At 42.0% G+C, this 144,179-nt stretch overlaps 1 protein-coding gene and 1 long non-coding RNA gene across 2 annotated transcripts; both read right to left on the reverse strand.

Annotated features, from left to right (window-relative positions):
* Positions 1–1,749: 1,749 nt before the first annotated feature.
* Positions 1,750–76,421, reverse strand: LOC127659869 (gamma-aminobutyric acid receptor subunit alpha-4-like). The gene is made up of 9 exons (XM_052149829.1): positions 76,001–76,421; positions 75,672–75,790; positions 66,682–66,749; positions 50,131–50,351; positions 46,667–46,749; positions 31,379–31,522; positions 28,633–28,785; positions 17,843–18,111; positions 1,750–3,539 (listed from the first exon to the last, which is right to left on the reverse strand). Exons 1-9 carry the CDS (start codon positions 76,084–76,086, stop codon positions 3,018–3,020), a joined length of 1,665 nt encoding a protein of 554 aa, XP_052005789.1. The 5' UTR covers positions 76,087–76,421; the 3' UTR covers positions 1,750–3,017.
* A 3,791-nt stretch (positions 76,422–80,212) lies between these two features.
* On the reverse strand, positions 80,213–81,152 carry LOC127659424 (uncharacterized). The gene is made up of 3 exons (XR_007972537.1): positions 80,880–81,152; positions 80,505–80,582; positions 80,213–80,354 (listed from the first exon to the last, which is right to left on the reverse strand). It is a non-coding gene; the product is annotated as an uncharacterized LOC127659424 (long non-coding RNA).
* Positions 81,153–144,179: the final 63,027 nt, after the last annotated feature.

Genomic DNA, 144,179 nt, shown 5'->3' on the forward strand with positions numbered 1-144,179 from the left:
ACACTATGTCGAGTGAGTGACAGACAGGGAACGTCTCGGTTACTGATGTAACCTCCTTTCCCTGATGGAGGGAACGAGACGTTGTGTCCCTCATGCCACAGCGCTGAACCGACTCTCTCTCGGCTCCTCAGCACAAATCCGAATGAGTGGTGCACGCCATCTCCTTTTATATCCGTATGACCGGGGCGGAGTGTGGAATGCAAATTGCACTCACCAATTCTCATTGGCCTTTTCTGAATAAATCAAAGGTGAATGGTTCTCTCAAGTGTGAACCCCTAGTGTCACTACATCGACACGTTTTAATGACTAAATGAAGTGTATGTAAACTTCTGGCGAAAACTGTATGTGTCTTATTTCAAAAGAGTGGTGGAATGAATCAAGTCAAAAGCCATCTGCTCAGATAAATCCCAGTATCATATGAATGGTGCGACCTCATTTCACTAGACAAAAGCATCAGTGCAGCATCTTCCCGCACCAGTAATGCAAGAGATAACAATTAGCTGTATTTAGAAAAATTAACAAAAACCTGTATTGGCAACATTAAATGTCTCTTTGACTGATGTTTTCATCTGTTTGTGTGCAAGTACATGTTTTTTAGTGTGTGTTTGAATGGCCAACATTAATTACAAATACATTATGTATATATGCCGCTTCGGACAATAATGCTGCCTTCACGTGCTATCGGAATAATTGTTTCCCACTCGGAAGTTACACTTGAACGATAACTCAAATTGTATTTATTATTGGGAAACTCTGAGATAATTTTGATACCCGAGTTTCTGGAAGGAGTCATAAACTTTCAACATGGCGGAGGAGAGAACTGTTTCTGTAGTGAATGACAGGTTTTGTTCATTTTTCCAAATACAGCTAATTGTTAACTCTGTCTTGCTGTTTCTGTCATATTCAATTATGTATATCAGCAATCATTTGATGCATGTTTTACACCATGAAAATAGCTTGTATTTGACCGAAATGCCATTGTCGTCAGCAAGCTAACTGAGTGATGTATTATGGTGTCAAAATAAACGTTCCTCAAAAATATCAATGACTGAATCTTGCGTCGTCCATGTTTCCTGTTCTTTCTGACAACAAAGCAGTTGAATGCGACATACTAATAATTACCACTTCAGAAGTGGGAAGTAGGATAACTCTGATAGCACATGAAGACAGGACCTTTCAGATGATTCAAAATATTGAGAGAAAATACGATAATTATACTCTGGAAAATACGGTAACCATGTATTTTTTTTGTTCTCCTATGACACTTTCGGATAACATAATAATACTCATGCTATTCAGGACTCGTACCCCGGTCTTTTGCATTACAAGTGCAACACTCTATCAGTTGAGCTACCGAGAATTAGATCTCATTTGAACAAGCTTGTAAATTTAATTGGTCTTTAAGTCTTTATGAACTGATAATCTTCCATTTTAATCTGTTTTGGATGAAAGTGATTAAAAGTCATTGTTGTTGTAGCGCCTCTAGTTTTCATTTCACCAGGAAACTGACAAGATACGAGCCAAGTACAAATTATTTAGCAAAAATGTAGGTACAATATAGTAATGTGATTCTATGAGGCAAGGTTGCAAATGAGGGGAACAGGCTGTTCCTCACAAAAAACAATCACATTGATTCAGAAATAGACTAGAAATACAGTCATATAAACAAATTGAATTATGCTTTTATTTTGTATCTTTTTAGAGCTCAACAGCGCTTACTTTTATTGTACTTAAAAGAGCAGCATGAACTTCTGTGTTCAGCAGAAGAAAGTCATACGGGTTTAAAAATTACATGAGGGTAAATTATGACATAATTTTCACTTTTGGGTTAAGAAGTCCTTTCACATTTACTAACATCACTTTTTGTGTTGTGACTAATGATTGGTGGATACCGAATATCTCAACCAATCACTGCTTTAGATCCAATATACACTTACGATAAGCAGCCCTATGAAGATTGAACGGCATTGCTGTTGTTGGCTCTTGTTTGATGACCCCAAATGTCTGTTTAAGCCTCCTACTGTTCTAAATGGCTCCAAAACCATCTGGACCCCAAGCAGTTGTCAAGGAACCGTGCTCCAGGGGTCCGTTCATACGTGCTGTGTGTTTCATATAGCTAAACTCATTCCCTATTTCACACTACAATCTTTATATCAGAGAATACTGTATATAAGCTTTAAGACAAAAAAAGACTTCAATAATAAAACCAAAATAAAAAAGAAGCCATTCAAAAACAAAGAATACCAGAGAGAAAGCTATCATTTGTGCTTTAAGAAATTTCTTGTATATTTTCTTTAAAAAATAAAATACATGCATATGTTTTCACTGATCAGGGTTGCCCAAAAGCCTAAAAAGCTCTGTTCTAGCATTTTCTCTTGGCGAGAGAACCCACGATAGATACCATTTGTGCCAGAGCAGTTTACATATATCACGTTGCTTTTTCATATGAGATGGATTGTCACAAGAATGTCCAAAATTTGTTTTCTTGGTATCCACGGGTGAATTTCTATCTATCAGGTTTCAAAAAAAGTATCCGTAGTGAGTCTCCAAATGAAAGAATCTTTCAGAAAGTGCTCTATATAAAAATAGACAAATGGTCCTGGTATTGTTTTTTCTATATTTTTTGTAGCATCGTCCCTGCTGCAGTGGATCCGGTAATGTATAGGACAGACCGGAATTATGGCTATTCAAACATACAACAGAAAAATATATGATTCATTCCTGTGAGATTGCTTGAATTGAATTTCTTTAATTTTATTTTTTACTTGTAATCATGTATCCACATGCTTAATCTTGTGTATGGCCCTTTTGACAATCAATGAAAAAAATTGTTTTTAATATTATTTCACCTATATTATCTGTTGAGGCGCTTGCCTGGTCATGTCTGGTTATGTTTTTGCCATCATACAATTTTGATTTGTGGGAATTGCTTGACATAATGCTTCAAGGGGTCTTTATTTCATCAGTGAATTGTAGAAAAGGTTTACAAACGAACAAGCCACTCCTTGTTAGCCTCCCTAGGCCACCATGCTTTCTTTAGACAAGTATACCACCCAGTACACCATGTTGAACGCCCCAAAGGACACCGGGAATAAAATACGTGCATACTCATCGATTTTGCTGGCACCTCCAGTAGCGGAAGGCGCAGGTTGAGCCGAAGCTGCGGTTTTGGCTTCCTTCTTTTTAATGTTCTCTAATTTAGGCCCGAGAAGATGGTGAAGCGGGACGGAGCCAGTGGTGGGTGATGAGTTTTCAGGAACTGTTGGCGTGGAGGGCGGGGCTGGGGGTGTGGTTTTGGAGGCTGAGGTTGAAATGGCTGCATTGGTTTGGCTGGCAGAACTGGGGCTGAGACATGACTGGCTGGAGAAACTGCTGGTACCCTCTGAGGTGGAAGATGATTGGCTGGTCAGAGTTGGTTTGGATGCAGCAGTGCTGCTCTTGCTAGTCGGTTCGGTTCTTTGGGGTTTCTTTGCTTCAGGTTGAGACTGAACGCTGGAGTTCACGCGTTTCCGCAGGTTGCCGTTGGTGTCTGAATTTTGCTGTGGAGAAAAAAGAAAGACCATGTAACTACACTGCATGAAAGATGTACACAGCAAACTAGAGGATTTTAATAATACCTTAACTTACAGAGTAAACTCCAACACATTTCAAAGTACTACACCATTTGTGCTACGGACATTAAAAAGGGGTGAAAAAATCCCATAGATTTGACTTTTTTCTGTGATACGTAGCAATATTTTATGTTATTTTGTTTTATTTTATGATGATGAAAGACTTGATTTCCCACATCAGAGCTGTACGGCTTGTGGTTTAATGAGAAGACATGCAAGAGTCTTGCAACACATTTGAATAAACCATGCACATGTTTTTATTGCAACCAAAATTATAAAACTGAATTTTGCTTAAATTATGTTTATTTTCACAGAATACAACCCACCCACAATCTAGCACAGTTTAAAGGAATGTTACAGATTCAATGCAAGTGAAGGTCTTTTGACAGCATCTGTGACATATTGCAATTGCCACAGAAAATAATGTTGACCATCCTTCAAGTTTTTCATAAAAAGCAGAAATTGCAGTACTTAGAATGGAAGTAAACATTGCCATGTACATTGAGGGTTTAAAAGCAGAAATGTGAAGCTCAAATTTAAGTTGATAATCATTTACAAATGCATTATCACTGATATGTGGTTATTGCAACATGAGTAACAGGGACGACATTCATGCAATACTTGCCAAACAAACAGTAAGCATTAGATAATATTAAAGAATAATATAAAAATTATTTGTTTGACTGATTATCCAAGAAGCACAAGGATAAATCGACATTTTAAATAAACATATCCAAAATGTATGAATCTGTGCAGCCAATATTTCTAAATTGTAAAAGTTATGAATGAAAATGCGCACGGTGTGATTTCAGATCAGATGGGCGCAGTCGTGACTTCAGATGCAGTCTCTGTTAAATGTGCACGTCTGGGGCTTGTTAAGTGTAAGATTAATTAAGATACGACTTCATGTGCACTTTCCACTACTTGAAATGTCTATTTTAATTAGAGCCCGACTGATTTATCAGCCGATATTAGCCTTTCTCAGATATATTTTATTGGCATATATGTTTTCCAATATGCGCAGACATGAAAACTTTTTTTCAGAACATATAATGCAGAAAATTATTCTCAGGGTGATTTAGAATAGGTGTCATACCATTGTTTGTCCATTAGAGCGCGCTCCATCTCTATTGTTTACAGAGCTGAGCTGATGGTGGTTCTGCAGACAGTGCAGAGTTAAGCGGTGCAGAGTTAAGCGGTGTCTTCACGGTAAGTTGCTAACTAGTTTGTGAAAAGTTAATAAACATTGACCCCATCATTTTCTCTTTTCAATATAACTAATATAACGTTAACCCTGTTACTAACAACCATGTCACTCATGTCTGTTTGCTGTTAGCCAGCTATAGTTTGTCAGTGCAGTAAGTAATGTAGCAGATTGAAAAGTAAACATCAGAGCACCTTTTTGCAGCTCAACAGACAATGGTGAGGTGGTGGATTGTGTCTGCTGAGTGTTGATTTTACGCTACGTTGTTACCTAGTTGGTGAGACACAATACTGCTAAGTAAATAAATAACATCCATCTTTTACTCTAAGCTGACTTGTATTCATTACAGCTCAAATTTTAACTATATCGGCCAACATATTGGTATCTTTGAATTTTTGCCTTCTAAAATCGGTACTGTATCGGTCTCAAAAATCCCATAACGGTCGAGGTCTGATGTTAATGCATCACACGTTTCACACGTGATTAATTAATTTATAGCCTAAACCTGAGCGTGATGTTAAATTCCTGACCTGAAGTGATGAGTTCATATTGTAGCTTATCTATCCGTCTTTTACATTTTAACAGATTTATATCCGCATCAGCGATTAAGGTTATTATTTGGTTAAGACTTTATTCCGAAAAAGTTCAAATGCTCTGTAAAGCTTTAAATGGCCATAGAGTTTTCATCTATTAGAAATATTCCTCCATATGTGAAATGAATAAACTGAAATATGCTCTTTTTGTTCTTCTTTTTTAAAGCTCTGGAAAGGTGCTATACAAATTTAAAATCATTATATTATTATTAGTGGTGCTTGCGGAGCAAAGCATCACTATTATAATCTCACAAATGTATTGTTATTCCGTACAAAACTTCGGCACCTAACTCATCCTGCACCATTTGTAGTAGACCCACAAATTAGGTGTCAAATTGACCAGCCTATTGACGACACCTGTGCTATGACTTTTCTAAGGGGTTAGGGGTACGGTGCACCCCTGGGGGGCAAAAACATCCCAAAAATGTCCCATAGGCATACTCTGGCAAGGGTCTCGCCCATGAAAACAATTGTTTTTTTCCTACTATGACAAGATACTGAATTTTGAGGGACCATATCTCCCAATCAGAATATCGTAGAGACATGGGGGTGGGCTCATTTCAATAGGGCTACCAATTAGTCTTTAAAGATCATCTTGGAAATAGTGTAGCCATGCCCTAGCATCCATTTACGACACCCTAGCAACCATTTAGAGCACCCTAACAACCAAACCCCATTGACTTACATTCCAAATCGCTTTGATGGGTATCTCAGAATCAGAATGTTGTAGAGAATTAATTGTTGGCTTGTATGAATCAGGACAGCAAGCAGCCTTCTTAGTATCACTCTAGCAACTGCCTAGCATCCACATGGGCTTACCCTAGCCACCAAGCAGTAAAACACATATCTCTCTACCAGAACACTGTAAAAACTTCCTGTTTAGCTCATTTGACTCAGTGTCATGATAGCAACACCTAGCAAAGTGTTAAAAACATGCTAGCAACACATAGCGAAGAGCTAAAACATGCTAAAAACATGGTAGTATCATGCTAACGCAGCTAGCAATGCTTAGTGAAGTGCTAAAACATGCAAAAAAACATGATCGCTAGGCGATGCTAGCATATGCTAACACAGGCTAGCAACACCTAGCAAAGTGTTAAAAAAATGCTAAGATCATGCTAGCATGATTATTATATTATTATTATTATTATGCTATTGTTATGAAAAGGCATATACAAGGCATATTTTATTAATATAAACAATAAATGTAAGAGTAACATTTAAAAATGGGTGTTTTCCTAGTTTTTCCTTAGTTATGACACACTTAAAGCTATAAGCCCTACCCACACCCGGTCTGAATATAGAGACAGATACAGATCATTTTGTCATATGAATAGATACAGATAATGCTTCGCTGCACACCCCTAAAGCCTGATGACCATTAAGCCATAATAAACTTTATAGGTTTCAATAAACTTGATCAACTTTATAGGTAATAAATTCTTCATATGGGTCCACTTTTTAATATGTGCAATTAAAATATGTGAGGAAAAATTGCATTGCACGCACATTAGGGGTTAGGTCGCCCTTTTTTGAAAAATGTATTATTAGTCATTAACATCTTTATCAATCCTTAATAAAGGGAACATTGCTGTAAAATGTACCTTTTTGTTAAAGCACTTTTAGCTGTTAGACTATTATTACATCATACAGTGTTTTTCAGGTCATTAATTAATGTTCATTCATGTAATGTCATGAAGATTTTTAAATCACCCTGCAGTACCTCCATGGACCCCTAGGATAATAAAATGCTTTTAAAGGAGATTTCAGGAACTGAAGGTATTTCTGCATCAAAAGTGCACTTCTGCAGCCAGCATAGTCTCTAACACAGAAGTAAACAGATGTTATGCTTACAGTAACATTCAGAATAGATCTTTATGATCAGATGGTTTGTTGTTTGTGGTTGTGCGGAGGAGGAGGAGGGTGGAGCAATTCTATAAACAGATTTATTCCATTAAACAGGGACAAGAGAGATGACTTCACTCAGGACTGTGTGTGTGTGTGTGTGTGTGTGTGTGTGTGTACATACACACATAAGTGACACAGATCCTTATGATATCATACTGGGGCTAATTGGAATTCCTGGTTGGAAGTGCATTTGTATGAGTTTAATTTTTATGACTGTTCAGCCATTTTAGTAATTCACTCTAAGTTGGATATAAATGTCTAATGATTCATGCAACAAAGATGCATAAGTGGTGAATCTTACAAAATATGTCCAGATCAAATTGCACCACAAAAGAGATAAAAAATGAAGCCTGTTTTAGGCCTATTTAGATTGGTTTTCATATTTCATGAAAATAAAGCATATTATCCCCGCTAATAACTGATCGTAATGTTTCTGGACATTTTACTTTTGTGCATTTTGCAATAAGATTTTTGCTCTAATTTTGTTATTATTTAAAATTTGTATTCTATTACAGAAAATGGACTGTATAATTATTTGTTTTATTTAAATGATATAAAGTCAGTCTAACAAACACTACCATGATGAAGAAATACTTTTGGTCACCTTTTTTTTTTACATTGTTATCTTCCAGTTTCCCTTCTACTTACATGGGTAATTACTGAGTATTACTATTGAACAGTACAAGTAATTGCTGTGTAACTATTTTGTAGAGCTACTTGAACTTAAATAAGAACTATAGTGATAACAATAAAAATACATGTGTAACACAGACACTGTAAAATAAAGTTACCATACTTTTTCAGAACAATATATATATAATACAAAAATTTACATGCAATCATAATTCTACATTTTCACACACACACACACACACACACACACACACACACACACACACACACACACACACACACACACACACACACACACACACATGTTGTGTTTCCATGTTTTATGGGGACTTTCCATAGACATAATGGTTTTTATACTGTACAAACTTTATATTCTATCCCCTAAACCTAACCCTACCCCTAAACCTAACCCTCACAGAAAACGTTCTGCATTTTTACATTTTCAAAAAACATAATTTAGTATGATTTATAAGCTGTTTTCCTCATGGGGACCGACAAAATGTCCCCACAAGGTCAAAAATTTCGGGTTTTACTATCCTTATGGGGACATTTGGTCCCCACAAAGTGATAAATACACGCTCACACATACACACACACACACACACACACACACACACACACATACACATTTGTGTATTTGTGTGTTCTTGTGTATGTAAACAGCATAAATCAAATGTACAATTCCAATGTGGCTATTTTATACATAAGTTAAACCTGTACACCTACATATTTGTACGATTATCTAATCAGTCAATCGTATGGCAGCAGGGGAATGCATAAAATCATACAGATATGGGTTAATATTCACATTAACCATCAGAATGGGGAACAAATGTGATCTCTGAACTGAATAGTATCTCAGAATGTACAACACTTTGAACCTTGAGGCGGATAGTCTACAACAGCAGAAGACCACGGCAGGGCACTTTATTAGGACCATAGTGTTCCTAATAAAGTGCTAAATGAGTGTTTATATTGTGATTATTGTTAAAATATTGCTTTCTGCATCGGTCTCAATGGACCTGATAGCCCAGTTTCACCATGATATTTTTCACCATTTACTCTTGAGAAATGAACAGTTGGCAAAGTGTATTTGGTGTCTTGTTGTGTGCAGAAAATATGTTAGCACAAGCTGTGAAGAGAGACAGAGAGTCTCAATACACAGCATTGTGAGACATAAAAACAGACTTGTGGAATCCAACACTTAATGCAGTGAATCCAACACTTAATGCAGTGAATCCAACACTTAATGCAGTGCTCACGTCATGAGGTGAGTTTACTGAGTGCTGAACACAATTTGCATGGTGGAAATTCCACTATTATAATAATAATAATAATAATAATAATAACTACATAGGTACATTTCCTGAAGAAAATGTGAGTGGTGCTTGCCGTGGCTAAACTCGTCACATAGCAATGTTCTAGCATGTTGCTAAGCACTGCTATTATGATCCTAACATGTTACTAACATGTGTTTGCCTGATTCTAATGTTAGCATGTTTCTAGCATGTTTAGGCACAGTGCTAGATTTTTTTTTAACATGTGTTAGTATGCTGCTAACATATTGCTAGCATGTTTTAGCACATCACTAGGCATTGCTAGCATGTGTTTGCATAATGTTAGCATTTTTAACATGTTTTATCATTTCACTAGGCATCGCTAGCATGTGCTAGCATAATTTTAGTATGTTTTTAGCATGTTTTAACACTGTTAGACATTGTTAACATGTGTTAGCATAATGGTATCATGTTCTTACACTTTGCTAGACATTTCTAGGATGAGTTATCATGATTTTATCATGTTATAGCATGTTTAACATGTCCTTAGGCGTTGCTAGCATGAGCTAGCATGATAATAGCATGTTTTTAACACGTTTTAACACAATGCTAGGCATTGATAACATGTGTTAACATGATAGCACGTTTTTAGCATGCTTTATCACTTCATATGCATTGCTAGCTTGATGCTAGCATGTTTTTAATACTTTGCTAGGTGTTGCTATCATGACACTGTGTCAAACGAGCCAAACAGGAAGTTTCTACAAAGTTCTGGTGTATAGATGTGTGTTTTGCTACTTGGTTTCTAGGGTAAGCCCATGTGGTTGCCAGGCAGTTGCCAGGGTGATACTAAGCAGGCTGCTTCTTGTCCTGAGTCATACAAGCCAAGAATTAATTCTCTACGACATTCTGATTCTGAGATACCATCTAAGCAATTTGGAATAGAAGTCAATGGAGTTTGGTTACTAGGGTGCTCTAAATGGTTGCTAGGGCATGGCTAAGTAGTTTCTATGATGATACTTGAAGACTGATTGCTCACCCAATTAAAACAAGCCACCACTCATGTCTGTAGTACGTTCTCATCCAAAGATATCCCTCTCAGCCATTTTTAAAGGATGTCAATAGGGCTGGTTGCTAAGGTGCTCTAAATGGTTGCTAGGGCGTGGCAAGTCAGCGACCATAGATATTTGTATTGGCTGATCACTAATCTGACTCAAAAGATGCTAGTGTCTATGACAGTCTGTTCTGAAGATATCCTTCTGAGCCATTTTGAATGGAAGTCTATGGGTGCAGTTGCTAGGGCGCTGTAAATGGTTGCTAGGGCATAGCTACACCATTTCCAAGATGATCCTTAAAGGCTGATTGGTAGCCCTATTGCAATTAGCCCACCCCCATGTCTCTACGACATTCTGATTGGGAGATATGATCCCTCAAACTTCAGTATCTTGTCATAGTAGGAAAAAAATGATGGTTTTCATGGGCGAGACCCTTTGCCATAGTATGTTTATGGGACATTTTTGGGATGTTTTTTGCCCCCCAGGGGTGCACCGTACCCCCAACGCCTTAGAAAAGTCATTGCACATGTGTCGTAAATAGGCCGGTTGATTTGACATCTAATTTGTGGGTCTACTACAAATGGTGCAGGACGAGTTAGGTACCGAAATTATGTACGGAATAATAATAAGTATGTGAGATTATAAATGCTTTGCTCCGCAAGCACCACTAATAATAATTAACCGCTTTTTAAATAATATACACTCAATGAGCACATTATTATGAACACATGTACACCTACTTATTCATGCCATTATCTAATCAGCCAATCATATGACAGCAGTGCAATGCAGATACGGGTCAGGAGCTTCAGTTAATGTTCATATCAACCATCATAATGGGGAAAAAGGTGATCTCAGTGAGTGTATATTTTTTATATATAATTTGGCAATATAATTACAAATAAAATTAGTACAAAAATTCTTCTTTTCTACCTGCTTTCTGTTAGCAGTAATAATGCAACGTCAAATGCGGCATGCAATTTGTTTTGTGAGTTTTGTGAATAAGGTATACATATTCAATGTATAATAATTACATTGAAAAGAGACATCTGAAAACAATGACAATAACTTTTCATTTATTTCAGCACATTTAGTGCCTGGTTTAACTTAATCCAGTATAACAAGGCACTAAATGTGCCTGTTAATAAGACAAAGGTTTTTGTACTAAAGTACCCCACAAAACCAGGGCAATCTCATAAATGAGGCATCACCATAGCAACAATTTTCCTGCACCATGAAAACGTCTCTCCTTAGTTTGCACATTAGCTTTCAAAATAAATTTAATACAGCATGACAGAGTGACATATTTGACATAAGGACCAATTGCAACGTTATGGTGGTTATGGCAAAAAGTTGCCTCTGTGATGTTTCATCACGAGAGTATGTTGTACAAAACATTAGCATAACTGTTAAGTAAATTCCTCAATTCTGCCCAAAAGAATGAACGACTTGGACCAAAAGAGTTTAAAGGTGAACTAATCATTTCTGTTTCCTGTACAGTGCCTATGTTGTTTTTAAATAACAAATGAACGGTGCATGTGCGGCCAACACAAAATGAACGAATCACTCTCTGAGACTATTCATTCTTCTGAGTCACATAAAAGATTTGTTCAAAATGAATGAATCATTCATGAACGACCCATCACTACAGTGAAGACTAAACGTTCATTTTACTGAGCAAATGTGCATTTTTAATGGGCAGAAGAAAGAGGAAGAGAAAAAAAATTGTGTTTTCAAAGGCTTACGGAGAAGCACCATTAGATAAGGGACATTAAAATCTGCAGCAGCCTGTAAAAATGAACGACACAGAAAGCACAGCTACAATATATCACGTCAACAGTCTGACACTGGTTTAGTCTCACAGCTGTCGTATGTGCCACGTATAATCCGCCATCTCAGTTTACACACGTTATCCAGCGAAAAACTAAATCTGCCCAAGCTCACGTGCACTCTCAAAGAGCTTTACTGTCAGCAATAATTAAATGGTTAACATGGCGGTTTGTGTCATTTACACCACAAAACTCCCATGATGCTCTAATGACAGGCCATCTTTCTGTTAAATGTTGCCATCTTACTCGAATGACTTCACTCAGAAGATAAGAAGGGAGAAAGCTATTGCTCCTTCTTTAGCTCTTATTTTTTATAGCCACCATTTACCATGTGTTAGCCATTTATTGAGGCTACCATTAGGCAAGGCTTTAAAAGCAGAAAAGACTTTCAAACATGCAAGATCATCTCCTAACATTGCACAAATTAATGTATTTTTTCTTTACCTTGTGCTTTAAACAGTAATACGCTTTGGTTGTTTTCACTTTAATCACTACTTGAGTCCAAGGAATAATAATGACATTTCTGTAACACAATACATTAATGTTCCCTTTATTAAGGTTTTGTAAAGGGGTTCATTAATGATTAGTAAGTCATTCATAAATGCATTATATTCATTGACATTTGTTTATATGTAACATATATAAAAATGGTGACTTTCATGAAATACTTGCCAAATAGTGAGTCATTTTGCCTCACATCTCATAAATGCTTAACACTTATTTGACATTAACAACCTATGAAAATGCACCTTAATGCAAAGTGGAGTCATTTAAGGCATTTATTAAGCATTTGCCAGCATTAGAAGCCTATGTACATAAAGTTCAGTGTGGTTAAATGGTTATCATGATTTATTTTATGATATATTCTTTGAATTGACACGAAAACCTGAAAAGTGTTTTTGCATATAACTTTGTGTGACTAGATAATTTGGGACAGCACTTGGAGTACTAGCACCATTTTTTTTATATCAACATGACAAGAAAAGTGACAACACAACAGAGTCAAGACAATACAGCAATGAATATAAACACAAAACGGACTGTAGAAAAATGACATAATCCCTCTTTTTAATCTCACTATAATAGTTTTTTTTTCTGCACTGAGGCATTTTATATTTTTGATGAACCCGCATCAGCAGTTCACGTAACACGGTCCAGTGTCGTGGCTTTATTGGATAGGGACCCCTAGTGTCACTTCACCGACACAACTTCGAGTGAGTGACAGAAGGGGAACGTCTAGGTTACTGTCGTAAGCCCCGTTCCCTGATGGAGGGAATGAGACATTGTGTCCCTCTTGCCACAATACTGTACCAACCACGATGGTACCAGGCTGCATGCAACCTTCCCCAACGCCCCAAAGAAAAATGTACCAAGCATGGGAGCAGGCCGCGCCAGCCTTGGCCTTTTCTCTATATATATTTACCATAGGGCTGTTAGAAGTGGGTGTAGCCATATAACTCTATAACACGCATCGGGGAAGGTGTTATTTTTCGAATGATATTCTTTCATGTTGAAAAGTCCACATGGAGACCACATCCTGCCCAGGCTGGGGAGGTCACATGTGATGCTTATGAGCCACACATCGAAGTGGAGTGGTGGTAGGTCCTACCTGGTGAAGGAGGAGCTCTACAAACACAGCGACCAGAGGCAGGGGGAGCTGCTCAAGGAAGACGCGGATCCGCCGACAGGTGGACCGTACCATGGAAAATACAACAGCTGTTAAGAGTTACCGAGTTCTACGTGCTTGGACCTGAAGAAACATGGGCCAGGACTGACTCAACCCTCGGTGGTAATTGGTCTAGCAAAGGTATTGGGTGTTGCCCAGCCCGCTGCTCTACCCATGTCTGCTAGAGAGGTGCCGTCGGCTGGTGCCCAAGAGAATGCCATGCTCCTCATAGAGCGTGCTTGAACCCGCAAGGGGGTGGGCACGGCCTGGGTCTAATAGGCCGGTGCAAGGGCATTGATGACCTCATGGACCTCATGCACATCCCTTTCCACTGTCCGCCACAGCAAACAAAGAGCTGCTCGAAATCATCTAGAGCTCACAGGAATAATAAGGCTGGGTCTGCCTCCTCCTGGGGCAGTCCCTTGCAGGTTCACTGTCTGGCCCTGAAGGGGGGCCGTAGGAACCTTGGGCATGTAGCTCCAGGCAAGTGTCGCTGGCAGAGAGCGCTTGCAGGACCCCGACCCTCTTGATGGAAGTGAGCGGAATCAGGAGGGCCATCTTCAGAGGAGGACACACAGCTCGACTGAGTCTAGCGGCTCGAAGGGATTCTGCTGAGGGCCACAGGGAGCACAGAAAGACCCCTTGAGGGGAAAAGGCATGGCCTGGGAGGATTCAGCCTCCGGGCGCCTCTTAAGGGAACTGATGATCAGGTCATGCTTCTGCAAGGGCTTAATGTCCACGGCATCACGGTGGGCCGGTATAGTGGCTACAACACCTTCAAGGTAGAGGGGGACAGCCGCCCCTCCAACCTCCTGTGCAGAAATGAGAGCACTGACCTGACTGCGTATTTCTGTGGGTCTTCTGATCAGGAAGAGCACCAGCTGCGAACAGACGGCACTTTAGGCCGTGGAGCTGCCTGGTAGAGGGAGCTCTGGCTTGGCTGATTGTGCCTACGACAGCAGGTGGTATGAAACTTTTAGATCTTCCGCGACCCATCCAAGGGCCAGACGTGGAGGTTCCAGAGGTTTGGTCGCAGATGCCAGAGGGTGCCCCATCCCTGACAAAGGAGGTCCTTCCTCAGAGAAATGTGACAGGGAGGTGCTGTCACGAGGAGCGTAATGTCCGAGAACCAAGTCCCAGTTTGGAGGCATCTGTGGTGACCACGACACATCTGGACACCTGCTGTAGGGGGACTCTTGTCCACAGAAAACAGAGGTCTGTCCAAGGGCTGGATAAGTGATGGCAGAGAGGGGTGAAAATCACACGGTATGCCTCTGCAACCTTTGTGAAGGTGCGAGGGGACAGGGACGAGGCGAAGGGGAGGATATGGTACTAGTACGTTGGGCTGGGTCTGTGTCTCGGCAAGATTGAGGCATGAAAGTAATGGATTGATGGAGAACCTAAAGCACTTACCTCGCGCCACGTACCTGGCTGGAAAATGAGGAGGTCCAGTGGAGGCGTCCTCTAGACTCATTAGAACCGGCCTACCGGGAGTCTGCAGTTGAAAGTGAATAGTGGTGGCGAATAGACCGCGTCCCTGGTGCTGTGACTGTAGGTGTTTTGCGTCAGACCGCTGTGAGAACGGCGTGTTTGGACACCGGTTAGGTGAATCAAGGAGTGAGGAAGCTGTGCTTTTGGGTACCACAGCACGGTTGGGGTATGACAAAAGGTCCTCAACCGGGGGATGAAGTGGTCTAGAGGCCATCTCGCTCCCTGAGTCGATCGTCTCAGGAACGCTTGGGACCCTGGTGGCCGGATTTTGCGGGTGCTTTGTCCACTTGATGGGCCTCCTTGTACCTGTGGACCACCCTGCCGTCGAGGGTAGTGAGAAAGGACGAGCGAGGAGGTCGGATTTGGTCAGTAAAATGTGCCCTCCACACCTTCGTCAGCTCGTCATGCACTTCTGGGAAGAAAGGGGGGGGGAGGCGCGTGGCTGTAAGCTTCATGACCCGAGGAAACAATCGTCTAGCCATGAGGGCTGAAACCGCGCCCGCTGTACTCCCCAGATCCCGTTCATCACCAGCCATGCCGGCCTCAATCCCATAGGAAGAAGGCGTGGTGCGGGGGGGGTTGGCTGAAGAGGCTATCCCCCGATGAAAGGAAAGCCGCGATCGCAACGTTGCCATGGTCATGTTCTCACAATGAGAACATGAACCATTCATAAACGCTGCCTCAGTGTGATCGCAGCCCAGACACGTGAGCTAGCGCCCATGACCGTCAGAAGCAGAGAGATATCTGCCGCATCCAGGAACTACACAAGGCGGAAGGGCATCTTTAAAAAGACGCATCTTTAAAAAGACGTTCTATGCCAATGTGTTACTCTTTTAGAGAAAATACTCTTTTAGAGGTTGTCTGCTCTTTTAGAAGCACTGTCGAAGTGCCCAGGGGCGTAGACTGCACTGGCGTTCAGAGAAGAGAAATCCGCAGTGGCTCCGAAGAAAAAATCTGACTAAACAGCTGCACGATTTCCTCCTTTTATACCCGTATACCCGTATAATTCTTATAAACTCTGTGTAAACTTAATAATAACATTAAGACTGAGGAGAGATGTCGTTAATAAATAAAGGATTAAGAAAATATATAGTTTGTCTATAGCTTCCTAGTGATCGCTTGGTTTGTTGTCTGAATACAGGTCTGCATCTGTACATGTCATTTGCTACAGGCTACATATTCAATAAAAAATCATGCTTTCTGCCTCAGAGTCCACATGAGATTATTTAAAGAAGATAAAATATAAATATATAATGCTAGCGTGCTAACCTTGGCCATAGTATGCATCTGTTACCCTCTTTTAATGTATTGAAAATAGTCCACATAAGATCATGAAAAAAGTATTTTACTTTATTATTAAAGGCATTTATTACTATTGCAAAGATTGGTGTTGGGTGATAAACATTTACATTAGGGATGTCATAATATATCAATGTAAAGCAGTTCAATGGAAAGGAGGATACGAGAACCGGCTTGTCAATATAAACAATATTTTAATGCTTAACTATAAAACTATATGAAGTTTTGATTCAAATTTAATGGAAAACTATGCGAGTTGCACTCTGTGGCACTGCATAAGTATGACGCTGAGCGTCGGTGGTCATGTGCGTTCCTTTTGATAACCGTTTCTAATTTTAGAAGGCTATGACTTCCGCCAGATGCGTCCGGTGTGCGACCCCTTTAAATTTACCCAAGAAAATAGACTATTATGCAAGGAGCAGCCCTTCTTATATCTGAAAAAACAATCCCAATATATATTGAATATCATTGGGAAAATTGGGAAACTCTTTGCATAAAAAAAAGGATTGGCCCCAAGCCTATTTACATGTATGATATGAGTGTTACAATGACAGACATATAAGAGGAATATTCAATGGACAAAAAGAATAGTAATTAAAGGCACATTAATATGTCACAGGTGTAAATGGTTTACAGACTGCTGATCTGTCCAAAAATGAAAATGCCTAGCCTTCATGTGGCCCTGCATTACAATCAAGAAAAATAATCCTCCAAAGGGCACTTTAAAGGAAGAACAGTCATAGTAGCCATGATTTAAGATTGCTTCAAACAGAATTTCCAATAAAAATTACTTAAAATGTGAGTTCTGAATAAACATTATGTTTGAGCACCAAACCTTTCAGCCCTCTAAAGCTCTCACAGTGGATGGTAATAGGAATAGGGCATAGGGATGGTGACTTCTGAATGAAACGTCCCCTTTATTGTTGTTGATATTGCTCTTTTTATTGCTTCTTCGATTTCCGGGATAAATACATGTTGCATGGCACCTCTTTTTCTCTGAGCATGCACATAACGCCGAGGCCAGTTGCAGTCTGATTACCGTATATACATGCAGGATGGAACCAATCTACAATCGCATTATCTAGGTCTGTTAGTTCGATGACATAAAGAAACAGACGTGTTTACATGACATTTTAAAAAGATTAATTATTGCATTAATTCGGCTGAAATCAGACTTTTAAAGTGCATTTAAACACACTCAATGAGTTTTCAGAGCCATCACTATTCATTTTATAATAAATGTTTTGTCTTTGTGGTGTCTGTAGCATCATCTCACCTGTAGAACCTCCTCAGTGTCTTTAGCTTTGCCTGATGGTGTGGCGCTCTTAGTGCTAGCTGCAGCGGCAGCTTTGGCCTGTTTCCTCTTGGCTCTTTCGGCCTGTGCGTTGGTGAAGTAATTCACAGCAGCAAACTCAATGAGGGCGGAAAAGACGAAAGCAAAACACACTGCTATGAACCAATCCATGGCTGTTGCGTAGGAGACCTTGGGCAAAGAGTGGCGTGCGCTAATACTAAGGGTCGTCATTGTGAGAACGGTGGTGATTCCTGTGAAAAAGACAAAATCAAAATGAAACATTAATATTCATAGTCTTGGATTCTAATTAATAACAAGTAACAAGAAGTTTTTGGTTGAATGCAGATAGGGTCCTGTATTAGCCAGGACGCCCAGCATTTTACAAAAATGTTTTGAACCAGTTGTCACACATTTTAGCGGCGAGACACTCGGGCGAAATCCCGAGTCCCCCCATACGAAATTCAATTTGTGAGTCATCAAAAAATGCACAATGTTTGAGGTGGGACCAAACACACCCCCACACACCTGGCCAGATGGCAAAAATGTTTAGTTTTTTTGGCGGGGCTGGTTCGGAATATCTCGCGCCCGGTCCCCAATCGGCCTGATGAGGCACGCAAGGGATAAAGGCGGCCGGTGATGATGGTTCGAGAGAGAGAGAATTTCGGGCATGTCCGTCATGTGTGTGTTTATCTTTGTGCTTTTGGTTTAAGTTCTCATTAAATTATTATTTATATTGACAAGCCGGTTCTCGCCTCCTCCTTGCCCATCATTAACTGTGTTACAGGCCTATTTGTAAAATAAAGCCAAAATTAATCAGAAGTCAAAGGAGCAGTTCACCCAAAGTTTGTATTCTTTCATCATTTTGTTACACCTATGTTGTTCCAAACCTGGGGTACGTTTCCCAAAAGCCATCTTTGGCCACAAGCTTCATCGTTACCAACGTAGTTCAATGATTTGGTGTTTCCCTAAACCGTAGTTCCAACGAACATTCACAAACAGCATTACAAAGTTGTGTGGTTTGTAACTACAGCTCTTTACCTGTGATTAGAAGCATAGTTCCTTGTTGGTTTGCTGTGTGGACGTCATTAGACTTCACTGAGTCTTCTATATCTTTCATTCAGTATACTGTATATCTTGCATTGTTTTAAGACTTTGATCACGTTTACATGCACTTAAGAAAATGGCTTATTCTGGGGTTTTGTAGAAAGCGGTGTTCTGAAACATCACGTAGATGCGAATGCAGACATTTAGGGGATTAAAAGCTGTTAATAGAAAGCACTTTAACACACATGGCTTCTGTCTGGGAACGTGGCTTATTATGTCTCCATGTTCATGCGTAAGTGGCGCTCTTACATGTTTTTGAAGCGTGCACATGTGCGTATGTGTTCATGTGGGCATCGCGGGAACCCCAAAGTCTGATACATGTGATGTGCATGTGAATGAGTTCTTATAATTTGATGTCCACAGAAGTTATTACTCCACCTCCTGCGTAGCATCATTAACACAGCTCAATATTGTTGAACCAACATGGGTCGAAGTGGTTACTACGATTTCGGGAAACAGTCGTCACTAGCTAGTTAATTTCTCCAACGATGCATCGTACTATGGTAGTTAAGCATTAAGTAACGTAGTTGTATGGCAAATGCACCCCTGCATGACTTTCTTAAATGAAACACAAAAGATGTTTTGCTCAATGTCCAGAGTGCTCTTTTTCCTAATAGGGACTGGGGCTGTTGAGCTACAAAAAAAACAAAGTACCATAAAAGCCTTCTGAAGCCAGCTTTGTGAGGAACATACCAAAATCTTCCTACTTTCCATAGCTCTTAATTCTCAGGTTTGACATCAGTGATGAGATCCGGGAGAAACAATGAAGTCTGACATCATGGCATCAAGCAAAAGTACTCGTCTTTACATTCCAGAATTGAACTGAATGCAAGAAATAGTGAAACTTGAGAACAGAGTGAAGGATTTTCAGTTAAAAAAAGACTTCGATTTTGGTCTGTTCCTCACACAAAGCAATCATGTGATTTCAGAAGACTTCAGAAGTCATATGGAATACTTATTTTTGAAGCTTGACAGCCCCATTTATTTTGAAACAATATGAGGGTTTGTAAATGATGGAAGACTTGTCAATTGGGGGTGAACTATTTCAATAGGAACGTGTTGACTTCCCACATGATCATGTTGCGAATAAAGAAGGCACAAATAGAAAGATTGCACAATTTTTAAAACTAAAATCATCACTCTGCAGAAGCAATAGTCTTTGGCAATCAGCTAACCAGTATATTGTTCTTTTAATTGAAATGAAAGATTTAGCAGTGATTTCCTTTACTGAGAGTGTGAGGAAAAGGTAAGAAGGTCAGAACTGAAATAAGGTAACAGATTAGATTTGTCTCCCCCTAAAACGGTTGAATTACAACAACAAGCAACGATACTTTGAACCAGCAGGGGGAGTCAAGAGTTTCCAGTGGGAAGAGTTTCTCTCTTGGTGAAACTAAAGGCTGCCACAGAGCAGTGAGCATGCCAGACATTGAGTCACACACATGGATACACCAACACACATACACACAATGAAAGAGGCAGCCAGTATCCCATCTCCTCCCACACACACTGTTACATATACACCTACATGCACACACTAATAAAACATAAGAAAGCACACAAAAACACCCCCTACATATCTATGTAAAGTAACAAGACAAACACATTCTCACTCTCATATTCTCTCAGAATTATGGAGTGTGTAAGTGGCTTTAGATGTATAAAATGAACAACGTAAAAAGACGCTTTCATGCTAGATCATTTGAAGCAGATCCAAGTCTGTTTGACGATTGAATTTGGTTTGCTTGGTTGCTACGGTCTTGTTTTACAGCAACCAACCATAGTTAGTCTTCTGCACCAGAGTCAATACTTAGCTACAGAGGTAAACAACTGCCTCTAGTACTCACAATGGCACTTGGCAACCAAATGTAATATGGTGTGATAAGAGCATCAAACTCGGGTTTGGACCAAGCAATCAATCCAAGTTTGAAAACAGCCTATGAAATCAGCTCTCAGCTCGGTAGAATAATCTACACTCTGTGGAAAACTTCACAAAATATCAGTGCACTCACAAACGCCTACATACAGAGCAATTTAGAGCAATCAATAGGTACATCACAAGCTACATTTAGCCAGAGGGGCTGAATATGTTTTGCTTCTGTTTCTCAGCAGAATCCAGAGCTGTGAGAGGTTTGCTTTACTGTACACATGCTATTGGTGGAGAACAGTGAGGGAGACTTGTGATTGGATGCTGATAGGGGTTACAGTTCCTTTAAAGCCAATATAAAAATTGACAAAATGTACCCTTTTTACTTCAGTAACACTTCTGCACATGTGATCTAACTGGTGTGAATACACTAGGTTGGGCTCAGAGGCTGCTTTGCACTAAAAGTGAGTTAAATGTTATCCAAATATGATCAAACCAGTGCGATCTGCACTGTTTACCAGCAGAAGAGGGACTGAAGCAGTTGTCATAGTGAACCAGCTGCTCAAATAGTCTATTCAACATGTCAATATCTTTATTTTTATGTTACAAACATTCAAACAATCACTAAATAAATGTTTAAAGCTGTTACCGTCTGAGCACACCGTTTTGATGCAGCGATGCAGCAAGGCCGTGGGAAGTAGGGGTACTGCAGGTGCTGCAGCACCCCCTGGTGTTGAGATAATTGTTGTCTTTTTTTAAATAAACACATTAAAACATTTTGTATATGTTTTCCTAAGAAATGTATGCATGAAGACGTCTTGAGAAAGACTCCCCTGAATGGCCAAAAACGGGGAGGGAGGGATGATAATAGCACAGATCAAGCCATGTGATGTCATAAAGCACTATACGGACGGGATTCGTTTTATGTGCTCCAATGTAATGATTGCCAGAGCATCTCATTGATTTTAATCCCTTCCAAAACAAGAATATCAGTATTTTTTCCAGTCTTTTTTCTGACTTTTTCCAGGAACATGTGCGACAATAAAAATTACAGTATTTTTATCTTCTATAAAATGCCCTTAAAATAGCCCAGGTAAATGTGGCCCACTGCAAATTGACATGCTGGTAAAAGGCTAGTGAATATGTGATGTCAGCACTTTATTGTCTTAAGTCATTGGTCAAAGACACCAGAACGTTAGATCAATAATGTGAAACGGCAGAGTAAAAGCAGTATACACACCTAATGATATTGCTTAATCCCGTGCGAATAGACTATAAGAGACGTCTGCTGTAAAATGTAATGAAGACTAATCCAAACGAATAATTTTAGCCATAGTTAAATATGATATTTATAATATTATACATCTTTAATGAATTAATTTCTTTATTTAATTATTATTCTTTTTTTTACCCCAATTTTTTTTGTCATGGTCATCTGTTCACATGTAGTATACGCAAAAATGCACCTCCCACTACATTACCCCCTACATAAAGCATCTTTGCATGGCCCTGTGCGCTGCCATGTTTTCTGTTGTATGTATAAACTAGTCAGTCCACTCAAACCTTCTCCCATTCCATCACTCATTCTAATCACTTCCGGGCTAGGAAAGTGGAATAGCTATGTTTTTAGAACCTTTTGTGCTTCTATCACGAACTCAAAATCCCATGCTGCATTGCTTGTAACAATATGGCTGTCATTTTACAAGTCATTTTGGCTGCTTGATTTCAACAAATGCTGTTTTTGCAGTGAGGAGGGAGTTTTGAGCTGTGAAACTTGTCTTTTTATTGTACAATGGCAATCAAGGAAAGTTTGATTTATCATGTCATGTTAAATCGAGTGTTCTGTGGAACACAAAAGTTTACAGCTATCCAAAATGTTCACTGTGCTTTTTTCCATAAATTGGAAGCGTATTGTAATCAGCGGCTATCAAGCTTAGGAAAGGACACAAAAAGCACCATAAAAGTACTTCAATTGACTGTTGCACTACATTCCAAGTCTTTTGAAAGCATACAATAGCTTTTGTGAGGAACAGTACACAGGCACACCAACTTAATTGACTCTAAAAGGAAAATTTCTCTTGTGTATCATAAACACATCAGGTTTAAACATGTGGAGTGCCACTGTTGATAAAGAGCTATAGAGTTTTCCCATAGTTCTACTGGTGGAACATGGTGCTAGTAATGCCAAGGTCATGGGTTAAATTTCCAGGAAAAACAGGTACTGAGAAAATATATACCTTGTGTGCACTGTAAGTTGGTTTTCATGAAAGCGTCTGCCAAATAAATGAATGAATTTCCCACTGCTGGCCTCTAAAGCACCTTCAAAGTCTTCCCTCTGGCTTGTTCATTTCCAGTCCGAAACATCACTGTTTTACAATTAGCATAATGTGTGCAATCAATTTTAAATGCCCTTATTTGTCATGACCTTACCTGTCTGATACAAGCTACAAACTGCAGAAACACATACGCACACATCTACATACTGTACACTCACACTCATTGTCACACCTCCTGTTTCTTTCTAAACTTTACCTGGGGCACTAGAGATGCTGAGAATAGCATGCTCTCATTCTCCACTGGAAAAGTGTACCAATGACCCACCTTCAGATGGCTACTAACAGAGCTGTGCGCTTGGACCTGGGCCAGAGGAGCGGAGCTTCATGTCCTAGATGGAAGTATGCTTAGTGACGGGGTTTCTGGGTAATGACAGTATTGGTTTTTTATAGCCAGTGTACATTCAGAACAGACACAGCAGGAGAAAACCATGATGTGCTCTGAGATGGGTTCCATATTTCACTGTCTCTACAAGTCAAGTCAAGTCAAGTGGTTTTTATTGTCGTTTCAACCATATACAGTTAGTACAGTACACAGCAAAACGAGACAACGTTCCTCCAGGACCATGGTGCTACATAAAAACAACAAAGGATCAACACAGGACCACATGAGACAACACAACGAAATAAAATACCTATATAAAAAAACCTACATATACCTATATAAAGTGCACGTGCAAACATGTGCAAAAAGTACAGGACAGTACAACAAATTTCTGACAATGAACAGGACAATAGACAGTGCAGCGCCGACCAGTACTCAGTAGTGCAAAAAGATGACAGTTTCTAAAAATGTAAACATAACATACTAATAACATACTGATTGCCCGTGACAGTTTGGCCCTAGCTGTTCTTAGGGCTGCCTTATCGCCTGCTCTGAAGGTGGAGTCTCGGGACCTCAGCAGCGTGCGCACCTCCGCAGTCATCCACGGCTTCTGGTTGGAGTGTGTGGTGATGGTCTTGGAGAAAGTGACATCATCAACGCACATAATCCTAGTACCAGGCTGATCTCTTGAAAATGACGTGTGTGTGTGTGTGTGTGTGACGTGTGTGGGTGATGGTCTTGGAGAAAGTGACATCATCAATACACATGATCCTAGTACCAGGCTGATCTCTTGAAAATGACGTGTGTGTGTGTGTGTGTGTGTGTGTGTGTGTGTGTGCACGCATGTGTGTGTGTATGTGTGTGTGTTAAAGCAGTGTTTCTCAACTGGTCTATTCTATATCTGGGTTGTGAACAGCAGGGAAAGAGCAATGCCATGGTTCTCCCATTGAAGATTTTTCGGAGGCCGCACAAGTGATCGACTGTTTAGGACTGCCGAGGAAGATTTAATGATAATCTCAATCAGTTAAAGGCTTCTCATCTGCACTTTCACACGAGTGTAATGACGCTCGCGATCGTGATCTGCTCTTCTCTGGCACGCGCATGCAACAACTGGGCTTCCCTCTATATTGCGGAGCGCAGACATCAAAACTGATGTGACCAATTTCAATTCTAGTGAGACTTTTCTAGTTCAAAGCGTTACGGAAAGAGTCGTCAAACCTCTCAAACAGTAGCAGCCCTGACATGCCAAACAGCTCTGAGGAGGAAAAGAGCAACACTGTGCTATGCGCCCCGATAAAACTAAAATTAATAATTACACACCATCACCTTTACAAATTTGTTTCAGGATTTCACATGAGTCCTGACCATGGTAAAGAGGAGCCTTTCCTCCTGTGTAATATGCATGTTCTGTTTGAATGATGTTTGAAATTAGGAAACAAACGGGATAATAAAGGGCTCTTAAAAGTAAATATGCTCTTCAATTTTTAAAAGGGGGGAGAGAAAACTTCCTGTAGATTTTGTTGTTGACATCAACAAAAATAATGCATGTCTTGAACCAGTTTGGCCATTCTCTGTTGACCTCTCTCATCAACAAAGTGTTTCCATCCACAGAACTGCTGCTGGATGTTTTTTGTATTTGGCACCATTCAGAGTAAATTCTAGAGGCTGTTGTGCAGAAAAATCCCAGAAGATCAGCAGTTACAGAAATACTTAAACTAGCCTGTCTGGCTCTAACAATCATGCCACAGTCCAAATCACTGAGATCATTTTTTCCCCCATTCTGATGGTTGATGTGAACATTAACTGAAGCTCCTGACCTGTATCTGCATGATTTTATGTACTACACTGCTGCCATATGATTGACTGATTAGATAATCGCATGAATATGTAGGTGTTACATGTGTACCTAATAAAGTGCTCAGAGAGTATATACACAGTATATATATATATATATATATATACACACACACATAAACAATTTTGGAAAGCTCAGGGGCCGTAAAGCTGAGGGCCATACTCTTAATTTCTGCAGTAATTGAGTAGTCCTGATCTAACCCTTAATATTACTTTTGTTGTTGTAACCTAATGTATTCAGTGCAATTTAGTGATGTTAAATAAAAGCCAAATTAAGCCATTTAATTTAGATGTTACCACGTGAATCTGACAGCCTGACAAATTAGGTTACACCAATTAAAATAATTAAACCAAGTCGCAATAGATCCTTGATGTAATATTTGCAGATATTATTAAAAATATATTTTATATATAAACTAGCTTGGCATCTTTATCCGTTGGCAAGCACAATCTTACACCGTTTATGTTTAATAATAAGGGTTTAAAGCCAAGCCATTATCAGTATTGTTTTCAATGTCAAAATGTTTGGCATCTGTATTTGGATATGTCCGGATGTTGGAGGGGTTTAACACAAAAGTGCGTCAAAACTAAATAAAAAGCCAATTTTAAATGTAACTCTTTCCATTTATAGTTTCCATATAGCAAATATGCCTTGCATAATTCATATAATTATTTCTTCTTTTTATAATAATTCATTAATATTATTATATTTAGGCTAATTATATTCTGTTTCTTAGCAGCTAAATTCTCCAAACCATTCCTTCAACTCTCTAAACAAATTCTCCTATTTTCACAGATTTTCCAATGTGTTTAACATTTTCTTTAAAACTATAGACATAAATGTCCTCATTTTGCACAAGTTTAACCAGGTTCTTGTTAAGAGAGCACAACCACTCAAAATAAAAGTTTCAAAGATAAATAAATTGGGTCAAAGGTGATTATATGCTATGGATAAATGAAGAGCTGTATGGCTGAAAAATAGAGACAGAGACAAAAGCCATTGCGAAACCATGCTGGTCCGTGCTGATATGGGCCAGTTGGCACGTTTACGGATTCATTTTCCACTTTGGTACTTGAATGTATGTGTCAGTTTGGGACAGTGTGATAGTTAAACATTGGAACGAGTGTGCTATGGAGGATGATCACATATTCCACTTTTTAGGACTGCTTTTCCCACTCGTTTTTACTCTGCAAAAGCATAGGAAAGAAATGCCCCATGTTTCAAAAAGGAAAGAAAAGAGAAAAAGATGAGAGGTTTACCATCATTTGTTTACACACCAAACATACATTACACTATTTTCCTTTTAAATTAACCTCACCATAACAAACTTTGCCAGCTACCTAGAAACAAATAAGTTACCTTGGCGTTAGCAAATTGAAAGTCGTAAGTCGTACTAAAGCGGTTAAGCAAGGTTAGCTAATCGTGCTGAGAAATCTGGGCCGAATACGGTTTGTAATTTTGTCATGCCGAAAAATGCTCAAGTAGAAATGCTACTGAAACAGTTTCTCGCCATGCCCAGAACCGTTTGGCCTGATGAGGGAAAAGCTGCTAAAGATGAAAGGGCAGAAGAACAGTTGTCGCAGATGATATCTCTATTCTGGATGACTTCTGTATGTTCTTGTGCATGGTATAACAATGCTACATCAAGTCCAGCTACATCTGAGTCCTTTTACAGATGCATCTAAATCTTCACACAAGAAAGCAGGTAGCCTAACTGCAGTAACTGCCAATTGCTTTAGACAAGGTAACCTACAGAGCTTCTATACTTCATTACTGCAGGTTAGAGGCTACTGTACTATGTACTGTAGAGGCTATGTAATGTAATGTATCACATATTCTTGACACTTGTACTTATCATTTGTGAAAATGTATATCCACTTCATCTAGCCCAACTGTACTAGTTCTTAAGAAACATGCGGTATTTCTACACAAACTGAGAGGCATTAGACAAGGCAGAGTAGTATTGTAAGATTTTTTGTGCCAAATCTACAGTTTTGACGTATACTATATTCCTTATTATAATTATTTTTCAGTACTTTGAAACCAATTGTTGAAACCAATTGACTGTGTTTTTCAACCGGCATTACTTTACAGAACTGTAAATTAATGCTGTAAAATGAATTTTAAACACTTTCATATTTTATGCAGTATGATGTGCTATAACCTCCAAACATTTACAGATTGACCTGCGAAATTCTCCCTGGTTGATTGAGGTTTTTGTAGCACTAGCAGTGTTTTGAACTGATCCCACTAATGTGTTCTGGCCAATGGAATAGTTTGTATATTTGCTGGTTTTGTGTCTCATTATAAGCCAATGTTTTATTTTGACAGAAGATAATTTGTTTTTGAGTTAAATATTTGATTTTGATGTGGAAGTTTGAGGTTTGTACAAACTGGTATGTAGTTTTGACATTGTGTTTATAGTTATGTGAAAATTGTGAATTGTTTCATGAAATGTGTTTTAGCAACTGATAAAAACTCTAATTGAGATTAATCCGGTTAATGAATTGGCACATTATGTAATTGATTCAGTTACATTTTCTAATCTATTGACATAGCAAATTTATATGAAAGGAAGAACAAACTCTACAAATTTCAAGTAGATGAAGACATCATTTTCATTTTGGGGTGAACTATTCCTTTAACACAAAAACAGAACCCTTTTCGTCTGAATGGTGAAAAATACAGATGGATGGATTGATGGATGGATGGATAAAAAAGTTGGTGGATGGATGAAAATATGGATATATGGATGGATGGATGAAAATATGTATATATGGATGGATAGATAGATACAAATATGGATAAATGGATGAAAAAATGGATATATGAATGGATGCTTGGATGGAAAAAATATGTATGCATATATATATGGATGAAAAAAGACAGACAAATGAATGGATGCATGGATAAAAACGTTGGTGGATGGATGAAAAGATGGATATATGGATGGATGGATGGATGAAAACAGATGGATGGACAGATGGATGGATACATTTGCGTAAGTTGTCACAATCATTTCTGTAATTTCCACTCAATTTGATGTGTTTTCAGAGTTTCAGCTGAATGATGAAAAAAGATGGATGGATGATGGATGGATAAATGGATAGATAAAAAGATGGATGAATGGATGAAAAAAGAGGGATATATAAATTGATGGATGTGTGGATGGATGAGAAAAGAGAATGATAATCACAGAAATTGTTTTTTTCTGTATTTGCATGAAAATGGTGTTTGTGGCTCAGAGGGGGCAACAGTGCAGTACGGTGAAGATTTAAGAGTAGCACATACCAAAGACAGTTCTGGCAGGCACAGATTCCTTATTTATCCAGAAAGACACTTGGGAAAGGATTACAGTCATGATGCAGGGGATGTACGTCTGAATCATGAAATAGCCCATTTTCCTTTTCAAGTGGAAGTACACCGTCATCACGACATATTCGCCTGAAAATTAGAGCAAACAGGAAGAGCCTTATTATCCTGACCGTGGATACGTGAAGGAACAAGTTCAGAGTGACAGTCTGTCACAATAGCAGATTTACTTTAGCTAATTAGCAAAGTTTTTCATGCTGTTAAACTTTGCTTGCAGATTCATCTTATTTTAACAGAGTCAGGCTTGCAGCAGTACAGGGAAAAGTGCTCCAGTAATCAAAACAAAGGTTGAAAACCCCCGGACATCTTATATCACTTTTATCAGAACAAAGTAATAAATAAATAAGCAAACTCATTTTTTGTTTTTTGACCATCTGTTTCACTTAGACAAACTATTTATTAGGAAGCTGATATGTAAAAAAACAAAAATCATATCATATCCTACTGCATATGAAACTATCCACATTGACCTTTAAATTTAAGCTGACATTTGACATGTTTACATTAATATCAAATATTCTCAATATCCACTGATCAGGTGACTTGGATACAGAACAGGTATCTCTAAACATGTGCGTTTTTACAGTAGATGGACTTATTTGTAAAGTGATCTTGGCAGGGCAGATTAAAAAAGTCATATTTATTTGAACCCACTGACATTTCAGGGGGAAAAACACCAACAAAACAACTGGATATAAAAGTGTTAATCATAAGGATAAGCCATAAAGTCATTCATTCTGTGAATAAAATATAAATGCTTCCGTATGAGTATTATATTTTTAGCTTTAAAATAAAATACTTGCATATGAGTAATCATTTGTGCACAGCAGTTCTTAAATGTCAACATGAGTCCATTCTTAACCCATTTTACTTCTCATAATGAGACATTTCTGCATGAAACAGGGTATTCAATGAGAAAAAGTGTGTTATGGGACTTTTTCCATATGGAATTGATTGGATTGTGAAAAGTGGACACTACATAGCAGAAGGGAGTCCCCTTTACATTAATGTGGAGATACTGTATGCCCCCACCTCTTTAGTATTTCTCAACCTTACTCTTATGAAAACTGTAACAATAAAAAAAGCCAAATTGACTAATTACCAAAAGTTTATTGGGCCGTTAGTAACTCGAGATATGTAATAGTATCAGAATATACATGGATGAGCCACAACTTTATGAATAATGTTGAATGTCTGGGTAGATTAGATTGTAAGGGAACTATCAGTTCTCGTAGTCAGTGGTGAGTACATACAGACAGTGGTCTGAGAAGGGACAAACCACAAACCGGTGACAGGGTTTTGGGCACCCAAGGCTCATCGATACATGAGGGCAACGAAGGTTATCCCATCTGGTCCGAACCGACAGAAGGTCTACTGTGGCACAAGTCACAGAAAATTTTAATGATGGCCATGGGAGGAATGTGTCACAACACACAGTGCATCGCACACTGCTGCGTATGGGGCTGCATAGCAGTGGACTGGTCAGAGTGCCCATGATTACCCCTGTCCACCGTCGAAAGCACTTGCAATGGACAGGAAAGCATCAGAACTGGACCTTGGAGCAGCGGAAGAAGGTCACCTGGTCCAATGATTCTCGTTTTTTTTTTACATCACGTGGACATCCGTGTACGTGTGCGTCATTTACCTGGGGAAGTGATGGGACCAGGATGAACTGTGGGAAGTCGACAAGCCAGTGGAGGGAATGTGATGCTCTGGGCAATGTTCTACTGGGAAACCCTGGGTCCAGCCAATCGTTTAGACTACAATTAGATATGTGCCACCTAGCTAAACTTTGTTGCAGACCAGGGCACCCCTTCATGGCAATGGTATTCCCTGATGGCAGCGGCCTCTTTTAGCTGCCACACTGCACACATTGTTCAGGAATGGTTTGAAAAACATGACGAAGAGTTCAAGGAGCCTCAAAAATTCTCCAGATCAATTGAGCATGTTTTGGCTCATCCATGTACAAGCTATTTGTTACTCAGTTTGAGTAACAATTGAGAAATTATTAATTGATTTACATTTGATATACGAAGAAGCAATGTGGAAATAAACTATAGCAAGTACAACACATGAACAGTATGATATGGCTATTGCCATTTGGGTGTACATATGAAATTTAGACTCAATAAGTTGCTGAGAAAATCTGTACGTGTAACTTATGTGTTATGTGTGGCTCAAATTGTGGCATCATCGCTATGATATATAAAACATTTAAATATCAAAATATAGCACTATTTATTCTACTATTATCTAATCGTCTTGAAAATGCTTTGCTAAATGCAGGGGTGAAAATGTCATCAAAATGTTGGGGGGGACAATAAACATAACAATTCTCAAGAGCAATTTTTGAAGGGGACACCAAGGGATTTTTTGTTGTTGCCCTGTTTGCATTTGTATTATTTTATTTCTTAAACAATTATTTTAAGAATATATCATTATATTATTTACAATACACATATTTTAATGATATTTTAGGGGGGGACAACCCTCAGATGGGGGGGTCCTGATCCCTCCGACCCCCCCACAATTTCCGCCTATGGATAAATGCAAATTTTGTAGATACTGTATATTTTGTGATAGGTCACTAATACTTTTAAATAATGCAAATATCTGCACCAAAAAAACACACACACAAAAAAATAAAATGTGATTGTGTGTGTACCTGTAATAGACTTAACAGTCTCACTGGACACAGTCTGTCCAATCAGGTCATACTGGACCAGACTGGATGACTCAGGTGGGACCTCCACAGAATGCTGTGGGCCTTTGGTCCAGGTGTAGATCACCTCAGTCATTGGATACGCATCTGACACAAAAAAACAGAATCAACATAGCAAGAACTTTAATCACACAGTAGACATTCATTGCAGTTTAACTGAACATATTTGCGACATAGTGTGTATCCCACTGAAAATAACAATATTTTTTTTTATTTAATATCTCAATAATTTCTCCTAGATGACAATGAGATTATTTACCATCCTTACACAAATTTCAACGATCCCTCATCTGTAGCCTATTTTCCAGCATAAACAACAATCTCGCCACTAAAAACTTTCAAAAGTTAGAGTACTTAAGTCCCAATGAGACAACAAGGATTGTTGATTGAGAAATATGAGTTATGTGATGTGTGAAGAAAATGAAGAAAAATCAAGGTAAATGTCACTTATGAGAAGAATATGTTTATTGTGTGCCAATCAAGCTGTCATTTTTTCAAATTGGCAAATAGTGTAAAAATAAGGGATGTCATTAAATATATATATATATATATATGGATTATTGATTGGCATGTTATTTCATTTATATATGTTTGAGGCATCAATATATAAAAATTAGCTGACATTTAAATTAGAAGCCCAATTGGAATGCTTTGCAATTCACTCAGTTAGCCTCTGTTTAACAATCTGGTGTAATAGTATTGGGAGACCACAAGAGGGTGATATAACATTTACTGAAGCCGGTTACAGTCACACACACACACACACACACACACACACACACACACACACACACACACACACACACACACACACACACACACACACACGACAAGCTGAAGTGGGGCAGATGGCAGTCCAATGTAAAAGGTTTTCGTACTTTGAGAATGAATAAAGTGACATACAGGTTAGTGAAACTGGTGTTACTGTGCAACGTTTATTGTGCAATTTCTCTGTATGTGGCCATGAATAGGTCTTTGATTTAAGCTGTCAAACCACAAAAAGATATACTTGTTACTGAAAATACATTGTGTAGGCTCTATGAAAGATACTTACACACAATATAGAGTATCATCCAGTTATACTAGAATAAATAATCTCTGTGTCTGGTGTGCGACCCCCTATAACCCTCTAGGGTTGACGGACACGCCGGCACGTCCTGCTGGATTTTTTCATCATTACAGCCGAAAGAACATAAAATTCTCCGTACGCGAATACTTATCACACAAACACGAAACATATGTCTAAAGAAAACTTAAAATGTCTACTTTTAAATAAATAATTCAAATTTAAAACAACTATTCTCCTGCAATGTAATCTGTATGAAACAAAGCGATGTACATTTTCTCCTGGCTCAGCTAATTATCTCTAATGTGACACCCACCAGCAGAGCGTGCCATTCATACACTAATGTGCTGAGGCGATCAACTCAAATGGTAAAGGCCCCCGACTCTGCCTTAAAAACAAAGTCATTCACTTTTCTGCGCATTTGAAAGACAGCACGATACACAAGTGAGAAAACTCCTGGATAGTGACGAAGAGTTACAATTTTCCTCAGATGAAGAGTGGGACACCGATGAACGTTTGTATTTTGAAGAGAGATTTGATCCAGCCAAGGATACAATTTCGGACGAGTAAGTCATTTAGTTTTCATTAGTTGACATGCTATTTTATATAAACATGTACATATTTTACTAGTGGGACTGTTTCCAGACTTGCCAGTCAGGATTCAGAGTATTGAAATTTGAAATGTGTCCTAATAAGCAAGTTTTAGTTACATGTAAATGTTGTTTCGGCTAAAGCAGGTATTTAAATTGTATGCTGTATGATATAAATATGATATGTAATATAATATAAAAATAATATGACTGTTTAGATTATATTTTAACTAGTGTTTATGCTGCCTCATTATCATCAATGCTTGTGCTTGCAAATATGTGTTCAGGTTAAATCTAGGGGTAACCATTGATGATGAGCTAAATTTCACAGACCACATTTCAAAGACTGCAAGATCATGTAGATTTACACTCTACAATATCAGGAAGATAAGACCCTTCCTCTCTGTACATGCCACATAACTGCTCATTCAGTCACTTGTCATAACTAGACTGGACTACTGTAATGCTCTCATTGCAGGCCTTCCTGCATGTGCTATTAGACCTCTCCAAATGATCCAGAATGCAGCAGCATGTCTGGTCTTTAATGAACCTAAGAGAGCACATGTTACACCACTCTTTGTCTCTCTCCACTGGCTGCCGGTTCATGCACATACTAAATTCAAGGCCCTGATGCTGGCATACAAAACAGTCACTGGGTCTGCTCCAGCATACCTAAAAACATTTATGCAGAGCTACGTTCCCACCAGAAGCCTGTGGTCGGCTAAGGAACGTCGCCTTGTCGTACCAAAACAAAGAGGCACCAAAACACTTTCCCGGACTTTCAGTTTTATCATACCACGGTGGTGGAATAACCGTCCCAACTCAATCCGGGAAGCTAACTCACTCTCTATCTTCAAAAAACGGCTAAAAACATATCTTTTCCAAAAGCACTTAACCGGTCACAAAAAAAAAATTATAAAAAAAATAAAATAATAATATTTATTTACATTTCTTGTTGCGCTTAAATCTGTTTTGTATACTGTTCTGTTGATAGTGAAACTTTGTAATATGGCACTTTTCGTGCCACTGTCTCCTTAAGATGATTCGCTTATGTTTTCCTCTTTTGTAAGTCGCTTTGGATAAAAGCGTCTGCCAAATGAATAAATGTAAATGTAAATGAGTAAAATGCACTTTAAATATGCCCATATTAGAAAATCAGCATATTTAATGATTTCTGAAGGATTTCCTTCCTCAGAAGAAACACCACTCCAGCCGCCCCGCGTCGCTCCTTCTTCCCACGGGATTGAGGATGACCCAGCTGCTGATGGAGGCGATTTGGGGATGGCAGCAGACGCGGTTTTGCCGGGTACGTCCCCACGAACGACCCGCCCCCCGACACGGTCGTTGACTTCTGTCCGGGCTCGAGGCAACAGTGCCTATCCTCTTGAGCCCTCGCCGCTGCATCGGAGAGTGGTCCGGCGTCTGACACGGATGACTTGACTGGGCTGCCGCTTTCAAGCCAGCACCCCAAGTCTGAGGCTGATGACCAGATGTCCGACATGCTTGCCCGGGCCGCCGTTAGCGTGGGGCTGAACTGGAACCCTTCGTCGGGGGACAACAGTCGTGGGGCTGGAGTCAAGAGGTTTGTATCTAATGTGCAGGGACTGTTGAGGTGTGGTGGCAGAGTGCCGTGAGAATGGTATTTGCGCGCCAGGTGACCCAGAGACAAAGGGAATTGCTCTTTTATTGAAAATGTGGGTACCGCAGCCGAAGGTCTCTCTTAATATAAGAGTTTGGCAAAAATAACATCCAACATTCCAACAATAATTTTCAAACAATAAATATTGTTATTTGTAATAAATAAATATTTGTTTAGATTTTCATAGTTTTAAACATTATCAATTTTATCATAGATTTTCAAAGTTGACAATACTCAAGTTGATGAAACACCCTTGCATACTTTATCTCTGCATATAGACATTGAGATTTGACTGACCATTGTCTCCTTACTTCTGCCAATGTGCTTTGCAGCTTGTGCCAAACAAAAATGTGAGCCAAAGACCAACCCAAACAATCATCCTGACACAGAAATGTGATCCACTGAGATTTTCCCTGACTCAGATTCACACAGATTTCATTTATGGAGGAGATATCCATACATCAAACAGCACACACTCTGAGCAGAGGCTGACTACACAGCCAGAAGTCTGTCTGCATGATCCCTCAACTCCTGTCCTCATTTGAGAACAGCATCACCCGTCTTTTCCTCCCTCTTATTCTGTCTTTCTTAATTGTCTCCCTCTCTTTATCTCCTCCTTGTCTACTATTTCTCTATCTCTGTTTCTGAACCCCCACATACTAGGAAATAGAGCGGAGGAAGCGTTTCCAAGACACCCACTAACAGCCCCATAGAGATGGAGAGAAAGAGAGGGACACAAGGCACTAAGAAGCAAGTTTTTTTGCACATGATCCAAAAGTCAAGCTGGGCATGATTGAATTATTCAAAGGGATGTGAATGAACCAAGAGGGAGAAAGAGACAATTTAGTAAAGCAAGACTAGTTCTGCTCCAAAACCTAGTGAGCTGCCTTGCTGCCTACATAGGCATCATCCTAACACTCTGAGAACCTCCTAAGTGACCAATTTGGAATGCTATACATAGGCAGCAACTAGAAATAGCCACAGAAATGGCACTCCACACGAGAGACTTCACTCACAATTAATTTCAATAGTTTGCAATTAGCATGTTGTTAAGCTATCAACTTGATACTCTAAAAAGAAAAAAAAAAACACAAATATTGGCTAAAATAAGTTACGTTTTTGTGAGAAGTGCTATTGTATGCCTGTGTAGTGCGTTCCAAATTGGTCACTTATGAGATTACATGTTAGTTAGGAAGCCGCTTGTATGGCTGACTTTAAGATGTCTAAAAGTCAAAGAAGTCTGTGAGAACCAAGTCATAAAAACTCTCACACAGAAGAACATTTTTATCTGAGTCAACACATCCTACTGAGCAAGGACAATAAAACACAAATCTCACATCTGACCTCTATCTCTATCTCAATTTAGACCTATTCTCCTAAAACTCACAAACATCTGCCCCTCTCTACTCCTCCTTCTCCTTCAGCTCAGAATCACTTTAAACTCACTTAAGATCTACATGCAACAAAATATAATGTCTGATGTATACAAATAATGTGACTTGGCATGTTTGGTATCATTTAAAATGTCTCTGTGTGACTGGTATTTTATGTCCCTTTCCCATGTTGATAAAGTCTTTGCCAAATGCTGTATAGTTCTGGAGGTCTGTCCCCATACCTGCCTGTATGTTAATGAGGTATGTCCCCAGGACTTCCAAACCTAAACACTCCCAAAATTCCAAGAATGATCCAAGATGGCGGCGCGGTAGCACGCAGCGGCCACTCCGGATCCACAATGGTGCTATTTTTGTTAAAAAAGCCAGACTTTTGCAACACATGGACATCGGAGCAACCAGTGTTCATGTCTACCATCGCCAGACACTACTCAAATATAAGACTCATGCAAAAACCCAGCTGCATGATGACCTGCAGGAGGCGCTACGCGTACTCGGCTTGCTGCGGAGACCAGGCCTCCAGCCCTCGGCGTCACCTGATGCCGGTGGCGGGGAGAGGATGTCGTGGCGGTGTCGCGAGCGAGCGCGGAAAGAGGGCGGGGGTCCATGCTAGGCTAAAACAAACCCTAGCCGGCCGGCTCTCCCGTCTATCCTGCTCTCAAATGTTTGCTCCTGGACAATAAACTGGACTATATCCGACTCCAGCAGGCTACGTGGCGTGAGTTTAGAGACTGCTGCGTCTTTGTTTTCCGCGAGGCGTGGCTCAGCGACAGAGTTCGGATGCCACCATTCAGTTAGGCGGGCTCGCCTCCTTTCGTGCCGACAGAAATACAGCTCTCTGCGGTAAGACTCGCGGTGGTGGCTTGTGTGTTTACATCAACACGAATGGTGCAAGAACTCTATGCTAGTCTCTAGTTACTGTTCATCGCTGTTGGAGCTTGTGACTGTTAGATGCAGACCTTTTTATCTACCACGGGAATTCACCACTGTTTGCATAACCGGGTTTACATTCCCCAAGCTAACGCTAAGGAAGCGCTCTGTGAACTGTATGGGGCTATGAGCGAACTGCAGAGCGCTCACCCGGACGGACTGTTTATTGTCGCGGAGATTTCAACCATGCAAATCTCAAGACAGTGCTCCCTAAATTCCATCAGTATGTGGACTTTGCAGCGAGAGGGCTGAACAGCTTGATCTTGTTTACACAAACATCCCGAAGCGTGCGAGTGGAGCCCCGCCCCACCTCGGCTACTCAGACCACATCTCTGTTATGTTAATTCCAGCATACAGACCGCTAGTCAGGCGCACAAAACCGCTTCAGAAGCAGGTGAAAACCTGGCCAGCAGGAGCCATCTCTGCTCTTCAGGACTGTTTTGAGTGTACTGACTGGCACATGTTCAGGGAGGCTGCAACATATGGCGATTCTACCAACTTGGAGGAATACACAGCATCAGTGACCAGCTACATCAGCAAGTGCATTGATGATGTCACTTTCTCAAGACCATCACCACACGCTCCAACCAGAAGCCGTGGATGACTGCGGAGGTGCGCACGCTGCTGAGGTCCGAGACTCCGCCTTCAGAGCAGGCGATAAGGCAGCCCTAAGAACAGCTAGGGCCAAACTGTCACGGGCAATCAGAGAGGCAAAGCGCTGCGCCCAGAGAATCCACAGTCACTTCCAGGACAGTGGTGACACGCGGCGCATGTGGCAGGGCATCCAGGCCACCACCAACTACAGGACAACATCAGTTGCCTGTGACAAAGATGCCTCCCTTCCAGATGCGCTGAGCGACTTCTACGCTCGGTTTGAAGTGCAGAACGGCGTGATGGCGAGGAAGTCCACCCCTCCTCCCAGCGACCAGGTGCTCTGTCTTACCACGGCTGATGTGAGGAAAACTCTACGTAGAGTCAACCCACGGAAGGCTGCTGGACCAGACAACATTCCTGGCAGAGTGCTCAGAGGATGTGCAGACCAGCTAGCAGATGTTCTTACCGACATCTTCAACATCTCTCTGAGCAGCGCCGTCGTTCCAACGTGCTTCAAGGCCACCACCATCATCCCCATGCCAAAGAAGTCTTCAGTGTCCTGCCTCAGCGACTACCGTCCCGTCGCACTTACACCCATCATCATGAAGTGCTTGAGAGGCTCGTCATGAGGCAGATTAAGACCCAGCTGCCCCCTTACTAGACCCACTGCAGTTTGCGTGTCGTTCAAACCGTTCAGCGGACGATGCCATCACCACAACCCTCCATCTGGCCCTCACCCACCTAGACAATAAGGACTCATACGTTCGAATGCTGTTCATAGATTTCAGCTCAGCATTCAACACAATCATTCCCCAGCACCTGATTGGAAAGCTGAACCTGCTGGGCCTGGACACCTCCCTCTGCAACTGGATCCTGGACTTCCTGACTGGGAGACCTCAGTCAGTCCGGATCGGGAACAGCATCTCCACCACCACCACACTGAGCACTGGGGCCCCCAGGGCTGTGTGCTCAGTCCACTGTTGTTCACTCTGCTGACTCACGACTGTGCAGCAATGCACAGCTCGAATCACATCATCAAGTTCGCCGATGACCACGACCGTGGTGGGTCTCATCAGCAAGAACAACGAGTCAGCATACAGAGAGGAGGTGCAGCGGCTGACGAACTGTTGTAGAGCCAACAACCTGTCCCTGAATGTCGACAAAACAAAAGAGATGGTTGTTGACTTTAGGAGAGCACAAGGTGAACACACTCCGCTGAACATCGACGGCTCCTCTGTGGAGATCGTCAAGAGCACCAAATTCCTTGGTGTTCACCTGGCGGAGAACCTCACCTGGTCCCTCAACACCAGCTCTATCACCAAGAAAGCCCAGCAGCGTCTCTACTTTCTTCGAAGGCTGAGGAAAGCACATCTACCAACCCCCATCCTCACTACATTCTATAGAGGGACTATTGAGAGCATCCTGAGCAGCTGCATCACTGCCTGGTTTGGGACTTGCACCGTTTCGGACCACAAAGCCCTGCAGAGGATAGTGAGGACAGCTGAGAAGATCATTGGGGTCTCTCTTCCCTCCATCAAAGACATTTACAAAAAACACTGTATCCATAAAGCAACCAGCATTGTGGACGACCCCACACACCCCTCACACAAACTCTTTACCCTCCTCCCGTCTGGCAAGAGGTACCGAAGCATTCGGGCCCTCACGGCCAGACTGTGTAACAGCTTCTTCCCCAAGCCATCAGACTTCTCAATACTCAGAGACTGGTTTGACACACACGTGTCCTGAGTTGCACTTTAATAACTGTCACTTTATAACTGTCTGCTACCTCAATAACTGCTATGTGCATAGAACATTATCTCATAGTATGTTATGTTTACATTTTTAGAAACTGTCATCTTTTTGCACTACTGAGTACTGGTCGGCGCTGCACTGTCTATTGTCCTGTTCATTGTCAGTAATTTGTTGTACTGTCCTGTACTTTTTGCACATGTTTGCACGTGCACTTTATATAGGTATATATAGGTAGTTTATATAGGTATTTTATTTCGTTGTGTAGTCTCATGTGGTCCTATGTTGGTCCTTTGTTGTTTTTATGTAGCACCATGGTCCTGGAGGAACGTTGTCTCGTTTTGCTGTGTACTGTACTAACTGTATATGGTTGAAACGACAATAAAAACCACTTGACTTGACTTGAATTCCCTTTGTTCATGGTTTGGGTATTTCAGGAAATGTGACACATTGTTCATGGTTCTCTGTAGTCAGACGATTCCACAGTTTACTGTGTGTAGTTTATATCAGGTAATTGCAATTTTAATTTCTTATGTTTTGATAAAATGTTTAAATTTGACTTATTATTGTCTAATTGGATTGATGAATATATTATTTCACCTGGATAATAAATTGTTACATTTTAATTTATTCTGATTTACTCTGAAACTATTGTCTTTAGTAGATTACATTAAGTCCATGTTTCCGCAAATGCTCGACCAGGTTAGTAGCGGACTGAAGCTCAGTTCTGAGTGGAGCATGGGGCACACCGACTGAGACTTTAGAGCTCCCACTAACTAATTGGCATTATTTCTAGTGTACTTAGAGTGTACAGGCTCGATAGGGAATTTCTGTTTAGAACAACATAAAGTGTCGACCAAGCCTGTACATAGGAAACTATGGCATGATCATATAAAGCTATTTTAACTTGGTATGTTAGTCTATTTTGTAAATTTAGTGGTTGTGACCTCTGGGTAGAAATGTTACTCTAATAATGTTTACTATCTAAGGGGACTAAACAAAATACTTGTAGATAAAAGGGCAAGCATGAGCAGCCATCTAATTAGTATTTAGTCAAATGCTGTTTTAATGACCAATACTGGCGTATTTGTGACCGTGAGATCCGCGTACACGGCCGGCACGAGACTCTCTAAGCGACAGGAATCCGAATGAATGAGTACAATATAAAATAGAGTTAAATACAATGATTCAATGTTAAATCAAATTTAATAATAATAACTATGATTAGAACATTAATATATCCTTAGAAACTTTTCTAATTGGAATCAGATAAAATAAACGAGGATCATAAAACACCTTCAGCCACGTCATTGGATAACATCCTTGGACCAATAACTGGACCCTCATACATGCTATAGAAACTGTGGGCATTGGGAGTTGGTAGCGAGGCAGCTGACTAGGTTTTGGAACAGACCATTGATCATTTTCAATTACATAGAACTAATTTTAGCTATACTTTTCAGAATATAATCAGCATTTATCTTGCCTTGACCACCAATTTGGTTTTATTTTTTACCATGAAGGATACATCCTGCCTTAGAATTTGACTCAGCATAGGTATATTTGGAGGCAGCATAACTATTCTGAATAAGTTGGAACAGTCTTCACGTCAGGAATGTGCATATGATGCCTTAAAATACTGCAGCCACAGGGAGCTCGCTAGGTTTTGAAAACAGCAAAACATTATAAATGATATGTTTACATTTTCTGAAGAAAGCTTGAGTGGTGCTGCTATTACAATAGCTGTTGTTGCTATGCAGTTGCTAATATGTTCTGGGTGGTTGCGAAGACATTCCTATGTTGTTGCTACAGTAAAGTGTTCTCGGTGGTTTGCTGGGTGTTCATATGTGTTTGCTAATGTAATGTTTGTAGAGATAAAGGATGAGAAAACATTGATCTAAATGAAAGCTTTTAATTATAAACTCAATGAAACACAAGAATCACTAGAAATGTGAAAAACACCATATAAATTGGAGTGCAACACAAACCACTACATCCAAGAAGGTCAAGAACCAACAAAGACAAGGAGAACATGAGGGACTAACTGGGTAAATGAGACACACCAGGGAGCAATCAAGGGAAACATAGAGAACAGAGACAAGACATGATCCTAAAACACAGGCAAGACAACAGGAGAGCACTGGGGATCCAGCAGACAGCTGAGAGACCAAGGTGGACCAGTTGAGGCAACAGGAGACCACTGGGGAGCTGGCAGATGTCCAGGAGACCAGGGCATACCCGATGAAGCAACAGGAGGCCACTGTGGATCAGTAGGATGAGCTGGTGTTGGCGGGGCACAGAGGCAGAGGTCAAGGCACTAGATGACACAGAGGGCGAGGTCTGGGCAGCCGGTGACTCAGAGGGCAAGGTCTGGGTGGCCAGTGACTCAGAGAGTGGGACCACCTATGTTGAGACCACCGGGACCACTGAAGCTGGGACAACCGAGGCTGGGACGACTGATGCTGGGACCTATGAGGTTGAGACCACCATGACTGAGACACCCTGAGGCTGAGACCACTGAGAATAGGTCCACAGAGGGAAGAAGTGTAGGAGCCTCCATCAATCTCTGGCGAGAGGGTGTTGGTTACCTCCTCGGGAAAGAGAACGGTAGATACTGTAGTGGGAGTACTGTCATACCCCACAGTGTAAGAATCCAGAAAAGGTCCTTTAAAATAATATCTCCCCAGTCCACATAGCTTGCCAGCGCACAGAACCACTCTGTGTACTCCTCAATTAAGTTGTTATCTTGCCTGATATAAAAGGTTTTAAAGCTGCTAGATCCATTGTGGGTGGTCAGTTCTTCTGTAATGTTTGTAGAGGTGAAATATGAGAAAACACATATCTAAATGCAGGCTTTTAAATATAAACTAAAAAGAAACACAAGGTTCATTAGAAACGTGAGTAGCAAAATATATACAGGAGCACAAAACAAACCACTACATCCAAGAAGGACAAGAACCATAAAGACATGGAAAATATGAAGGCAGTATATTCACACAGACTAACTATGTAAACTCATCAGGGAGCAATCAAGGGAAACAGAGACAAGACAACAGCCTAAAACATGGCTTTAAAATAAAAGTCCTTAACAAAAGTCCAAGGACAAACCATTACAGCTATAATGTTCTGAGTGTTATTTTACTGTCTTGTTATAACAACATCCATTTAACTTATGTTTAGTATTTATGTCATTTCTAATAAATTGTATAATGTTTCGGAGTATCTACTTTTCATTTTAATTAAATGAAACTTTTTAATTAAATTAAAGGTGCACTTGGTAATTTTGTCCTCGTTAAAAAAAGTTTACTGCAATTTTTTTTTTACATGAGATAAAGGCTCCTGTCATATTAGTAACCTTATAAAAGCTGTTTTATTTTACATTGAGAAGTGGTGACCCCTTGTACGGACTGCCATGTTATGATCACATGACCAGTTGAAAACTACTGGCTTAATCTCAGTAACCACCCTGTTATTGGACACTTTCACTCTTAGATTAAATGAATCATCGCTGACTGTGAAGTGAATTTGTACAAATTCACTTGGCCTCTGTAATGGAAAAGAGTTTGATTTTGAAATATGCTGCAAGTCCAATATTACACAATCAAAAAAGTTACTGAGTGCGCCTTTAAATGAATTAAAAGTGGTTAAAAACGTGCATGATCTCAATGCTGCAATTTGTTAGGTTGGCACTACTTTAATTGTACTTAAACCTTTAATGGTGCAATTGAAAAAACTATGGTTTATTTTCAAAGGGTTTAATTATTTTATAGTATGGGTGGTTGCTAGGGCATTCCTATGTGGTTGCTAGGGTATTCTGTGTTGTTGCTTCTGTGATTTTCATGAAACCTGTCAGGAAAAAGTCCTGGTCCTATTTTATTATTATTATTAGGTCCCAAGCACTGTAAGTGCGGGTGCTATTATTTTCCCAAGGATTAATATTAACATTCTTCTTTTCGAGGTTTCAGGGGCTTTTGGGTCCATTAACATGCTCAAAAAACACCTGAAAATCTGCACACATATCCAAATTGTCGGCCATTAGAGCTTGGCAAAAGTTCACATGGAAAAGCTCTCTGCCGGCCCCTTGAACATTTGATTTTTGGGAGGCTCTGTAGCACACGCCTTTTCACCATAAGTCACCAAATTTGTACACATATAGATCTCATTAAGCTGGACAACTTTCACCCTCATAGTCATAGGCTCTGTCCAACTGGAATTCTGCCATTTTGCATTGTTTGAAATATGCATGCTCTGGAATTTGAAATACTCCTTGGGGATTTATTTGACAGGCAACAAACGTGGGCAACATCATTCTAAGAGATTGACGATGCTAAATTGCGAACAGATTTTTGATATTTCAAACAGTGTTGCCATGGCGAGGCAATAAATTAATGCCGAAATTTAGATTTATATTTGATATTGGGGGCTGATCACATAGATATGACTATTGTGTTGCACGGCCATAGTGTCACCACTGGCAGCAGGAAGTGTGGCACTTTTTACAGACTTTGGAATAGCACTCTGAACTGCTTCAAAAAAAATTCTAATAATTTCAAGACAGTACAGATTTAAAATTATTAATGGATTTTTGATATCTTAACTACTGTGGCAATGCATTAAACACTATTATTCCTTTTTTTAGATACTTTGCATGCTTGCATTTTTATGATCTTTTGCACACTCAACAGAATCGTCGGCCATTTGGGCTGGGCAAATGTTCATTCACGGGCGTGTAGAGGAGTCTCTGATAATAATACTTATAATATGAGGGGTAATATGTGTTTAAGTGTCCTGAAAATAATGTCACAATAAAACAAAATATCTAAATGGACCTAAATGTAAGCCTCATTTCCTTCACGCAAAGGTATATACTCTATATATATATATATTAGGGCAGACAAATGATTAAAATATTAAATCACGATTAATATCGTGATTTTTTGTAGTTAATTGCGATTAATCGCAATATCTTTAGAAACACGGGTGGACAAAATTTGCTTCATCCAGATGTATTTTTCAGTCATCCACCTTTCAGTCTCACTAACAGAGTTGAACAAACAGAAAATTAACACAACACAACTCAATTCAAATTATGTAAGTGTATTATGACAGGATTTATTTGCATCTTTTTATGGAGTTTTGACAGACATAATCTTTCCAGGAGTACAATGGAATTAAATAGCTCCTATTTACAATTGACAACTCTGTGCAAAATACATCCTTTTAGAACTAAATTTAGACCTCGGTAACAATTGTAACTGGTGGGATTAAATGGGCTAACAGTGCAGATTACCTGCAGGGTTCCAGCAATGTCTCCAAATTCTTGCATTGGCTATCAAACAGAGACACTGTGACAAAATCTTGGAGATAGCAGCAGGGTTTCAGTTAGCCAGTATTCAGTACCGCCGCTCCCTATATTCATATTCCGAAGTCTGCGTAGGGCACCAACTCCCAAGGGTGGCACCAGAAACTCCACCGGCTGACTTTACTGCCACGTTATACGTTATTCAAGGACCTGGTAGCAGTCAAGGAACACAGATGATCACCACACCCTAACACTTTCACCTCGCACTTGCACCACACATTGCAACTTTCGCCTCACTTTATGTACCATGCCTCATGTTACAAAGTTCTGAGCTCTATCTGTGCTTTCTGGGCATGTTCATTCTACTGCTGTGCTACATTGATAAAATGCTTGCTGCAGGTATCAGCATAATATCTCCCACCATCTTTTTTCCTGACAGTCAGTGCATGTGACATTAGCGGATATATATATATATATATATATAGCACCACCAAGCCTCTATTATATTTTGGTCTCTATATACATGTCTTGGGTTCCTCCTTCAATATAAGTCTATAAGATTTTTTTGGCCCATTTTTATCATATGCCAGGTGAAATTCGTAAGTCTGATCGCTCAGAAAATGAAAAGCACACCTCTCCTCAGTAAGCTCCTCATTTTTAGCTATTATTTTTGTCTTTAGCATAAGGGTTTATGGTTTGTTAACATTCCTAACCACACGTATAAGCAATAGTAATAGTGATTCCTTAGCAAACATCACTAATAAATGGACACAGGGGGAAGAGATCAACCAAGTGAGACAAAGAAAACTGTGTCAGAACAGAAAGGAAAGAGGTTAAAATGAAAACGAGAGCTGTCCCGGGGCAGAAGGGAAAACTGTGGTGACCTTCTCGGCACTACAGGGGACAAACAATGCTCTGTCTAGATCCTTCCCCCTCAAGACATGAGAAAGGACACGTATGAGAAGACAATGAATAGAGAGAGAGACACAGAGAGAGTGATCCGTCAGCACATTAATGCACCAATCACTAAAAAACCACAACACTGTGAACGTCCTCCATCACAATGTCACAATCTACCAGCAGAAGCTTTCTGAACTGATTATATCTTCAGGTCTCCCATCAGCCTCCATAAAAGAGCCCTCCCCACCTGCCCCATACTTCCATTTGAGATTAGACTCTATTTTCATTCTTTTCCTGTACTTTCTTTTTGTGTTTTCATTTTCATTTTTGCTGACCGACTGGCGTGAACAATCCTGCTGATATGGAGATTCTTTGTTCAGTTTTTATAATATGAAACAGCTCTGTATTTACAAAACCTTAGGGAAAAGTAATTTCTCCTCGTAGAGAGGTTTCTGAGATCTGAGATACTGTGGTTAAATTAAACTTGTAGTTTGACATTTTGTTTGCCAATATATATGACAAAAATAAATCTATGGGTGAATATTCTAAATAGTGAAGTCACTTTCGCACACATTATTGCAATGCAGCAACCTGCAACTTATTAGCTTTTCATTCGCAATTCAATGTGCTGTGATTATTTAAATTAATCTGGTCTCATAGAATTACATTCCAATACTGTACCTACATTTTTGATCAATTATTTTCATGTGGTTTGTTGCACATATTGTGGCAGGTAAAATAAACACTAGAGGCACTACAACAACGACTAATATTCATGGTTGCACAAATCATGTAATTTTAGCTCTTCTAACAAAATTAGTTCCAAACAAAGCCAAAGCAGGATTAATCCCAAAACACAGATTGGCAGCCAGTCTGGAATGCCACAAACACCAACAAGCAGACTCATACAAACAGTGAACCATCCCAATGATGTTATACTAAATATCACACTAAATGTCATTTTCCAGTCTTTTCTCTCACCAAAATAAGGCATTAAATCATTCTTAGTTTTGTGGGTGAAATCTGGTTAAGACTCTTAAAAATAAGCATAGAAAAAGAATAATCCTCACAGCTGCCGAATTTAAGTGGGCAGGAGTGGCCATCCATTGGAAAATCGACGAGTCTCATTGGGCATTCAGCACTTATTGTCAACCTGTGGAAAAAAATAAAACACATCCACAAATTAAAAAAATAACAATGAGGACTTGATGTGCACCAATGCTCACTGTGATTTGGATAACACTAATTTGAATAACAGTTCTATACATAAACATAGTCCTAACCCAGTCCCTACCCCTAACCATAATCTACCCCTACAGGTTGATAGAAATGGTGTATAAGACCCTAACCCAGCATTAACTCTTAATCCAACCCTGCAATCTGATTGGCTGATAGGAATATTGTTCCAGGACCAACAAGGATGACCACCAAGTAAAACATGCTCCAGGAATAACATTCTTTTTAACTGGAACAACATTCCAATTATCTAATCGGATATAGGAGTTAAGAAAGTGTAATAATAGGGTCAAGGGGTCAGTGTTTGGTTGGTAAGCTTCGGCAGTTAGCCCCTGCTGGTCGATACAGTGATTACACCATGTGGCTACCAAAAAGTAGATTTGTATAATGACAAACAAAGATGGCAACAAGCAAGTCTCAGAATTCCAGGGCTGCAAGCACCAGTTTAGCAACTGCCATTGAGAATGGGAATGTTAACGGACAGCAGGGGTGGAAAAAGTACTGAAAATCATCCTCTAGTAAAAGTACTGTTAATTCTCAAAATCTTTTATGTGAGTAGAGTATGAGTACTTGTCCGAAAAACTACTAAAAAGGATAGTTCACCCAAAAATGAAAAATCAGTCATTGTTTACTCACCTCTGTGTGGTTATAACCCTAGGAGGGAGAAATTGCGAAAACATTTTGCACTCGGTGATGTCATACAATGGCATTTTATGGTGACCACCTCTTCAAGCTTAAAAAAAAAACACAAAAGCATAATTCAGAAGTCTGATAAATTATTCTATGAGACTCATGATTGTTATGAAAGCATACAATAAGGTTTAGTGAGAAACAAACCAAAATATAATGTATTATTTAGTGAAAATCTTCACTGACTGTTGATCTCTGTGCATGTTCATGGAAGGGCATGAGAGCAACATTTCAAGCAGCACCCTCGACATTGGTTTTTCCAAGTGAAAACTTGTTTGTTTATCTAAAAACTGGTCCTACAAAGTGATAGCGACAACAGAACAAAATAGAGAATAGAACTTACTAAACATGTCTGAATGGTTTGTGCCAAGCCTTATTTTTTTTGTATAGTTTTTGACCAGTGCCAGTTCACAGCGGACTGAGTTAAACGCACAATGCTGAAAATAGAAAACAAGCAATCGATAGAATATGCCATCACTCGTCACTGCTTGTTAGGACAAAACCTCTGATTTCCATAGAAAATATTACTTTTTATCGTGTGCCATTTGCTGTCAGATTAGGAAACAGTGTGACTGTGGCTGCCTGTATCCTCCTCTAGGTTTCTGTTTGATTTCCGAGTACAAAGTCTCGGCATATAAATGCATCAATACTTTGACTACAAACTCTTCAGGCATGTTTAGTAAGTTCAGTTCTGTGGTTTGTGTGCAGCTGTGTTGTGTTCTGTTGTCACTATTGCTGTGGAGGACCTGATTTTAGATTTAAAAAAAATTGTTTTATGCTTGATAGCCCCAATGTCGCGAGGGGTCTTCGTGAACTGTTGCTCTCATGCCCTATCATGAACGTACACAGGAGATCAACATTCAGTGAAAATTTTCACAAAATAATACATTCAATTTTGATTTGTTTCTCACCAAACCTTATCATATATTTTCATAACAATCATAAGTCTCATGGAATAATTTATTAGACTTCTGAACTATACTTATGCGTTCTTTTGAGGCTTGAAGATGTAGTCACCATAAACTGCCATTGTATGACATCATTGAGCACACATTTTTTTCACAATTTCTCTCTTTGCGTTAAGAAAAAGTGAGAAAGTCGTATAGGGTTATAACAACACAGGAGTGAGTGAGTGAACAATTGCTGAATTTTCATTTTTGGGTGAACTAATCATTTAAAAAAGATTAAAAATTTGCTAATTTAAAAGTACTCATGAGTAGTGTGTAGTGAGTTGCGAATGCTTAGCCCCCTTTTAATAAACACAGTACACTGCTATGTAAAACCATAGCATACATACTGTAATTCACATTCTCTTTTATGGCTGTTGGTCAGAAAGAATGAAAAATATAGCTATTCTCCAACAGTATTATTTTTGACTACCGACTTTTAAATATACAATGGCCTTTTTTTGCACCTCTGTCTTTTAAAGCTGTTTATTTCCAATATGCATTCATCAAACTGCTTTAATTTGGATGGATGTTTTCTCTGTAATATATATATATATATATATTAAGTAAATGTCACATTCACTCACTGAGCACTTTATTGGGAACACTATGGTCCAAATAAAGATCCCGATATGGTCTTCTGCTGTTGTAGCCCATCTGCCTTAATGTTCGAGGTGTTGAGCATTCTGAGATGCTATTCTGCTCACTACAATTGTACAGAGTGGTTATCTGAGTTGCCGTAGCCTTTCTGTCAGCTCGAACCAGTCTGGCTGTTCTCCGTTGACCTCTCTCATCAACAAGGTAGTTTCTATCCACAGAACTGCTGCTCACTGGATGTTTTTTGTTTTTGGCACCATTCTGAGTAAAATCTATAGACTGTTGTACGTGAAAATTCCAGGAGATCAGCAGTTACAGAAATACTCGAACCAAAATTCATGCCATGGTCAAAATCACTGAGATAATTTTTTCCCTCATTCTGATGGTTGATGTGAACATTAACTGAACCTCCTGACCCGTATATGAATATTTTTATGTACTGAACTGCTGCCACATGATTGGCTAATTAGACAATTGCATGAACAAATAGGTGTACAGGTTCACCTAATAATGTACTCAGTGAGTGTAACTTTTCTATGATAAACTCATAGATGCATAGAATAGTATCTGCTTACAAATGTTTTTTTTTTAATAAAATGGAGACATTATTTACATAGATAAAAAAGTTATTTTCAATACACTGATCACCATTTTAAATTGCGATGTATGAAAAAATCATTAAAATCAGTTCATATGTAGGGCCTAAATTACCCTTATTGTCAGCTATGCAAGTTATTTTTACGCATAAACATTAATTATGCGTAGAATTTAACATCTGTTAGAAAGAGCAGAAAAAGACTATCACATGGCATGTGGCATCCCACGTGCTAGAAGGAGTATAGCGTATAAGCAGTTTACAATTCAAAACATAGCCCATCCACTTTGGATCAGGTGGCATGAAAACCGGATTGAACATAGCAACACAGCATCAGCAATCAGGAACGTTGCTCTAGGACCAACAAAATATACCTGTCAAAATCATGGTCAATCACCACGCCTGCCATAGACATTTATTCTCTTTTACGTGTGAATCCCACTTAGGATTGGATGGGTGTGTGTGGTACCTCATGGTGTACAGGATGGTTCCATTCTTCATAATTCGGAAGAGTCTGTTGGGTGCCGTCATGTTGTGAGCCACAGATCTTTTGCCATTCCTGAAGAAAGTGTCAGGGGTCCAGACTTTAGTCACCATCAGGTTATTTAGTCGTAGGATCTCCACCGGACCATCATACTGCAACCGTTTGTCCACCCATGTTTGCCTGAAGAACACATCCATGGTGTACTCCTGAAAGAGAACACAGATATGGAGGTGTTGTTCACAGTCCTGACTGTGTCATGACTGAAAAATATACATGGAGAAGTACACAGTAAACAGGTAACGTCAATCTCTCAGTTCAAAAAGCAGACAAAACCATTTCTCTTACATCCTGTCTACCCCAGATGCAAGAAGCACGGCACAGCAAAAGCTAAACTCTAATTATAATCAATGTTTTGGCGACTGTGAACAGCCATTTTGCGCTGGTGCTACTCCCAGGGGCCCCCTGATAACTTTGCATTGCATCTTATTTCAACCCTTAAAAAAATGTATTTGTCCAATTAAAAGTGATTAGTATTAATAACATCAATAACATAAAAAATTAAATATTTCCATTAGAAACACAATCCCAACTCACTAAAGTTACATTCAAATATTGTAATGTACATATACTGTATATATATATATATATATATATATATATATATATATATATATATATATATATATATATTTGAATGTCATTTTAGTGAGTTGGGACATTGTTTCTAATGGAAATGTTGAATTTGTAACAGGTTTTTTTTTATGTATGGTGTGGTGTGCCACTATAGAAGCTAAGTACACCTTCAAGGTGGAGGGGGACAGCTGCCCCGCCAACTTATCCTGCAGGAAGGATAGCAAAGTCCGACTGCACTTTGGGGGTCTTCACCTCGGGAAGAACACCAACTCGCAAGCACACGCCACTTCAGGGCATACAGCTACCTCTTGGAGGGAGCCCTGTCCTTATTGATCGTGTTTACCACTCTGGCCGGTAGATTAGTCTTCTACGTCCCATCCAGGAACTAGACATGGAGGTTCCAGAGGTCTGTGCATGGGTGTCAGATGGTGACCAGTCCCTGAGAGAGGAGGTCCTCCCTCAGGGGAATTTGCCAGGGAGGTGCTGTCGCGAGGAGCGTGAGGTCTGAGAACCAAGTCTGGGTGGGCCAGTACAACGCCACAAGTGTGACTTGTTCCTCGTACTCCCTGACCACGCACAGGGTCTGTGCAAGTAGGCTCACTGGGGGAACGCGTATTTGCACAGCCCACAGGGCCAGCTGTGTGCCAGTGCATCTGTCCTGAGGCGGGCTCTTGTCAGGGTATACCAGAGCGGGTAGTGTGAGGATTCTCGGGAAGCAAGCAGGTCTACCTGTGCTTTGCCAAATCGACTCAAATTCTGCTGGACCACCTGGGGGTGGAGTCTCCACTCTCCCCTGAGCGTCACCTGCCTCAACAGCGCATCCGCTTTGGCGTTGAGGCTGCCCGGGATGTGAGTGGCCCTGAGTCGCTGACCCCCAGAGATGTGCAGCCTGAGTTGCTGCTGACTGTAGAGGAGGAGATGGCGGGCGAGTTGCGACATGCAATGAGAAAGTAAGCCATCTTGGTGATTTATATACGCTACTGATGCTGTGTTGTCCATCCGGATCAATGGCAACAGCCTCCACAGGGCGAGCAGTACAGCCAACAACACGAGGCAGTTGATGTGCTAACACAGCCATGGTCCTGTCCAGGAGCCAGTGGCTGCGTGCCTGTTACAGACGGCGCCTAAGCCTAACTTGGAGGCATCTGTTGTAACCACGACGCACCTTGACACTTGCTGTAGGAGGACTCCTGTCTGCAGAAATGTAGGTTCTGTCCAAGGGCGGAACAAGTGGCGCCATGCCAATCTCGGGACTCGAATCCGAAGCCAGTGCTGAAGCGGTCTCATATGCATCAACCCGAGAGGTGTGACCGCCGCCGAGGATGCCATATGCCCCAGGAGCCTCTGAAGTGTTTCAGTAGAACAGCTGTCCTCTGCCTCAATGACTTCAGGCAGTTCAGCACAGACTGCGCGTCCTCTCTTGTGAGGCGCACTATCACGGAGACAAAGTCTAACTCAATGCAGAGAAAACAGATGCTCTGAACAGGGGCAAGCTTGCTCTTTTTCCAGTTGACCCAAAGCCCTAGACAGCTGAGGTGCGTGAGCACCAGGTCCCTGTGTGCACACAGCAACTCTCAAGTGTGCTAGAATCAGCCAGTCATCGAGGTAGTTGAGTATGCAGACGCCCACTTCCCTTAACGTGGCAAAAGCTGCCTCTACGACCTTCGTGAAGACACGAGGGGACAGCGACATGCGGAAGGGGAAGAGTGGGTGTAGTGTGGCCAGGCACGCAAAGGCAGGGGAACTGTAACCGTAGGCCGGCCTCGTACCCATAGGTAGAAAGTCCGGTGCAGGGGACGGCGAGCAGCTGCTTGCGAGCAGCTGCTTTTATACCTGTATGTCCAGAGGAGTGGCATGCAAATTCCACTCGCCAATTTTCATTGGCCTTTTCTCAAAGATCTGAGATGAGCTCCTCAAGAGTGACCCCTAGTGTAACTACATCAACACAATGTCGAGTGAGTGACATAGGGTACTGCTTAGTTGGAGTAATCAGTAATGGCACACATTATGTTTTCTCGTCTTGTCCTCGTCAGCGCTGTTTAGAATGTCAGTGCTGTCTTGCCTTACAAGATGTTTAACATTCAGCATACTGTTTCAAAGTAGAAAATTCTTAATTTTATTCAGGTTTTGGGGTCTATGCCATGCTGTTTAGTGCTCCACACGATCTAGTCAAGCCTGGTTTATGACGTATCCAGTGCGACGATGAGTCACGCCGCATGCGTTAAAGATGGGAAGCGCATTTAGCATATAAAAAAGGCTTTTTGGATAAACCACTGAAAGTCTTAAGGGGGATGCCAATCATCAAACTTACTAGATCATTGTTTATTATTATTAAGAAAGAGCAGTCTTTAGCTAACCAATGCAAAGTGACCATTTATAACAAAATCATGCAGAATAATTATTGGGGTTCTACTGGGCCCCTTGCCTGTCTAGGGCCCTTAGAATCGTCCTAAACTTCCCCCTCGTTACAGTCCCTCTGGCTACTGGCAACAAGACATATAAGAGGTTTAGAACATTCACTTCGAAGTGTTGAGTGTAGACAGCCTCAAGCCATTGAGCCGCGAAAGTTAATGGGTTGACTAATATCAATTAAAGATGTAATCAGTCGTTTTTTTCCACACTAAAAAAGTTGAACTCCTAAAGACATGAATTGTAATTTTGCAATATGTGTAGGAAATCAAGAAAACTCACATTAAAATGAAGACTCATGTAATATTAGTAACCTAATAAAAGCTGTTTTATTTTACATGGAGGGGTCCACACATGGGAGCTGCCAGGTTAGAATCACATGACCAGCTGAATACTTCTCGTAATGTCCTGTTATTTGACACTTTCACTTACTGAATAAAGTAATCATGACTGATGTGAATACTACAGTTCTACAATGGCATCTGAAAATGAAAACTATTGATTTTAAATGATGCTGCATCCAAGCCGCTAGGTGTCAGTGTAAGTCCAAGATGACACAAAGACAAAAGTTACTGGGTGTACCTTTCATTATGCTTAATGATGCTACATTTTTCAGAGATGTTTAGTGTTATCACAATTCAGAGGCATTTTCATGTTTAATGAAAGTGGGTTGAAAAATTTTACAAATACACTGTGTGTTCAAAATATAATTCAATTGTGGTCATTTTTAATTTGTGGCCATTTTTAGGGCCCAAAATCTGAATGTTCGAAGGCCCATTTGTTCTTCTAAAGGTTATTATTATTAGGGCCCAACCACCTGAAATTGCAAGGACCTATTGTTCTTCTAAATATTCTTCTTATTATGATTCCACTTTTCAATGTTTTCGATCAATTTTGAGCTACAGTCACCAAACTTCGGATAGATCTCATCAAGCCGGACAACTTTCATGCTGACAGTCATAAGCTCTGCCCAAAAGGAAGTTGGCCATTTTGGATTGTTTGAAAAATGCATGCTCTGGAATTCGAAACACTCCTCAGAGGAATTTCATGTTACAGGTACCAAATGAGGGTGACATCATGCCAAGACATTGAAGATACTAAATTGCAAACGCAGTTTTGATATGTCGAAGAGTGTTGCCATGGCGATGTGATAAAATAATGTAAAAAAATTGGAATAAGGAAATATCTCATATCTTCTGCATGCATGGTGAGATTTACAGTAAAATTGAGCCAAATGTTTGTCCTTGCAGGCTGATCACATTGTTGTGGCTATTGTGGTTCACAGCCGTAGCGCCACCAATTGGCTTAAGGAAGTGTGTCACTTTTAACAGATTTTGAAATATCCCTATTATGTTAACCTGAATTGCTTCAAAGAAATTTGAATAATGTCAAGTTAGTGCAGATTTTAATTTCTGAAGGGATTCTTGATATCTTAAATACTGTTGCCATGGCAATGCATTAAATGTCATCATTCCTTTTTTGTGTATATTCACATGTTTTGAGGTATTTGGCATGCTTGAATTTTCAAGTTTATTGTTAATAAACATATTTCTTATTTTTTATATAAATAAAATATAATAACAATATCAACTGAAATGTAAAAATACTAGAAAGTCATGCCCTATTTCTAACCCAGTTCTGAGTGTCAATTACAATAAATGTCCAATAGAGATAAGCCAAGCTCCATGAATAATTCCCAAAACAACACTGGGAAGATTTGTCATGTCGTGTCAGAAGGGATCCCTCTTTCGTACATTATGTATATGAAGTATGTGTAACTACGTTCTTCAGTTAACTATATTTCTCAGTTAATTTGTTAAACATCTCCAGCTCTTGAGTTGGAGTTTCTGTTTCATCTGATCTGTGTATGTTTTGATTGCTGATCCGGTGCTGGAATGTGTTATTTTGAATTTATGATAAATGTTTTTTGTAGCAGTAATCAGTTTTGTTTAGTGTCAGCAGTTTATTTCTACAGCTCACGCTCTTTTCCAGGAAATAGAAAAGAAAAATATATCCCCCATTGTGATTGCCTTCTCTGCCGTATTGTTCGTGTGTATGTAGAGTGTGAGTTTTGTTCTTATCTCTCTCTCTTAATTGCTCTCAGGTGTGGGGTAACCAGGTGAGCTGATTGTTAATGGGGGGCACTGGCATGCAGTGTGTTTCCTTCCTATATAAACTGAGTGGCTGGGTTGTGCAGTGGGTGTTCGTGAGCTGTGCCAACTTGGTCACCGATGCTCTCGTGCAAATTCCTGCTACTGGAGTGGAGAGTTTGTGTTTGTCGCTGTGTGACCTTTTTTTTTTTTAAATATGAAATGGTCAATAAATGTGTCTGTGTTTTTCCGCTACTCTCGTCTCCCTGAATCTTTTATTGCATTTTATTTTTAAAGTGTAACACCCATCCACTGACATATTTTTTAAAAAAAATCCACTGACATATTTTCAAAAAATATTTTAGCCTATTTTTAAGATGTATCCATTTCAATTGAATAACAAATTTCCATCTAATTGAATTGCCTAATCTTTAACTAAATAAAATGTAAAAATCTTACAAAATGCAAGTTTTATTAATTACATTTTCTTCAAGACTATTCAATTCAATTAGATGGAAATTTGTCATTCAATTGAAATGGATACATCTTAAAAATAGGCTAAAATATTTTTTTGAGTGTACAGATGCAATCTTGGTTTATTACAATAACAATTTTTATTTGGGTGAATTAGTAACCAGAACCTCTAAAAACTAGACACAAAAAGAAACCACTAGACAAATCAGTCAGGTTATTGATTAAATTGCTGATATATGTGTAATTAAATTACCATATAATGTGAAATCTCTATTTGAGTGATTGAATAGGTCATTAAGAACGAGTGTTTATCAAAATAGGTGATTTTAAATAATCTCTTACTGTGCATAAACTACTTTCATTTTCAATAATTAATTTTGCAGCACTGCCACCCAAAGTACAGATTTCTTACCGTACGTTCACACCAGAGGCGGCGAGAGCGTCAAATCGACTGGAAGTCATTAATTTTCATGTGAAGTGACAGCCAGCGTCTCTCAGCGGCGAGAAGCGGCGCGGCGAGTCTTGGGCGGCGTGGGCATCAGATGGAAGTTCAAGTGCAGTCAACATTATGGTAATGAGCTTTGACATTGTTCGGCGGCAACCTATTGGAATATAGAAGTGCTCCGCTCTAGCGAAGTCTAGAGAACACAACCGTGTAAACTTTGGTTCCCACCAAACATTCGTTCCCAAGATAAAATGGAGGAGAAACTAATTATTGCCGTGACGGGTTTCCCTGTAATATATGACCAAGACCACAGTTATTATTACAAATGTATTTTATTTTGATAACAAACAACTATAATTTTAATTACTTTCTGCCATCGATCGATTAATTATTTTCACATTTTAAAGAGTACATGAGGATATACGCTACTTGTGATAGGTCGGCAAAAAGTACATGGTCGACATGTCTGGATGTTTAAATTGCGGCCCCATTAAATATAGTTCACAAAACAAAGCATTCTGAACAAACGTTGCCACCTATTTCAACTACGTCAGAGCGTCCACGAGCGTCCTTGAGCGTCGAAGGCAGGGCAGCCAGAGCGAATTTTGACGCTCTCGCCGTTTCTGGTGTGAACGTACAGTTAGAGTGTATCATATTTTTGGAACTAACTTTATGCTAATGTTCTCTTTCAAATGGCTTATTCCAGCTGTTACAAAGATGATATACAGGATTTTATTAGAAGAATAACATTGGATATGCATACACTCTCCATCCATGTGTACAATTTAAAAAAAAACATTGTCCTGCATAATGTGAAGTTTATTCCAGATTGCCAGTTTTATGTCAAGCTAAGGAACATTTAGAATTTGTTGACGTGTTTAATAGACAATGTATTGGTACATTGTAATGTATTGATATTTAAAAAATATATATTTTGGTTACAATGTGGTTCCTGTTTAAATGCAGTTGTATTGCAAATTCATGGATATTTATAATTTGATTGTGACTCCAATTAATGAAGTAGTAATTGTTGCAAAGAAGCTAGGTAACTTAATCCATAAGATCTACGCATGGGCACTTGCTTTGGTGTTGCCACACCTTATAGTATATAATACATAGTACAAATATATGAACTCTAATTGTATTTGTTCCTATATGGACATACATCAGATTTAAATATAAGAAAATGTAAATATTGTAGATGGATGTTATAGTTTGCTATTGTGGGGCTGTGGCTCAGGTGGTAGAGTGGGTTGTCCACTAATCACAGGGTTGGTGGTTTGATTCCCGGCCAACATGACTCCATGTGCCGAAGTGTCCTTGGGGAAGACACCGAACCTGAAGTGTGTGAATGGGTGAATGAGACTTAGTGTAAAACGCTTGGAATACCGCTAAGGTTAAAAAGGTGCTATATAGGTGCAGATTATTTACAGATTTATTGCACATCTATTTTAACCTTAGATACACTTTCTTTTTTACTGCACTGTAATTTGATGACCAAACTTTCATTGTGGCAATGTATTTGATTATGTTGTGACACCCGGAAAAGTGAAATTCCTATATTCGTACAGACCAAGTGTGCCGCACAAGCCCTCAAATTTGAAGCCAAAACGTCTCGATCGCCCCACGGTGACTGGTCCTAGTATAGGTCATAAACCCCGCCTCCCCATGTTATTCAACGGGACGTGAGACCAACTAAACAATTAAATTACACTTCACATATCTTTTTTCCAAAGATATTTTCTGTCATTTATTGTAGTTTCTATCACGCTGATGTCATTTCAAGTGTTTGTTTTCAAAATAAGTTTGTTTTTAGTTATTTGATGCTATAAAAACAGTGCTGTGACATCATGATTGACAGCTGTGATTGACAGGTTCTCTGAGCGAAGTAGTCACTGAAGCACCAACTGACTTTTTTTCGGGATCTTCGGAGGACTGAGGAGATTGGAGCTTTAAATTTAATATCTACATTTCTATAATTAATTATTTCACACCGTCATAAGTCAAAAGTCAAAAGTACAGGGGCATGTCCTTGCGATTGATTCAGCGAGAGCGAGGGCGGGGCCTTGATTTCACGGCTTTACTTCCTGCTCACTGCTGTGCAGGTCTGGTCCCGGAATCGCAACTGCGCAGACTCAAGTCCCAAGATGTCAGCGCCATATCGGGACACTGGCGGCTTCAGTTCTCACCAATGGAAAAGAGCGAAGGTGCATCGTCCATCTTTTTTTACAGTCTATGGTATAGACACACCGTAACTTTGGACTGGTGCCAGTCTGTAATTACGACACTGTGGCAACACCGAGGAACAATAGTTCGAAGTATGTGTAACTACGTTCTTCAGTTAACTGTGTTTATCAAAAGAATAACAAAGGTCTGTTTATGATGGCTAGCAAAATAAAAACATTTGTATCTTAGAAATAATAGCTTGTATTCGGGAGCAGTGAAGTCACTCTCCACCCCATGTGGTCAAAACGCTCCGAACCGGTGTCGTTCGTTTGTGCTGATGTGTGCTGTTAAAAGAAACATCATAACAAATGCCATTCTTTGTATTTAACAAAGATGGATTTTGGGAGCCGTGAAATAATTTATCAGAAAATGTAGTTTTTTCAACAAGTGAACAGTCACAGTATTCAGCTCTGAATACATTTATTAGTTTTAATTCTGCTAGAAGCTGGCACGACTTGTGTTGACGGTGTTTGTATAATTGCATAGTCCTATATATTAGCTAATATTCAAACTGAATTGAAATTTCAAAACAATCCTAAAAAATGCAGCAAATTGCATAGCTGAATTTGATGCTGCTTTTCTCAAAATTTTGCAATTTTGTAATTCCAGCTAACCAAATTACGTGGCCATTTCCTAACTACACTGTAATTTGATGACCAAACTTTAGTTGTAGAAATGTAACTGTTTACGTTGTGGCAACCAGAAAAGTTAAATTCCTGTATACGTTACCACAACGTAACTTTGGAGCAGTGCCAGTCCATCATGACAACATTGTGGCAAGGTCGTGGTTCAATAGTGTCACGGGCGGTACAAAGGACCCAAAAGCAGAGATGGTGGTGGCGTAGTGGACCAAAGCACATAACTGGTAATCAGAAGGTCGCTGGTTCGATCCCCACAGCCACCACCATTGTGTCCTTGAGCAAGACACTTAATCCAAGTTGCTCCGGGGGGATTGTCCCTGTAATAAGTGCACTGTAAGTCGCTTTGGATAAAAGTGTCTGCAAAATGCATAAAATATAGCAGAGATGTGATAAGACGCACATGGCGCCGGCTGAAGAAGGCTGAAATCCAGACAGCCACAATGGGCTAGTGAAGAGCATGTTCTTATAAGTGTGTTCTTTGTGGAAGTCAGAAACAATCCGAAGAGTGTCCCTTGAAGCTGGTTTGTTGCGATGCAAAGCCCAGATGATATTGTTCCCAAGACGCGGGCAGAGACAGAGGAATCCTCCTCCACATGAACTGGGCACAGAACTGGGGAGGGGGACAGCAAACAGCAAGGTAACCGCACCTCTACAGAGGGGCAACCAACAGACACACAAGCGCAACTTCACAAGAGAGCACAATAATGAGGCGACACACAAGGAATAATCAGGGAGTGCAATCAGTGTGAAGCAGATGTAATATGCATCTCCCCGAGAACCTGGGAGCTCCACCTGTGAGACATGAGGGAGAGAGAAATACAAACAACAGAATGAGCTGGCACAAATGTCGGAACCATAACAAAAAGTTGTTTGTTGGTAACCAGTTGATAATTTATGCTTTGAATAATTATTCTATGGGCGAACATGCAGTATTCTAAACTAATATATGTAATCATTTGCCCGACATTAATTTAGAGGCTATTTAAACTGTTGTGCATATGAATAACAATGCATTCTTTTAATGTACTACATTTATTTTGACAGTGCACACAGAAAAAAATGCAACAAGAGAATTGCAATGAAATTACAAATTTAAATGTCTTCAGTGCTCATATTAATTATCTTAACACCTAATGCCATGAACTGCATTTGTTAATTTAATTAACAGACATTTTTTGGACAAATAAAATGGTAAATAACTTCATTCAAATATAATCTAATGGGGTTTTTTTTTTTCAATAAATAATTATAGCAAATTATAGCAAAAATGTCAAATGAATCAGTTAGCAAAAATGTAAAATTACAATTTAAAATGTATAGATAGATAGATTGATTCTCTGAATGGTGATTCATGAGATTGTCACCACTTTTAGACAACATTATGCAAAGTTCTTAAATATAAAATGGTGTTTCCATGGCAATTCACTAAATGAATGGAAAAATAGGGAAACGGGAAGTGTCTCATATCTTCTGCGTGCATTGTGTGATTTAGATTAAAATTGAGTTGTATGTTTTTTCTTGGAGGCTAATCACATGGATGTGGATATTGTGAGTCACGGTCATAGTGCCACCAACTGGCAGCAGGAAGTGTGGCACTTACAACAGACTTTGAAAAAGTTATCTTATATTTACCCAAATTTATTAAATTGTTTAGACACTGCTGATGGAAAATTTGTGAAGTTGTAGTCAAACTGGAATGGTAGCATATATCTATTAGTCATTGTATGATTAGGGTCCAAGTTTACATTAATGTTGTGTTGTTGCTGTGTCCAACATGCATTGTTTTCAGAAAGCCACTGAGTGGAAATGGACCCATGGTGCTTGGGCCCATGATTGCTGTTCGCAGCTATATTTATTTTTGTTTTTGTTAGTTTTGGGGTCATGAAATATTAAGTATTATGATTTAACACTTATATCTTGACACAACCTATTTTAAAGTATGATAGCACTAATGAAATCTGAGAGCTAAGACAGAGAGGAACATTTGGATTCAGAGCGTGACTTTCATTGTATGGAAAGAGCCATCAGTTCATTCTGCAAAATATCTTCTTTTATGTTTCACGAAGACAAAAAATGACAGTCAACGTATTTGGATGAACTATATACCTTGTAAAATTTAAATGAGAGTAGTGTTAACATTGTAATTGTCACGAACACGGGTGAAGGCGCCTCCTCCTCGAGCCTCCGGAGATCGCATTCACCCGAATACTGATTACTCACCCCAGCTGTTGCTTATTACCTCACTCTATTTAATCACGTCTGTTTGTTCCCTCCTTGCGAAGTCTTGTTTAGCCCCGGCGACATTTCCAAGCATCATTAGTTACCTCTCTAGTTTATCCATGTACCGACCTAGCTATTCCCCGTTCCAGTTTGTTAGCCACCTGCCCAGTTACTCTAGCCTGCCTTGTACCACGACTGTTTGCTGCCCGCCCTGATCATTAGCCTGTCCCTGTTTACTGTTCTAATAAAGCCGCATATGGATCCAAACCAACCTGAGTCTTCATTACAGAAGACTTCGCCGCCCCTCGATCCAGCGGTGATCACCCGCCTGTCGGAGGAACTCTCGGCGCAGGCGAACCAGCTCTCCATGCAACAGCTCCAGCTCGGGCGCCTCGCTTCAGCCATCGAGGAGATAATGCGCACCGTGCAGGCAGCACTCCAACCAGCGCCGGCTTCCGCGACCGCACCCGCGGTTCCTCAGGCTAGCCAAGCGTCAGCCGGCGATTCACTTCCCCAAGCAGCTGCCAGCCCACGACTCGCCTTCCCGGAAAAATTCGACGGTACACCCTCTAAGTGCAGAGGCTTCGTAATGCAGTGCTCTATTTTTCTCGCGCAACAACCGACGATATACCCGACCGATCAGAGCAAGATTCTCTTCGTCAGCTCCGTTCTGACGGGCCGCGCTCTCGACTGGGCGACCACGGTTTGGCACAATCAGGGCTTCACACAATTTTCCTTTGACTCGTTCATGCAGAAACTGATCGACGACTTTGATCACCCTGAATGTGGCAAGAGCGCTGGTGAGCAACTCCTGGCTCTCTGCCAGGGAAATCGCACAGCGGCGGATTACGCTCTCACCTTCCGCACCCTTGCAACGCAAACCGGCTGGCTTGAGTGCACCCTAAAACTCCTCTTCCGTCAGGGGCTGAGCACGGATCTGCAGTCTGAGCTGGCGTGTCGCGATGAGGGGACCACTTTGGAGCAGTTCATCTCGTTGGCTATCCATGTCGACAACCTCATCCGCTCCCGACAACCACCTAGGTGGCTCCCGCAGCCCGCTCCGGCACCCCAGCGCCAAGCGGCTCCTGAATCCATGCAGTTAGACCGTGCCCACCTCACTCCGGAGGAGAAAGAACGCCGCCTCTCCAACCGCCTCTGCCTCTACTGTGGCCAGGCCGGGCATATCCGCTCCAACTGCCCGACGCGTCCGCCTGAGCGACAACAACCAGGGGTGAGTTTGTTCCTTTCTTCCACCCTAACCAGTTCCAGCCTGAAAGTTCCCATTTCCCTCTGCTACCGATCATATAGCTTAAATGTCCATGCTATGATCGATTCTGGTGCGGCTGGTAATTTCATTGATGAGAACTTTTGTAAGCAACATGGTATTCCCCTGACTGTGTGTGAACCTCCCTTGGCAGTGGCGGCCCTAGACGGACGGCCCCTGGGTACCGGTCAAGTGAGCAACACCACTACCGACATCCGCCTGCAGGTAGGAGTGCTGCACACCGAGACCATCCGTCTGCACCTCGTCACCTCCCCTCACCACCCGGTAATCCTCGGCCTCCCCTGGCTCCGTCTTCACGACCCACGAATCTCCTGGCGGCACAGTCAAATCACACAGTGGGGCACTGACTGCTCGGCGAGGTGTCTGAAAACAGTCCACCCCTTAACCGTGGGAACCACCAACGTCCAGAAGGCTCCTGATGACTCCGCTCAGATACCCACCATGTACGCTGACCTGAGCGAGGCCTTCAGCAAGGCCAAGGCCTCCCTACTTCCACCCCACCGACCTAGCGTTTGTGCCATCGAACTCAAGCCGGGAGCCACACCACCCCTAGGCCGAGTCTTTCCCCTGTCAGAACCCGAATCCTTAGCCATGAAGTCTTACATCGAGGAGGAGCTGGCCAAGGGGTTCATCCGGCACTCCACGTCCCCGGCAGCTGCCGGATTCTTCTTCGTGGGCAAGAAGGACGGCTCCCTTCGCCTGTGCATCGACTACCGCGGCCTCAATGACGTCACCATAAAATTCAGATACCCCCTGCCACTCATGCCCGCTGCTCTGGAGCAATTAAGGAGCGCAAAGATTTACACCAAGCTGGACCTGCGCTCCGCCTATAACCTGGTGCGTATTCGGGAGGGAGACGAGTGAAAGACCGTCTTTTCCACCACCTGCGGCCATTATGAATATATGGTGATGCCATTTGGTTTGTCTAACAGTCCCTCGGTGTTCCAGTCCTTCGTCAATGATGTGTTCAGAGACCTGCTCAACCGTTATCTAATCGTTTACATCGACGACATTCTGATCTACTCTGACTCCCTTGAGGAACACATCACACATGTCCGAACCGTCCTCAAACGCCTGATCCAGCACCAGTTGTACGCCAAGGCCGAGAAGTGTGAGTTCCACCTGAAGTCAGTAGCCTTCCTGGGGTACGTCATCAGCCCAGACGGAGTGGCCATGGATGACCGCAAGGTACGAGCCATCCTGGAATGGCCTCAGCCCGCCACGGTGAAGAAGCTCCAACGCTTCCTGGGGTTCGCGAATTTCTACCGCCGGTTCATCCGCAACTTCAGCACAGTTGCTTCCCCTCTTACCGCCATGCTGAAGAAAGGTGGAAACAAGCTCCACTGGCCGGCTGAAGCCCTCCAGGCCTTAGCCCAACTCAAAGCACGCTTCACCACTGCGCCCTTCCTGCACCACCCCAATCCAGACCTCCCCTTCGTGGTAGAGGTGGACGCCTCGAACACTGGAATTGGAGCCATCCTCTCCCAGCGCCAAGGAAACCCACCTAAGCTGTTTCCCTGTGCCTACTACTCCCGCAAACTCACTCCCGCCGAGCAAAATTATGACGTCGGTAACCGGGAGCTTCTGGCCATAAAAGCAGCCCTGGAGGAATGGCGTCACTGGCTGGAGGGGGCCAGGCAACCATTCCAGGTCTTGACGGACCACCGAAATCTTGAGTACCTCCGCTCCGCCAAGAGGCTCAACCCCAGACAGGCCCGATGGGCCCTGTTCTTCACCCGCTTTGACTTCAACATCTCCTACCTCCCGGGTTCCAAGAACACCAAGGCCGACTCCCTCTCACGTCAACACGAGACCACAGTCCAAAACCTCACAGCCGAACCCATCGTCTTGCCCGCGCTCTTCCTAGCTCCCGTCCAGTGGGACCTCATGTCAGACATCTCCCAGGCTCAAGTCTCAGTCCCACCTCCTCCTGAGTGCCCTGCGGGTCGGACCTTCATACCCCCCAGCCTCCGGGAGAGGGTACTCAGCTGGGTGCATGACTCCTCAAGTTCCGGCCACCCCGGAATCACAGCTACCACCCGTCTCCTGAGTAACCGCTTCTGGTGGGGGACCCTACCCGAGGATACTGCTGACTTCGTCAAGAGGTGCTCAGCCTGCAACCTAGCGAAGTCCCCTAAACAACCACCGGCCGGCCTGCTCCAACCTCTCCCCATTCCACATCGTCCTTGGTCACATGTCGCCGTGGACTTCGTAACCGACCTACCCAACTCCCATGGGCACACCACCATCCTCACGGTCATAGATCGGTTCTCCAAGGCTTGCCGCTTGATACCTCTACCCAAGCTACCCACTGCCCTCGAAACCGCCGAACACCTGTTCCAGTACGTGTTCCGCTTCTACGGTCTGCCCGAAGAGATTGTCTCGGACCGGGGGACCCAGTTCACCTCCAGGGTCTGGAAGGCTTTCTGCCGTCTCCTGAACGTCAACCTCTGCCTCACCTCCGGTTACCACCCCCAGTCCAATGGACAAACGGAGAGACTAAACCAAGAAATTGTCAGGTTCTTGCGCACGTACTGTCACCACAACCAGTCGGACTGGAGTAATTCCTTCCATGGGCCGAGTACGCCCAGAACTCCTTACTCAAACCATCCACCAAACTGACCCCCTTCCAATGCATCCTGGGGTACCAGCCCCCTCTCTTCCCTTGGTCCGGAGAACCCTCGGAAGTCCCCGCCGTTAACGACTGGCTGCAGCGCAGCGAGGCAGTATGGGACCAGGCCCACGTCCACTTACAGCGGGCCGTGGACTGCACTAAGTCGCAAGCAGACCGTCACCGCCGTCCCGGACCCGAATACGCCCCAGGCCAATGGGTTTGGCTCTCCACCCGAGACCTCTGCCTCCGCCTCCGCCAGCCTTGCAGAAAGCTCAGCCCTAGGTATGTTGGCCCCTTTAAAATCCTTAGAAAGATTAACCCTGTTACTTTCCGTCTCAATCTCCCCACTAATTACCGAATCTCTCCCTCTTTTCATGTCTCCCTACTGAAACCGGCCGACGACCCGGGGGCCGAAGAGGAGGCCACTCTCAGACCCCCTCCCCTGATCGTGGGCGGCGAGGAGGCCTTCCTGGTGCGAAGGCTGCTCGACTCCAGGCGCCACCGAGGTCAGATGCAGTACCTGGTTGACTGGGAGGGGTACGGCCCGGAAGAAAGGTCCTGGGTCAGCACCAACGACATCCTCGACCCTAACCTCATTACAGAGTACCATCGGACCAACCCGGAGAGACCGGCCCCTCGACCTCGGGGGAGACCTCGGCGCGGGTCGCATCTTCGTGTCAGGAGCCACTCACAGGAGGGGGGGCTCTGTCACGAACACGGGTGAAGGCGCCTCCTCCTCGAGCCTCCGGAGATCGCATTCACCCGAATACTGATTACTCACCCCAGCTGTTGCTTATTACCTCACTCTATTTAATCACGTCTGTTTGTTCCCTCCTTGCGAAGTCTTGTTTAGCCCCGGCGACATTTCCAAGCATCATTAGTTACCTCTCTAGTTTATCCGTGTACCGACCTAGCTATTCCCCATTCCAGTTTGTTAGCCACCTGCCCAGTTACTCTAGCCTGCCTTGTACCACGACTGTTTGCTGCCCGCCCTGATCATTAGCCTGTCCCTGTTTACGCCTCTGCCTCTCTGCCTCACTCTGTTTGCCTGTCCCAGACCATTGCCTGTACGACCTGAGTTTACTGTTCTAATAAAGCTGCATATGGATCCAAACCAACCTGAGTCTTCATTACAGTAATACACTGGAGAGTTGGTCACAGTTATGCTCTAGAGCAAAGTGCTAAAGCCTTCATTGTTCCCAGGGGAATATCCATGCCAAAATTGTTGACTCAATAACCAAACTGTACCTCACAGTATTTGATTCACTCTGACTAAGCAAGTAACAGATCCTGGCATTAATCTAAATGGCATGCTTCCTGATTTTATAAATATATTTGAAATATCTCAGTGGATGAATATGACATCTTACATAACAGCTGCTCCTCTACACCTACTGTAACATCCCACATATACATGTCTTCACATACACGCTCTCAACATCAACACAATCCAACCTGTTAGCACACAATTACAAATATATCATAGACAAATCACTCACCATCTCTACATCGGACACTGGCCCAAAACTTGTAACGTAAATATCCGTCTTCACTTCTGTCACTGGACCTGGACATAGAGAAGAACTGTTAGCATCCCCACACCATTTCAGCATTAAACTATAACCATAATCATCTTATGACCACCAATAGATCTGAAAGAAACCTTTCCATTTCATAGAATTGACAGCAATTTTTGCTTTATTTGCAAGCTGTTTTGCTTCCCTAGTGTGACCAGTTTCAGAGACAGGATATTTAGGTATGTATTGAGTTGTAAAACCTTTTATACCAGAATAAATTGGAATAATGTGGGCTGATTATCCATGCACAAAAAACACCAGGAAAGAAAATGGGGTAAATCGTTATTTCACGCTGAATTTAACTTTACCTCAACCATTTCTCAATAAGCTTTCTTAAAGAGAGAGAGACATTTTTTTAAATAAAAAAACCTAATTCATTAATTAAGATGCTTAAAGGTGCTGTAAGAGATTTTTAATGAAAAGGTGTACAACAAATGTTCTACTCCCTAAAAGATGTTAATGAAATAAGTGTCCTGAGATATCCCACCTGTCTCTGTGATAGCTCTAGAGTCTGTAAACAGCTAAAAAAATGTGTCCGCTTTTCTTTCTGCCTGTCAATCATTTTGTGCGGTCTCATAGTGTTGTCATTGCAGTGAATTATTGAGGCCAAAGAATACTTCAGGTGTCCACATTGCTGATCGCTCAGTATGTGTTATGCACATTTCGTAATCAGCACAGCTGCGTGGCCTGAATGCGCACCACCAAGATTTTCTTGACCAGCGGACGTGGTCTTCGTCTGTAAGTGTCGCCTGCGCATGCACTGGCCATTGACTACTAAAAGAGTGTCACAAAGCAGTTGTAGTGTGCATGAGTCGAACGTGTTCCAGTTCGATTGTGGTCAGAAAAGTATACTCAGAGAGGCAACATGGCCGACTGACCTAATCCACAATGTGGAAAAATTAAGTATACCTGTGCCTTTAATGCCATATTCTGATTTATAATTTGTCAGTCTGAGTGGAGGCCCATAGCAAGATAATCTGGGCCCCCTGACTGTATATTGCGCTGGGCCCCTTTCCTATTAAATCAATACAGTTTAGAATTAGTTGTGGAGCCCCCTGGACCTTTGGGCCACCTTTCACCTTACTAGCTACGGCCCTGGTTGAGGGTGCAATTTTTATGAAGATAAATCAGTAGCAAAACCCGAGAGCTTGCATATTTAGATTTGAGAACTTTTTCAATAAATATTTGTACTCGTAAGTTGAAATTTACATTTACAGCACCAAAGTAAAAACTTTTCAAATGTAATAATTTTTTTTAAATCAAGCTTCAAGCTTCATTTGAACTGCCACTTCGTTGATTTTCAGGTTCATATTATTATTTATTATAACAAATTTAAGGCAATTGACAGTATATTATTGACACATGTCAGCTTATGATGCTTTAATTTTGCAAATAAAATAATTCCACTTGCGAGTCACAGCTCTGACAAGTGTAATCGCCAGTTCCCATTCAAACCAATGTCCCACGTTACACCCTGTGAAACCTTTAAAAAAGACATCAATGAAATACAGCGGGTTAATAATGTTGCCAAATTTTTTTGTTTTTTTAATGTGCAAAACGTCTTTTCTTTGCTCCTTGGCAGTTTACATTGAAGGAATCTGCTGAAAAAGCTGAAATTATTCAAATGCACACGCATATCCCCAGTTAACACGATTTACACCGGTGGCATTCATTGGCTAGACATCAACCAATAAGATTACTTCATTGGCCTCTCCCCCTCCTCCGCCAAACACTGGTCTTACTCTCATGCTTCAGGTTTTTACCTGTGCACAAGTGAACAGTTTTTTTTGCAAAAGTGAAGACGGGAAGATTTGAAGTTGCAGTGGCAGATTTTAGAGTTTGTAAGTGCCGATTTGTGGTTGTGCTGCGAAAATGAATTAAAGTACAAAAGTTCAAGTTTGTGTCTGTAGTTGTATTTATGTCAATGTCATTTTACACATTTGTAACTACATGTCTGCAATTGCGAATTTAAAACACAAGCTTTGAACTATTGTCTGTGAGTGAAGATTGCAACATTCAACTTAATATTTTTATTTTAGAAATTTTGTTCTGTAAATTTCAACTTACGAGTACAAATATTTATTGCACAAGTTCTGAAATCCAAAGCTCTCGAGTTTTGCTACTTTATCTACAACCGTGGGAACATGCTTTGTGTCCGTCTCAACGGTATCTGTGCAGTGTTTTAGAACGAGGGGGCGTGGCTAAATCAGCGGCTCAGTCTTGTGGAAGTTAGAATGGCTAAAATCGTTTACAGTAACTTTAAGCATTAAAAACTCTAAATCATATGATTAATCACTGAAGCGTCTCATTGGTTGAACTCATGAATTTTGAACTCCAAATGTTTTCAACACTTTCTGATGAATGCTGGAGTTAATCACTCAGGAGTGAAGTACCTTCGGTCAAACTCAAAGAAAATGGATTATCTGTCATTTAAAAGACACTCAAAGCATATTTCATAGTTGACAGCCATAGACAGAAATATGAAAGACAGGATAAATCTCCCAGTACAGGTACAGTGCACAGCCCCATCACATGTGAGATCTCTTGAATTTCTCTTCTAGAACTAGTAATCTCACATGTGTCTTCTCTAGGGTTTCAGATCTCAACAATATCTCAATTTATCAGATTTGTCAACATACCAAAGTAAGAGATATCAACACTGAATGAACACAAACATTTCTCATCAAACTTTTCTTAGACCAAATGATCAAATATACGCTATCTCTTTAATTTTTTAGCTCTATACTCTCACTGTATGTCAACAATTGTCTCACTTGAGCCTATGTTTATTTCACCTTAGTAAAAGTCTAAAAGTTAATTCTTAATATAGTTCTCACTTCAGTATTTTGAGTTTGTCTCTTGAGCAACAGTATGAAAGGGCAACATCATAGCAGTAAATTTTACTTTGAGCTCAATCAAAAATGTTACAGGAATAGTTCACTCTGAATTATTACACAGTGTAACAATTTGTTTTTGGTTCCTGGGTATTAAGTGTTATTTCCTAATTGCTTATGCCTCAAAAGTATAGAAAATGGCTATTATTCACCACAAACTTTGCTTTTGTGACCAGGACAGTGATATTTTGAAATTGACCTATTTTCCAGAACATTCTAGATAGATTCAGATAGATAGAAAACTTGGAGTAACTTCTAGAACTTTCCAGTAGTATAAATAGTAGTATACATACAGGGGCCTTAAGCCCACCAGTTCAGTTTAGTTCCAGCTGCCTAAGTGGATACATATCAAGACCTTGCTGGACACCTTGAAGTATGATGAGTACAGCTGGGAGGTCATAGGAGACCTCAAAATGGTGGCATTCCTGATGGGTCTCCAAGGCAGTTTTACCAAGTTTACCTGCTATCTTCACCTTTGGGACAGCAGGGACCAAGTTCTCTGTGGGGAGAATCAATGTCAAGTGGGAGCCACTGTTGGACCCCCGGAAGGTGCCGTTGCCACCACCGCACATCAAATTGGGCCTTATGAAACAATTTTCCAGTGCTCTAGAAAAGGAGTCAGCAGCCTTCAAGTACCTCCAAGACTTCTTCCCTAAGCTGTCTGAGGCAAAGTTCAAAGCCAGAGTATTCGTCGGACCACAGATAAAGAAGATCCTGGAGTACAATGAATTCCCCAGGAAGGTTCGGGGCTTCCTGGGCAATCACAAGGCTGAAAACTATGTGGAGCTGGTTGAGACTCTGGTGAAGAACTATGGCACAATGGGCTGTAGGATGTCCCTCAGAGTTCATATCCTTGATGCTCATCTTGATAAATTCAAGGAGAACATGGGAGTGTACTCGGAGGAGCAAGGCGAGCGCTTCCATCAGGATATACTGGACTTTGAACGCCGCTACCAAGGACAGTATAACCAGAACATGATAGAAGACAACATTTGGGGGCTGATTCATGAAAGTAATTTACAGTACAATCATATATTTTAAAAAACTACTCCCTTCTAAATCTTTTGTAGTCCTTTTTGTATTACTTTAGTATAGTATAAATACACGTTAATTTGGATTCATATATTGTTTTTTTCTGACTTTATGTGAATGAAAATTCACCCGTTTACTTATTGGAAATAGGTCATTTTCAAAATATCACTGTCCTGGTCACAAAAGCTAATTTTGTGGGGAATAATAACACTTTTCTATACTTTTGAGGCATAAGCAATTAGGAAATAGCACTACCCAGAAACAAAAACTGTTATTATTTATTTTTTCACACCATCATGTTTTAAATCCATATGAGGTTATTTTTCTGTGGAACACAAGATTGGAATATTTGAATGTCACCCAGATGTGTGTGACATTCTTTCTTCTGCAGAACTCAAATGAAGATTTTTAGAAGAATATTACCAGGGTAATATTTAGGGTAATATTACCAATAATATAATAGCCTCTGCCTGTGTATTTGAAGCTGCTAAACCAGATACTTCAAATGTGTCGCTAGACTTCAAAAATCAGATGAACTGAGGTACAACTGCACACCAACCCATGTAATTGAGAACAACTGATATGGTCCAAGTCTAGATAAACGTTTTAATGCAAAGGGGGACTTATTATGACTGTAACCTAACCCCCCCCTCTCTAATAATTTGCTCTCAACACCCCGTCTGGCAACAACATTCATATATGTGATTATCTAATCAGCCAATCGTGTGGAAACAGTGCATAAAATCATTCAGATATGGGTCAGGAGCTTCAGTTAATGTTCACATCAACCATCAGACTGGGGAAAAATGTGATCTCAGTGACTTGGATTGTGTCATGATTGTTGGTGCCAGATGGGCTAGTTTAATTATTTCTGTATCTGCTGATCTCCTGGGATTTTCACACACAACAGTATCTAGAATTTACTCTGAATGGTGCCAAAAACAAAAAACTTCCAGTGAGCGGCAGTTCTGAGAATGGAAATGTCTTGTTGATGAGAGAGGTCAACGGAGAATGGCCAGACTGGTTTAAACTGATAAAGGCTACAGTAACTCAGATAATCACTCTGTACAATTGAGCTGAGAAGAATATTATCTGTGCTATTCTGAGATGTGGGTTGGCGCTTTTTTGGTGGCACGAGGGGGACCTACACAATATTAAGCAGGTTGTTTTAATGTTGTGGCTGATCGATGTACAGTATATATACACTGTATATTTTACCATAATTTGTATATGTTTTTCAATTACAGTTGGAATACATGGAATATATATATATATATATATGATGTTGGCATTATATTCATGATGTTAGTCAGAGGGGAACTGGCCCCCACAGTGAGTCTGGTTTCTCCCAAGGTTATTTTTCTCCATTAATCAACATCTTATGGAGTTTTGTGTTCCTTGCCACAGTCGCCTACAGCTTGCTCACTGGGGTTCTAAATTCAATCATTATTTAACTATTTAGTTATTTATTTTTATACATAATTTACAATTACACAATGATGACTTTAAGTCTTATATATATATATATATATATACTGAATATTTTTTTTTTAAATATATATATATGTTGTTTTCCATCAATTACAGTTGTATGCAAGGTAGTAATATTCCCAGGTAGTAGAGGCATTTGGTTGAACTTGGTTGTGAAGTGATATTGCAGATCAGACTCAATGAGAATGCGGGGACCTCGAGACATGCTTTTCCAAATTGAAGTCCTTTCAACTTGACTTAGCGTTTAAAACTCAATGCAAAAATATCACAAAACAGAACGCAGTTGTCTTGAAATGTGGCGCTCCTGCATGAGACAGTTAAAAGCAAAGCTAGCATACACTGCTCTAATGTGGTGGCGTAGTGGTCTAAAGCACAGAACTGGTAATCAGAAGGTTGCTGGTTTGATCCCCACAGCCACCACCATTGTGTCCTTGAGCAAGGCACTTAACTCTGGGTTGCTCTGGGGGGATTGTGCACTGTAAGTCGCTTTGGATAAAAGCGTCTATCAAAATGTGTAAATGTAAACAGCTTGATGAGAAAAGCAATAGAAAAAGAGCGCAGATGGACACAAAGGGCCTGTTTACACCTGGCCACTTCATGCATTTTTACTGAACGGATTGCTATATGATTGAAAAAGCTCATTCCATTTACACTTGGCCACATCAAGGTGTCAACGCCAAATGGATATAAATTCGATCTTCAATTCCCACACCAGGTGAGTGTTAAAACATAATAGGAAGCTGATGTGTTTGACCGAAGCAAGTAATTGTGGCGTATTAGTTGGAAACAATGTCCAGCGACATCATTGGCTGTAGCGAAAGTCATAAGAATTCAAATGAGTGCAGTCAAACGATATCCTACGAATTAGCAAAATTTAGAAAAGTCGTAAGAATCCTGGTGATTTTGCCGTGAGAGTGTGTTGGCATTTTTTTATCTTAAATTTGACAAATATTCAAATTTCGAACTTGAATGTTATGTAAAGGAGCTGCATAAAGATTTTTCAAAATGTCTCCTTTTGTATTCCACAGAAACATGAACAACTCAAGAGGAGTAAATAATTACAGAAATGTCATTTTTGCATGAACTATTTCTTTAAAGTGTGTAATTTCTCCACCACTATCGTAACTTCTGCTAATGGTTGAATGCTATTGGTCGACAAACTAATAGTTCTGCTTCATGTCATTGACAGGAACATTAAAGGGATAATTCACCCAAAAATGAAAATTCTCTCATCATTTACTCACCCTCATGCCATTCCAGATGTGTTTGACTTTCTTTCTTCTGCAGAACACAAATGAAGATTTTTATAAGAGTATCTCAGCTCTGTTGGTCCATACAATGCACGTGAATGGGTGCCAACATTTTCAAGCTCCAAAAATCAAATATGTCAGCATAAAAGTAATCCATAAATCTCCAGTGGTTAAATCAATGTCTTTAGAAGCGATTTGATATGTGTAGGTGAGAAACAGATCTATATTTTAGTAAATGTTTCCCTCCTTAGTCAATCTCCACTAATCTCACATTCTTCTTCTTGTGTTTATGGTGATTCACATTCATCCTGCATATCACCACCTACTGGGCAGGGAGAAGACTTTTTAGCAAAAATGTACTTAAATATTGATCTGTTTCTCACCCACACCTATCATATCACTTCTGAAGATGTTGATTTAAACACTTGAGTCATATGGATTACTTTCATGCTACCTGTATGTGCTTTTTGGAGTGTCAAAAATGTTGCACCCATTCACATGAATTGTATGGACCTACAGAGCTGAAATATTCTTCCAGAAATCTTCATTTGTGGTCTGAAGAAGACAGAACGTCATACACAGATCTTGGATGGCAGTAAATGAGAGGTGAACTGATTTTGGGTGAACTATCCCTTTAACAGTGTTGCCAAGTTGGATTGGTCACCCGATGTTTTGATAGAACAACAAAGTGTTGACACTTTTTGGGAAAATCAACCTACAAATGGCTTAGAGTCTCTGCATATTACGCCGCGATAGGAGAACGTATTTAAATATATATATATATATATATATATATATATATATATTTAAATGGCACACTTCACCTTTACTACACAAAAGCCAAAAGTGCATCTCCTCAAATTCAAGTTGTCAAACCTATTTCACACAACAACAACCAGGCCAGTGGTCAGAGGTAGCTAAGGCCTAGATCTGTTATCTCGCTAGCACTATATTCTTTGGCAAGGGCGACTCAAGCGATCCTTCTAGAACTAGATGAGAGCTGATGGAGCCCCTCCAGTGTGATCCAGCTCCGCTCGAGAGCTCTTGTCATGTGAAGGTGGGTGTGCTGTTCTGTACAGGGAGATGTGCTCTCTGCCTCTTCACTAAAGTTACATAAAAAACAGCGCTCCATTCCCAGAGCTCCAATCACATCCCAGCATTACGTATATAAATTCACAGTGATTTGATTATTTATATCTTGGGTTAAAAACTGAAACGATCAAAAAGGGAATGTGAAAAGTATGATGTTTGCAGCGAGTCTTGATGTTTTATTGTTCTTCCTTATAGTAACTTACATTAATAAATCATTATTGGACATTATAAACCATTTATAGACCAGTAGCTCGTGTATATTCATGTATGACTCTGTAGGTTGTGAAAATATATTAATTGAACTTTCTTGCCATTTGTAATTATGTAAATGCACTTTGATGATGCTGAGCATTCTATAATGTAATGATGTTTGGTAATGTTATTAATGAACCCTGAAATAGTCTTTTCAGTGAACCTAAATGTCTGCATCTAAATGAGCTGGTTTTGTTCAAGTTAACTGAATACCTTACTAAATCTACGTGACTTCACCAACAAAAGTCATTTGAAAGGGATACCTTAAATTAGGTAACAAATGCACTCTACCACTTTTTACAAATGGGTTTTTATTTAGTGCAAATATCTTTTTTTGGCGATTAACCTTTTTATGGACACTGATTGGTTAGATTTGAAGTTGCACAAGGGCCACAGCTCTATCATTTGGGCTATAGTACAACAGAATCTACAGTGAAAGCATTCGCTGCTGACCACCAGCTGAAGCATCATTTACAGTAGCTGCGCAAACCAGGTTAAAAACAGCCGCGCGGATGCTCACTCTCTTAACAGATCAATGAGCGCAGGAGATCTGAGCGGTTACGCACACAAAGAGAACATCTGTACTCTTCCTACTTAAAATGTGCCTTAAGCGGCTTTCTCGGTCTGATTACATAACCGAATTCGTTATAACATTCAAAACGCACCGATCTAATAGAAAGTGGAGAGCAGAGAAAGAGAGTGGGCAGCAAAAGGACATTTGGAGTTGGCTTACACCATCTCCTCTCAGAGGACACCAACCATCACCAAATCAGCAACACGGAGTAAACAGCATGCGATCTCTCGTAAAACAGCATTACATCATGAGAAAACCTCGCTTTGCGCAAGAAGCGACTGCGTTCAATGGCTTAATGAAGTGCTTTTGGCAAATTTTGGCACGTACCCCCAAATCCAGGTCGCAGTCTGTTGTCGTATCCATCCAGTAGTCGGTCAAGAATGCGTGTGAAATTCTCTGGGTATAATTTCTCATCCTTTCTGATCTGTCCAGATATTCTCTTTATGCTAAAAACAACACAGAACAAACTAAAGCATTTGAACATGTCCGTACAATGCGCACTCAAATGAAAATCACTCGTATTCTTTTTGCAATATAGCATATTCAGAAATGTTCAGAAATGAATTAATTTGTCGTTTGTAAGATCAAGGCGTTTAAATCTAGAGTGTGAAAACTAGGGGTGCGATGCGTAACGCTCGGATCCAGTTGGAACTCACCAAGCCGTCACACAGAGAAAGTAGAAGAGAGTGGAAATAGAAGTGGGGTACATCGCAGTCACCATCTCCTTCTTGGCAGAAACCATTTTTACATGCCATTCTTTAAGCCTTCTTCACATTTCCCTTCGCCAAAAGGTCCTGTCCCGAGGAGAGATCGAGAAAAACGAGCGGCGGCGCGCAAGACGCGCTTCAACATCACCCGCACTCTCTTATCACTGGTGAGAAAGGAAACTCGTGCCAACGAAGCATCCAAATTCAGAACTCTCTCCGTGCCCGATAAATCGCCTACATCCAAACCCCGAACTCAGCGGTTGAGAGAAGCATATGGTGAAGCATCCTTTGGAATCATGCGTCTCGCTGAGGGGAGCTGTTAGAGCGGAGGACGCGCTGGGTTCCTACACACTGTGTTGAGGTTCCTAACCGTGCCAAAATTCGGACGTGTGTCCGACGCGCAACACACACACACGTAAGAAATATGAAAAACGCTTGAGAGAAGTAGCCTATGCTTGCAAGTGTTTGCGCATCCTCCACGCAGGATCACTTTGGTGATGTAGTGTCAGCTTTGCTCATGGACTGACTTTAATCAAGTGCGGTAAAGTTAGTTTTATATTTGACAATCGTGACAATACTCATTAAACTCTTCGTGCCTAAAACATTGTCAAGCCAAACCAATCTGGAAGAGCATGAATAGGTTTTCTTTGCCGAGCACAAATCTGAATTAAAAAAACATGTATTTCTTTCATATACATTTTATTAGACCTATAAATCAATTAAACAATTTAACCATTTGGTATTATGACATCACAACAAATAGGAAATGTTCTTAAAAATGTCTCTTTCATGCACAAGACTCTGTTTGTGGAGTTTACATTCTATATGTGTTCAAATAAATATAGTGTAAATGTTTATAATATTCTAATTCCATTAAACTCAATGACCGTTTGACCTAGAGACATGAAACCAACTGTAAAACACTAAAACAATATTCTTCATATAGCACAAGGCTTGTTTTTGAAAGTTTGGTTTCATGACTGTCATTGAGTTTAATAGATTAATAGGGATAACTTCATATATATAAAAATGACTGCACATTTACTCCCAAAAACAAGCCTTGTGATGTCATAATATCAAATGGTTAAATTGTCTAATTGATTTATAGGGCTAATCAAATTTATATGAAACAATTATATTTTTAAATTCAGCTTTGAGGCAAAGAAACCTATTCATGCATGTCCAAGTTGGTTTGGCTTGAAAATGAGAGTGAGAGTTTAATGGGTATTGTCTCGAATGTCAAAAATAAAACTAACTTTACCGCACTCTTTAAACAGCATTTCTCATGTCTAATCTTGCCATGTGTAAAGTTTAACTTTGGTGGACAGGTGTTAATTCATGTTGGCCTGAAAGCAACTAAAAGGTGCAAATGTAAATTCTGGATTTCCTGGTACATAATTAATCCTGTTTGAATTCCTCCATCAACAGCTCCCCAATGGTGCAGGCGATAATGATACATTTAGCATCAAGAAATAAAAAAACTACAAATAATATCTGTTTGAAAAGTTTTATTAGCTATTCTCAATTCCAGAATTTACCAGTCTTGGGTGTAATCGGATTACAAAGCAGGCTAATTAATCAAAGTATTTACTGTGATCGAATTACTTTTTAGTTTCAAAAGTTTTGAAATGCATTACAATTTAAATTGTAATCCGATTACATTTACTGACTTTCAATGAAGTTAATTACTTTTAAGTGCATTACACATATTTCTAAAATAATATTGTAGAATACATTTAAACATGAATTATGCTTATATGTACATTATATCTGTTTATGTGACAGCTGAAAGGGACAATTAAAATAAACAAAGACAAAATGGACATTAAAGGGCTGTAAGCGATTTTTTTTTTAAATGGAAAGCAATCAAAAAGTGTTCCTACTTCCTGAAAGATGTTAATGAAATAAGTGTCCTGAGATATCTCACTGGTCCCTGTGACAGCTCTAAGTGGACTCTGTAAACAGCAAACATAAATGTGTCTGCAGGCTCTGGTCACTCCCAGATAGCAATAAGTCGGCGGTCCGCTGGCGGTGCGCCGCCAGCAGTAGAAGCGGCAGAATGGCGATATCGCAAACACGTTTGACGGCGGTCCGCCGGCGGCAGCCGCTTTTTAAAAGCGGCAGCCGCCTTCCTACCGCCTTCGATACGCAGACGGCCAGCTGGCCAGCCGCCGCTCGCCGACGTTATATCGAAGGCGGACCGTCGGAGGCAAACGCTTTTTCGAGCGATCTGCCGCCGCTTATTGTGTGTGTATATATATATATATATATATATATATATATATATATATATATATATATTTTTTTATATATATATATATATATATATATATATAGCATGCAGTTTATCAAGAGTAATGATTGATCAAACCAGACAAATTTCCATTTGGTGTTTTCCACATTTCAAAGTACAGTAACTGTCATTGAAACAAGATGTCAGATCACTGAAATATAAATAACAGAAAAAGGTTTCCAATTTCTTTTTTTTTTAAAACACTATTGTAACACTTACAATAATTGTTAATAATATAAAGAGGTCAGCTCTGGGATGAAAAGAATTACCAGTAAACACAAGCAATGAGGATATATGGTACCAAAGAAAGTGCAGGATACCAAATAAATTGAGGTATAACATCATATTTACAAGTCATTTCTAACAATAGGTTAAGTGGTAATAATTTAGAGTAAAGCTCTGGAGTAGAATATACCATTATAACTGCAATGCTGACCTGTGGCACAAGGATTTACAAGCTATATGTAACAATAGAATAACAGTTAAGCACTGTGATGGAATGAAAGTATAATTTTTGGTACTAGTTAATGTGCAATATCAAGTATCAGAGGTATGAAATAGGATTTACAAACTATAATAGAATTGTTAAGCACTGACGGAATGAAATAAGCCAATACTAAAGTCACGGTAAGTAGAATATTTGATACCAGATAATGTGCAAATATCAAGTATTAGATGTATAATCTAGGATTTACAAGCTATATTTAAAAATAGAATAGTTAAGCACTGTAACAATGAAATAAGCAGCAAATTGTATATGAAATAATTGAGATCTTTGGTATCAAGGAATGTGCAGGATAACAGGTATAATATACATTTTGACATTCAACTTACACATGACAACAAGTGGGAATAAATATAATTAACAGCAGAAAATCTGGCTGTAGAGAACACAGCCAATCAGAATGTCTGGAGAGGTTGGGGACTGCGTGGCGTAGTGGGCTAAGAATCACCGGTTTTCCCTGACCTCCAGAATGAGGCAGTGCAAATTAGCATATCTTCAGTGATTCCTCGTGCGCCTGTATAAAAGGACAAACCATCCCATATTCATCCAAGGAGCTGCCCTCAAAGCAGGGTCACGAGAAAAAAAAAAAAAAGAGCAATTTCCACAGTGAACAGTGTGGATTGGGTGAGTGTAGTCTGACACTTTTAGCAGGCTTTTTTAGGGGTCTTGATGTTACTGACTGCAGGATAAAGAAAGGGTTCCAGTTGTCAGTGATGCTGGGGTGTCAGTAGTCAGCCTAGGTTTAAGGGGTCAGCTGTGGGTCCCTCTCAGCTGTGCGGCGCCTTTTTCCACCTTCATGTTCAGATGCTCCTTTCAGGTAACGTTAACCTGGATCGCCTCATCAGTGGCATCCTGTGTTGCCGGGTTCTTCCGGATGGCTCCTGTAGAAAATAAAGATCTGTCATTCCATTTGAATGGCATAAGGTCATACACATCTACTTAAATATAAAAAAATATCCAACTTACTTTGAACAATGGTCTTCAGGAACATGTCTCTAAAACATGCTTTATCCCCTACACCAGTCCAGGTTGTATTGATGGAAAGGTGATTAGAGAAGATACTCTGAAGCATTCGCCACATGGTTGTCTTTAGGTCCCTCCCACATTTGATTGCCAAAAACCGAAGCTGAAAATACAAAAAAAACATGTTACAAATTACATTTCTCTGAAGCTTCTCATAAATTTAAAATGTGACAGGCTGTGGATTCAGACTGTAGAATATGCAGTGTACGATCTTAATTGTACTTTTTAGATTACCCTATACCGTTATAAACGAAATCGGCACACTTACAAATCGTTGCTGGAGCTCTTTATCCTGCCTCAAACTGTTGTCAAGCAACGCCAAATCTTCCTGGGTGTCTAGGGGAGTAACAGATCCCCTGGCAGGGATAACTCTCCAACAGACACATTGGCACTGAAACGTTGCAGCATAGCATTTTGTCGTCCATGCTACGCACAACATCGCCAAATTCCAAGACGTCGCAGCATTAGGGTTTGATCTGCACCTACAGGGGTTCCCAGAATAAAAGAATAAAGTAGTCAGTCCTGGTCCTTCAACTACTAAACTATGACATTTATATCTAGGTCTACTACATGTACAGGTGGCCCCAGTGGGAATTAAACCAACAACCACAGGTGTTGTTTGCAAGTTGTACCTGATTGCCCAGTGCGAGCAAATGTCTTCAACATTGTCCCAACTTGCTTCACCTGCTCTTGAAGCGAGCCGCTGTCATCTGGGAAGTAACAATATATTGATTGGCAATACACTAAATATAATAGTAATATAATATAACCACAATTATCATACCAGTAACTTTCCCTGTAATTTCTATCCACAGTATGTTATGCATGGCATACAAGTTCATAATGAAGAACCCTTATGATAACATCAATTTCATTTTTTTTCTTAGAAGCAGAATATTTGTTTGTAAAAGGGGAGGAAAAAGAAAATAATGAAATATTGGTATACAGATTTTGGTTGATATATCATACTGTACAGTGAAATGTGCTATTGTTATATCCCTACTCACCTGAAGGACGGATAGATCAGGCAAATCTCCAGTCAGGCCTTTGTAGAGTGTGTGCTCCTGCATATCCACAGGTATTTTAATTCAAACATGCAACATATTGTAATAAATCTACAATATTCAGCCTTTACCTTACACCCTCGGTTGTTGCTCTACACTTTTATTATATTAAATACTTATTTATATAGCTTGCTCACTGTATAATCATGATAGCCTAATACTTATAACACAAGATTGCATCTTAAACGAATGACTGAGTTGAAAACTTGAATAAGAACGCATTTTACATAGAGGGGACCAGCTAGGGAAACTTACCTGCCTACAATAACTGTTTTCATTTGATTTGAGTTACATTAAACATGAATAACCTTAGCCGAGTCCCCAGGAACATCGGGCTATTAAAGTAACAAGCCTATAACTGCGGTCTTATTAATTCTAGCTTCACCATACACTCAAACTGTGAGGTTTATCTGCTTTTACTTACATTGCTCTGTACATAATATACTGTTTTTTGTTCTTTATATACAGATTGTATTAGATTTGCACTACGTGTGTGTATGTGGGTATGTATGAAGGTGAGTGTATGTACGTATATGTATAATTATTTATTTTGTGTTCTTTTTGTTTTTAATTACCTATGTCTTGCTGCTGTTTTTTGGTATTGTTTGTATTGTTGTTGACTGGTAGCTCCTGTCACCTAGACAAATTCCTTGTATGTGTAAGCATACTTGGCAATAAAGCTGATTCTGATTCTGATTTTCTCATGGACCTGTAGCACAATGCCCTGACAGTGACTTCACCGGTGTCCTGATCTTTATTAGAAACTGAGAGGAGACCAAGTTAATATAATTTATATTACAATTATCACAAAAATTAACAAACAGTCTGCTTTAAAACTAAGAAAAAACAAGCTTCTATACTAACGTTACATTAAAAATGAACATGTGGCGAACTACCTTAGCCGCTATCTGCCGGCACACCACATTAGATTAAAATATTTACCCTTGTAGTTGTGCAGATAACGCGATATGTAGAGTTTAAAGCCCTTGTCCCTCTTGTTTGTCGGAGCAGGGGACCAGGCATCAACAATGCGATGAACATCGCTGACGCGTATTTTTGGAAGATTCTGGAGACATCGAGTAAAAAGACATTTTGGGCGAGCGCTAAGTAAACCGGAAACAGATATGGCGACAGCGGAACTTCACAGTTCAGTCTTTGTCATGTGTTTTAGTAATACATTTTTAACATTTATAATGCGTTTAGATTTTTTTATTGCCTTTACAGGGACTTTAACACTTTCTTAAACATTTGTACAGGTCATAATTGCAAAACCTGTAAAAGGTAAAATAACAAAAAAATCGAGGTTGGAAAAAATGTAGACATAAACGAAATTTCTACGCAACTGTGAAACCAGAGGATAATTTCGCTTTTTCATTGAGTTTATCCTTCACGTCAAAACAGGGATTTTCATGTTTATGATAGATATCACCATGGTTGCAAATTAATAAAAAATAATTAAAGTATACCTGATATTTTGGCCATGTTGCAGATGTCTTTCACTGTTCACTGATACAGGCATTGGTGAAAAGTCTAACTTCATCAATTTATTCTGCTAAATTGTTCATACCCTGTATTAAATATCTATTTTAAAACCTAATCAGAATCAGAAAGATATTTATTGCCAAGTTTTACAAAAAGGAATTATTCTTGGTTTATTGCATGTCTCAATGTGCATCAATCAAAGAAATGTAAACAATTTTCACCTGTGCATAGATAATTCAATATATTTTACATATATTACTGTATAATCGCTTCAGAGTTTCAAAGTAATTTAAATGTCATTTCCTAAACCTTACCTTATCATGGAATCAAGAGTCAAGAATCTGTTATAAACCCTAATGGCTTTGGAGCAAAAAATAATAATAGCCAACATGGCTGGTCGATTTTGAGAGTCTAAGCTGTCCTTGTAGGCTATTTCAAAGCGGCTTGCCGCTGGCCGGCCGCGGTCGATTGCCGCGAGGCAACCGCCAGAGAAAATGAAGCGGGCGGCCCGCCGTCTGACCGCCGGCGGCATCTCGCAAGAAATGGGAGTGACGAATTCGGCGGCAAACGCTTCATCCCCGCCAGTGGGACGCACCTATAGCCGACAGCTTGGGGACGGCGGCAAAAAGAAGCCGTGCGGACATTTTTTGCTATCTGGGCTGACGCTTTCAGTCATTTTTCACATACTCAGTTTTGTAGTTGCAGAAAATTATTAATTTATTTTATTAATTTACCTGATGAACTTTCACCTTTTGCTGACCCTTTATGCATCGCAGAACTAATGTGTACTTCTAAATCACTTGCACCATTATTAGCAACTGACACATAAGTGCCAGGTTTACATGTCATATTCTGCTTCCCACGGATCTCGACCAGGACGAGAATTTTTCGGGAATTTTTGGTGCAAATCCTCTGTAAATTTGCGCTTTCATTTGGGCATTGTTTCCACACACCATTCATTTACTGCAACTGTCAAGCATCTGTTTACTGCCGAACACAACAGCGCTTCGTGCATTTGCGGAGAGATTGACGGGCAGGAATTTGGCCAATAGTTGCTGCAAGCCTCTTATTATAGACCAATTGTTGTGCGAGAAGGCGGGACTTACAAAGAGGGGTTATGCGCACACACACAATGAAGTATTATGGTGCGTTGCCTTTACCTCAGAAGTTGGATGTCGGAGATGGCACACCTGAGTTGACCGCATTCCAGTACACACGTCAGAAAACCAAGATGGACGGGGTGGGGGAAGTAGCCATTGTTAGCAATACCAGTCAATAAAAACACATAAAAAATGGTATTTTGCACAGATAATGCCGAAGTATCATGTCCACAGATAGTACTGTGTGATTAATAGTGGTGTTTTTCTTATTACATGATGTGTTGCTCTGAAAGCAAAAAGAAACAGATTAAATGCACAATGTAGACTGTCATCCGCACAACCTGACCAAAGCAAAGTGCGCGTGTTTATCCGTGTGATTAACCGAACATGAAGCGCTGTCGGCTCGTGATGTGCGAATGGTTTGCACGTGCCGCATGAGTCTGTTGGGTATACTGCAGTCTCGTCACATTTTAACTTTTTGTTTAGCCTTGCATCAAGGATTACATCAAGATGTAGATTGGAATGCAGGTGCGGAACTTCATCTAAATAAAATAGTCTATTCCTCTATCGCTGTTGCTGGCGTGCCAGTGATTTCCCCTCACGTGCAAATGCTGGCTCGCGTGCCATAGGTAGCCAACTCCAGATACAGAATGGACTGTATGACAGACTTATGTTCTTATGTGCATTAACTGCATCCTTGATGAATGTCAGACATATGTCTATGACAGCAACACACTACTTTTATATGCATTTAAATGCATATATGCATATACAAGAATAATAATGCATATAAACATAACAATAAATAGTAATAATTGAAGAAAAAAATAAACCATGACCTCTAGACAGTTTAAACCAAATCTGACAATTTTTGGATTTAACAAATGGCTTCAACATTGATTGAAGGGACATTATTTGATGTTCTGTACTTTCAGAATTTGGGCATGAACTTTATTATACCTGCTGGTGGAATCTCCTGCAAATGCAGGTTTGCCATTGGTCGAACAAACAGATAGTCCAGCACCAAACTCATGCCATTGGTTAAGTCAATGTTGCTGTGTCAGGCTGGTTGAGATGCTAAAACAAATGATCAAATGATTTGATAGAGCCACAGAGCCATATTGTTTACACTTTTGGGGGGAATCAACCTACGAATATCAAACTGAAATATGAAAATGCATTTTAACGTAAAAAAAAAAAAAAATCTGCATTAAATTGCATTATGTATATATCTGTATTATATTAAACACCGGCTATCCTGCTTACTAGATATTGGCTTTGGGATTAACCAATAAAAACCACATATTGGTGGAACACTACTTCTAAATATAATACAGCATATTGAAATGGGTCAATCTTTGTCGCAACATTTTGATACACACACACACACACACACATTCCGAGGTACAGTAACACTGTATAGGAAGTAGGACAAGCCACACGCAGCTCCAAAGATTCCTGTACACCTGGGACAGGACTAAGTCTTCAGAGTAGCATGCGTATGCCTGCAGGGTGGGGTGTGGAATGCAATCCCTGGAAGAGCGGTGTGTTTGGTTTTCCAGGCTGTTGGCTCTGCATAGAAGGTACTCTCTTGGGTCCAACAATAATGGTGACATGGAAAGCTTATTAACACTTGTCCAATTGTGTTTGATAGCAGTCATATCCACTGCACATGCAGTAATAGGGAAAGGCTATAATAACCTCAGTCTATTAGCTGTTTCACTGTCAGAGCCAATATAAAGCACCTTATCCAGTCAATCTAGGGTAAGACTTTACATTGATGAATCCCTTAATACACTTTTAACAAAGGAAACATTAATGACTAGTAAATAATTTACAAATGCATAATAAATCATTGATATAACTGTATTAATAAAAAGGATTACTTTTATGCAATAGACCTGGGAAGCTTGTACCTCTGAGTTGTGCATTCATTACTATGGCATGTCACGCATTCAAGTGGGAAACAAAATACAGAAGAATCCAAACTGAAACAAATACACAATGAACGACAGCAAAAGCGCTTCTTTTGTTGTATCAGTGAATAAACCTGACATGTACAGTATGTTTTATTAATGCATGATATCAAATAACAAATTATTAATGAATTAATTTGCAAAATGCAAAGGGTGAGTCATTAGTTTACTGTCATAAATAACAATTAATATTTATTAAATAAATACAGATGTTAAAATAATTTAGCAAAATTATTGGTTTTCATGTAGACACGCCCCTTACAAGGTGCCGTAATCTCGTGTATCATTTAGAATTTCAGCTTTCCCACTCGTAAATACGACTTCGCTGGTTCATTCATGTGCTCATCCACTTGAAGGGCATAATAAGGGCACATGTGAGCTCCAGTTTCATGTGAAATGGCCACAGAGGGGCACCGAAAGTGAGTTATCAAGGGAGTTGTTTTTAACTATAAAGTTTTTACAGTGGCAAGAAAAAGTGTGTGAACCCTTTGGATTTAGCTGGTTTTCTGCATTAGTTGGTCATAGTGATGTACGGATGTAACCATAGAAACATCAAAGTCAAACGTATAGGCAAACACAATGTGCTTAAGCTAACAACACACAAACAATTGTAATCTTTTATGTCTTTATTGAACACATCCCATTAAACATTCACAGTACTGAGGAAAAAGTAAGTGAACATTTGGATTTAATAACTGAACGATCCTCCTTTGGCAGCAATAACCTCAATCAAGTGTTTCCAGAAGCTGCGGATTAGACCAACGTTCAGAAGGAATTCTGGACCATTCATCCTCAGAACTGCTTCAGCTCAGCCATGAGCCATATTCTTAGAATATTTGGTGTAAAAGGCTCTCTTAAAGTACTTTCACAGCATCTCTTTTGGGTTAAGGTCTGGGTTCTGACAGGGCAAACCAAAAGGTGGATTTTGTCAGTTCCAGGCCCAGAAGCAGCAAAGTAGCCCCAAATCAGGATTTTCCCTCAACCATACTTAGCCGTTGGGATGATGTTTTCATGTTGTGATGTGGTGCCATTTTTACGCCACACGTAGCACTTCGTGTTCTTCCCAGACTATTCAACCTTAGTTTTATCAGTCACAAAACATTTTTCCAGTAGTGTTGTGGGGTGACAAGGTGGTCTTTGGCAAAATTCAGGCACACAGCAATGTCTTTGTTGGAAAGCATCCTTCGTGGTGTCCTGCTATGGACACCATGCCTGATTCTTTATTATCTCATTAAGCAGTCTGCGGTGTGCCCTTTGAGTCATCTTGGCTGTACTGCCACGTCAAAGGAGATTAACCAAAGTACTAAATCATCTCCATTTATAGAAAATGTGTCTTACTGTGGATAGATGAATATCTAAGCTCTTCAAAAGAACTTTGCTATGCTTTCCAGCTTTATGCAAAGCAACAATTATTGACCTTAGGTCTTCAGAAATCTCTTTTTTGTGAGGCATGGTCAACCTCAGCAGATCCTTCTAATGAATATCAAACTCAAAATGTTTGAGTGCTTTTTATTAGTCACAGTAGCTCTAACCCACACCTCCAATATATTTTCATTAATTGGATGCCAGGTTTGCCAACTCCTGACTCTAATTAGCTTTTTTTCATCTTTAGCCTAGGGATTCGCTTACATTTTACACAGCACTGTGAATGTTTAATGGGATGTTTTCAATAAAGAAATGAAAGATTATAATTGTTTGTGTGTTGTTAGCTTAAGCACATTGTGCTTTGTCTGTACTTGTTACCTTAATGAAGTTGATCACATTTTATGAGCAAATAATGCAGAAATCTAGCTAATTCCAAAGGTTTCAGATATTTTTTCTTGCCACTATAATACAGGAAAGAGGAACGCATATTTTAACTCTAAACTGTCAGGGGAGTAAAAATTTAATCATAGAAGGTAAAAAAGACCCAAATCACAAATCACTTTTCATTGAATTTGCAAATGTGATTACTTCCTGGTTTGAAAGCGGGACAAGAACGCAGGCCTTCCACACTGCTGATGTGACATGCTTCCAGTTGTGCCACAGGAGAAGGTAAGAATGCCTGAACCGATGCAAAAAATGTATGACGGGAAATGCCGCTTTGCCAAAAACGTGGCATAATGGGGGCAATGTCAGAGTACTGGATCATTCTGAAGCAACATTCCGTCATTCCATGTGATCATGTTGGATTTTACTATATTTACGCCTCTCATTCAAACTGGAACAGCATTTTCCTTCACTGAAAGTGGAGCTTTTTGAAAATGCCTCCATTACCACATAGTTTGAAAAATTATGATGTTAGAAAACTCCAAACAATGTTTTCAAGCAAAAACTGATTAGTGTGGATTTGGCCGAAAACACATCAAGCTAAATTGAAAGGACAGATTGAAAATAAATAGAAATAAAAACTAAATTAAAAATAAAAAACTATAATAACCCTGGTCAGATCTGATCTTTAAAATTCATCTAATTTTCTTCTCTTTTTAATTGTTTTTATCATTATTCTTTGTGTTTTCATGCATTTTATTTTCTTATTCTTTAAATTCTATTTCATTCTTTAATTTGTATTTTTTTAATTCAATTTATATATATATATATATATATATATATATATATATATATATATATATATATATATTTATTTTTATTATTTATTTTTTTTTTTTCTTACTTTATATTACAGGTACAGTCATCCTTGGAATCTTTTTTCTTTGGTTATAAAAGCCAAAACTGATCCTAGATCAGAACTCTCCACTCTGATTGATGTATCACGTGGTCGCTGGGATTGTTTCTTGGCTTTATTTAACAGGTTTTTCTGCATAACATAGGCATGATAGAAGTTTATAATAAATATACAGTAACTAGATTTTTTAATTTACTGAAAAATTGTGAGTGCTTGCCTGTCCTGTGCAAAACTCTTCACGCTATTCTCCGTGGCATCCACGCACAACTCACCACGTGCCCCACTGACAACCACATTATAGCAACCATGAGGAGGCTACCTCATGTGACTATACTCTCCCTAGCAACCAGGCCAATTTGGTTGCTTAGGAGACCTGGCTGGAGTCACTCAGCACACCCTGGATTAGAACTTGTGATTCCAGGGGTGGTAGTCAGCATCTTTACTTGCTGAGCTACCCAAGCCCAGCCAGGGCAGTACTACAGTATGTTGTTGCTAAAGGCAAGAGCACACTACATGACTTGCAGTCAGTGCCCTGCCGCTCATTCTTGCTTTTTTGTCTTGCTGGTGCGCACACTATACTACTAATCACAGACTGAGTGCATAAACTACACAACCATTCGTTCCCGACTGAGGCCCTATGTTCACCTGACTGTAAGATGCGTTTTGGATGATCCGACCACAAGTGTACAAGCGAGACACGTGGTCGTCTCTTTAGACCACTTCTGTTCGGATTTTGAGAGGAGAGTCTATGATTTCATGAGGAGATATATCAATCAGTATGTCTGTGTATTACTGAATGATAATAAAGCTTAAAAAGAGAAAAGAAGAAAAATAAATTACTAAAAACCAGAGCGCAGTTTCTTTTAAAGGGGTCAAGCAATGAGGAATAAAATTGTCCTTGATATTTTGACATATAAGAGGTCATTGTACTATAAAACTAGTTTCAGAACATATAACTTCCTCCCCAATGCACGTCATTTGGGGGATCATTAATTCATGACTTCCTCAACAGCAATGACATCACTGGCTACTTTTACATCATCGCACCCCTGGCCCCACCCACTGCCGCTTGGTCGGTAAACAGAGCAAGAACAGGACAGATAGGCCTTGTAGTCTACAAACTATTCCTGAACACCAAATGGGACTTCTGGACTATTTTGAATTATTTGTTTTATAAACATGCACTAGACAGACATCTTTGACCTTTGTCATGCAATCCCGTGCTGCTTTTAAAAGATGCTGTGTCAAGCGGGGAGACCCATTCTGTTTCATTCAACTGCGCTGCGTCTTGCTGGAAGTGTTACTTGCGCCCATCTTTGCTACTTGTAAGAAGTTGGTTTATTTAAACATGCACTAGATGGATGTCTTTGATCATTTTGATGTGTTTCCGTTGATGTGCGGCGCATCTAAAAGCTTGTTTTGGTTTACTTCATTCCGCTGCCGCTGGCTGAGAGAACCACGTCCCGTCCTGTGTGTAAACAGACATGACTGCTGTGACTGTCAAGACCAGCGCCTCTCCTTTGGCATCTGTTGTAACATCCCAACATTTAGCTGAAGTTTAACAGTTCCTGATTGCATCAGTGCAGGATTATATGTGTGTGTGTGGGGGATGTTTTACCATGGATATATTACAGTGTGGATTGCTTTTGAACAAAGGAACTGTTATTTAAAGATTAGGGGCAGTTAAAATACTATTGGACCCAACTCAAAACTGTAAGTAACCAGTTTCATTCATGAACCACTCATCTGATGATCACGTTTGATATTTATGGTTTATAATACAGCTGAGCCTAAATAAACCGTTTGACACATTCAGATGCAATGTGTTTCACTGACTTTGTTGATTGGTATTTCGTGTTCGATGTGCATTATATGCAAACCCAAAAATATAGTTTTTGTTGTTGGGGAGCAGGTTCATTATCTCTTCTGAATGATTTTCAAACAAATATGGCTGTATAGGAAGGGTTTTACAATGTTGTCCTGTCATAACAGTGGTTGTTTACATTGAGGTCTTAAGGGGAAGAGAACCAAAACCGAGCGGCCGGTACCGCCCTCCGCCCTGCCACAGTCTTGTGCATGCATTCACCTTTTAAAATGTTCTGAAAAATTTGAAAAACACTAAAAATAATAAAGACGATTGGTGGGGAGATGATTGGTGATTTTCTAATTATTTTTATGTCTCCTGCTTCCCATACCTTGCTTTCCTCTGGCACTCTCTCTATATTTCATTGGCTTTGGCTCATTGTCGCTCTCTCGTTCGTCTGGACAGTGCACACACCTGATGACAAGATGTCTAGATATCAAGCTGGTTTGAAACCTGTCGTAGTGGCTGCAACTACATAGTGTGCACTAGGCTTAAGCTGTTCTGAGTGGTTGTAAAGTTGTTGCTATTCAATTTAGTTTTCTGAGTGGTTGCTAGGTGGGTATTCACCAAGTCAAAAGGGCTCTTTTGTAGAAAATATTTTTTGTTGTTGTTTTTGTAGACCTCACACTTTTTACTGGTTTCATGTTATGCCATAATTCTTTTTTCCAAGTTGATTATGATTTGAAGAGAATGAGACTTCTGAGTAATGTCCTAATTCTGTTTTTAAATAAGGCAACTCAGCCTCTTCTATTCTCTTAAGCACAGACTGGAGAAACTCCATGGACAACAAAACACTGAGAAATCAAACATGAAAGGAGTTTAGCTAATTGACAGACTGACTATATTTACTTTATTAATAAAGGCCCCTGGTGTTATTATGCATGATTTATCAGTTCATGTTAATCTGAAGGGCAATAAATGTTTTATAATCTTGCATTAAAATGTAATAACTTTCTCCGCCTGTGAAATTACTTTTCTGCTTATGGAACCAAGGCCTTCTGAATAGGGAAAAATAATATTAACCAATAATTTCACAGCCTATGCCTTGAGCCTAATTTGATCCAATCAAATCTTGATGCTGTAGTTAAGCTTTAATGGTTAACAAAGAAGACAATGCTTTGCGATAGTGATATTATTTATTTACTGAAATTTGGGTGAAATTTCTCACTGGTACCCACATAACAAAAGGCAAGTCCCACTCCAGTCTGATTAGATACAATTCAAGCTTTTAAATGTGTAATTTCCATGCCACTAGCATCACCAAATAAAATAGCAAAATCTCAAATACTTCCTCTTTGGTATATTAGTCATCTTGGATTTACACTGACTCCTAGCAGGGTGGATGCAGCATCATGCAAAATGCAAACGGCTTTCGGTTACCAATGCCATTGTAGAGATTGCAAATTGTAGAATTCGCAGCCATGATAAATTTATTCCATCAGTCTGTTAATGGGTGTTTTCTGAGATAAAGGGCGTAGTACTGGAATGGTCATGTTATCTCAACATGGCTATGTTGTGAGCTCCATGGTCTGGGTAAAGTTTCCAGAGTCGCATGTGACATTCATACTCCATGTGTTTATGGACCCTTTTGAGAGACCTGTTATGACACATTTCCACCTTCTTTAACGACAAAAAATGTATCAAACTTTTTTATATTTCCAATTAATAGCATTCTACATTGTATTATATTACTCTGGAATGTTTCTGTCTTCTTACTGCTGTGCATTTTAGTTGGAGGCGCAGCTGTGTTGTTTAAACGCGCTACGAGACGCATTCGAGGGAAATGAGCCGGTGCGCTGGTCAAACTCTGTCAGAGCTGCATTCGAACAGCACTGACGAGCATTAATCTAGCGAATCTCCACTCTCTTCCCAACAAAATGGATGAACTACATCTCCTCACACATACAAATAAGGACTTTTCAAACTCTGCTGCACTGTGCTTCACAGAAACCTGGCTGAGTGAAGCCATTCCGGACAGCGCATTACGTCTGCCGGGCTTCCAGCTGTTCAGAGTAGACCCCGAAGCCGCCGCCAGGCGCCGCCATTTGCACCATTTAGAATTTCAGCCGCCGCCAGACAATAATTTCATAAGCCAAATTGAGCCGCCATCTGATAAAGTTTGGCTGAGCCGGCTAGAGACATACACACACGAAATATATAAACAATAGACAAGATCTATTTTCCCACTGGATTCATAACAGCACAGTCTTGTGCTCGTTGCTACAATACACAGACTCACAGTGAATTGACGACCAATTAAAATTGCTCGTTTTCCGTACAGAAGAAGTGATGCATGTTTTTCTCGCACTGAGGTGAAATGGCGGAAAGAAGCAAGCAAGGTAATTTTGATCTCACTTCTCACATACTTTCCTAATTCCTACTTACTTTTTTTTAAACTTAGGCCTACCCAGACTTTTGTTAAATCTTCAGGGCACGGTTGCACAAACACCTGAATCAAAGATTGATGTTATGAACCAAATATTCTGGAACGGAGAGATTTATAGCACTGAACGTGATATTACTGCAGTAACAAACCACCGTTTCCACATTGCTAATTCACGACGCATGCTTCAGTGTACATTGAAGTGAAATTTGCAAAACTTTGTCCAAAATAATACTGATAACAGTGTGTGTTTATATTAAGGCGAGACACGGCAGGCAAAAACATCTTTTTTTTTTTACTGGTCAATTTTGAGATTTTTGGATATTTGTCTTCAATAACATGTCTTCTTTCAGACTTGTGGTGAAAAAAGTCCGAAATACACATTTAGGTCTTTATTTGTTTTCTTTATTACATTGTATTGTATTTTGTAGAAATATAGGATAAAATCATTTCTGAGGTGGAAAGTTATTACATTTACAAATTACATGTATTTCTTTAGAGTAACATGCATTAATTAATCATGCAAAATAAGACAAGTAACATGTTATGAAGCTAAATAAAATGTATTTTTATTTTATGTTGTCTAATATGAGTTATCCACATAATTTTTTCTTAATTCATAAAACTGACAGAAAAACACACAGAACTCGGGTGATGTGTAGCTATAAATACAATAGTAATGATATTCTAGAGTTTTTCATTTGACATCACGTCTTGTGTCAAGTACACTGTCAACTGTTGTGCATGAAGGAACACTGGGAGAACATTTAGAGAACAGCGTAAAGAGGTGTTAGAGAGCGTGAGATGAGAGAGAGAGGAGAGAATGGGGCCCTTTTTCTGCTTGTTTTAGAGGTCTTATGGAGGAACTGGCAAATAAAACGAATGACTCAGAACTGTGACTCAAACTGTCTGGTAATCAAATCCTATCCACAGTAAAGCACTTGATATGAGCAAATATACACACACTGACTCCCTCACACACAAAACATGCTGCAGTTTCTTGTGATCACCATTGGCCCTGACAAATCCCTGTATTATTATTGTTCCGTGAATGTTTTAAAAAACCCATCCGCTGCCCACAATCGTTCACCCACGCTACACACAATCTCTAACAACCACACTGCAGCGTTTCAGAGCTTCACAGCTGTCCTACTCGCATTTCAGATATCCTATCACACACTCCGTTCTCATTGTTCGCTTACGCCATGATGCCAGTCACCGTCTTATCGGTCTGTCCAGCACATGTTCTGTGATTTGTGGTGCTCTGGTGTCTGGCTGTTGGAAAATAGCACCATAAAACCACTTTTTAATGTGGTTTAATGTTTTAATGTCTGTTTTATTGCAGTGGCTCTTTGAAAAGTTTGGTTGTGAAGAGTAAAGTCTCTAGTTTTGTTTGATATGTTGCTTTAAAGAACAAATTCATGTTTTGCATTTCAGCGCGCTGATAAACATGTCCACATACAAGGATTTTGGGACATTATTCCCTCATAAGTAGAAAAACATGTTATTTTTTTGAATAACTTTCAACATTAACACAGCTGTACAGTATGTCATTTTGCTTTATTTTAATGTGCTTTTTGTTATATTTTATTGAATTACTGAACAATACAGTTCTATTCATTTACATTAATAAATGCATTCCTATATTTACTGTGCATTTTCACCAATAGCTAAAAGTGTTGCTTTCTGAAGGATGAAAATAAGGTATATTTCAAACCGTTCTGAGACCAGTGCAGATAGACAGCACACTGGATGTTAAATTCACTATATAGGGAGCAAGGGAGCATCCTATAGCTCTCTATACAACTAAGTGTATTCACTCCTAAAATCCGACCAAAAGTTTCAGGCTGCAGATGATGTTTGGATCACTCGACATGTTTGAAAGACATAGGACAATAATAAGCAGAACATAGATTAAGAATGTATAATGTATAATTTTATTTTATCATGGTTGGCAGTGATTGGATGATGCTGGACATTACTTTGAATCAGAATTAATTATGCTAATTACTGATGTAAATTCTGTAACATCTCAAAAACATGAATAACCAACACCCCTGGAAACATCATAAACAATTTGATTGAAACCATCTGACTTTTGAATTTTGAAAAGACTGAGCTTGGAATTATTACAAATTTCACAACTTTTTTTGCTGGTTTATTTGGTGCTACTAGTTACAAGTCAAAAGGGGAAATGAAAAAAATCCCACAACAGTCACGCTCAGGCTGGCTGACGAGCTAAATCAGGAAAAAAGAGTTTCGCCAGGATGAGAGACCAGCTAGAGCCACTTAAACCAAGGCTAGTTTAAACCAGGGTCAGAAATTAGGAGGGCTCAAAGCAAAAACACCAAAAATGACCCTAAAAATAATGACCTAAAGAATTATTCTATATTGGATATAGTTCTTAATATTTTCTTTATAGTAGTTATAGCTTAAAATATGAATTTATGTTGATTTAATCTTAGGGTGATAGGTAATACATTCTCTACCCTGAGAATTTGTATTAATGTATCAATAAAATGTTTATATTTGACAAAAATGGATGGGACACAGACAGTGTATATCTTAAATGGTTAGAATTAGAAAAGAGTTTAAAAAATGCCTCCATCAAAGTAAAATATGCCCTTGAAAAGCAATTCAGGGGGCAAATATTAGCCCTGAATAAAAAGGTTATTTCTGGTAATTATTTAAGCTTTGTATGTGTGTGTGTGTGTGTGTGTGTGTGTGTGTTGTGTGTGTGTGTGTGTGTGTGTGTTTGTTTGAGATGGTGAAATAAATAGGCTTATCAACTTTTAAAATTGGGGAGAAAAGGCCTTCCATATTTTTGTTGATTTAAAAAGCTGTACAGCCAATCAAACGCTACGGTATTTTGGTACAAAATACTCTGTCACTCTATAGAAGTAAGCCAAATTTGGCAGATGCAAAAATGGACATGCTGTCATCCTTGAAAACCATGAACAGAACTACACAAGGTGAAATAAATAAATAAATAAATAAATAATAATAATAATAAATAAATACAAACCAGAAGATGCTAAACATGGGTTCCAAAACAATGACAAAAGGATCACATACCCTACATCATGTTATTAATAATGGATACTTTTAAGTATTGTGATATTTTTCCTCACAGTAGTGAAATTCTAACACTAATAATCAATAATTTTCATTACATTTTTTCACATTAATATTTTTGGAAAAAAAAAAATTTCCACCACTGAGAGCAAGTACTGCAGGGTGATTCTCACCAATCCGGTTAATAAAATGTCCTGTTCCTATTGTACTCCAAAATTAAAAGAAACAAATAACAAATTGCATTCTGAAGCCTATTTTGAGGACCAATAAGATGTTTTAATTTGTAGAAAAAACATTATATTAACGCAACATGGAAAAATATATATTATTCACATTGTAAAATATTTATACATCATAGCAGTACTCCATTGTTACTGCCTTTCATTTTCACTGATTTTAATAAAATAAAATAAAACATTGTACAACAGCATCCTTTTACTATAATAATTAAGGACTATTGTCCCAAAAACAACAGTAATAGTCTTAAAATTAGGCTTCCTTTTGTAAATGCAAAATTAAATTATATAATTTCTTTATATTTATTTGCAGTTAAATAAGGCCTGGACATTTTCTTGACAGGTTTTATGAGTTTTCATCAGGGTTTTTGGTAAGGATGTATAGCTGGGCTGCAAGGTTTTTTTGTGTATTAATAAACATGCTGGAACAAAGGTACGCTATTCCCTAATGTCAACACGGACAAGTCAATGCTTTAAACTACTCAACCACGGAGTAAAGCAGGACAACACATACTGTGCAGAGCACCAAAATGCAATAGAGATAAATAAGAAATAAGTAAAATATTACAGTATGTCACAGTTTGGATCACAATACACTAATCATGAGGAATTCCACATTATAGATATATTGTATGGTCATGCCCTGTTGATTCGCACTCCTAATGCAGTTCATGCTAATATTTATACATTGAAATGTAAAATTTTTGCGCTCTTGAATAAACATTTCTGATACTGTTTTGGGTCTGCACTATGAGGTCCAATGTAAAATCTGGCTTCTGAAACAAAACCATTTTAGGACCAATGTTTTATCATTTATTTCTCCACAACATCTCAAAGGTGATATGGTGAACTCATATGGTGCATTAACATTTTGTGATCTGGCCACAGGCAAAGAGAGAGCAGTAGGACAATATACTCAACTGAAACCTGGGAAAAAAAATACTCTGGGAAGATCAAAATAACAAACTTGAGGAAGGCAAACATGACCCACACTGAGTGGGACTTGTCTTTCTGCCTCCGTTCTGTGAGCTTCAAAACTGATGAGGGTTTATCTGTCGGGTGATGTTGCTACAGCAGATTCTGCACTCTTTTCTCGGTTCAGCAAAAGCCCCAGAAACGTGCTGGGGATACATCTGCTGCAGTTGGTGGGGGGTGGTGTTGCCACGGCGATGACTGAGGAAGTGATGCAGGAGCCAACAAAGATAATTGTTCCATGAGGATGGAGCAATGGAAAAAGTATTTTTTTTTCAATTAACATTTTTTACTGATTCGTAGATATACGACAAAGAAAAACACAACATATATGCATTGAATCAACATTTAACATTTAACCCCCCACTGTTACCCCTCCCCAATCACTAACCCCACCCTTACCCCAACTAACACACACACACACACACACACACACACACACACACACACACACACACACACACACACACACACACACACACACACACACACACACACACACACACACACACACACACACACACACAAAAGAAAAAATTATAATCATCCATAATTAAAACAAAACTTCTCTCTTTATATTTTTTAACTACAAATGTTCGCTTCCGTACATCTATGTGATGTGCACTAATGAGAGGGATGACGTAAGCTTGTTAGTAAGGCCAAGCGTCACGAAGAGGAGGAGGCAGGAAACACGTCATCAGATGGCATTCGGCACTTCAGCTCTGCCTCGGCAACTTTAACATTCCCTTCCAACTCCATGAGTTCTCGTGCTTTGGACCTCCTGATGAATGAGGCATACTGTATGATCCGACCCCCAAGAACCAAGAAGTGCCTCCCAAGCCACACCCACAGAGGACACAGAGGACCAGCTGTTCTCCACACAAAGACCAGCCCTCAACATCTGTTGGGATTCAGGACCATGCAAAAGTGACACATTAAAGCACCAACTATATGACCTCTCCCTCTCCACATGTGGTAACGCCTCCAAACTCACCAGGACGTGTCAAAGACATTTCCAACCGAGCAATCTCTTTTACACCTGCATTACTGTGTGTGACATTTAATGTATGTATATGCACTGATGAGTACATTATGACCACTCACAGGTGAAGCGAATAAAGTTGATCATCTTCTAGCAAGGCCACATCAAGGTCTGGGTAGATTAGATGGTAAGCAAACAATAATTTATCCTTGTCAACATGTTGAATGCAGCAGAAATGGGCAGGAGTAAAGACCTGAGTGACTTTGATGAAGGCGAATTGTTATGAACAGAGAACTGGGTCAGAGCATCTCTGAAATGCCAAGGCTTATGGGGTGCTCACGGACAGCAGTGGTGAGTACCTAAACCACAAACTGGCGACAGGGTGTTGGGCATCCAAGGGGCATTTGAAGGCTATCCCGTCTAATCCGAACTGACAGAAGGTCTACTGTGGTACAAGTGACACGTAATTTTAATGATGGTTACGGGAGAAATGTGTCACAACACACAGTCCATCGCACCCTGCTGTGTATGGGGCTGCATAGCCGTAGACTGATCATAGTGGCTTTGATGACCCCTGTCCACCTTCGAAAGCGCATACAAGTGTCGGAACTGGACCTTGGAGTAGTGGAAGAATATCGCCTGGTCCAGTGAGTCCTGTTTTCTTTGACATCACGTGGGCGGGTATGTATATGTGCACCATTTACCTGAAGAAGTGATGGCAACAGGATGCACTGTGGGAAGACGACAAGCCGGTGGAGGGAGTGTGATGCTCTGGGCAATGTTCTGCTGGGCAGAATAATGCGACCCTGCCACACAGGGGCAGCTGTGGCTCAGGTGGTAGAGCGGGTTGTCCACTAATCGCAGGGTTGGTTGTTCGATTCCATTACACTACTGCCAAACTGTTACAACCCTCTTTTGAGTCTAGGGGTAACAGGGGTATAACATTGCTTAAAATAAAGATGAATGACTATTTGAGTGCTGAGTAGCAAGGGACAGAGCCAAGATGTAACAAAAGTGGATGAATTTATTATACAAGAACTTAAGTGATAAGTGCAATAAAGAAATAGGAGAAATATTTATAATATATACAAAAACATACATAAACGAAGTTACCGAAGACACACTAGGTGGGGAGGAGAAAGGGACATGGATGGTGCCAAAGAAAATAATAAATCAAAAGAGAAATCTTCCTGATTGAAAAACTCTATACTGTCTAAAGAAAAGAAAGAAAAGTAATCTTCAGTCAGTAATGCCTTATAAAAGCTACTCTATCTATCCTCTAAATAAAACATTACAGAGGGTGGCATTCACTCCTAAACATACTGAATCTATACAAAAATACTAATCCTAGGTGTTGCACAATGTTTTTTACTCTTTTGTACGTTTCTGTCCACTTTTCCCTGTTTGTGATGACACAGAGGATTACAAGTAATGATGTCGAAGTTGAATCATGCAACACAAGAATGTTACAACAGTAAGTGAACATACAATACAGAGACAACATAACTAACAATTTTACAAAAGTGAGTAAATTAACAAAACCAAAAAAAGAGTTGTCAATAATATTTTTAAGCAAAATGAGCAACTAACGTGTCATCCAGTAAACAAGTCAGCTCTCCCTCATGTTAGCTTTGTTGCACGGTTTTATATTCCATGTGGTCTACTCTGAATGGTGAGAGTAGGGCGATGACATTGTTCGATTAACAATGATTGACAGGATTCCGGACCAATGGTGAATGTCTGTGAAGATGACAGCAAAAAGAGAGCGAGAGACAGAGGAGAGAGCAAACACAAACAGACATACATGCTGGTTCCATGCGGGAATGTGCTCTGATCATTCAGCTGAATAAATTACAAGATCACCAAGGTAAGCATTACAGTTTGGTACCCTGGCCAATACTATATTTTCCAACCTTTGAAAAGTTGCAGGTGCGTTTCGCAATCCGAATGCCATCACTGTATACTACACAAAGCGAACCAGCCAGTAACCTTTCAGAAGGTCCAATTTACTTACGAAACAGGGCAGATCCTAAATGATCAATGCAGTCCTCCATCCTTGGATAGCAATCAGTTCCTACATTTACCTTTCTGCAGTCCTTGCAGAAATGAAAAGAGCCATCAGATTTATGCACTAACAAGCATGGAGAACTCCAAGGACTGCAACTATGTTTGGCTAACATATTCGTTAACATATACTGGGTTTCTTGCTTCATGACAGATCTTTCAACATCGTTAACTCTGTAAACATGTTGCTTAGCAGGCACAGTGCCTTCCACATTGATGTCATGCTGTAATACCATTGTCTGATATACTACATCACCAAAAAGAGAGGGAAACTCAGTAATAATATCAGCAACATTCTGCTTCTGGGTTTCTGATAAATGAGTAAGATATGAAGATTCATCTTTCAGTATTTCTGAATTACATAGTCTAGTGCTGCTGAAGAGTATTTCTCAACACCACACCACCTTCATCTGCACAAGACTCACCAGCTGAGGATGGTGTAACTCCACAAACCACTGCCACAGAGCTCGCAGGCCCTGTGACCACCTTCGCAGACTTGTTCTGTGAGTTTTCTCTTACGTGATAAGCCTTAAACATATTGATATGGCATACACGCAACTGACATTTTCAGTCTGGCGTGTGAATGATGTAATCCATCTCACTGATTTTCTATGCCACCACATAGCGACCAGAAAATTGAGCTGATAATACTGAACCTTGAACAGGCAAAAATACCAATAATTCGTCACCGGGTTGAAAAGAAAGAGAAACTTTCTTCTGAGCAAAAATGCAAGAATCATGCAGTCACTCTCTGAAATGACTAACATAATCCAAAACATTAATCTTTGGAATCAAGTCAATTTCCAAAATGTTCTCTTTGAGTCATTTAAGTGGACCTCTAACATTGTGTCCGAAAAACAAGTCTTCCAGACTAAAACCAACAGATTCTTGCACCATTTTGCAAAACTTGTTAAAACACCCTTGACAGAAAATTAGAACCCTGGTCTGTTTGTATAATTGTTGGAAGTCCAAAAGTAGAGGAAAAACTTGATCAATGTTTTCACAATAACAGGTGCTGTAATTTTTTGAAACGGAATTGCTTTGAGAAAACAAGTAGCTGTACACATAATTGTAAATATTTTACCTATCACTAGAATATGTCAAAGTTGAGCAGGGGGAATCAGCTGATTCAGCTTACCTGTTAACTGACAGGTGTGACAAGTATGACAAATCTTCGCCACATCTCTCTTTAACCCTGGCCAGAAGAAATGCCTGAGAATGTTGTTATATGTCTTCATCACTACCAAATGACCAGACAGTGGGTGTTCATGTGCTAAACATAACACATGCTGTCATTCACATTTGGAATTACAATATGATATACTGCGTTCCAGTCCAAGTCTTGTTTTCTACGAAGTAAATAGTTGTTCTATTCTTGGCGACATCGAGACTGATAGCAGTAATGAAACATTTACTCAGCAAGTGATCCTTCTTTTGTGTAGCAATAACCTGAGCGTGAGTGACAGACAACTTTAAAGTGTCAGAGCTATTCATGGTACCTCCAGATTCATTTGAACATCTTCCTGCTCAGAGATCAACTCTAGATTATACTGACATAAAGTCACATCATCTGCAAACATCGGTGTCACAAAAGTGTCTGACAATGGAATATGATCACTTGTTTTTCGAGACTAATCGCGCATGACTGCACACATAGGAAACACATCTGGATAAACTCTAAACAAGTTATCGGAGAATCATTAAACAGAATAAAAGTTTTTTACGGCTCCTGTGTCTTGCAATATCTGTATTTATTTTCAATCAACAGAATTACCAGTTAACAAGATTAACCCTGTCATCAGGAAAGCTTTGTAACTGGAGTCAGGAGCATTTTCATTTTCTGCTGAATTAGACAACTCAGGAAGAGAAACAGTTTTTACCAAACCAACACTTTTGGCTTGTGATTGTTGCTATTTGAGCTTAAGCATGAGACAGTCCACAATTAAATGACCAGGTTTATGACAATAAAACATTCCCCTTCCTCTTTAGGTTGTGAGGGACCTGTTTTTATTCGAGGAGAATGAGCAAGAGAAGGTGTAACCATTACAGTCTTCTCTGTTCGTACAGATTAAAATACACTTTTTGTGCGAGAGCACAAATTCATCTGCCAACACAGCAGCTTTTGACAACAAGCTTACCTTCTGTTCATTCAAGTACACTATGACCTGTTCCTGAAAACATCCTTTAAATTCTTCAAGTAATAGTAATTCTCTCAGTGAACTGAAATCATCAAACTTACTTGCACTGCACCACTTGTCAAAAAGAATACTCTTTTCTCTGGTGAACTCCACAAATGTCTGACTGGAATTTTTCTTGTGGTTTCTAAACCTTTGTCTGTATGCATCTGGAACTAGCTCATATTCACGAAGAATTGCCAACTTAACAGTATCATATTTGAAACTTTCTTCCAGAGATAAAGTGAAATACACTTCCTGAGCTTTACCTACCAACCTACATTAGAGTAAAAGAGCCCACACATCTTTTGGCCAACAGAGTGAAGTCACAATATGCTCAAAAGTGTTAAAATAAGAATCCACAACCGTTTCACTAAAGTGAGGTACTAATGCAATGTGTTTAATTGCATCAATGTATTTGGTGCTGGTGATGAAGTGGCAACCTAGGATACATTAGAGACATGAGTGAGGATCAGCTGTGCAGCCAAGCCACCGACAATCTTCATTGCCACTAGCTCGAGCTGTCGCAGTTTGACCTGTTTCTCAGCCTCAATCTCAAGACTGCGTATCTGAAGACGCAGATCAATTTCGGCTTGACACTCTTGGGCTTTCTCCCGTGCTTCCATTTCCAAGTGAGCAAGAAAGACAATTAGTTGCAGCTCCTCCTTAGAACCCGTACAAGCACGTGTGAACGGATCAAAGGGTGGTAAGCCAGCCCTGACCTCCTCGGCCTCCGCCTCAGTCATGGTTAACAACTTACTTGCACCTCGCCCGGCTCAATCTCACGAGGAGTATCCATGTCGACATCAACCGGTACTGTTGCCTCTGCCACACCTGGTACAACCAGTATATTTAACTCTACCAGTTTATTCAAAACTATATTTTTAATCTCCTTCTTAAGAGACTGCTTCAATACAGGAACCTGGTAAGGAACTGTGATACTGAACAAGTCGTTCTACCTACACTTATCAAATTGTTCTAGAGTTGGGTTTTCAATAAAGGTTTGTAAATTAAAAGAAGCCATAGCTATTCCTTCTATCCAATACACTACAAACAAGATGATACACACCCTTAATCCAACATACGTCAATCCGCTCTGCTCAACCAACATGCCCCCAGCACAAAAATAGTGGAAAAAGTGTCTTGGGATGTGACGTGGCAGGGGAGACACAACGTCTTGTTCCCTCCATCAGGGAACGGAGGTTACATACGTAACCTAGACGTTCCCCTTCTGTCGCTCTCTCCACGTTGTGTCAGAGAAACGACACTAGGGGTCCACTTATAAAAGTGCCATGTGCTGAGCCGTGTACGTGAACTGCTGATACAGCGAGCAGGTATTCTTATGTGCAGGACGACCAACTGTTTCAGGCTGCACGTACCCTTCCCCAATGCCCCATTTAAGCCATCAGGATTCCTTATCGTTACCCTGGAGGGGGGAACAAGGTGCTGGCCGCCAACCTGGGAATGGGCCAAGCCTGGCCAGGCCTCTTTTCTCTCTATGTTTCTCGCATAGAGCAACTAAGGCCGGGCCCTTACACGCATTGAGGGAAGGGGGTCTTAGCCCTTATTCAGGGTGGAGAAGACCCTGCGGAGGCCACGCCTACCCGAGAGGGGAGGCAAGTTTAAGTGGCAAAACCATCAGAGGCCTGACTTAGGGCCTATGTGGAAAAGTCAGTGCGGTGGTGGATCAAGCCTCATAGAGGGGGGAACATACAGCACGGCAACCGAGGCAGCCGTGACTGCCTAAGGGAAACACGGGAGTACGCTCGCCAGAGGGGACAGAACCGTGGTGTTACACACAGGGGGAGTCCGAAGGAGGCCTTACCTGTGGAGCACCTATACCAGTACAGGGTAGCTTGCGGTACCCGCAGTGGCTTGGGTCGGCGAGTTCCTCCGCTGAACTGTGACCCACGAGGGCTAGGGAGGAATCAACCAGTGTCCCAAACCTGGGATCTCCTGGGAATGAAGGCGCACTGTTTCCCCTGGTTAGGGGAAAGGCGCTAGGTGCAAGCGATTCACCCGGTCAGATCGTGGGCGTGCTACCGAGTTCTACGGGCTCGGTACCTGAGAAAACACGGGACGATACTGACTCAACTCGGAGATTGTAGAATCTCGCAAAAGTGTTAGGTGTTGCCCAGCCCACTGCTCTACAAATGTCTGCTAGGGCAGTGCCCCTAGCCAGTGCCCATGAGGACGCAACACTCTTGGTGGAGTGGGCTCGGACCCGCAAGGGGGGGGGGCACGGCCTGGGTGTGATAAGCCAATGAAATGGCGTCGACAACCCAGTGGGCGAGTCTCTGCTTGGAAACAGCGTTCCCTTTCTGCTGTCCCCCAAAGCAGACGAAGAGCTGCTCAGAGCGTCTGGTGCTCTGTGTGCAGTACAGATAAATCCGTAAAGCACGTACTGGACACAGCAGTGAAAGGGCTGGATCTGCCTCCTCCCGGGGCAGCGCTTGCAGGTTCACCACCTGATCCCTGAAGGGTGTGGTAGGAACCTTGGGCACATAGCCCAGTCCCCGACCCTCTTGATGGAAGCGAGTGCGATCAGCAGGGCGGTCTTGAGAGAGAGGGCCCTGAGTCCAACTGAGTCAAGCGGCTCGAAGGGGGGGTCTCTGGGGTCCCGTAAGGATGACCGAGAGATCCCAGGAGGGGAACAGGTTAGGCCGGGAGGGAGTTGTCCTCCGGGCACCTTTTAGGAACCTGACGATTAAGTCGTGCTTACCAAGAGACTTGCCATCTACCGTGTCATGGTGGGCCGCGATAGCGGCGACATACACCTTGAGGGTGGAGGGTGACAGCCTCCTCTCCAGCCTCTCCTGAAGAAACACGAACACTGACCTAACTGTGCACTTCTGCGGGTCTTCGGCTCGGGAAGAACACCAGTCCGTGAACAGACGCCACTTTAGAGCGTAAAGATGCCTGGTAGAGGGGGCTCTGGCTTGATTGATTGTATCTATGACGGTCGATGGTAGGCCAGCTAGATCTTCCGTATCCCTTCCAAGGGCCAGACGTGGAGGTTCCAGAGATCTGGGTGCGGGTGCCAGAGCGTGCCCCGTCCCTGAGAAAGAAGGTCCTTCCTCGAGAATTCGCCAGGGAGGGGCTGTCGTGAGGAGCGTGAGGTCTGAAAACCAAGTCCGGGTGGGCCAGTAAGGGGCTACCAGAATTACTTGCTCCTCGTCCTCCCTGACCTTGCATAGCACCTGTGCAAGAAGGCTTACTGGGGGAAATGCGTACTTGCACAGCCCCGCAGGCCAGCTGTGTGCCAACGTGTCTGCCCCGAGGGGAGCCTCTGTCCGGGCATACCAGAGCGGGCAGTGGGAGGTTTCTTGGGAGGCAAACAGGTCTACCTGAGCCTTGCCGAACCGGTCCAAAATCAGCTGGACCGACTTGGGGTGGAGCCTCCACTCTCCGCCAGGCAAGCTTTGTCTTGACAGCGTGTCCGCTATCACATTGAGGTTGCCGGGGATGTGAGTGGCACGCAGTGACTTGAGTCGCTGCTGACTCCAAAGGAGGAGATGACGGGCGAGCTGTGACATGTGGAGGGAGCGTACTCCGCCTTGGCGGTTTATGTAGGCTACGACCGTGGTGCTGTCTGTCCTGACTAGGACGTGTTTGTTCCGAATTAACGGGAGAAACTTCTGCAGGGCCAGAAAAACAGCCAACAGCTCTAGGCAGTTGATGTGCCAGCGCAGCGGGCCTCGGTTCCACCGGCCTGCGGCTGCGCACCCATTGCACACGGCGCCCCAACCCAATTTGGAGGCATCGGTTGTCGGGACACCTGCTGCAAGGGTACTCCTGCCCTTAGAAAGCAGAGGTCTGTCCAGGGTTTGAAGGTTTGGCGGCAGGCAGAAGTAACTTTTACGTTGTGCGTGCCGCAGCGCCATGCTCGTCTCAGGACTCGAGTCTGGAGCCAGTGCTGAAGTGGTCTCATATGCATCAACCCCAGCGGCGCGGCCGCCGCGGATGATGCCATATGCCCCAGGAGCTGTTGGAAGCGTTTTAGCGGGACCCCGGCGCCTGGCTTGAAGGAAGCGAGGCATTTCAGCACTGACTGAGCACGCTCGTTGGAGAGACGTGCTGTCATTGAGACTGAGTCTAACTCCAGACCGAGAAAAGAGATGCTCTGGACCGGGGAGAGCTTGCTCTTTTCCCAGTTGACCTGAAGCCCCAAACGGCTGAGGTGGCTGAGCACCTGGTCTCTGTGTGCACATAGTAACTCTCGGGAGTGGGCCAGTATGAGCCAGTCGTCGAGGTAATTGAGTATGCATATGCCAGCTTCTCGGAGCGGGGCAAGAGCTGCCTCTGCGACTTTTGTGAAGACGCGAGGGGACAGAGACAGGCCGAAGGGGAGGACTTTGTACTGATACGCCAGGCCGTCGAACGCGAACCGTAGGAAGGGTCGATGTCGAGGGCAAATTGAGACGTGGAAGTACGCGTCCTTCAGGTCTACCTCTGCAAACCAATCTAGATGCCAGACGCCAGATAGAATTTGTTTCTGGGTGAGCATTTTTAACGGGAGTTTGGACAAGGTCCGATTGAAAACTCGCAGGTCCAAGATCGGTCGGAAGCCGCCGCCTTTCTTGGGTACAACAAAGTAAGGGCTATAGAAACCCTTCTTCATTTCGGTTGGAAGGACAGGCTCTATCGTGTGCTTTAATAGAAGGGAGGCGATTTCTTCGCGCAGGGAATGGGCATGTTGGCCGTGTACTGTGGAAAAATGTACGCCCACGAAGGGGGGCGGAGACCTGGCAAACTGAATTGCGTAACCGAGTCGAATGGTCCGGTGCAGCCAGCTTGACGGGTTGTGCAGTGAAAGCCACGCCTCTAAGCTCCGTGCTAGGGGCACCAAGGGGACGAGTTTTTTGGACGTACCCGGCAGGGCTTCGCAGCGGTGCGGAACAGGTAACGCGGCATCGGGAGGCAACGTGGCGTCCCGAGGCTCTAGTGCTGAGAATAAACTCAAAGCACTTACCTTGCTCCGCGCACCCGGCAGGGGGTGAGTTCGTGACTGAGGAGGATGTCTGATGCTGGCGTCCTCTGGACTCGTCTGAACCGGCCGGCCGGGGAACAGTCGTGAGGCTGAAGGCGGGGACAACGCGTCCATGGAGCCGGGACTGTTGAGGCCTGAAAGCAGAGTGCCGTGAGAATGGCATTTGCGGGCCATGTGCCCAAGAGACAAAGGAAATAGCTCTTTTATTGAGAATTTGGGAAATGAAAAAACAAAGGATTCTCCTCCCGCCCCTCCACCGGGGGACGGAGCAGTCTTACCACCTCCGGAGCTAACGTCTTGGGCTCTGGGTGCGTTGTCTCAGGAGTGCCTGGGAGCCTTCCGGGTCCTCAAGGGGGTCCGTGCGCTTCCCGCGGTTTGCTCGACGCTGGGGCTGAGAGCTGGGCCCGGGTTGAGGCGGAGCAGGAGCTTGTCTTCTGTCCGCGGGAGGACGCCCTCGGCGAGCAGACAGGGCATGGGCCGTGGCGGCAGGCTTGCGGCGAGGCATGATGTGAGAGATGGCCTCCGTCTGCTTCTTTACCGTGGAGAACTGCTGGGCAAAGTCCTCGACGGTGTCGCCGAAGAGGCCGAACTGGCAGACAGGGGCGTTGAGGAAGCGAGTCGTGTCGGCTTCACGCATCTCGACCATGTTCAGCCACAGTTGATGTTCCTGGACCACTAGCGAGGCCATCGCCTGCCCGAGCGCTTGCGCTGTGACCTTCCGAGGTCGGTCACTGAGCGCAGTTCCTGCAGCGTGTTGGGATCAGGGCCACCCCCGTGCATGTTGCGTAGTGCCTTGGCTTGGTGGACCTGCAGGAGAGCCATGGCATGCAGGGCAGAAGCGGCGCGTCCGGTGGCGCTACAGGTCCGGGAAGGGAGTATGCCGTCGAGGGTGGCGAGGGCGGACGAGCCTGTGGCGGTGTGACGAGTGGAGAGGGGTGCTCTCCACGAAGACGTCAGCTTGTCATGCACTTACGGGAAAAACGGAACCGGGGGGGCGAGGCTGTGAGCGGTGCCCAGACCTCAGGAACCTGTCGTCCAGCCGTGATGGCTGTGGGGAGGATGGAGGGTTCCAGTCCAAGCCCACGCTGTTGGCTGCCTGGGAAAGCATGTCGGTCATCTGTGCGTCGGCCTCAGCCTGGGCGTGCAGGCCCGAAAGCGGCAGCCCAGGGGAGTCCTCAGCATCAGATACCACGCCCTCCGATGCCGCGGCGAGCTCATCTGCTTCCATCGCAAGAGGGTCGGCAGACTGGCTGTGAGGCGAGTCGCAGCCACCTCAAGCACGGACGGGAATCAACGAGCATGCTGGGGTGCGGGTGGTCCGAGGGGGCGTACCCGGCGGAGCTGCACCTGCTGCCATCCCCAAATCGCCTCCATCGCCAGCCGCATCGTCCTCAATCCCATGGGAAGGAGCAACACGGGGGGGCGGCTGGAGTGGCTTGCTCACGGTTGTAAGTAAGCTGCGACCGCAACGTTGTCATGCTCATGTTCTCGCAGTGAGAACATGAACCATCCACAAACGCAGCCTCGGTGTGATCGCTACCCAGACACACGAGACAACGCCTGTGGCCGTCTGAAGTGGAGAGCACTCTACCGCATCCAGGAACAACACAGGGGCGGAAAGGCATCTTTATAAAGACGCATCCTTAAAAGGACGTTCAACGCCGCTCTGTTTTGCTCTTTTAGAGGAAATTACTCTTTTAAATAAAAATCACTCTTTTATGAAAACAGGACTTGTGAGAGTTTTTTTATGATCTGCACTGTCGAAGCGCTCAGGGGCAGGAATGCACAGCCGTGCAAACAGGAGAAAGCCGCTGTTGTGCGCCGTGGAATCCAACAGCATGCAGCAGAGGAATGACAGGAACTCGGTGTGTAACACGCAGCAATTGCAGACACGACCATCGGCTCCGAAGAAATTTTCTGAATGAACTCCCGTATTTGCGCCGCTTAAATACCCGTATGTCCGGGGGCGGGACATGCAAATACTGGTTGCCAACTCTCATTGGCCTTTTTTCATAGTTCAGAGGTGAATATCGGCGCTCAAGAGAGACCCCTAGTGTCGCTTCTCTGACACAACGTTGAGAGAGCGACAGAAGGGGAACTAATATATATATATATATCTATACCGGACGAGCCCCAAATAATGTTACGAGTCTAGGGGTAACAGGGGTATAACATTGATTAAAATAAAGATGGTGAACTTTTTGAGTGCTGGGAAGCAAGGGACAGAGCCAAGATGTACCAAAAGTGGATGAATTCATTATACAAGGAATTAAGTGATAAGTGCAATAAAGAAATAGGAGAAATATTTTAAATACATACAAAAACATACATAAACAAAGTTACCAAAGTGATCGATTAACGATGATTAACAGGATTCCAGACCAATGGCGAATGTCTGTGAAGATGACAGCAAAAAGAGAGCGAGACAGAGAAGACATACAAGCTGGTTCCATGCAGGAACATTAAACACGCAATTGGCTGATTAGATAATCGTATGAATAAGTAGATGTACCTAATACAGTGGCCATTTGAGATTATATATTGCTATAACCCCCCATGGTCCTTTTTTAGGAATTTTAATCAAAACAACCTTACGATATTATTTATTTTTAAACAAATTATTTTGTTCCATCAATATTAAATAAAAAGAATTCAATCTTGATACATTTTGCAACCAGAGAAAAAGCACATTTTCCTTAAGGGGTGCCTTTAGCCCGTTGTATCCCACATTTCTACTAACTTGATGCAAGTGTTTTAAACTAGATTTTAAAATATTTTAAAAAATTATAATCTCGGAAAACCTTTTTTTTTTCAATGACACATAGATTCTCTTGTACAAGTTTGCAATCTCTCCAATACAGCGACTCATACACAAAGTCAGTATGTGTAATTTAACACATTAGAAAGTACAGTGTGTACTCAGACCCAGATAGATCTTACACTGTGAACCCTGGGGAACTAAGTTGTGTATATGGTTGTTAAAGCAACCCTACAGTATCAATTACACTGATGAAAATCATTAGGGGTCTTGATTCCCTTCACAGGAACCTCAGGAAAAAAGTGAAGCTTGCTTTTGAGGGGTAGAGAGTAATAACCAAGACCTGGATATAAAACAGAGGGGGAGGGGTGCTTAAATATGTCACCTAATTATAAAGAGTTGCTCGGAAATCAAGCCGTGGAGCTGCAGTATTGTGCTGGAAGATTACTGGATGATGTACAACAGAACTAAGAAGCCCTGCAAGACTAAATATTTAATTTGGTAGAAAGAGAAGAGAACCAAACAAAAAGTCAAAGAGGACATGGTCTGATCTAGAGCTATGATATTTCATTTTAAATAATTAACTCGTTTCATAACTGATCATCTGCCTCAGGACAGGACTAGAAATGGACTCAGCAGGCACTCCTACATCCCTGCGGGCACAATAAAACTGAATAATGTAAAAACAATTATGTAATTTACTGTACAAATAAAACTGTACAAATGCATTATTGGTTAACGAGTAGTTACCGTAAAATATACGTATTTTTTTTTTTTAAATATATATATAAAAAGAAAATACGTGTAGTTTTATGGTAAAATGTACAAATAAATAAATAAAAAACATTTGATGTAAAAAGAATGATATAATTAATGGTTAAAATGTATATTGTTTAACAAGATAGTACATGCACTTTTTATGGTCAATTATTGTTAAAATTATGGTAGAAAACTGTAATCAGGCCTTCCCAGAATTCCTTGTGTGACCCAATACATTTCATTATATTTTATTTTATGGGAATAGTTATGTTTCTTCTTTTTAATATCAGTTATGTATGTACTTTGGGGTGTTACCCTGATGGTGTTTAGTGTTTGTGTTAGTGAGTATTAATCAACTTCATGTCATCATAACCTTCTGTAATTAATATGTGATTAACAATACATTATAAAGTGAAAATTTTACAAAATAGTTTTACAGTTTCTGAAGGTTAATATATTAAGTTTATCATTTAATAATATAAACAATGGTACTGCACCATAAAATATACAATAAAAACAACAGTTTTAAACTGTAAAATTGACAGGTTCTGTAAAGTTGTGAATATTTTTACTGTATTTTTTACATAATTACATAATAATTTTAAATAACAGATTTTTTTGTTTTTTTTGTTTTACAGTGTAGTAATAAAGCTATCCTTTCAAACATCAGAACTTAACTGGATAACCCCCAGATCAACAGGAAGCTGATTCACGCCATTTCTCCTGCAAATGGATTTGAAAACTCACCAATACACAACAGAAAAGGGAGATAAGCTGAGCTACATAGGTGCCTGCCTCCTATGGACATCTAATATATTATTTTGTGAAAATGTTCACTGACCTCTGTGCATGTTCATGATAGAGCAACAGTTCACTCAGCCCCCTCGTGACATTTGGGCGTTCAAGCTAAAAATCTAAAAACAGGTCCTCCACAGCAACTGCAACAACAGAACACAACACAGCTGCACACAAAACAGAGAACAGAACGTACAAAACATGCCTGAAGACTTAGTAGAAGAATTGATGCATTTCTATTCCCAGCCTTATTTAAAAAAAAAAAAAAAAGTTTTTGGACTGGTGCCAGTTCACAGTGGACAGAGTTGCCCGCGGGATGAAATAGAAAGCAAGCGATCGATAGAATGTACCCTCACTCATCACGGATGTTAGGACAAAAACTCTGATTAACATAGGAAAGATACCTTTTATGCATGTCGTTTGAGATCAGGTTAGGACACGGTGTGACTGTGGCTGCCTGCCTCCTCTTTGTATCTGTTTGATTTCCGACTGCTCTGACTACAAACTCTACCTGATATATCAAATATGTTTTTTCTTTCAATAGGCTCAGATCAACACTTGGAATATCCGAAGGCAAATAAAACCACATTTCCTCAAAATCAGAGAGAACAGAACAGATTTTATATATGAGGACAATTAATAGCTTGGTCCATAATTCATGTTGTTCAAACTTTAAAGCCTTTGATTTTACTTTGTAATTGTCTTCTTACATGGTAAGAAGGGGAGCCTCTGGAGGCCGTGCCCCTCACTTCAACAGATAAAACCCACACCCTGCCTGTTACGATTGTAGGTGAAGGCAGACATGGGACGAGGATCTACTTGCAGCGGAGCTTTATTGAATAACAGGGTAACACGAAAAAACACGAACAAAGGAAACATCCAAGATGGGAAAAAGTAAAACAAAACACGGAAGGCATACAATGGGTTAACAAAACACGGAAGGCATACAAAAGGGTTAACCGGGGAATAAACAAAGACAGAGAGCACGGATAACAGGCGTCCACATACATCAAAGACCGACAGGGGAATGGAGAAACAAACAGGGTTAAATACACGAAGTGATGGAACTAAACGATAAGCAGGTGAAAACAATGAGTGAGTGCTGGCAGGTGGTGAGGGCAAGGAAAGATGGGAAGTGTAGTTTTCTTAGATAGGGACTGGTGAAAACACGGTCCGGACCACAAGGAACGTGACATGGAATGTGACGTGCTGAGTGAAACAGAAAACACGGAGCAGACAACACAGGAACGTGACATAATCCCCCCTCAAAAGGACCGGATTCCAGACGGTCCTAAACAACAACAAATAAATAGAAAAAAACAAACAAAAGTTCAAGGAGAGGGGGGCTAGCAGAGGGGGAGAACAGACAGACCAAGGAGGCACAAGGGGCAATCAGGAAGTCCACGGAGCCACAAGGGCACAGAGGCAGTCCAGGGGACAGGGACAGGTCCAGGAGGCCTGGGAGGTGGCCTCAGGACAGGGACAGGTTCAGGAGGCCTGGGAGGCAGCCACAAGACAGGGACAGGTCTGGGAGGCCTGGGAGACGGCCACCAGACAGGGACAGGTCCAGGAGGCCAGGGAGGCGGCTTCAGGACAGGTTCAGGAGGCCTGGGAGGCGGCCACAAGACAGGGATGGGTCTAGGAGGCCTGGGAGTCGGCCACCGGACAGGGACAGGTCCAGGAGGCCCGGGAGGCGGCCCCAGGACAGGGACAGGTCCCGGAGGCGGAGCTGAGAGGGGCTCTGGAGGCTCAGGAGGCGGAGCCGAGGAAGGCCTAGAAGGCGGAGCCGAGGAAGGGGGCGCCGTAGGAGGCTTAGGGGTGAAGACCTGGTAGGCTCTGGAGTTTCTGGAGGCCGATCTTTAGGAGGCTCGGGAGGCAAAGCCATAGGAGGCTCGGGAGGCAGAAACCTAGAAGGCTCTGGAGTCTCTGGGAGCGGAGCCGTAGAAGGTTCTGGAGGCGGAGCTGAAGGAGGCTCGGGAGGCGGAGCCATGGAGGACTCGAGGGGCTCTGGAGGCGGAGCCCTGGAAGGCTCAAGAGGCTTGAGGGGCGGAGCCCTGGAAGGCTCGAGAGGCTTGAGGGGCGGAGCCCTGGAAGGCTCGAGAGGCTTGAGGGGCGGAGCCCTGGAAGGCTCGAGAGGCTTGAGGGGCGGAGCCCTGGAAGGCTCGAGAGGCTTGAGGGGTGGAGCCCTAGAAGACTCAAGTGATTTGAGGGGCGATGCCCTGGGAGGCCCGAGAGACTTGAGAGGCGGAGCCCTGGAAGGCTCGAGAGGCGGAGTTCTGAAAGGCTCGAGAAGCTTGAGAGGCAGAGCCCTGGGAGGCTCGGGAAGCTCGAGAGGCGGAGCCCTGGAAGGCTCGAGAGGCGGAGCCCTGGAAGACTCGAGAGGCGGAGCCCTGGAAGACTCGAGAGGCTTGAGAGGCGCAGCCCTGGGAGGCTCGAGAGGCTTGAGAGGCGCAGCCCTGGGAGGCTCAGGCAGAGGAGCCCTGGAAGACTCGAGAGACTTGGGAGGCGGAGCCCTGGAAGGCTCGGGAGGCGGAGCCCTGGGAGGCTTGGGAGGCTCGAGAGGAGGAGCCCTGGGAGGCTTGAGAGACTTGAGAGGCGGAGCCCTGGGAGGCTCGGGAGGAGGAGCCCTGGAAGACTCGAGAGACTTGGGAGGCGGAGCCCTGGAAGGCTCGGGAGGCACTGGCTCTTGGACGGTCATGGCTGCTGGCTCTGGGACGGTCGAGGCTACAGGTGCTGGCTCTGGGATGGTCGAGTTTACAGACGCTGGCTCTGGGACGGTCGAGGCTGCTGGCGCTGGCTCTGGGACGGTCGAGGCTGCTGGCGCTGGCTCTGGGACGGTCGAGGCTGCTGGCGCTGGCTCTGGGACGGTCGAGGCTGCTGGCGCTGGCTCTGGGACGGTCGAGGCTGCTGGCGCTGGCTGCTTGGCAGAGGTAGGCAGAAGCTGGAGGGCAGAGGCCTTTCCTTTTCTCCTCAACCTCCTCCGGCCGGACGAGGCTGGCAATGCTGGATCGCTGACCGTGGCTTGCGTGAGCTCAGGCTCGCTGACCGTGGCTGGCGTGGGCTCTGGCTCGCTGACCGTGGCTGGCGTGGGCTCTGGCTCGCTGACCGTGGCAGGCGTGGGCTCTGGCTCGAAAGCTGGAATCAAAAGGGGTGGTTCCTCGGCAGCGAGTTTCTCTACCACGAGACTCACATACTCCCTCCACGTGTGCTCTCCGGGTTCCGGCGCTTCCCTCCACCGGCATGATGGTAACCCGATCCAGTAGATGGATTTCAGGGAAGCGTCGTCGAACCCGGTGTAGATGGCGACAGTGGAGAAGAGATGTGAGTACTCGCAAATGGTCAACTCTGCCTGGGCCAATTCGGTAAATACCGCCGCTAGATCCATTTTTGGTCGGTCTTTCTGTTACGATTGTAGGTGAAGGCAGACACGGGACGAGGATCTACTTGCAGCGGAGCTTTATTGAATAACAGGGTAACACGTAAAAACATGAACAAAGGAAACATCCACGATGGGAAAAAGTAAAACAAAACACGGAAGGCATACAATGGGTTAACAAAACACGGAAGGCATACAATGGGTTAACAAAACACAGAAGGCATACAATGGGTTAACAAAACACGGAAGGCATACAATGGGTTAACAAAACACGGAAGGCATACAATGGGTTAACAAAACACGGAAGGCATACAATGGGTTAACAAAACACGGAAGGCATACAAAAGGGTTAACCGGGGAATAAACAAAGACAGAAAGCACGGATAACAGGCGTCCACATACATCAAAGACCGACAGGGGAATGGTGAAACAAACAGGTTTAAATACAGGAAGTGATGGAACTAAACGATAAGCAGGTGAAAACAATGAGTGAGTGCTGGCAGGTGGTGAGGGCAAGGAAAGATGGGAAGTGTAGTTTTCTTAGATAGGGACTGGTGAAAACACGGACCGGACCACAAGGAACGTGACATGGAATGTGACGTGCTGAGTGAAACAGAAAACACGGAGCAGACAACACAGGAACGTGACACTGCCACTCCATGAGCACTTGCGTTTATTGTGTCTGTGTTCTCCATGGTGGCACGCGGCATGACATGCAGTCATTCATTTGCTCTGCTGCTTCCCTCAGGTAGAAGCCCTTTATGTTGTGCTTTCTCTGACTTGTACTCAAAGCATAGTTCACTATACATCACTCAGGTCCCCTGATAAAAATGTTCAAGGTAAGCATGCTCACCACTTTAAGTAAGCCAATCAGCAACACTTTCGCTCTGCCACTCAACCCCTACCCGCTCTATCTGTGTTATGGACATTTGTTATAGCGGTTGCATATCATGGTTTCTGGTTTGTCTAAAAATTGCCTATGAAGTGATGAAGTTGTGGTATCATTTGAGTGGTGAGTTAACTTCGGTGAAGGATGATCATGTTGTATTTTTAATTTTTACTTGCGAACCTCACTAAGAAAATGTACCTTTTTTTTTTTACGGCTAAGCAAAGGATCTGACTGCAGCTCACGGCCATATTTTTCCCTGTTGTTTATTACGCCAAGGGCTGTTACTCAGACAGTTATGATATTTCATGGTACCTATATTAGCTATATCTGGCAGGTAATAGGGATGGTTTCTGTGTGTCATCTCCTAAAACAAAAAATCACTTACAAATCAGTAAGGAATGTGAACTACTATGTCAGATACCTTTGTGAATTTATAATACAACATTATATAGTCAAACATTTCATTAACATTTCAGTCAAAGACCTCTGTTATATGACAAGGTGAATTTACTCTTAATCACCTGCAAGATATGAATTATAGATATCTACAATTAAAATTTTCCTTGTTAAAATTCTAATTCTTGATATCAGGAATGGAAGTACTACTAGTGATAATCCAGTAATTATATTTGCACTGGTAAAGGCCCCTAACCACATCCTCCACAATTTTAGTAATGCATTTAGTTCAGGGCTTGACAATAACTTTTTGTCTCACTGGCTACTGTGGCTAGTGGTATTCCAATCACTAGCCCCGCCCACTGATCTATATATATGTAACACATTTGGCGGGTGTTAATGTAAAGCCCTGGTTATTATTAATACACATTTTATATCCTTTCTTGTACACTAAAATCAGAACTTTCCTGACCCATGACTTATTACAAAAAACATCTCTCTCTCTCTCGCTCTCTCTCTCTCTCTCTCTCTCTCTCTCTCTCTCTCTCTATATATATATCATTCTTTATCTTCTTTATGTATACATTTTGGTTGGTTTTGAAGTATTTTTTTATCATTTTTATTTATTTATTTCCTTCACCTGTACTTCTTGTCTTTATGACTTTATGAGATTTGTGTAATTTTGTACATCTTATTGAACATTTATGCAGAAAAATTCCACAGTTTTAGCACAATGTGTAGACTTTTTGGACGGTCCCTTACCCACGTAGGCACGTGGAACGATTTCACCGTGACACCATATGATCAGCTTAAATACAAATGCATCCCCATATTGTTTTGAATATGAAAATGAATAATTTCATCTTTAAATACGGGATGGGTTGCAACCCTACATGTCAAGAAAGCACATCTTACTAGTAAAAATGTTCATTTCTGAAATCAAAAATGTAATTGTACAACTAGTATAAATGCTCAATCTTGATATCAAACATTCTCAAATTTTATAATTTTTACAAGTATAATATAAATCCCAGTGCTTAAAGTAGTTAATTTTACTGAGTAGGGAAAAATTAAATCACTCAAACTAGTTCAATTAAATTAATTGGTTTGGAAAACTCAAATTGGGCAGGCGATTTCTTGTTCCCAGCATGCTTTGCATGGGACTCAATAGGGAAAGTAAATGTTATTTGATGTGTTTTTCAACATGAATGCAAAGGGAGAAACGTGTTTGTTAGGTTCTCAAGATATTTAGAAGAGTTTCTGTTACGTTGGAGTTTGGGGGTTACCGTTACGGTGAAGAGTGGAGCTTAAGTTTAGGTTGAGGACTGATGCCAACTGTTAATCTTACTGCTGTAGCCATTATTAAGCAAAATAATCAAACTTAATTTGTGTAAATAAAGTGATGGAAATAAATGATTTGTGTTGGAAAAAACAAATCTGGTGGTTTACTCAAAACTTAAAGTTAAGTGCCATCAAAATATGTCAGTTAGCTTACTAGCAATTAGCATGCATAAGTAGTACAAAATCAAAACCTGACAGTCCAGCTTACTTAAAATGGAATTTATTAACTTAAAAAAAATTATGTAAACGATCACCTCAAATTTGTTGAGTTCTGCTAACTTATTCGGGTTTACAGTGTAAGAAATACAGTATATAACTTATATTGTATTTGTAATGTAACTAGTAATCCATTATACATATCTGCAATTGCATTTTAAACAGGAGTGAATGATAGATTATATTGGAATTCTACTAGTGAAATTTTTACATTTTTGATTTCAAGAATGGGTTTTCTCGATGTAATGACGTAATTTTTACGTTAAGAATTAACACAAATGTTTTAGTGCAAACCTAATTACTAATATCAAAAATTTGCATTTTCAAGGAATGCATATTTTATTAGCTCTACCCCCAAACCCCAACCATAAACCTAACCATCAGTGGAGTATGAACAACATGATCAAACAGGTAGTCACATGTTGCAACCAAATGTTTCAGTACCCTGACATTGACCCCATTCTGCCAAGTTACAAGCGCACTCTCCAATCAGACATGTTTGATTCCATTTAAATGTTTATACTTTCAATTTTGGCACGACCGTTGTGTCAGCAGCCTCAGAGACAGATTCTTGTCTTGTGTTGTGTTGAAACCAGGAAGTAATCTAATTTGCATAATCAGTGTAAAGCTTGATTTTGTGTTCCATACGGGTTTCAAACAACATGAGGGTGAGTAAATGATGAGAGAATTTTCATATGAGAAAATGCTGCCTCTTTTGGTAGCTCACTAGGTTTTGGAACAGCATACTTCTTTCTCTCTCTCTCTCTCTCTCTCTCTCTCTCGCTCTCTCTCTCTCTGTCTCTTTCTGGCCTGGGGCGAGAGTGTTAGCTGTGTGTAAACGGCCAGTGTTCGTCTATGCCTCATTGCTGCCCATGTTAAAGCAATAAATACCTGCCACCTACACAACCCCTGTAACATACACCAGAACACTCAGTGTGTTCAGCTCTCTGTGCACTTCAGTCAGTGTAAATCCAGTGAAACAGCTCAACTCTGACCAAATCAACAGACTTCACTTCACTGGGAACCTGCTTAGTTCCCCCTTTCACATGCAGAAATTCAAGCTCTGTACACTTTTTTTTTTCCTAACCTGATGCTTAGTTAGACAGAAAAGAGCAAAAAGAATTGGTGATTTGTGTTTTGAGCTGGCAGAATATCAGGAGAGATCCTCCTCACACAGTTTAGTGTTGGCCAAGAGTATGGCAGAGATTGTGATGAGGAAACAAAGCCCAGGATTCTTATGTGTGTGTGTTTGTCAGCAGCTGAAAATCAATATTAAAGCAATCTAAAAGTCTAAAATATAGTCAACATGAAATATATGGTCATTCACAACCCATTTTACAACTGTAATGTGATGTTTATGAGCAAAACAGGATATTTTCATGAGACAAATGTACAGCAATGTACTGCCCTTACAATGGAATCCTATGAGGCATGTGAACTAGAGGTTTTAAAAGAAGAAATTTGAGGCTTGTATTTATTTCATTTATATTATTTTATTTGGAAGAAAAAAAAGTGCTGTTAAATTGTCTAATTTGTCCTTCTGATGTGGGACTACTTTTCTAGCTTCTTGATTTTGTGTTACCAACTTAATCCCTGTGGGTGGAGTTTGCTCCAAAGATGCTTTATGGGTGGCTATAACAGTTAGTTCTGGTTTAGTCTCAGTCTAAATAGGGTTTTTCTCATTTTATGTGTGGCGTGTGGCATTATTGTTGGTGCCACACGGGCTGGTTTGAGTATTTCTGTAACTGCAGATCTCCTGGGATTTTCACGTGTAACAGTCTCTAGAGTGTAAAGAGAATGGTGCAAAAAACATCCAGCGAGCGGCAGTTCTGTGGGCGAAAATGGCTTGTTAAAGACAGAGGTCAGAGGAGAATGCCCTGACTGGTCCAAGCTGACAGGAAGGTGACACTAACCCAAATAACCACGTTACAACAGAAACGCATTTCTGAATGTACAACACGTCGAACATAGAGGTGGATGGCCTACAGCAGCAGAAGACCACTCCGGGTGTCAGAACTGTCAGCTTAGAACAGGAAACTGAGGCTGGACAGTAGACGATTGGAATAAAATCGCCTGGTCTGACAAATCGTATCGGTTACCTAACGTAACCTCGGTTCTCTCTAGATGAGGGAACGAGTATTGCGTAAGCTAGCTTACGCTACGGGAAAGATTCATCTTTTCTGAGATATTGAAGCCAAAAAATTATCCTTAATTTTTGTATCCATTGTCAACGCAGTGCGGCAGCTGCAGACCTTGAGCGGGTTAGCTAGCGAGCTCATAGGTTGCTCTGCGGCAACTGCTGCAGCCTATAGACGAGCTTGGGCGAACTCGCATCCAATGAGAGGCGTCCGCGCGCTCACTGCAACAAAGCCCGCCAAAATGGGCGTGACTAGAGTGCATATAAGCGTAGTTCGTAGGCTGGAACCCTGGTTTTCATTGACTGAAGCGAAAAGTCGCTCGTGGCGCGAGCACGGCCGGCTACGCAATACTCGTTCCCTCATCTAGAGAGAACCGAGGTTACGTTAGGTAACCGATACGTTCTCTTACGAGAGGTTCTCTCGTATTGCGTAAGCTAGCTTACGCTACGGTAACCCATTGTCATCCACTGTATGAGCCCCAGGGAATTAAGGGGGGACCCGTGGGAGCCCTTATGAGTGGGGAAATAATATTTGGCCGGCAAGAATGCGGGTCATTGATTGTGTAATACATAAGCACATAGTGGGAAGGGAACGACAGAGCGGTGGTGCCGGTCTGTGTGGAATGTGTCCCATCAGTGCAGCTCACCAGGGGAGCTGTAGCGTATTAAACCGCTAGTAGTTTTGCCTGCAGAGCGGGCACTTCCATATTGTAAAATCTGACAAAGGTGGAGGGGAAGTCCATCCCGCTGCCACACATATGTCGTGAATGGAAATCCCGCTGGACCATGCCCACGAGGATGCCATGCCTCTAGTGGAGTGAGCCCTAATGCCCAACGGGCATGGCAGGTCTTTTGACGCGTATGCAGCAGCAATAGCGTCCACTATCCATCTAGATAGTGTCTGTTTCGAGGCGGTGAGACCTTTGGTGCGCCCTCAGAACGAAACGAAAAGCTGCTCAGAGCGTCTGAAAGCGGCGGAGCGCGCAGTATACAATCTCAGTGCTCTGACCGGGCAAAGGAGATTGGCGTCGCGTTCGCTAACGGGTGCTGGCAGCGCCGATAGGGAAATGACCTGTGCTCTGAAAGGAGTACCGATCACCTTGGGAACATAGCCGTGTCTAGGCTTTAAAATGACCTTGGAGTCACTTGGTCCAAACTCAAGACACGCAGCGCTGACAGACAGCGCGTGAAGGTCTCCCACACGTTTGACTGATGACAGCGCACGGATTGAAGTGGTTCGAAAGGGGGGGCTTTCATAGTTTCGAGAACTATAGAAAGATCCCAGATAGGAACCGATGGGGGCGCGGGGGTTCATCCTTCTAGCTCCCCTGAGGAAGCGGATGACCAGCTCGTTTTTACCCCATGACTGGCCGTGCAGGGGTTCAGCGAACGCCGCAACGGCCGCCACATACACTTTGAGCGTGGATGGGGATCTGCCCTTATCCAGCAGCTCTTGTAGAAATACGAGCAGTGACGACACCCCACATGTCCGCGGGTCCAGGTCTCGGTCGGTGCACCATTTTGAGAACACAGACCATTTTGACGCATAGAGTCTTCTCGTGGAAGGGGCTCTAGCGTGTATGATGGTGTTTATTACTCCTTCTGGCAGAGCGACGGGTAGTCGTTGATCACCCACGCATGCAGCGCCCAGCGCTCTGGGTGGGGATGCCAAATTGTGCCGCGAGCTTGAGAGAGGAAATCTGCTCTCACTGGGATGGGCCACGGTGCTGTCAGTGACAGCTGCTTAAGCTCCGGGAACCATGTCTGATTCTCCCAACGCGGGGCTATGAGGAGCACCGAGTGACGCGTTTCCCTGATCCTCTGCATTACCTGTGGCAATAGTGAGACGGGAGGGAAGGCGTAAAGCGGGCGTCTGGGCCAGTCCTGGGCCAGCGCGTCCTCGCTTTTCGAGAAAAAATATTGGGCAGTGAGAGTTCTCTTTGGATGCAAAGAGGTCTATCTCTGCTCTGCCGAATAGGTGCCATAACGTCTGGACTGTTTGAGCGTGCATGGACCATTCCCCTGGGGGAATATTGTCTCTGGACAGTCTGTCCGGGCTGCCGTTCAGGTGGCCTGGCACGTGTGTCGCCCTCAGCGAGCGCAGGTGGCACTGGGACCAACTCAGTATGCGTTTGTCAGATGGAAGAGGTTCCTGGATCTGACACCGCCCTGACGGTTTAGGTAGGATACCACAGATCTGTTGTCCGAACGGACCAGGACGTGGTGACCCTGAATGACCGGGAGAAAGCGCACGAGCGCGTACTCGACCGCTATCATTTCCAGACAATTTATGTGAAGGAGCTTTTCCTGAACTGACCATAGGCCGAAAACCGGAGAGCCCTCGCAGACCGCGCCCCAACCCGTGTTGGACGCGTCTGTCGAGATGACTTTTCGGCGAGATACAGCTCCCATTGTCACTCCCCGCTGATACCATTCGGCCACTGTCCAGGGCTGCAGAGCTGAAATACAGGTCTGAGTCACCTTGATGGGCTGGCGGCCTGTGGCCCAAGCCCGGCGAGACGTGCGGGTGTTTAGCCAACGCTGAAGCGGGCGCATGTGCAGTAAACCCAGCTGAAGTACTGCTGCGGCTGAGGCCATGTAGCCTAGCACTCTCTGAAATTTCTTCAGAGATGTGAGGCTGTTCATCTGAAATGACGCGGCTAGTCGCTGCACACGGCGCGCGCGCGCTGTGTAGATAAGCGAGCCGTCATTGCCACTGAGTCTAGTTCTATTCCAAGGAAGGAAATTGCCTGACTGGGCTGTAGTGAGCTCTTGGTCCAATTGACTGCAAGGCCCAAACTGTTCAGATGACTGAGGAGAACTGTCCTGTGAGACAGAAGCTCCGTATGTGATTGTGCCAAAATCAGCCAATCGTCCAAATAGTTCAGAATTCGCAAACCCTGACTCCGCAGGGGTGCGAGCGCCGCGTCCATGCACTTCGTGAAAGTACGGGGTGCTAAGGACAGGCTGAACGGAAGGACGGTGTATTGATAAACCTGGCCGTCGAGGCGAATCTCAAGAATGGCCTGTGACGGGATTTATCTGAATCTGAAAGTATGCATTTTTCAGATCGAGAGAAATAAACCAGTCCCCTGGCGCACATGCGCGAGGAGTTTGCTGGTTGTAAGCATTTTGAACGGTCTTTTTGCAAGCGCTTTGTTCAAAACCCTGAGATCTAATATTGGTCTGAGGCCGCCGTCTTTCTTGGGGACAAGAAAATAACGGCTGTAAAACCCCGACTCAGCTCAGGAGAGCGGCACTCTCTCTATGGCCCTTTTGCACAGAAGGTTTGCTATTTCTGAACGAAGCATGCACGCTGCTTCCGTGTTCAAAGTAGTTTCGAGCCGCGCTCTGAAGCGAGGAGGACGGCGATCGAACTGTAGCAAATAGCCCTGTTTTATTGTGCTTAACACCCATTCGGATATCCCTGGAATATCTTCCCACGCTTTGAAGCGTAATGTTAGAGGGTGAATGGCCAAATCGCTCTGATTGCCGCACACAGCGTGCTGAACAGAATGTGTGAGCGCGCTTACTGTGCTTATGCTGGACTGCTCGCAGACAGCATGGACAGGCTGTTCTGTGAGTGACTTCCGATTGAGGTGAATGGGGAAAGAGTCACGTCTGTTAAGTGATGCGCAAGCATAGCCACGAGCACGGGACTTACATACAGAGAAGTGTTTGCTGGCCGTGTGACAGAGCGGGCAGAGAATGGGCGCGCGACGTATTCGTGAGCGCATTTATTGACTCTAACACTCGAGTGGTTCGTAACCACTTTTGAGTGTGCTCTGATGGGGACACGGAACGTGTAATGCTTGTGTGTAGAGCTGAACACAAGATTGTGGGCACATTTTCTACACATAAGGCTGGTCGTGTGACAGAGCGGCCAGAGAATGGGCGCGCGCACGGATTCGTGGGTGCGTTTATTAACCCTAACACTCGAGCGGGTCGTAACCGCTTTATGTGAGTGTGCTCTGATAGGGACACGGGACGTGTAATGCTTGTGTGTAGGGGTGAGCACTGAATCGTGGGCACATTTTCTACACATAAGGCTTTATTTTGGGTCGCCGTGGAAACGGCGTTTGAGTGCAGGCAAGCGGGTAATATCACCGGCTTGTTGGCTGCTGAATCCACCACTGCAGTAGCCTGAGAGAAGGGGACTGACAGGGGGCGTACGGGACTTACATACAGCTGGCCGTGTGACAGAGCGTGCAGAGGAGGGGCGCGCGCACGGGCTCGTGGGCGCGTTTATTAACTCTAACAAGCGGTCGTAACCGCTTATGTGAGTGTGCTCTGATAGGGACACGGGATGTGTAATGCTTGTGTGTAGGGGTGAGCACTGGATTGTGGGCACAATTTCTACACATAAGGCATGTTTACTCTACAAGATTTCTTTGGGTCGCCGTGAAAACGGCGTTTGAGTGCAGGCAAACGGGTAGTATCACCGGCTTGTTGGCTGCTGAATCCACCACTGCAGTAGCCTGAGAGAAGGGGACTGACAGGGGGCGAAGCTTTGACGGTGGTCCGGCCGTGGCGGGACTGAGCCGTCGTTTTCTCAACAACGCTAGGAGGATTTCGGTTGCTCAGGTTTCAGTACAATCTTAGGCCGAGGCCCGCAGGGGGGCGGCTGTCTGAGCGCGATCGAGGGCGGCCGCCCTGTCGACGCTGAGAAGTCTGGCTTGTTGAGCTGGGCGCTGTGAAGAGGCTCGTGCAGGAGGCTGGTCACGTGGGCGGCCTGCAGAGGAGCTAGCGCGACGAGGCAGAAAGAGATTCATGGCTTGGGCTTCGAGAAACGGTCAACAATGCCACTCACCGCGGAACCGAAGAGACCGGACAGAGAGAGCGGCGCGTAGTGCGTTCAGCTTCTCCCAAGTCAGCTAGTCAGATCTGAAACAGCCTCTGTCTGTAAGACAGCCATGGAATGCAGAGCAGATGCGGCTTGGCCGGCGGCGGTATAGGCGCGGCCAACACAGGCGGAAGTAGTTCTGCAAGCCTTAGACGGGAGCACCAGCTTAGACCGCCATCTCGCGGAGGGCGGGCAAAGGTGCGGCGTGGAGTCTGTTGGGAGCCTGTTCAGGGGGCGGTGACCATTCGAGCCCGAGGCGGTCGACAACCTGTGTGAGGAGGCGCGTTAGTTCCCCTTCGACTCCGGCGCGGGTCCTGCTGGATTCCTGGGCCGAGGAGGAGGCGTGTGAGCCTGACCACTCCTCGCTGTCCGAAGCCATGATGGAACAGCCCTTATCCTCCACTTCTTCATCCGAGATGGCAGCAGAGCAGCCGCTCGGCGGCAACTGCGCGTCCCGAGTGGGTGGGGAGGGTGAAGGCGATGCTCGAGGGAGGGGCTCCGGCGAGGCAATCGCTTCTACCACTGGTTCCGGCAGCCTTTGAGAGCGGCGCTTTTTACTGCGCGGCTGAATGGAAGGCGGCGCGGCGGCTTCGGTCCTGAGCGCTTTGAGTCCAGCCCGCAGGGTCGACATCGGAAGCTCCTCGCAGAGATCGCATCCGCCTTCAGCGAGGGGGAGCTCTGCATGCCCCAGTCCCAGGCAGAGAGCGCAGATGACGTGGCGGTCTCCGGTGCTGAGAGGGGCGCGGCATGAGGCGCAAGTGGAGCGAGGCATCTTTAAAAAGACGCTCGTACTCTTTTGTGAAGTTCATAAGAACTAGCTTGCTTTAAAAGGATACGTCGCCGGATGGCGTAGCTTCGCAGGACGGCTGAAGGTGGCGAAGACGGCCGGCTTCTTCGAGCGCTGTCCACGCTTGCTTGATGCCCCTCGAACGGCGACGTGGCTTCCAGTTCAGAGATGCGAAGAGCTTCGCTGAAGAGATGAAAATCAGGGTTCCAGCCTACGAACTACGCTTATATGTACTCTAGTCACGCCCATTTTGGCGGGTTTTGTTGCAGTGAGCGCGCGGACGCCTCTCATTAGATGCGAGTTCGCCCAAGCTCGTCTATAGGCTGCAGCAGTTGCCGCAGAGCAACCTATGAGCTCGCTAGCTAGCCCGCTCAAGGTCTGCAGCTGCCGCACTGCGTTGACAATGGATACAAAAATTAAGGATAATTTTTTGGCTTCAATATCTCAGAAAAGATGAATCTTTCCCGTAGCGTAAGCTAGCTTACGCAATACGAGAGAACCTCTCGTAAGAGAACTGGATTTCTGCTGAGGTACACAAATGGTAGGCACACTGCAGCCTCACTTTTCTGTTCTTGGCTGACAGAAGTGGAACCCAACGTGGTCTTCTACTGTTGTAGCCATCTGCCTCAATGTTCGACATGTTGTGCATTCTGAGATGCTATTCTGCTCACTACAATTGTACAGAGTGGTTATCTGAGTTACTGTAGCCTTTCTGTCAGCTCGAACCAATCTGGCCATTCTCCGTTGACCTCTCACATCAACAAGGCGTTTTTGTCCACAGAACTTCTGCTCACTGGTTGTTTTTTGTTTTACAAACCATTCTCTACACACTATTGTGCGTGAATATTCCAGGAGATCAGCAGTTACAGAAATACTCAAACCAGCCTGTCTGGCACCAACAATCATTGCCACTGTCTAGATCACATTCTGATGGTTGAAGTGAACATTAACTGAAGCTCCTGACCCATATCTGAATGATTTTATACATTATACTGCTCCCACACACACTGTCGGCAACCTATGGCACTCTGCACCTGCATTCCAATCTACATCTTGATGTAATCCTTTCTCATGATCATGCAGCATGTATTTATGAGCTGAATGGGAGGTTAAACAAAAAAGTTAAAATGTGATGAGACTGCAGTATAACCAACAGACTCATCACGAGCCGACAGCACTTTATGTTAATCATACGAGTAAACGCATCCACTTTGATTCGGTCAGGCTGCGTGGATGAAAGCCTATATTCCGCATTTAATTTGTTTCTAAACGATTAAAAGAGAAAATATAAACCCACATGGTGGGGTTCAAAAATCTGAGTCTAATCAAAATCTAAATTAAACTTGGAAATAAAGTTTTAGGATTTTGCATGTGCGATTAACTGAAAGGTACTAAATAGTTGATCGGCTTGTGATGCGTAAATGACTTGCAAGCACAGCAGAGAATTACATAAAGAGGTAGATTGTCGCAACACAGCCATTGACCAGGAAAATAAAAAATGGCTCTCCATGTCAAAAAGGTTTCCGACCCCTGGTTTAAATGGTTTTCTTTCTTGTATTTTATCTGTCAGAATGACAGACATCATTTGGAATTATTTGTGAATGTTTTCTTTAAATGTATAAAGTATCAAAAAAAAATAATTTTTAACACAACCTTTATTTATGCAATGTCATTCACATAAGGTGAACATTGATCCACCAAGTAATCAAGTACTTAGCTACTTTACCGGGGTGGCATTACCTAAAAACTTTGTTAACCAACTATAGTCACAAGTTCCATAGTTACTAACATAGTTCAACGATTTTTTCCAAAACCATAGTTCCAATTAACATTCGGAAGTTATCGGAAGGGCGATGCGGAATTTAATATAGTCAGCATTTAGCCGGGTGCTTTTCAAATGGCTAACATGCCACGTAGTATGGGAGACGGGCTCCTTAAAACCCAGGAAAGTTGGGCCCCGCCGTTGCGGTTGAACGCTAGGAGTCCGATGCACAGCATAGCAAATATGTGCGGTTGGATCTACAGCTCTCCACCTTTGGTTGGAAACATAGATGCTTGTTAGTTTGTTGTGTTGATGTAATTTGACTTCGCTGAGGCTTCTATATCTTTGATTTAATCTATATCTTTCATTCTGTAAGACTTAAAACCTGTTTACATGCACTTAAGATAACTGCTTATTCCGTGGGTTCCACAAAAAGCGGTTTTCTGAAACACCATGTTAACACGGACATCACAAATCTGTAAAAACGTTCACAAGTTAATAAGTCCTTGGACCCTATTTTAAGAGCTCTATGCCTTAAGCGCAGTGTCATGCAATATGTCTTATGCACAAAATCAGTTGGTATGGCCATGAAGTTTTGATATGTCCGTGCAAGCATGCACTAAGTCTAGTTGTTGAGTTGGTGAAATTGTGCTTGGAAAGCGATAATGGGCTGGGTCGAGTGTAGTTTAATTTGAAGGTTTTTCTCTGGTTATTGCACCATCTGCATCCTATTATATATTTCATTCCCTGACAAGCAATGCCCATATAAATGAAGACAGCATATTCATAAGAATTCATTTGTGTAAATGGAATGTATGTAATGTATTAGAATAAGTAAATAGAAACATGGACCTTTTACACAATACTATGTCTTTGCTGTGTCTCTCCCATTTTGTCTGTCACTGTATAAGTGCCTCTGTGTTTAGTGGTGAAAGATTATGGAGGATGTTTGTGTTTCATCCTACCACCTGACCACGATCTATGTGTTCTCAATTGGCCTGTCTCACCTGCTGTTTTGACGGTGTTACGGGACACTCAATGCTATTCTTCTCTCCTATTGTTCATTGTTTTGTAATCAATATTTGTTATATGTTTCTCTGTTTAATATTTAATTTATGTAAAGCATCGTTTAGCTTTGGAAAGGTGCTATACAAAATAAACATTATAATTATTATTCATATTGATCAACTGACAACAATTAAAAAAAATAATAATAATTTTATAAGTGATTGATATCTGTTTAATATAATCTGCTGCTGGAGTTTAGACTTTGTGATACGATTAGACGTGTTTCTCAGACATCTTAGCACAATCACCAACTTCTCAGGAATATAGCAAATTGCCAGTTCATTAAAACATACAAAATGTCCTCAGTTTGTGCGCATACACCCACAGATAGCACAAGCACGCCCACCCATACCCACTTATGATTTGCACTGGCACGAAAATTGTTACTAGTCACTATTAGTCTGGCTCTCCTCCAGGTGCATAGACACCATTGGATGAATATGTGGGCCGAGGGAACTGCAACTTCCGGCTCCTGCGAGGAAAACAGTGGAGGCTGATAACTTATCCTGGTGGCCAAAAGTTTGGATTAATGTATGTATTATGCTGTTTTGAAATTGGTACTTTAATTCAACAAAGAGGAATTCAACTGATCACAAAGTATAGTCAGGACATTACTGATGTAAAAAACATCACCATCACCAATGGGGCCAAGTCTAGACAGGCCCCATTTCCAGCAGCCATCATTCCAACACCTTATCCTTGAGTATTCATGCTAAATTGCTAATTTGGTACTAGAAAATCACTTGCCGTTATATCAAACATAGCAAACATAGAGGATTTTTTTGATGAGAACTCTTTTGAAGTAGTTTAAGAAATTCTGATTTTTTTTTTCAAATTGTAATAGTACATTTTCACATTATTAATGTCCTGACTATACATTGTGATCAGATGAATGCCACTTTGGTGAATAAAAGTACCAATTTCTCTCTACGAGAGCAAAATCTGTACATTATTCCAATCTTTTGGCTGCCATTGTAGGTAACACTAAATCAAGGACAATCCAGTAGATGACATGGGCAGGAATTGTTGGCATACTCTGCTTAAGTTAACTGCTGAGGCAAGGAGGCGGGGTTGTGGGATGCCAGGGATCTAAGCATCTGCTCAAGACCCTGGTAAGCCTGCTCGGTCTGCCTGTTAGTCTGGGGATGGAAACCTGTGACAGACTGAGAGGCGCCAATCTGCAAATAGAACTCCCTCCAAAAGTTGGAGACAAACTAGGGCCCCCGTCGGAGATCCACGGCAATCTGGGTATCTGAATGACGTGGTCTACCACCGCCATTGCTGTCTCCTTAGCGGTGGACAATTTGGTAAGGAGAATAAAGTAACCACCTTAGTAAAATGGTCCAAAACTGAAATAATGATGACACTGGACATTACAAATTCATGGGCAATTTGAGACCAGGGGCGGGAGGCATTGGCAAGGATGCTTATTTCCAGACTTGTTGCGAGCACAACCGAGCAAGCCCCCACAAACAGGAGGACGTCATCCACCATAGCAGGCCACCAAAACCTCTGGCAAATGGCAGCCAGCATCCTCCTGACCCTCGGGTGACACATCAACTTGGAAGAATGACCCCACCGTAGAACAGCAGTCCGAACCAATTCAGGAACAAACAGCAGACCATCCGTGCACTTCGACCTGGTGAGAGCCTCACTGACCTGCCGCTCACCACCACCAGCAGCGAACTGATGTGACGGCATCCAGCTTAAGATTTTTGGAGCCAGGTAGGTAAGAAAGGGTGAAGCCAAAATGCCCAAAGAACTGCCCACTGCCTGGAGTTAAGTCTCTTGGCTGAACAAATATACTCCAAGTTCTTGTGATTGGTCCAGGCTAAGAAAGAACCACCCCTACCTCCAACCAGTGGCGCCACTCCTCCAGGCCCAACAGTTCCCTGTTCCTGATATCATAGTTTCAGAGAGATGGTGAGAAAAAAAGCACATGGATGCAATTTTTTGTCAATAGGGAACCACTGGGAGAGGACTGCACTAACTTCTATGTCTGATAATAGCCTCATAATGATCTGCCTCTCGGGGTTGGATGAGGCAGCGAAGGCAGACGAAGGTTGAGGACCCAAATGCAGTTATCTTTATTAACTAGAATACAGGCAAAACACAAAGGAAAGCCCACAATGGGGAAACAAAACATAAACTAAAACAATAGGGCAGGAGGACACATACCAGGCTACAACATACAACGATCGACAAGGAGTGAACAAGAAACAGGGCTTAAATACACAAGGACAGGATGATTACAAATGATAAACAGGTGTGAACAATGACACAAAATGGCAGTGATGATGGCAGGTGGATTGTGGGAAATGTAGTTCGGACAAAGACAAGTGAAACCAGGGCAGACAACAAGGGAATCGTGACATAACCCCCCCTCAAAGGAACGGATTCCAGACGCTCCTCAGAAACAACCAAGGAGTGTGGGGGGGACAGACAGACCAAGAGAGCACAAGGGGCAAACAGACAGACCAAGGGACTACAAGGGGCAAACAGACAGACCAAGGGAGCACAAGGGGCAAACAGACAGACCAAGGGGCACAAAGGGCAGACAGGCAGTCCAAGGAGGCACAGGGGCAGACAGGCAGTCCAAGGAGGCACAGAGGGTAGGCAGGCAGTCCAAGGGGCAGGAACAGGTTCAGGAGGCCTGGGAGCTGGCCACAGATCAAGGACAGGTTCAGGAGGCCTGGGAGCTGGCCACAGGGTAAGGACAGGTTCAGGAGGCCTGGAAGGCTCAGGAGGTGGAGCCGAGGGAGGTGGCGGCGTAGGAGGCTCTAGAGGCGGAGCCCTGGAAGGCTCAGGAGGTGGAGCCGAGGGAGGTGGCGGCGTAGGAGGCTCTAGAGGCGGAGGCCTGGAAGGCTCAGGAGGTGGAGCCGATGGAGGTGGCGCCGTAGGAGGCTCTAGAGGCGGAGGCCTGGAAGGCTCTTGGGGCGGAGCCGAGGAAGGTGGCGCTGTAGGAGGCTCTAGATGCGGAGCCCTGGAAGGCTCAGGAGGCGGAGACGAGGAAGGCAGCTCTGGGGCAGAGCCGTGGGAGGCGGAGCCGTAGGAGGTTCGGGAGGCGGAGCCGCAGGAGGTTCGGGAGGCGGAGCCGCAGGAGGCTCGGGAGGTGGAGCCGAAGGAGGCTCGGGAGGCTCTGGGGGCGGAGCCGTAGAAGGTTTGGGAGGCCCGAGGGACGGAGCCCTGGAAGGCTCGAGAGACTTGAGGGGTGGAGCCCTGGGAGGCTCGAGAGACTTGAGGGGCGGAGCCCTGGGAGGTTCGAGAGGCTTGAGAGGCGAAGCCCTGGAAGGCTCGAGAGGCTTGGGAGGCGGAGCCCTAGGAGGCTCGGGAGGAGGAGTTCAGGAAAGCTCGGGAGACTTGAGAGACGGAGCCCTGGAAGACTCGAGAGGCTTGAGTGGCGGAGTCCTGGTAGGCTCGAGAGGCTTGAGAGGCGGAGCCCTGGAAGGCTCGAGAGACTCGGGAGACGGAGCTCTAGGAAGCTCGAGAGACTTGAGAGGCGGAGCCCTGGGAGGCTCGAGAGGCGGAGCCCTGGGAGGCTCAAGAGGCAGAGCCCTGGGAGGCTCGAGAGACTTGAGAGGCGGAGCCCTGGGAGGCTCGAGAGACTCGAGAGGTGGAGCCCTGGAAGGCTCAAGAGACTCGAGAGGCGGAGCCCTGGGAGGCTCGAGAGGCGGAGCCCTGGGAGGCTCGAGAGACTTGAGAGGCAGAGCCCTGGGAGGCTCGGGAGGCGGAGCCCTGGAAGGATCGGGAGGCGGAGCCCTGGAAGGCGGAGCCCTGGGTGGCTCGAGAGACTTGAGGGGCGGAGCCCTGGGAGGCTCGAGATGCGCTGGCTCTGGGATGGTCAATGCTACAGGTGCTGGCTCTGGTGCTGGCTCTGGGTCGGTCGAGGCTACAGGCGCTGGCTCACTGACATCTGAGGCTACAGGTGCTGGCTCGCTGACGACGGAGGCTACAGGCGCTGGCTCGCTGACGACGGAGGCTACAGGCACTGGCTCGCTGACGACGGAGGCTACAGGCACTGGCTCGCTGACGACGGAGGCTACAGGCACTGGCTCGCTGACATCGGAGGCTACAGGCATTGGCTGGTTGGCCGTGGTTAGTGGAGGCTGGAGAGCAGAGGCCTTTCTTCTCCTCCTCCTCCGGGTGGATGAAGTTAGCAGCGCTGGTTCTTTGACCACGGCAGGCGTGGGGGTTGGCTCACTCACCGTGGCTGGCGAGGAAAGCCCAGAGGCGGGAGCTGGGATCTGGAGAGGTGGTTCCCCGGCAGCGAACTCCTCCAAGATGAGTCCCATGTACTCCCGTCAGGTGCAGTCTCCGGTCTCCGGGAGTTCCCACCACCGGTGTTTGGGAACACCGAACCGGTACGCCACCTTCAACGTGTGGTCATCCCAGCCGGTGTAACTGGCCACGCTGGCGAAGAAATGGGAGAACTCCCGGACTGACAGATCCGCCTGGGTCAGTTCGGCGAAGAATGCTGCTGGATCCATTTTAGGGTCGATCGTTCTGTAATGAATGAGGCAACGAAGGCAGACGAAGGTTGAGGACCCAAATGCAGTTATCTTTATTAACTAGAATACAGGCAAAACACAAAGGAAAGCCCACAATGGGGAAACAAAACATAAACTAAAACAATAGGGCAGGAGGACACATACCAGGCTACAACATACAACGATCGACAAAGAGTGAACAAGAAACAGGGCTTAAATACACAAGGACAGGATGATTACAAATGATAAACAGGTGTGAACAATGACACAAAATGGCAGTGATGATGGCAGGTGGATTGTGGGAAATGTAGTTCGGACAAAGACAAGTGAAACCAGGGCAGACAACAAGGGAATCGTGACACAAGTGTGTGGGTTAACTCGAGGTTCTGATTGAGCGGTTCAGGGAGTAGTCATGGCGGTGGTGACAGCAGCAGTAGTTGCGATGGATACTACTGAATCCTGGTCGATCCGAAGACCGTGAAGCTGGCTGGAGAGATCGGTTATGCGGGCAGCTAGTGCATCTGGCTGGAGCTCTACTGCTAATTTAACTGAAGATTCCTCTGCTGAGTCCATTCTGGTCAGATTGTTCTGTCAGGAATTGTCAGAAATCCAAGAGCAGAGGTAAGTGAATACAACAGTCTTTATTAGCAACAAAGGTACAAAATGTAACAAAAATAACTTTCACAAAGGCTGGGGTTTGGCAGTGGAACACAGAGTTAAAAAAAACAACAAAAGGCAGTCCAAAAATGACAATCCAAACAAAAACGGTCTAATCAGGCAAACAGTCCACTGAACAGTATCCAGATTGTGATGGAGATCACAGACGGGGTCTGAGTAAAACAGAAAAACAAAAAGAGAAGAAAGAGAAATGATCAAATGCATTAGATGAATGGCACAAGACTAACAGGAAATTAATAGGAAGAGAATTTAAGGGGAAAGGAGAAGGGAAGACAGGTGCTGCTAATAATCAGTGTCCACGATAATAAAGCTGGATTGAATGATCATCGAGGGTGCGGCTGCCACAAGGCACCTCTCAAAACAAAACAAACATGGAAGGTAAGGGAATGCACAAAGACAGACAAGAGAAAACGTGTGGATCGCTCAGTGATCCTGACATTACTCTGAACAGACAAGGTAGGTAAGTAATTATATCTCATGCTAACACGTGTAATGTTTAAGTGTTATGGTTACACTTTCAAAACATCATGATAGTTGTATATTTTAATTATTTATTTACTGTGCTGTACACTTGCCCAATAGGCTTCTACTGTGAGTGTATTACTAAACACATATTTATCTTTTATTTTTATTTTTCATTTATTTTTCATAATTTTTTCAAGTTACTGACTGTGGCTTAAGTTGTATTTAACTCAGAATATTCCTTTAATGCTATCAAATGTTGCGCATCTATGTTTGGCTTTACTGCACATGTGTGAACTCACTCACCTGGCATGATGTCCCCGGAGGCCATATGTTTGTTTATTAAGGTCAAACACATTGTGCTTACTGTAAACCACTGAATCACGCAACGCAAGGTGCATGACCTGCGCTTTACACCACACTGGCATTACACAAACATCAACAGAGATATTTAAAGGTTTAACAGTACTGGCACAGAAAGAGCTTCCATGTGGATGTCCATTCCACTAGCTTGATTTGAATAGTTTGAGTGTTTTTTCTTTTCTTTTAAGCATTTCAAAACCAAGTTGTTTTGTTCTGTATGCAGATTGAGAAGCACAGACCGTGGCACATAATTGTAAAAATGTGTTATTTTTAATGCTCTGTTTCCTTTATTGCTTGCTGATTTGTGGGGCAATTTTCTATGCAGTAGATTTGAGAGTTGACACACATGATGTATGAGGAAGCGCGTTGCTGCTCTGCTCTGTGTCACAAAAAAATGCTTTAGTCTCTGTGGGGAAAAGCGGAAATGAAAATAGGAAACGTGTTAGTAACTACATTATCAGGAAGGCCGGAAATCAACACTCGTTTATCATTGTCCCTTTGGAAGCTAAGTTTAATACATCTTAAAAAATTAGAGAAAGGCATTTTACATTTATAATAAAAAGTGCCTTTAAAAATTGTGTTAAAAAATGTAGAGTAGATGAAACTAAAATTCTGAGATGAATAATGAAGACTACTATATATAAAACAAATGAATATCAAATAAACCCTGCATAATGTATCCAAAACAGTGAAGAAAAAGAAAGCAAATTAATTCAAAGTACTGTTGAATGAAATGAAACAGAAATATATGACATATTTAAAAGCAGGCAACAACAAATAATTGTATTTAACCCTCTGGTGCATGGTGTCAACTTTTAAAAGCCATGGTTCACTGGACAGAGGTGTACCTTTCCCAAAATGCATCATTTTGGGGGAAAAGGAAAGAAAAATGGGTCATTAATGTTCCCTTTGTTAAGGGTTTATAAAGGAATTTATTAGTGACTTATAAGTCATTTATCAATGTATTATAAATCATTGATATGCAGTCATAAGAGCATGAATAAAAAGGGTGACTTTCATACAATACTTGCAGAATAATGAGCATTTTAACTTGCATGTTAAAAATAAATACACTTATTCATATATTTATTAATCAAAAACATAAAATGTCCTAATTCATGATTTATGTCACAATGCAGCAAAAAATAGAGTATTATATTGAGATTAAAACTGGAGATTGTAGTTTTGCTTTGAATAAGTGTTATTGAGCATTTATAACTTGAAAGGCACTGTCAAATCATCCTATTTATTCATGTTGTTATATCCGCATATCAATCATTTACAATGCATTTGTAAATTAATTTTTAGTCATTAATTAACCCCTTTATAAACCCGTAACAAAAATGGAACATTAATGTAAAGAGTTACCGAAGAAATATTAAATTATGTTTGTTTTCCATTTAACGAATCGTGCTTCAGGTGGATAAATATACTGGACCCACTGTATCTTAGGGGTCTTTAACTACTATGAACTTAAGTGTTTGATACAGTGCACTTATTATGTACATACATGTTGTTGCATTGTACTTACATTTAATGTACATGCATTTAATTACATCTATAGTTACAGTTAACCTTACCCCCTTTCTCCATGTGTTCATCATTGATGAAGCTGATAAAGCAAAACATCAGAATTCTTTTTTGAACTCAAGAGTAACAGTTAACTATTTATTTTAATGCTCATTTTAATTGTTTTTAACTTAAACAAAGTTTAGAATGTTCAGTTTAATTGGATGAGGATGTAGCCAGTGATTGAAAGTCTGGAGCCAAACGACTAGATTACAAATGTTTTAACCCTAATATGGATTACCTTGTGGAAATTAGTTTCCTGTAGTTGAAGTGAGTTCTCATGGGGACAGTTTTTGCAGAGCTCAAAGGACTTTTTCAATGTGTCTCAAAAGAGAAAACGCCTTTTGAACACCTTTTACAAAGGAATCTTTGGTGACCTGAACAACATACTCCTTTTAGAACATCGTCAAGAACTGCAATAAGGACAAATTGACATCTGAAATAGGGTTATGCCCATTTGGGGCATTTATTCTTTCCCCCTCCGCATTGGAAATTGATTTGTTTTATCTGAAAGTTGTTTTTAGAGATGGCTTTTAAAAATAGATTGAAAATGAACCACATGAGGGAATAGAGCCTTTAATTAAAAAAAGTACAGGTATGATTGCCTCAGATACGCAATTGACTAAAACCTGTTTTAGATGGATACAGGCAACTCACCATAGTGAAGTGGTACAAAATGCCTTGGAAACCAAGATTTTACTGATATGTATGTATAAGCTGGCAAATTAATTGGTACAGTTTATCAAACCCACCTGTTCCAACCCAAAAATAACCAATACCTTTAATTGGATGCAAAAAATATGACTATACTTTCAGAACATTGTATAGAAGTTAAACTACAACTGACTGAGAAGATGTGGCAGGGCGGAGGCTGGGGCCGGGTCGTGATCCTACACACCTGGTCCGTATTAGGCTAATCAAGCCTCCGTGAGGGATAAAGGTCGACTGGAGAGGATTGTGCGGGAGAGAGAGATAGTTTACGGACATGTGTGTGTTTGTCTTTTGTTTGGCTGAGTCAGAGGGAACATTGAGGAGAAAAATTATGAAGGGGTCTTCTGAGAGGATGAATCCTATAGATGCCTAACCTAACCTAAACCCATCCTTCCTCTTCATCTTCCCCTAAGACAAACTCAGTAGACAAACCCTCCTAGTACTCAAAACATATAGACCCTAATAACAAACCAATGTTTGTGCCTACCAGACATCCTAATACACATCAAAAATACCTGGATTGGTTTTAACCATTAAGAAGCCTGTTCTGGTCAAAAATTCTAATTTGGCAAGAATTCCTTGCTTTGTTGATAATACAGTACAAATTGATAGTTTTCCTGGGACCAATTTCTTACACATTATCAACATTTTTGAGAAATTAACTTCAAATGCAGATACAGAGATTGTAATTTTATCAGTGGGTATTAATAACAGGAAACAACACCCCAACAAAACATGTTACATGTTGCATTAAACAGTTGCAGTGTCAGTGGAGAGTGTCAAAACTAAAGTTCCCTAATGTTATTATACATACAACAATGTATATTCAGATAATATTCAGAATTTCTACCACAAGTGGAGCTGTCAGGAGGCAATCAGGCTCACTCACATCCACAACACAAAGATCACACTCACCCGAATACTAATCACCTGCACCTGTCATCAATCCAACAATCCAGCAATCACCAGCACTATTTAAGAGCACAACTCACCTCCAGTCTCTGTCAAACCTTGAACGAGGAAATATCCACTAACCTGCTCTCTGTGCTTTTCAGACGATTGTTCCTGAGACTATTCCAGTCTGTTTCCTCAGTACACCCTTGTGTTACTTACCTGTTTTCCCTCGTCTAGAGACTCCTCCATCTCCCTGGTGTTCATACTCCACGTCCTTTGGATTGTGATACTTACCACACTCAAGCCTGCCGTTATCTGCAAGAGAAAAGACGGTCATTCATCAGTATTATACTCACAGCGCCCGTTGATGCATCTGAGCTTCCCTACTGTCCTACGAAAGCTTCATTAAAAGTTATTCTGAATCCTTCTAACCTTGTTGTCCTAGTGTGTATCCTGACAGAAGGTTTGACCCAAAACCGCAATGGATTCGGAACAAACTAATCCTGTGATTAATCCAGCTGGAATTTCCCCGCCTGAGCTCGGTGAGCTGAGCTGCAGCAATTCCCACTTCCGCGATCTGACGCTCCACCACCGCTGTTTACTTTCTGCCCTATGATGAAACCAGCGCCTTTCTCTGGCCGGGAGGAGGATTGCAACGGATTTCTCCTTCAGTGCTCACTCGCTCTAGAGGTACAACCATACAATTTCCCAACTGAACGCTCAAAAATCTCCTTCATTATTTCACTCTTATCTGGCCGAGCACTTCAATGGGCAGAATCCATGTGGAATCAGACAGGACCGGTTACTGACTCTCTTCAAAACTTCATAACACACTTTAAAGAAGTATTTGGTTGTCCTGTAGGTGATTCATCAGTCTGTGAGCAGTTATTTCACCTCCAACAAGGACAAATGTCTATAACTGACTATGCTATAAAGTTTAGAACCCTTGCCGCCACGAGTGGATGGAATGAGAGAGCACTCATGACAACCTACCGTCAAGGATTAAATCCAGCCCTCAGATTACAACTCGCAATTTATGATGATGTCATGGGCCTTGAGAAGTTTATTCAACAATCTATCCGAGTCTCTCACGAGTTCAAAATTGTTACCCAGATCTTCACCAATCATCATATGCTTCCTCGCCTAGGCCTGCTGATATCCCAGATCACCGCGGGGTTGAGCCTATGCAAATTGACCATACCCGTCTTTCTCCATCAGAAAGAACCAGACGCATGACCCATAATCTCTGTCTGTATTGTGGGGACAACTCTCATTACATCGGTGGTTGTCCTGTCCGTCCACCTCGTCTCTTGGTGAGTTCGTTGGTAGTCAGTCCCCTCAATATTGCTACTTTATCCACCACTGTTTCATTGATTTCTACTGATGTTACCATCTCAGTTACAGCCCTCATTGATTCAGGATCAGCGGGTAATTTCATCTCGGGCGACCTTGCCGGCAACTTCAACTCCCGAAAATCCTCTGCTCAACCCCGTTCACAGCCAAATCAGTGACTGGAAAGACCTTGAATCCTGGGTATGTAAAACACAGAATAAAACCAATCACTTTAAGAGTCTGTTGTCTACATGAAGAACCATTCACTCCTTTGGTGTTAGAAAATTCCACTTCTGCGATCATTCTTGGCAGACCCTGGCTCATCCAGCACAATCCTGATGTCTCATGGAACAATGGAGAAATTCTGCGCTGGGGTTCTACTTGTTTCTCTACCTGCTTCCCTAAGCTTCCAAGACCTGCCTCTACTTCGTCTCAAACTATCTCCATTGCTGTGACATCTATCGAGAGCCCTCAAGCAAAACGGACCATGGAAATTCCACCCTGTTATGTCTCCTTTGCAGACGTATTTAGTCCTGAAAAGGCCTCTCATCTTCCCCCACACAGACCTTGGGATTGCGCCACTGACTTGGAACCTGATACATCGGTGCCCGGCGGCTACATTTATTCTCTATCCATCCCAGAACAACGAGCCATGGAAGAGTATATACAAGAAGCCCTAAATCAGGGGTACATTCGTCCATCAACTTCGCCAGCAGCATCTAGTTTCTTCTTCGTGGCAAAGAAAGATGGTGGTCTAAGACCTTGCATCGATTACCGGGCTTTGAATAAGATCACCGTCATGTTTCGGTACCCACTCCCTCTCGTACCCACATCACTCGAACAGCTATGAGGCGCTAGTATCTTCACCAAGCTTGAACTCAGAAGTGCGTATAATCTAATCCGGATACGAGAGGGGGATGAGTGGAAGACCGCATTCATTACCCCCTCTGGCCACTACGAATATCTTGTTATGCCGTATGGTCTGGTCAACGCCCTTCGGTGTTTCAAGATTTCATGAACGAAATACTCTGTGATTTCCTCAACAAATTTGTGATAGTATATATTGATGACATTCTTATCTTCTCCCAAGACGAATCTTCACATCAACGACATGTCTCCAGTGTTCTCCAACGATTACGAGATCACTCCCTCTTCCTAAAAGCAGAGAAATGCATCTTCCATCAAGATTCGGTTACTTTCCTTGGGTACATTGTGGGTAAGCAGGGGTGAAGATGGATGAAGGAAAGGTCGCTGCAGTCACCTCATGGCCCACTCCGCAAACAGTAAAAGAGCTCCAACGATTCCTTGGCTTCGCGAATTTCTATCACAGGTTTATTAACAATTACAGTACCATAACCTCTGCTCTTACCTCTCTCCTGAAAGGGAAACCAAAATCCCTGTCCTGGAACCTTGAAGCTGACCATGCCTTCCAGACGTTGAAAAACGAGTTCATCTCTGCTCCTCTTCTACGCCACCCTAACCCAGACCTCGCCTTCATCGTTGAAGTCGATGCCTCCACAACTGGAGTAGGTGCCATACTTTCTCAGCACCAGGGGGATTCCCATAAACCTCTTCCCTGTGCCTTCTTTTCAAAAACATTATCCCCAGCTGAACAGAATTATGATGTGGGTAACCGGGAACTCCTCGCCATCAAATTGGCTTTGGAAGAGTGGAGACATTGGCTCGAAGGGGCACAACATCCTTTCACGGTACTTACCGATCATAAGAACCTTCAGTATCTCAAAGAAGCCAAGAGACTAAACCCACGTCAAGCCCGTTGGGCTTTATTCTTCACTCGGTTCCACTTCTATATCACCTATCGTCCAGGATCCAAGAATACCCGTGCGGATGCTTTATCCAGACTTCATGCCCTTCCAGACACCATTGATGAACCTGAACCAGTTCTGCCCACTACAGTTGGCCGTTGACTATTCATCAACGGCTGTGGTCACATCTGGGTATTGATTTCATTACTGATTTACCTCCATCAGGAGGCAACACCTGCATTCTCATTATAATTGACAGATTCTCGAAAGCCTTTAAACTGATCCCCTTACCAGGCCTTCCTACAGCTCGAGACAGCCGAGAGCCTCTTCAACCAGGTTTTTCGTCATTTTGGCCTCCCTGAGGGCATTGTGTCCGATCGAGGACCTCAATTCATCTCTCGGGTTTGGAAAGCTTTCTTTTCTCTTCTGGAGTGACGATAAGCTTGACATCAGGATATCATCCACAGGCTAATGGGCAGACTGAGAGGAAGGTTCAAGATATTAATCGTTTCCTCCGCACGTTCTGTCAAGATCATCAAGACACGTGGAATCAATTCCTTGCCTAGGCAGAATACGCCCAAAACTCCTTGCATCAGACCACCACAGGGCTAACACCTTTCCAATGTTTCCTCGGTTTCCAGCCACCACTGTTTCCATGGTCCGGTGAGCCTTCCGAGGTCCCTTCAGTTGATTTCTGGTTTCGAGAAAGTGAAAGAGTGTGGAATGATGCCCATCATCATCTCCAACGGGCTATACACAGACACAAAAGATTTGCAGATGTACGTCGAAATGACACCCCTGTGTTTGAACCTGGTCAACTTGTCTGGCTCTCGACTCGAGACATCCGTCTATGCCAAACATGTCGTAAATTGAGCCCACGATATATCAGACCTTTTAAAATTCTCCATCAAGTCAATCCAGTCACATATAAGCTTCACCTACCTCCTCGATTCAAGATTCACCCCGTTTTCCATGTATCTCTCCTGAAACCTCATTATCCTTCTGTTTTTCCTCCCACTACAGAGCCTGATTCTGACCAGACCCCTCCCTTACCTACCATTGAAGAGGACCCCATCTACTCAGTCCACGAAATCCTGGACTCCCGACGTCGGAGTGGTCGTATAGAATACCTTGTCGACTGGGAAGGTTACGGGCCAGAAGAAAGATCTTGGGTTTCTCGAGACGATATCCTGGACCCGACTCTTCTCACTGAATTCCACCAACAACATCCACATCGACCAGCCCCATGACCTCGAGGCAGACCACCACGACGTCGGGGTCCTCGGTCTGCTGGCGCGGACCCTGAGGGGGGGGGGGTAATGTCAGGAGGCAATCAGGCTCACTCACATCCACAACACAAAGATCACACTCACCCGAATACTAATCACCTGCACCTGTCATCAATCCAGCAATCCAGCAATCACCAGCACTATTTAAGAGCACAACTCGCCTCCAGTCTCTGTCAAACCTTGAACGAGGAAATATCCACTAACCTGCTCTCTGTGCTTTTCAGACGATTGTTCCTGAGACTATTCCAGTCTGTTTCCTCAGTACACCCTTGTGTTACTTACCTGTTTTCCCTCGTCTAGAGACTCCTCCATCTCCCTGGTGTTCATACTCCGCGTCCTTTGGATTGTGATACTTACCACACTCAAGCCTGCCGTTATCTGCAAGAGAAAAGATGGTCATTCATGAGTATTATATTCACAGAGCCCGTTGATGCATCTGAGCTTCCCTACTGTCCTACGAAAGCTTCATTAAAAGTTATTCTGAATCCTTCTAACCTTGTTGTCCTAGTGTGTATCCTGACAGGAGCAGGCTAACCTAGAAATTCTTAATGAATATATTTATACACATGGTCATCCTCTTCAGGAGTTGAGTCCACAAAGATTGAAGGTACCATATTGGACAGGAGAAACTGCTGAACAAATGCTGACTTGGTGGTTAGATCAATTGAATTTTTCATCTAGAGTTGATGGAAAAGGGTTAACTGAAGTAATCAGTTAATATAAGGGGGTCATTTTATTTAAATATATCTTAATTTTAATATATCTTAAAAAGCTTTTTAGAATGTATATTTACACACAGAACCTTTATGGTGGAATTACCTTCATAGAAATGAAAGCAATTTGTAAATAAAACGTATTGTTCAGGTGTGTATTTTAGGTTGTTTGTTTCTTGGTTGGCACTTATGTATTGGTCAGCACAAAGGGAATAACATAATAGCAATTATTTGTTCATTTAGCCAGACAAACAAAATATTTTAGCTTGAGTTTAATCTCAATTTAGATTCCCCAAACCTACACTGGCAGCTTTTCACTGGCACTTTCACCAAAGTGGCATTCAACTGGTCACAATGAATAGTCAGAACATTAATAACGTGAAAAATTTCTACTTGAAAAAAAAAATCTGAACTTCTTAAACTACTTCAAAGTGTTCTCGTGAAAAAATCCTCCACATGCAGCAATGACAGCTTTGCAGATCCTTGATATTCTAGCGGTCAGTTTGTCCAGATACACAGGTGACATTTCACCCCACACTTCCTGTAGCACTTGCCATAGATGTGGCTGTCTTGTCGGGCACTTCTCACACACTTTACAGTCTAGATGATCCCACAAAAGCTCAATGGGGTTAAGATCCATAACACTCTTTTCCAATTATCTGTTGTCCAATGTCTGTGATTCTTTGCCCTCTCAAACCTTTTCTTTTTTATTCTTTGCAGTTCTTCCCATAAGACCTGCACCCCTGAGTCTTGTCTTCACTGTTGTACATGAAACTGGTGTTTAGTGGGTAGAATTCAATGAAGCTGTCAGCGGAGGACATGTGAGGTGTCTATTTCTCAAACTAGAGACTCTGATGTACTTATCCTCTTGTTTAGTTGTACATCTGGTCTTCCACATCTCTTTCTGTCCTTGTTAGAGCCAGTTGTCCTTTGTCTTTGAAGACTGTAGTTACACATTTGTATGAAATCTTCGGGTTTTTTGGCAATTTCAAGAAACGTATAGCCTTCATTCCTCAAAACAATGATTGATGGCCATTTTTGACCTAATAGCTTCATTTAATGAACCAAAAAGCTTTCAACTGTGTTTGATATAATGTCAAGAGATTGTCTAGTACCAATTTAGCAAGTTAGCATGATTACTCAAGAAAAAGGTGTTGGAGTGATGCTGCTGTCTAGATTTGATCAAAAATGTCCTGACTATACTTTGTGATCAGTTGAATGACACTTTGGTGAATTAAATTACCAATTTCCTTCTGAAACAGCAAAATCTGTACATTATTCCAGGCCGCCAGTGTACATTTGATATTTTTTAAATATTAAAACCCAAAAAGAGAAAAATCTCAATCCTAAACACTAGAATTAACTGCATTATTTTTAATAAATAATATTTAATTTTAAATATGAATGAAAATTCTCACAAGGTGGTCAATGCAGGATAGGGATGAAATTGCCACTCATTCTCCAGGAATCCATGGTAGAAACCTGGTCTAGGATGGACCTGTAAAGAGAACATTATTATTATTTACCTCAGAATAACAAATAATATACTTGGATATGAATTAAAGGTGGAGTTACTAGATTTATAAGGTCTGAGATGTGCATGTTGCCCATGTACTAAAGAACAATTTCCCTAACCTAACACTACCCCTAAACCTACCAGTACCTCAAATTTAGTAGCATCAAATGTGAATCTTGTGAGAATTTTTCAGAACAACATGTAGTTACACAATAAGTACATTGTACTGACATTAAAATACACACAATACATAGTAGTTAAAGACACCTAATATAAAGTGGGACTGATGTATTTAATTTAAAAAGTGACATGTAAAATTATTAAACTGGAAACACTCATCAAGATTCTTTGTCAAAATAAACAGCATCCCATG

The sequence above is a fragment of the Xyrauchen texanus genome, chromosome 19, assembly GCF_025860055.1.
Source record: "Xyrauchen texanus isolate HMW12.3.18 chromosome 19, RBS_HiC_50CHRs, whole genome shotgun sequence".
Taxonomy (NCBI): Eukaryota; Metazoa; Chordata; class Actinopteri; order Cypriniformes; family Catostomidae; genus Xyrauchen; species Xyrauchen texanus.

Bases quoted from the DNA above. Each gene is read 5' to 3' on its own strand.
- LOC127659869 (XM_052149829.1), bottom strand. From the start codon at position 76,086: ATGGTTTCTGCCAAGAAGGAGATGGTGACTGCGATGTACCCCACTTCT. The intron at 18,112-28,632 runs GTATGTGCTACT...TCTTTTTCACAG, and splicing joins GCCTGCCAGAACTGTCTTTG to GAATCACCACCGTTCTCACA. The intron at 3,540-17,842 runs GTGAGATGATGC...TTTTCTCCACAG, and splicing joins ACACTGAGGAGGTTCTACAG to CAAAATTCAGACACCAACGG.